Source organism: Cimex lectularius, unplaced genomic scaffold (assembly GCF_000648675.2).
Source record: "Cimex lectularius strain Harlan isolate CLEC.00 unplaced genomic scaffold, Clec_2.1 scaffold107, whole genome shotgun sequence".
NCBI lineage: Eukaryota > Metazoa > Arthropoda > Insecta > Hemiptera > Cimicidae > Cimex > Cimex lectularius.
In genome coordinates, this window is record NW_019392698.1 from 620,558 (window position 1) to 764,300 (window position 143,743).

Genomic DNA, 143,743 nt, shown 5'->3' on the forward strand with positions numbered 1-143,743 from the left:
AAACGTTTCTTTTTGATTATCTTCAACCATGAAAATTTAGAAGATGAGAAGATGATGGAGCTGAAGCTGAATGGGTGCGGGTGCGCGGCGGGGACCTGGTCCTGGTCGGCCGATCCCGCTTGACAGTAAAATGAAAATAGAAAACTTCATGGGTAATATGCCAGCGTAACCCCCCCCCCCCCAAAAAAAAGTTATCGCTTTGATGGCTGCTTGGCTATATGACAGTCTTGTTTTTGCACCCTTTGTTCCCTTGGGTAAATCTCGAAATTGCATGCACTTCAGCCTGGAACTTCGTGTATTTTTCCATGGGTTCCAGGACTAAACACTCCTTCCCAGGTACCTTCTTGCGATCCATCAGTCGATTCACTTTCAAGGGGGTTCTGCAGTAAGTTTAAATTATCTTTACTCAAACAGGAAGCGTGGAAGATACATCGTTGACGTCGGTTCGGTTACAAAGTGATAAAATTAAAACAAGGAGCAGAGAAAGAGCTAGTGAATTTTTTTTTAATTTCGGCCCACCGGTAATTTTCAAACAATTCGACATACGTTTACTTCTCACTTGAACAAACGTCCAATAAGGCAAGGATATACTGTCGTTAGGCGAGGATGAAGAAATCTATTTGCTCAGTGAATACCAGGGGGACGGGTTAATAGCATGGCAAACAGAAGGGCCACTGACGGAGCATTAAAAAAATGTATTTCTTCTGAGCCTGGAAACATGAATGTTTATTCGAGTAGCAAGGCGGGCACATCAAGGTGGAACGGAGGGGAAACGTGTTTGCAGTAAATTTCCATTATTTATGAGCCTCGTCTAATATTGTTGCTTAGGAAAGCCTTCTCTTTGCCGCGAGGGAGCTACTATGTTCACATTCTTTTTTTCCTTCTACGAGTTCTATTTTTTTATGCTCCAACCTTTTGTAATTGGTTATAAAATTATTCCTTTCGAGTTGTTTGATTTTGTTCTTTTTTTGTTTCTTATCCTCCTTAAATGATTGAACGGATCTGATTTCGGCCGTCAAAAAAAAGGATTTGTATGGATTTTACATCTAAATTCTTAATTGGATAAGAAGGCTATGGCTTTGAACATTGGATCACAGATTTTAATGAAAATTTGTTTGATGATACTAGATTGAAAAATATTAGGCACGTGTCTGAGCGTTTTTGCCTATTGGACCTAGGAGCCCAGAAAATATTTTTACTACCGAGTTTTAAGTGTGTTGTGCATGTATTTCAAGGTTGTTTTCAGTCGATTTCTTTTCTTTGCGTACTACAGGATTGCATCTCCACGATTGTATTAGAATAAATTATGTGATTTTTTTCACAAACATTTTTTGCTATTTCACTTAAAAATTCGTAACTTTTATCCAAATATCACCTTTTTGCAGGATTCAGAAAGCTGAATTTCTCTTCTTTTCGGCCTTTAGGTAGTTTAAAAAATATAATCTGGATGAATGTATTAACAGAGATTAAAAAGATTAGATGCATAAAAAGTTACAAAATTCAAAAGAGGCTTCCCGTAAAGTAGGCAAAAAAAATTTTTTTTAACAATTCAATACACATACGTTTTATGCAACCTTTAAAGCCTTCGAATACGAATTTTAATGGCAAATAAAAAATGGGGGCGATTTTTTCACAAACATTTTTTGCTAACTCCTCTGGATTTTTTCCAAATTTCACCTTTTTGCAGGATTCAGAAAGCTGAATTTCTCTTCTTTTCGGCCTTTAGGTAGTTTAAAAAAATAATGTGGATGGTTGTATTAAAAAAGATTAAAAAGATTAGATGCATAAAAAGTTACAAAATTCAAAAGAGGCTTCCAGTAAAATAGGCAAAAAAGTTTTTTTTTTTTTTTACAAATCAATACATACCCGTTTTATGCAACCTTTAAAGCCTTCGAATACGAATTTTAATGGCAAATAAAAAATGGGGGCGATTTTTTTCACAAACATTTTTTGCTAACTCCTCTGGATTTTTTCCAAATTTCACCTTTTTGCAAGATTCAGAAAGCTGAATCTCTCTTCTTTTCGGACTTTAGGTAGTTTAAAAAAATAATGTGGATGATTGTATTAAAATACATTAGAGATATAAAAAGCTACTTGTATGCAAACGAGATTCCTACTCGCGGGAGAGGAAAACTTGAAGGACACACTTGGAAGTCCATAACAGCTAAGCCCATTAATAGAACTTTGGGATCTGTTAAAAAATAAAATAAATAAAATAATTTAAAAAAAAAATAGAAAGAAATTGTACTATAGGTCAATATTGGTCACGGTGCGCAAGGCCATAAAGAGGCCGACTCTTTCTAAATGTATACCTTACACCGTATTTCCATTGCATTTTTTTTTCTTTTGCTGAATGTTACAGAAGACAACGAGGCTGAATTGAAGGAGTTTTCTATAAATTCTTAGTTATAAAAATTTTGAAACGTCTATTTTTTTTTTTTTTATTAAGGTAATGCAAAGAAAACAAAAATGATTTTTTGGTACAGTATTGAACATAAGAAACAACACGCTTCTAAACATTAGATTTAATGTCCAAAATGTCCTGGAGGCTTCCAGTAAAGTAGGCCAAGAAAAGTTTTTTTTTTTTTTTGTAAAAATCAATTCAGATTCGTTATAAGCACTCTTTAAAACCCATAACCACGAACTTCAATAGCAATCGAAAAATATATTTTAGCCAGCGGGGGGGGGCGATTTTTTCACAAACATTATATGGTGCTCCATTTAAAAATGCATAACTCCTCTGGATTTTATCCAAATTCAACTTATTCGGGCAAGAATTGGAATGCTAAATTTCTCTCATCTTTTACCTTTTTTAGGTAGGATAAGACAATAATCTGCAGGATTGTATTAAACGAAATTAGGAACATAAAAGTTACAAAAACCAAAAGAGGCTTCCTAGTAAATAGACAAAAAAAAGCTTTTCTCTTTTGGAAAAATCAAGTGAGATTAGTTTTAAGTACATTTCTCTTCTTTTAAGGTTTTTTAGGAAGGATAAGAAAATAATCTGCAGGATTGTGTTAAATTAAAGAATAGATACATAAAGCATTACAAAAAATGCTTGAAAAATCAATTCATATTCGTTTTAAGTACTCTTTAAAAGTCTTAAATACAAATTTCAACAGCAAAAAATAACATTTTTTAGTGTTCCACTTAAAAATGCATAACTTTTCTGGATTTTATCGAAATTCTCTTCTTCTAAGTTTTTAGGTACGACAAGAAAATATTCTGCAGGATTGTATTAAATGAAGAATAAAAAAAGCCAAAAACCAAAGGAGCCTTTCAGTAAACAGACTAAAAAAGCTTTTTTCCTTTGAAAAAATTAATTCAGATTCGTTTTATGTTCATTTCTCTTCTTTTAAGGTTTTTTAGGAAGGATAAGAAAATAATCTGCAGGATTGTGTTAAATTAAAGAATAGATACATAAAAAGTTACATAAACCAAAAGATGCTTCCAGCAAAGCAGGCAAAAAGTTTCTTTTGGAAAAATCAATTCATATTCGTTTTAAGCACTTTTTAAAACACTTAAATACGAATTTCAACAGCAAAAGAAACTATAACTTTTTTTAGTGTTCCACTTAAAAATGCATAAATCCTGTGGATTTTATCGAAATTCTCTTCTTTTAGGTTTTTTAAGTAATCGATAAGAAAATAATCCTCAGGATTGCATTAAATGAAGAATAAAAATTGCCAAAAACACAAAAGAGGCTTTCAGTAGATAAGACCAAAAAAAAGGTTTTTAGGAAAAATCAATCCAGATTCGTTTTATGCAACCTTTATTTAAAGCCTTCAAATAGGAATTTTTATAGCATATAAAAAGTAAGACATTTTAGGAGGAGAACAGGATGACCTCCTGAATTGTTGACGTCTTTTCACGAGACACTCAGTTGAATTACTTTTTGAATCAACATTTTTGCGGCATATCACACTGAATAAATCACATTGAAATTTTAACTTTATAGGTTCATTTTTTTATTAGTCCTGTTCATATGATGATACGAATCAGGAGTATGTTGTAGCATAGATCCTACTTACTGGGAAAAGCTGCCCCTTCTCTCGGGACTTTCGGGCTTTTTGGATTTAATGCCTGCGTTTGTTTTTTAAAACCTGCCGCAGGATCATCATTTTTATGGCGGGAATGGAGTGGAGAGAATAAATTGAGGCGGTGTTATATCGACAATGGTAGGTCCTCCTTACTTTGTCCCAGTTGACAAGGGCCTGTCAGCTTTCTATTTAATCTGTCAACCGCCCCCTGTTTTATCACGCTCTATAAAAACAAATTCAACACTACCTAGAGCCCTCGGCTAGTATTTAATCCAATAATACTGAGAGGTGACAGGGCCGACATATTTTTATCTCCCTCCGGTAGGACTAGCATGAAAAAAACCGCGTCCCATGTCGGCCGTAACATAAGGGTCATTCCCAAGCTCCCTTCCTGTCACCCGCACAATGGCCTCTGCCCAGCCTTTTAATGTAAAACCAAAAAATGAAATATTGAGATAAAAATGGCGAGAATGGAACGTCATAAATTCAAGAGGGAAGAAGATGTGGTCATTTGCATGGTCAGCCTCTCTCACCGGTAAAAACTCCCCTCAACCGATCTGCTGACTCCTAGGAATAAGAGAACAAAATAAATAAAATGAACCATTGCATTCGGCATTTCCAGTTCATATTTACATAAAGTACCAAATGCTTCGCATTTATCTACAACCTTCAATCTACACTGGCCCTTGTTTTTTACTATCACCACCTCTTATCATTATTCCGACTACGTTTTTTATACTTATACTTTCATCTTCCAATATGGTCAGCAGCATAAAATAACTATGAATCCATCAATGGACTTGGAAAATACATTTTTTTCACGGCCAATCTCTCTTTTTAAAATTATGTTTAATTTTAGTTAACTTGAATGTCTACTATCTAGTGTATTTTTTTTCAACCCTCGGGGTGCCGGTGTTTTCGAAAAAAAAATCCCATTTGTGAATTCGAACCCGGGACCTTTACCTTACAGTGATGAGCGCCATGTCAACGCCTAAACCGTTGCAGTCACCGACGCCCCCAGCTAGTGTATTATTTATACATAAACATCTGCATTAATATGACGCAAAAATTGCTGAAACGTTGCAGAAATGCAAATAATATTAACTGGCCTACCACCCCTTTTTAAATTTTAGTATTTTGAAATTCATATTTCAACTTTTTTAGGTTTAGGGGGTTAAATAAGTTGAATAAGGATTTTAAAAATCCTTTCGTCCGGTGCGACCTAAATCTACTGTGGAACCCTTTGAAACCGCATTTTTTCATTTAAAAGGGAATGGAGTTCCCTTTAATGACCTCTGCTGTCACTAGGCAGCTCGTCTGGGATGCTTGGAAGCGCGAATGGATTGACTGCAGACTCTTCGCAATAAAAAAGGTGTAAAAAAATGGGAATCGCCTTCCAGACCTTCCCGAAAATGAGACACCTTTCTAACCCGGCTTAGAATTGGCCACTCCCGGCTCACCCATAGTTTCCTCTTTGAAAGAACCCCTAATCCTGTCCTAATAGAATTAATTGACCTCATCCAACAGATAAAGATTAAAAGGTGAATTTTTTTGACTAAAACTATTGTTTTATCTCTCGGAAACCCTTCCAAATAAAAATAACAAAATTTGGAAGAATAAAAACCCTGTAACTATAGCCACCTTATTATAGTCTAAAATGGAACTTAGCAAGGGGGCAGGAGTCCTAAATTGCGACCTAGCGAGACCTTTAGGCCCCACACAATCAATTTTCCAAGCTGAGATCCAATAAAACTCTGTGCCCAAGAAATACTTTTAAAAGGTGCATGATCTCAGATAGCCAAGCAGCACTGAAGGCATTAAACCCCTCCACCTTCAATTCAAAACTGGTCTGGAAATGCCTAACACATCTCCAACTTCTGGAAAAACACAAAAACTTGTGGGCAAAACGGATTATGTAGCTCGGTCTGCTAATGACTGTTTCCATCCGTCAGACTCATTGCAACTTTCGTCAGTGTTGAAAAGCCAAAACAAGTCTGATAGATGAAAACAGCAAGTATAGGCTAACCAATATGAGGATAGGCCAAGCTACAACGAATTCACCACCACACAGACATCAAAATGTCTTCCAAATTGTATTATTTTATATGTATTTGATTGTAGCTGTTTGGGCCATCTTTGGCATTATTGTTTTTGGGTATCATTTAGGAGAGAATTTTTCCAAGCTTTGGAAGAGAAGCTATTGTGGCTAATATAGATATCCTCAAACCCTATCATTCCAATAAATATTTTCAGGTTTGCGAAGGCCATGCACACTCTCCCATCTTCCCAGTTAACCCTAGGTAGTGTACCCCGAGGTAGGGTCCTAGGTCTTTTCCTCTATGCAATTTACACCCATGATATCTTCACCTTCAACAGCTGCTCCATTTTGATCCTGTCATCTCCTGAAACATTTAAACCCACTTTTCCTTGTTGGAGGTATGGTATAAAAAATGTACTCCAAAGTTCTTAATAGGTAAAAAATTGGAAAATGCAATGTAATACGACCAAGAACTACAATCCTTCAGGTTAGAAGATACAATACATTTAATGCATTTGCATTTTGATGGATTGACACACAAATTAAAGCATTTAAATATAATTGAAGTAATTCACAATCCGAAATAGAAGAAATATTGGAAAATAACTTGGTCATCACCTAAAAGAGAGAATGAAGAAAAACAAAAAATCGATGAAACATTGTTGAAAAATAATAAAAAAGTATCGGCCTAAGGTGAGCCCTGAGAGACTCCGGACAGAATTTGATATGAAAATGAGATGGAACTGTTATACACAATCCTGTAAGAACTTCCAGTCTAATAGGAGTCGAGCCAAGAAAGAAGATGGTCACCTACAGCTTAAGCTTCCTGAGAAGAATATGAAAGTTAACCTTGTTGAAAGCCTTGGATATGTCAGTGTAAATATCATGAACTCTGTAGTCCAATTTGAGATTTTTATTAATAAAATCAATCTAAAGAAGCAATTTAGTTGAATTAGAGTACCGTTTGACAAAACCATCCTGTTCAGGAATTATATGCTTAAAAGGTTGATCGTCCATTTCTTTATTTTACATTTATAAGGGATAAATTAAATCAAACAGGGGCTAAATAGTTGGGATAAGGTTCAAGGGTTTTATGGAGGCGTCTGTACCGACTTCTGCCAGTTTCAAGAACAAATGGGATTTGTTGTTCTGTGTGGATAGTAAGGTTGGATATGAAGTAAGAAACTTGGATAATAGACGCAAGGATTTTTGTCTGGAGTGACTGGATTCTTTGTACGATGGAACGCTTGCTTGAACCCTACAGTTTAATTCTTATGTTCAGATTGGTTAGAAATATGTCAATGAGGCATTTGTTTTCGAGTGAGAGTTTCGATCAGTTTATATTGTCTGTTTAATTGTATTCTTTTGAGTCAAATTTGGGAGCTCCAAGTATTTTGTCAAATAGTAAAATAGCGGATGACATTGGTTGCCAGGAGAGGAACAGGGTTGCAGTAGATTGGAGAAGAGATGGTATTATTGCTGTGATTTGATTTCATTAAGTTTAATTCCTCCGTTTCTTTATGGAAGACACAGTAAGGTCAAATCCTTTTTAAAAAGATTGAACACCGCACTCACTCCACCATTCATCATTTCTACTACAGGTTATACTAAAACAACCCTCACCAAGGCCGGTAAAGGTAAACTCACTGGTACAGTCAGAGAGGGCTAAAATCAAAGGAGTGGTAGGACTACCAGTCACTGACATCTGATAAAACATACACAACATGGGCATAATCAATGATGATCCATTTGTAGGTTATGCAATATGGAGGAAGAAACAGCCACCTATGTAATCTTTGAAAGCAAAGCAATGGCTCAATGGAGAAATAACTAAGCATGGCGATATCATCTGTATATATATGGATTCCTATCAAAATTTATAGAAATGTCTGCAATGTATACTGAGAAGAGAATGGGACCTAGGATGCTGCCTTGTGGAACACCTGCTTTGGCAAAATAAATGTGTGAGAAGGATGTCCTCGTTCATACTTGAAAGTACCTATCGGACATATTAGATTTTAGGATAAAGTGACAGGTGAATAGAATCTCTCAAATTTCTTTATATTAGTTTTTCTCTCTTTACTCCAGATTAAATTCAGCAAATTACTGCAAATAATACAAAATCTTTAGACAGTTGTAAATCAAAAATTTTTCATATTATTAGTTTGGCCATTTCCGATCATCCTGTGCCATCTTCAGAGGTGGGTTTGTTTAGATTATATGAACCGACCAACCTAACTCACCTCATAGACCTCAAATAAAATATGCAAGGAATTAGAATCTAAGAAAGAAAGAAAAACTGGCAATATAAAAAATAATTTATTCGTATTGGGTTGTCCGGAAAATAATGCAGGATTTTGGTATTAAACAAAAAAAAAGAAACTAGTTACTTTAAAGCAATGTTCTTTAATCAAAATAATTTCCCANAAACAGAATATTTTATATAGATTTTTTTTAATGAAAACTTAAAATCCTGCATTATTTTCCGGACAACCCGATACATAACTTTAGGATGTAACTAAAAACATGTAAAATCAGGTAACTTCACAAATCACATTAGTTATATATAAAATGATAATGAATATGCATTAACAATACAACACATAAAATAAATTAACCTAATATCACAATTTCCTTTGTTCTGTTATTAAAAAAAAAAAAAAAAAAAGCGAAGAAAAAAAATCAATGCTTTATTTCTCTAAGCTTTGTCATCACATAATCTTGACAAAGTTGAACTTTAGATCTAGGTAAGAGAAGCTTCTTGACAATCTCTTGAAATTTCTCTTTATTCCTTCTGTAATACATTTCCGTATCTGCTTCTAGTAACGAAATCGTTGTCTCGTGGACATCATCCATTGTCACTTTCCTGGATAGATGAGGGTTAATTCTGTAGTATACGTCTTCAGGGAGTAAATCATTCAACATGTTATGAACAGCTGGAAAAAAATCAAAACAAAAGGAGAAAATTTAATTTTAATTGAAAGAAAAATTTTTATTAGCTCCCTGGTATTTTTTTTTTTTTTTTTTTTTTTAATGTTTTGCTTTTAATAAGTAAATAAATCTGAAAAAATTAATTTTTTATAGATAAATATATAAACTAAAACACTGAGAAAAGGATAATTAACAAATATCAGTACAAAATTTTACTTTTAATCAGAAAATTTCTGTTTTCTGGGCGCACTTTACTGCAGCTACCAGGTAACCAGAAAAGTCCGAGATTAAAGGGTTTATTTAATAATTTTTACAATTAAAATTGGTTTAGAAATTTTATACATTGAAATAGTCTCCATCGGTACCTAGAACCTTCTCCTGAGTTACAGACCAAGTTATACCCTTCTTATCAGTTTGAATCCCAGGACTTAAAAAATAAACTTAGCCCATTTTACAGCTGTTGGAAATCATCAAACTCCTGAATGCACATAATTCTCCGAAAAAGTGAACGTCAGATGGGAATAGGACCGAAGAGTACCGACGGTGTAATTTTAAACTAAGCTTCATTATCATTTCCTTTGTCATTCTGGCTATAGAAAGAAGGAGGGTATGGGACATATAGCCAACAACCATAGTCAATGCATCAAAGTAGTGAGTTTTTTGGGCTTTAGTTGACTATAACACCCATAGGATGTTCAAAATATGTGTTCTGTCAGCTGCATCAAAATATCATGGAATGCAGATTGTATCAAGATAAAAAATTTATACATTTGTCTTTATCGTCTATCCTATGAGGTCCAAAGAATATTTACCTTCTGTGTCTGTAGCGCTTTCTAAAATTTTGTTGAAGATTGTCTTCCATGAAGAGCTAGTCTGTTTAGCATCAGCACTAATCTCATCTTGAAACATTGTCGGTAAAAGTTTACCAGTCCCACAAGACACAACGCAACTGAGTGATTCATCGGGCCAAAGTGTTCTTACTTCGTGAACAGCTACTGCCGCTGGGTTGTTCACTATCATTCCTCCATCCTACAAAAATACTCAATTATGTATGCTTAATGGACCTTGGCAATAAAGCTTAAATTTAAATTTGAATTGAAATATTTAGAATAAGAAGAAATCACTGAGAGAGATTTGGCAAATCAGTCACAATCAATATGTTATCTGCACGGACTCGCTTATCGCAACCTTAACCATCCATAATATATTCTCCATGTATCCACAAATCCAGGTAATATGAAAGAAAATTGATGAAATAAAGAATGAAAAGAAGAAATCGTTATTGCCTGAATTCTGGGACACATCAACACAGGAGTCAATGCGAAAGCTAACTGAGCTGTGAGACCCTTTTGCCCAGCATATGCAAAAAATTATTTAAATAATTTATGTTGGGAAGATTGACAAAATCGCTGGGTTGTAATGACCGACAAATTAAAAGCGGTCAAAACATGTGCCAAGGAGAGCATGGAAAAAACAAAAGATTGTGATGAACAGACTACGAATTGGCCACACCAGACAAGGCATCTCCACACTTATTGGTAGAGGGCGACCAATTGGCACCGCACAGAAAAAGGTGTGGCTTGGCCATGAATCTCAACGACATGCTAAGACACAGCAGTGATGGCAGTGAAAATATGATTGGATATCTGAAGCGGATAAATACATATGGCCGCACTTGATAGTTTTCCATACATGGTTTTCCTCTGCTAAAATGAATGTATTTATTAGCAAAAGTGTTTGAGAAAATAGGTGGGCATGTGGTGGAATACACAATACCACACAGAACCACCAAACTAGGTTAGACATTTTACCATTCTGAGTGAACGTATTTATTAGCAAAAGTGTTTGAGTAAATAGGTGGGCATGTGGTGGAATACAGAATACCCCACAGAACCACCAAACTAGGTTAGACATTTTACCATTCTGAATGAATGTATTTATTAGCAAAAGTGTTTGAGTAAATAGGTGGGCATGTGGTGGAATACAGAATACCCCACAGAACCACCAAACTAGGTTAGACATTTTACTATTCTGAATGAATGTATTTATTAGCATAATTGGTTAAGTGAATGTGTGTGGGTAGGCTTGTGGCAGAATATAGAGTACCCCCAGATCCACCAATTAGGCTAGTTTTTTAGGGTAATTATGATTAGAGTGAAAAGGGGGAGGCATTGATGTAATACCAAATACCCCAGTAACTCCACAAATTTTATCTATGCATATTGTATGAATGTATTTATTAGATCAAATGTTTATGTATGTGCAGGGAGGTTTGTGGCGAAATATACAGTACCTCACCGAGCCACCAACTTAAGCTAGTTTTATATACATACATTTTTAGTGATGTGGGCGTAAAACTCCTCACATCATGTGTCCAAACCGCCAGCAAATCGGTGCATGCACAGTTGAGTTTTGATATCATCACACTACAAACCCAAACTCAAATTGTCAGTTGCCCATTCCAACTCATTTTCAAGCTAGGTGTGTGACTGGTTTTTGACTGTCAAAATAACGTTAGAAAGAAACTTTACAGAAAAACCAACAAAGAAGAGGCTGACTTTTCAAAGATTAATTTACAAAATCCAATTGTAAACACAAGAGGGGGAGATTTTATATGTTTTATTTGCCTCAAATCTTTTAAAACGAACTAAATATTGTTGTACGATAACCAATGGAGGATTCTAAGAGATAATTGAAAACATTAAGGATGGTCACTTTATTTGCCTCTCAGTGATTTACATTCAACCATTTTTGTATATTGCATTTTGCTGCATATAATAATTAGTAGAGGAGAGACAATTGACTGAATGAGTTTAAGGTTTTTGATGGACAAATTTCAGCACAAGTCAGAGATCGGAAAAAAACATTCTATCAGAGTTAAGAATTTGTGATCAATCAAAGTTCGGTCAGGTGCAATCATAAATCATGGATTAGTTGGCAACTGGTTGGTACTTGCATGTTGGAGCAAACCTATAGTATAAAAGTATTGTAGTCAGTGTGAATGTATTTACGAGAGTGAATTATGGTGGATCCTCAGGAGAATATCCAATACCCTCAGATGCATCAAACTTAGGTTAGGCCACAATATATGTATATACCTACGAGTGTACATGAGTTACAGTGCCTTTTCACCATGTGTGAAGCCATGGCAGCTAGCCAACTGGGGAAAAAAATTACCTGATGAAGTATGTCACCAATTCTAAACTCTTCGAAAATTGTAGGTGCAGCTGCTGACGCCCTCACAGCTTGAAACATAGTATGATTAATACTTCCAGCATATTCTGATTTTCTATTATATGGATAATCGTAGTTTCTAAAAATGTAAGGTGCAACTTTCGACTTGTTTATAATTGTGGAAATTGTAGCAGCCTAAAAAAAGTAAATAAATATTTAAATGTCTGACTTTAAATCTCAAGCTTTTGATTATGCCATGTAATTAAATATTCACAAATCACTACCATTATTTACTAGTAATAAACAAGCAAATAAATTAATTTTTTCTTATTATCAATTTACCTTTGGACAAATTTCATGTTTAGCAGAATCTAGTAATTTAGTCTCTCCAACGTAACACTTCAGAAGTTTTTCCCATGCAGCCGTATCGTAATAGCCGTGGCTCCAGACTAGATTGCTAGTCCCTCTCAAAGTGCTCTGAGTAAATACTTGTGCACTTAAATTCCTATACAGATCTTTTATTTCACTTAAAGACATCTCGTGTGGGGGAACTACAGCATAAAAGACAATATTAAATATTGAAACTACTCGCTAACATCTTCAGACTCACGTAGGCAGCATATGATAATGGCACCAGTGCTGACTCCACATACAAAATCAAACAACTCTAAAATTTTTCTCCCTGACAGTTCTTCTAATTTCTCAAGCATATTAATGACAGCAATGCCCCTAAACAATCATTACTATGCTGTATTAACAACTTAAGAGACAAATTTCAAGTTTTATTAAATACTTTGCTTATTTTTATAAAAGGATAACTTAATTTGATCAGCTTGTTTTGAATACTAAATTAACATAATGATTTCCAATTAGCCATGACATGAATACATAATATAATTTTTTTTTATTATTATTATTATTATTGAGGAATTGGATAATAAATAACAGAAAAGTTCCACAGATCACATAGAGATAAAATAATAATAAATTAAGTGGAGAAACACTCCTAAATCATTGATTAATTATAAATTTATACACCCTCAGAGCAGGTCTCAGGGCCCTGTTTTTTTTAGACTTCAAAAGGATTATTGGGAAGAAAAGTTCTTGTGCATGAGGATTAGACTGAGATTGGAAGTTAGAGTGGAATTTTTTTGTACCTGGATCTTGCAACTACTTTTATAAAGGGATGGATGGTGCAGTTTGAATTTTGGAAACATAAAATGAAGGATTTGTGAATGTGAAGGTGTTTGGTTGAACCTTGTAGTTCTATGCTGTTATGTCCATTGGTTTGAGTATTGTGCTATACATAGCATTAATCTGTTGTCTAGTAGTTTTTTAAATAACTGGTATCATCAGTTCTATTCTGTTTTTTAAGTTTTGCGTGGGAATTTCAGGTCAGCCGGTTGTCTAGAGTCTTTTTTTAGGAAATATAGGTATCTAGAGGGTGAGCAACAGGGTCAGAATTTGAGGATAAAATGGTAGTGTCATCAGTATTAGGATATTGATATTGGGATGGGAATCAGCAGTAATGCTACCCTGACGGATGCCTGCATCAGCCTTGAACACTGAACAATGTTTTGATTTAAAAATAATTATAAATTTGAAATTAGGTTTATTCTATTAAGTTCATAAATTTGGTTTCAGAGAAAGGTTATATTGTGACGTTTCTCTATGTGGTCTGCAAGGTGATGAACTCTAATTTGATCGTTACCGATCATTTTGGTCTGCCTATTTGCTGGTTTGAGCTGACAGGCGAATCAATAATGACCAAATTACTTATTCATCTGACAGATAAACATAGAATTTAACATGAAGTAAAAAATTATTATAAAAAGAAATACTGTATCATTCAATCGAATATATTATAAGAAATGTATTATATTATATTTGGCGTTATAGCATTACATTGAAAGGTCACTGTGATGTGAGTTATCATTATATTGCTATAAAAAATATTAAAAATCCGACCATAAATATGTTTTATAAGTCTAATTACCTCATTCCACCACCATCAATTGAAAGTAACCTTACACCATAGGATTTTGGCGGTTCCACATAACCGAGAGTAACGAGTATCTGTCTTACAATGTGAGTAGTGCTTGCATCACGAGACAATTTTTGAAATTCTAACAATGAAGGGATGACGCCTTCCTAGAAAATTAAGCATAATTGTATTTATAGGTAAACTTAAAAGTATAAAGTGTTATTCAGATATCGTGAGATGCAGTCGGGTCTCACGATATCTGAATAACTATCGATTAACAGTCACTAATCTCTACACAGTATAAAGTGTCATTACCTCCACAGCATATTCTTTGGCTTCTGGATAAGTGATCAAATGACTTAGAAAATTTTCAAGTCGTTTCAACCGACTCCCTGCGCTTTCAGATTTAATAAGAAGTGATAGTAAATATGATGTTTCACTATTGATCTTCTCCTAAAAAAGTATTTAACTCTTAGAAGAGCAATTTAACAAATTACTAACGACAATTAATAATTTTACCTGTGTTATTTGGCGGCGTGTTGTTTTCCAAGCAGGGACTTTAACTTCGGGTGTAGATTTATTATATGACATTTTTTGTTTAATATCTTCAAATAGTTGTGGAATATCCAGGTTGTAATACAGGTGGCTTAACCATCGTTCATTTTCTTTTGCAAATTTCGGTTCTTCTGATATATTCATTTGATTGTTATCCGTGGTTTTCTGAGATGATTCCTTCTGTGTGGTTGTTTTAAATTCTTTAGCTGGACTTTCTGGATTCTTGGTGATGTAAAACAATGCTCCTTTTTGGTTTCCAATTTTTAAATTTGTTGTCATTATTATCATTTTGACTTTTTTCAAAGATTCACCGGGATGATTTATTATATTTTTAATTACCGACATAATCGGCGCCATTTCTTCCTCAGTTATTTCTTACAACACTAAAGAAAATTTTCATTAAAACACAACTGCCGTGGTTTTTTTTAGAAGTCAACCAAAAAAGAACTCAATGAACCTATTTATCTAAATTGACAAGACTGAATGAAGACAAATGTACTCATTGTATGTTCACATTGAAAAAACGGTTTCATTCAAGTCAAATACTTAGGACTTAGGATTTAGGACTACACCTAGACAGTAGACATGGAACACAAGTCTTAAGAGGCAACAAGTTAACATGAGATTTGGACAACTACAAAGAGTTCTGGGATTGAATCGTCTTGACCGTCAAAATTAAACTAACCTTATACAAGACTTAACTATGATTACTTTGCACTTGCAGAGTGTAACTGTGGGGTTCTGCCAAGCCAAGTGCATCCTACTAATCAAAGGCCATCAGACAAATTGCCAACACTAACTTCACTGTCCACAATTACCTCAACATTCCTTTTGTCAATGAACTAATCCGTTTCCGATTCCAAATGTTTTACACTAACCTCTCGATCGTAGGTTTAGACCTAATGCTCGAACCCTCTCTACACATTCCCATCCCGAGAACCCATTTGAAATCATAGCAACTGCACCAGAAAATTAAAAGGCTAGGAACACATTCCAGGTAGATAGTCATTTTCTCTGACAGTCAGATGGCACTGGCCTTGGCCTTAGCCTCATGCAAGGTAAAGGCAAAAAGTGAATGGAATTGTATGAATTCCTGGCAGAAGTCAGTGACATCAATGACCTGAACCTGACTTGAGTCCCTGGGTATTAGGAACATGGAGGCAATGAAAAAGTGGACCTGTTAGCCAAAAAAAGAGCCAATATGAATTCTCTAGGCCCTGAAGCCTAATAATAATAATAATAATAATGCTTTATTAAACATTAAAAAAAAGGAAAAAAGACAATTTAGATATCAAAGCATTTAAGGCCATGGATCTTGGATCCGTCTGCCAGAGGTCGTTGATTAAACAATCCAAATAAAATAAAAGTGATAGCCTACGCAATAAAAAGGAAAAAAAGGAGAAACAACTGCCAAAATGTGAAAGAGAACAGAAAAACAGATTGTACAATAGAAATCAAAAATTAAACTCATTAATTAATTCATATCTGTAGTTCCATGCATGCCTAGTGTAACGAATTAAGGGCCGCGAATTTGAGCCACTCAAAAACCGTAACAGATCAACTCTGGGATGAGCACTCCGCCAAGAAGTGGGATACAGTTTCAATAGAGTGCGAATTACACAAAGAACAGATTCCCAATTCCCCTCTGATCCAAACAGCCGAGTTTAAGTGCAAAACCTCACTTCTTTGCTTAAATAGCCATCTCAACTCATTGAGACATAGACCGTCAAAATTATCTTCATGTAGGTCGAACAATGCAGGAGAAATTTGTACCTCCTTGTAAAGTGTGAGATGCGTAGATGCTTGGACACGTGACCGGCATTCTTCATGATGTTGTTTTTTAATTTGATTAATAAGAATTGAAAAATGATTATGCCAGTCATAGAGGTTGTCTAAGGATATGAGGAAGGGCAAGTTGTACTTTTCAAACAAATATTTCCAGTGAGCGAACCATGAAATATTAGTCTTTATGACCGCCAACGATGTTATTTTTGTGTATATAGTATCGAGAGACATCAGAACTTTCACAATATTCTATTACAAACATAAGTAGTGAAGCTTAAGTGTATACACCAAAATTAAATCCAAGTTGGTCTCTAAATATAATATATAGTTTGGTGTACCAGATGGCAATGTGAACAACTTTCTTACAAAAAAAACGTTGCACTTTTTCTATTGTCTCAAACCTCTGGTATCCCCACATTTGACAGCCATAGCACAGAATTGCACGACTTATCGCCTTAAAAATATTATACTTGACTTTAATAGGGATAGTTTCTTTGAGTAGGAAGGTTGACCATGTGTTATTTAGACCTAATTTAGCCACTGACGCTTTCCAAGAGAAGTGCTTTGCCCAAGAGAGTCTCGGGGTAATTATGACTTCTAAATATTTATATTCGTTTACAATCTCAGGTCCTGAAGCCTACTGTGGCCTAGCACTGTGCCACAAAAAAAGGATGCATCCAAAAATGGATCCTCAATGAGTCCAAAACCTGGTGGAACAATACTCCAGGCATGAGGGAAGCGAAAAGAACCATTGAAGGGCCATACACAAAGCTTACGAAGGAATTACTGGAGGGGTAACCACAACTTAACCAGGATTTTAGTTGGACTCCTGACGCCTAAGAAGGCACATACACCAGATAGGAGTACAGACAGAAGAAACACTGTGCAGATACTACGAGGAAGAAGAACACAGTTTATGTGAGGGTCTATGTAGGTGTAGATTCTTGCAACTAGGAGAGGAAAAGCAGCAAGCAAGATCCTACACTAAGGAGCCACTAGCAAGGCTATAGAGGTTGATTAACAACCTGAAGCCAGCAGTGAGTTATAAAAAAAAACAGAGGAGCACAATACATTTACTCAGGTTGAGGTGCAGAAGGCCTTGTGAAGGTCTCTTTTATGCCTATCCCAATCCCTAATCGAAGATGGCCTCCTCGTCCCTTAAATCTCTCACACTAAGTGCCAGCATTGGCTGGTTTCTCATGGCTTCCCGCAATACCTCACATTTTTGTGAGGTCCACCACCCTATCTAATGTGCTCATAGTTGAGGTCTAGGACAAATACTCTCGCTGGTAACAATGATATCCGGCCAGAGGCATGTCCCATCCAACTGGACGGGATTTTTGATTTTTGACAGCGACCTCGTATCCTGAATCAAGAAGACTCAAATTTTCAAATCCAAGACTTAAATACCCTGCAATGAGTGCCAGCATTGGCTAGTTTCTTATGACATATGTTCTTCGAGTGCACCACTGGCCTTAATGTGTGGCCATGTTCAAAAACATTGTGATCACATTTGTAATTTGTGCTTGTAGTGGTAATTTGTGTCACTACCGTTTCTGGAATGGTCTCGCCCTCCACTCTGTAGCAAACCAGAGCAGAGCCAGTTCGTAAATAAACAGGAGCACTAACAATGTTCGTTAACCCGATGAGGTCTCACTCACACCTCAAGACTCATCTACCCGATGAGTTCTCACCAATCACTAATCAACAACAGCAGAATCGTCAACCCAACAAGTTTTCGCTTATCACTACTGAAGCACCTACGACGATGGAAGGGTACTCTCAGCGTTAGCCTCAAACTCGCCTTCTCAACATAGCCGACTTAGACTACATGCAAACCACTGCACTCGGCCAACTGCTGCACCAGAGTCCCTTCAACCGAGGTAGAATCAGCTGACTCATAGCCCTGGACCTCAGCCAACTACTCTCTCTATCAACAGGCACACACACTCATTCCTGGCCTCGATACATCATCTCAACGCTACGCTTTCAAACAACACCAGCCCTTTTCAGGTCCACCAAAAACTCCCAGTCACTAAATACTATATGTATAGTCTACAAATCAAAAATATGATAAACAAATATCTTATATATTTAGCAACAAGACGCTAATGACTTCCACTCAAGTAGGTATTTATGACTATACGGCAGACGTGGAATCCCCACACAAGACTCAAGAGAAACAACAATTTAACAGAAGATGTGGACAACTATGAAGACTTCTAGAACTGAAATCTGCCTTGTATGTCAAAACTAAACTAACCTTATACAAGACGTAACTGCGAACACTTTGCACAGGGGCGGAACTGTGGGGTTCTGCCAAGCCGTCCAACATCCAGCACATCCTTCCAATCAAAAGACCTCCGACAAGTCGTCAAAGCTCCTTTCTCACTATCAACAACGACCTCAAGTCGTTTTGTCAACGAACTGATACGTTTCTGATTCCAAAAGTTTCACACCAACCTCTCGATCGTAGGTTTAGACCTACTGCCCGAGCCCTCATGCCATGCCATGTCGCTTTAATCATCGACAATGGCTTCAAGACCTTCTTAATCCCTCATACTAAGTGCCAGCACTGGCTGATTTTTCATGGCATGGCTTCAGGTGCAGCGCTGGCATTAGTTTTAGTGCATGGGGAAAAAAAGCATATTAAATAAATATACATAAACAAATGTGTTTTGTTTTATCGACAAACTTATGCAGATAATATTCTATTGGTTGTTATAAACATATAAATCATTGTTGATGCTGGGTGTTAGTGTGCGAGAACACTAATAGATCGTTGTGATCACAAATACTAACAACTAATAATAATACTAATAATAATACAACTAAACATGTAATATGTTTGGTCTACAAATAAAAAAATGTACAATTGTCATAGGTCATAGGTTGTTTGTATAGGTTTGTGTACGAATATATAACGAAGTGAAAACATGTCAAACAAATGACAAAAAAAATGACAGAAAAGGAAAATATAAACAAACAATTCTAACTACAATTAAATTCAGCCGGTAAAATGAGTCAGATCCCATTGTATACAAATGTGCTGAACGCGATTTGTAATTTATGCGCTTTGAAATTCAAATTTCGACTCACCTTTAAATTTATCTAAATTGAGACGAGATAAATACACAAAAAACAGTCAGGTTCCTTTGAGTCTAGAGTGGATAGAACAGAATATGTAAGTGGAGGTACGTAAGTGTCAAACGATGGCGAGTATTACTGGGGGCGAAATCACCTGACAGCTGACCCCGCTGTCATATGACGTCTGCCGTACCAGTTTAGCAGTGGCGTGATGTTCAAACTCCCAGTATAAACACAACAAACCGCCAATTGGGTGGAAAACAAATGTTGCGTTTGATTTAATTAGACAAACAACGACACCAACCTCGACCTTCTTCGATTTCCGCGTATTTCTTCGTACGACGGAACAAAATTGGCGACGTCGAGTTGTTTAGTTCAGGTGTGACGTTTGCGAACGTCCAACTGAAGTTATTTATTATTTATGCTTAAAACGGATTGATTACATATGAAATTATTTTAAGTTGATTAAGAAATACATAAAGTGCTACATTCTTTAGTCTAGGTATGCTGCAGTACAACATGAAGTATTCACAACTCTTCAGCACTACCTCCGACTCATTTGCATAGATGACAAAAAGATATGGGCTTAAACAATTGCCCTGAGGCACACCTGATACTTTTTCTATATATTTATTGACAGTATATATGTGTCATTCTTTTCATTAGATACGCATTTGTGTATTTGAATAGCCTCAACAAGATACAAATTGCCTAACATATATCACAGCCTTATAACAATTTTTTATAGTGTAAAAAAATTAATACAAAAACCGCTAATCAAAGAGAAACAACCCTGTTGTATTTGTCAAACATTAACACACAAAATATCACAATTAACACAAGTTCAGATCATTGCACTTGAAAAACTATGTATAAATGGCTTATCTATTACGAGTTATATTCATTTCCATTGGATTCAGTACCTTACACAACGCTTCATTGTTTTCTACTTTTATTACACATTGAGGGATTTCTACCCCAGATATATTGTGATATCACAATATGCCCTCACTATTTTCCATATTTTTAATTTGATGGTTTTTTCACTTCTTGCATCGACAGTATAATTAGATGTTTGAGTTCCCACCGGTGTTCCTGCTTTATGACCCAAATTTTGTTATAAGATAGGAATACACTTTCCTTTGTAGTATAATTTGTCGTTAACAAAATCTAATTGAATATTTAATAACTTTATGTTATATAATCCCAACAGCAAATCAAATTGATCGTGAAAATTGAATAGGAAAAATTTGAACTTTCTTTTGCTGTTAAGAATTGATCATTTTAAACTTTTCATTTGCAGTACCATGTGCAGGGTGGTGACTTCAAATGGGTCATTTATAATTTTGTTTTTAAAATATTCAAAACCTAAAAAAAAATTTATAAAGGAACTGGTACTGCCTGTGTCGATCATGATCCTTGCATTTGTTGCAGGTTCTAGAAAATATGGCAACTCGTTCCCCATTGATTGTAAATTCATTATCTGAAGTTGTAAAAAATTACCTCTTCAGATTTGGTTAGGTTAAAGGATTCATCTATGGAATTTTCGGGTGGTTGTTCCCTAGCAACTATCTGGAAAACTCGTGGTTATATATATATATAAAATCGAATAACATTACTGGTGTAAAAAATTTGCTATTTATTTCTTTATATAAAGGGAGTTAACACCTAAAAAGTGTGATAAAAAATATTACTGGTTTTTTTTTGTACTCGTTACATGTTTAATAGCTAATATTACTGTTATGCAATGTTTAAAAAAATACAAATATACAACAATGCCTTTAAAATATATATATAAAATAAAATAATATTACTGGTGTTCAGAATTTGCTTTTTATTTATTTATATAAGGGCGGTTAACTCTTTACATGTTTAATACAAAATATTTCTGTCATATTTATTTTACACACTTTACATGTTTAATACAAACTATTACTGTCATATTTTTTAAGCTCTACAAGTTTAAGAGAAAATGCAAACCTGTCGTTGTCATAACATTTAAAAACTACACAATGTTTAGGGGGACAAAAAGCCCAACTTCCTAGATATTCGTTGTCATCATCACCAAGTTCTGCATCGAGGACTAGCCCTAGATCCCATTAGATTAGGTACCACTCCACCATGAAGAGTGTTAAGCGATCCCAGTTGTTTTTATATTCATAAAAATAATAAAATATATTTTATGTAATTAATCCAATTTACAAAAAATGTTTAAATATAAAAACAGACGATATAATAATATATAAGCGAAAATAAGAAAACAAAGGAAAAATTGCTTAAGTATTAAACAATATGTAAGTAAGAAAATAGCTTAAAAGAATGTTTAATAAAATATACCTAAAAAAGATCACATTTATCATCATTGTAAATCCGTTCCACAACTTAGCCTACCTATCTTAACTAGAAACGTGCGACCAATACACAAATCCTCAGCAACAGTTAATTACATAAATTATTTACGTTAATTATGAAATATTGTTATTAGATTAGACTTTTTCTAATTTTATTTGCCTGGATTGTACACAACAAGGAAGGTGGGTTTAGAGGTGAACAGATTTAGTCGAATTTTAGATTTTTCAACAAATTTTATTCCTCATGTTTTTAGTTAGAAAAAAACTTATACAATACACTGATGACTTTTAAAGATGATTTTTTTTAAATGTTAATTAAAAACCAGAATTAAAACTAGTCAGAACTTTTAAATTGACAAAAGTATTCATTCAAATTACTTCTTTTCTTGAGATATACAAACGTATAAATAGGAAGCATTGCTGTTTATAAAAAATATTTAAAAAATGTGACATGTATAGTCAGAATTATTATAACACTTAAACTTAAAAATTATTTAAGCTTTTGTACTCTAAATTTTCTTAATGAAAAAAATTACAATAAAATTTGAGCAAGATTATAAAGTGAACACTACTTATATATATAAAAAAACTTATAATTTCCAAACTATTCAACTACAATGTTCTTGTAATAGTACTGAGAAAAAGGAAAATATTAACCATTTTTTTCTAATTATGCTTTGCTTTTTTCATATCCTATTTCTTATCAATGTCGCTGAAGACGTCTTCAAACTCAAGTGTACGTTGTTCCTTGACAAAACTGCCCAGATCGCCCCTGAGGGATCTCAAGTTTGGATCGTTGAAGGTCGAAGTCACGACGTGCCGCGCGAATAAGTTTCTGGCAGCTAAACTTTCGTCTCTAGCTTCATTTTTCTCTTCAGTCTCTGACTCTATTTCCATTTCGTCGACTAACATTTTTGAAGAATGTGCTGGAGGGATCTGGACAGTATTCTCGGCGGATGTTTCTGCGGCCTGGGTAGCGTGATGGAGTCCTTTGGGAACCAGCGGGCCCCAGATGCTCTGCCTGTGGGCCGATCTCTTTTTCTTCTTGGTGAGAACTAACTGAGAGAATATTTCAGTCAAGGTGTCCATACTGCCTTGGGAAACGGGTGTGGATCTCGTCTCGGTCGACGTGCTACTTAAATTAAAGTCGTAGACCATTTTACCGTGCATTTCGACGAGGTGGTTCGAAAAATTAACAATCATTACGTTCGGTTCGTTCTGCGGTAGAGTGATACAGACCGGGCATAAAACTGGTGTAGAAACGTCTCTGTGACACTCCAGGGCGTGCTTAACAAGGCTTTTCTCTGCGAAACCCATCTGCCCACATATGGAACAAGTGAAAGAACGTTGGCACGGCGAAGATTCACCTCCGTAAAACAGCTCGTAATCCGACTGGGTCAATATGCATTGAAATGGGTGTTTCCTAGAATGAGTTCCTAAGCCCAAGTCGAAGCAGTTCATACAGAGGTCGTAATCTTTACATTTCAAGCACTTGAACCGTTTCCCTCTGAAATTGTACGCGCAACAAAGATCGCAAGATACTCCTTCGTGACGAAACATATTTTCAATAGAAATCACTTCTACCTCAATTAAAACTAAAAATAAAGTTACAACCGTTTCAAGAGAGAAGAGCGAAATAAGATGGCCGACGTAACTGTCGTTTTTCAGCCTAAGAGCCTTGCAGAATGCCTTCTTAATTGTTTTTTAACATTTGCCAGTTGACTCGAGATACTAAATATAAAATACACATATAATTAATTTTGTATTAAAATATTGTATTTACATATTTAAGGTAATAATAAATTGTTTAAAACATTAGGTAGAGTCTCGTCAAACAAATTTCCCATGTACAGGCGTCGCTAGTAGACAAATACTACGGATAAGATTTTGTGGTCATCAGAAACAAAAACACCAATAGACGTCATACCAAGCTTCCGATCTTTTCATAGTCCAGATTTTCAATAAAAAAAGTTAAATTTGGTATCACGGGGACAGACTCTACCTAATGTTTTAAACAACTTACGCCTTAAATATGTAAATACAATATTTTAATATAAAATTAATTATATGTGTATTTTATATTTAGTATCTCGAGTCAACTGGCAAATGTTAAAAAACAATTAAGAAGGCATTCTGCAAGGCTCTTAGGCTGAAAAACGACAGTTACGTCGGCCATCTTATTTCGCTCTTCTCTCTTGAAACGGTTGTAACTTTATTTTTAGTTTTAATTGAAGTAGAAGTGATTTCTATTGAAAATATGTTTCGTCACGAAGGAGTATCTTGCGATCTTTGTTGCGCGTACAATTTCAGAGGGAAACGGTTCAAGTGCTTGAAATGTAAAGATTACGACCTCTGTATGAACTGCTTCGACTTGGGCTTAGGAACTCATTCTAGGAAACACCCATTTCAATGCATATTGACCCAGTCGGATTACGAGCTGTTTTACGGAGGTGAATATTCGCCGTGCCAACGTTCTTTCACTTGTTCCATATGTGGGCAGATGGGTTTCGCAGAGAAAAGCCTTGTTAAGCACGCCCTGGAGTGTCACAGAGACGTTTCTACACCAGTTTTATGCCCGGTCTGTATCACTCTACCGCAGAACGAACCGAACGTAATGATTGTCAATCTTTCGAACCACCTCGTCGAAATGCACGGTAAAATGGTCTACGACTTTAATTTAAGTAGCACGTCGACCGAGACGAGATCCACACCCGTTTCCCAAGGCAGTATGGACACCTTGACTGAAATATTCTCTCAGTTAGTTCTCACCAAGAAGAAAAAGAGATCGGCCCACAGGCAGAGCATCTGGGGCCCGCTGGTTCCCAAAGGACTCCATCACGCTACCCAGGCCGCAGAAACATCCGCCGAGAATACTGTCCAGATCCCTCCAGCACATTCTTCAAAAATGTTAGTCGACGAAATGGAAATAGAGTCAGAGACTGAAGAGAAAAATGAAGCTAGAGACGAAAGTTTAGCTGCCAGAAACTTATTCGCGCGGCACGTCGTGACTTCGACCTTCAACGATCCAAACTTGAGATCCCTCAGGGGCGATCTGGGCAGTTTTGTCAAGGAACAACGTACACTTGAGTTTGAAGACGTCTTCAGCGACATTGATAAGAAATAGGATATGAAAAAAGCAAAGCATAATTAGAAAAAAATGGTTAATATTTTCCTTTTTCTCAGTACTATTACAAGAACATTGTAGTTGAATAGTTTGGAAATTATAAGTTTTTTTATATATATAAGTAGTGTTCACTTTATAATCTTGCTCAAATTTTATTGTAATTTTTTTCATTAAGAAAATTTAGAGTACAAAAGCTTAAATAATTTTTAAGTTTAAGTGTTATAATAATTCTGACTATACATGTCACATTTTTTAAATATTTTTTATAAACAGCAATGCTTCCTATTTATACGTTTGTATATCTCAAGAAAAGAAGTAATTTGAATGAATACTTTTGTCAATTTAAAAGTTCTGACTAGTTTTAATTCTGGTTTTTAATTAACATTTTAAAAACATCATCTTTAAAAGTCATCAGTGTATTGTATAAGTTTTTTTCTAACTAAAAACATGAGGAATAAAATTTGTTGAAAAATCTAAAATTCGACTAAATCTGTTCACCTCTAAACCCACCTTCCTTGTTGTGTACAATCCAGGCGAATAAAATTTAAAAAAGTCTCATCTAATAACAATATTTCATAATTAACGTAAATAATTTATGTCATTAATTGTTGCTGAGGGTTTGTGTATTTGTCGCACTTTTCCAGTTAAGATAGGCAGGCTAGGATGAGGATTGGCAAAAGTACAGGTTCATCAACCTAAAGACGAGGAATCTCACAAATCTATGTGCACCCTTGAGGCAAAACTGGATAAGTTGAATTTTGACCAAATGAAATAAGTTCATATTCAAGTGTCTAGGTGCAAAATTTTAAGTTTCAAGTTGTATTTTAAAAAAAATTGATAGAAAAAACAGTGTGAATTAAATATGTGTCAGTCAGATAAGAAAACAAAAAATAATTTCAAATTTTTGGATAGCTCGGCTGGTTCAGGACCTGGAGAAGTGGACTACTTTATCACCCAATTCCTGACAGGACATTGCTCCTCAGCAGGATGGGGAAGATGTTAGAACATGTAAAATCGCACGTCTGAATCATGATTGGGTCTTGTCTTGCGTTCATAAAGATGAAAGAATGTGATGCTCATTATCCCCCCCCCCAGCAGGTACAAAGGGTTCCCTCTTGTTGGCAAAAAAAAACTTGGTTGTTTTGGTCTGTCTGACAATGTTCAGCGTTTTATCAAGTCTGTAAGGCTTAACATGAACTGTGGAAAATCATCGTAGAGACCAACATAAGCACAGGTAGACCAAAATGATCCGCAATGACCAAATTAGGTTCATCCATCCCACAGACAACACAGAGAAACCTCACATTCTATTATATACTCATTTTTATTGACTTTTTACATAACAACAAGGTGTATATAATAATAATAAAAAAATAAAATTAAAATAAAAAACAATCAATACTAAAAGATGTCAATTAGGTTTCAAAGATAGAAAAAGGAATAGACAAGCAATTAGTAAGGTCATTCAGAAAACAAGGTTTTATTTATAAATGATTTGTTATAAAAATTTATTAGTTATTCAATTTAAAAAAATAAAATATGATAGCGTTTCATTAACAATTAAAAAGTTATAACTCGATATTATCAGCCAAATAACAGGTCTCTGGAACTCCTTTGAGTAATGTCACTGAATGGTCAGTCGCCCCAACGGCTATCACATTTTGCTTGCAGTCCATCTAAAAACGACAAAAAAACAATTAAAACGAGAAGAATAACATTTCAAAATGTTTATAATTTTGAAATGACCCCTTGACAAAATAATTATCATAATTGTAATGCTAATGATAAACACATTCAGTGCCGGTGACCTGCTAGGTCAGACTAGTCCAACCTGCCGGATGTAGGTCATGATGCATTACATTTCTAGGAATAAAAATTTTTTACCATCCAGGGGAAACTGAAATACCAGGTCGCACTGAATATGTTAATTAAGGTGTGTTTTGTTAAGCTGGAACAATGGAGAAGCTCAATCAAAGACATGATTGGTTAATGGCGAGTCAGAAAAAAGTGAATTAGTTCTCACCCAGCTCGGATTATGCCATACATGTTTAACACACGAATGGTTACGTTCACTAAAAAGCAGGCATGCAAGGAAAATTCACTTTGTGATTAGGGTTATGGAGAAATATCTAGTACTCCATCAACCATCTGACGTGTATGAACATAAGAATGGATGAGATAACTTATAACTGCTAAAATAATTGTCGATAGTGGAAGCTAGACTTTATAGGAAATATTTAAGGTGGAGTGAGTATATCAATTCATTGGATGAAGACGTCTGACGATGAACATCTGAGAGCTTGAATTTCTTTTAATTTTTGTTGGTGCCAATCCTGTTTTGTGAAACTCTACAATAAGATGATGGGGTAGGAAATAAATTGTCTTTTCCACAATAGGAAAAGCCTATTGTGAGAAAAACAATTTATTTCCTACCCATCATCTTCATGAACTTCTTCGATGGAAGAAAAATGGCACACCGGGGGCTCAATTTACACTAGTTGCAAGCTCCCACAATACAAACCAGGAAGGAGTACAATAGGCTGTAGAGTTGCAGTGCTCACGGGGAACTCCTCCAGTTCCAGGTATCCATTTTTTTAATGTGCTACATCCTACAAGGGTGTAAATGACAACAACTCTCCCAGGTTCATTTAATATCAATAGAAACCATGAGTGAGAAAGAAGGCGTGTCTCTGTGGAGCAATAGATTATTATCAAGTTTTTGACCAAGGAGAGAGTGAATTCAACCGAAATTTTGGGCCGATTAAAGGCATGGTATGGGGATAAGACCCTGTCAAGAACCCGTGTCTTTGCTTAACCCAAAAAATTTACTGGGGGGCGTGAAAATGTTGAGAACAAGAGGCACAATCACCGCCCAAACATGATTGCAGCATTTCATATTGACTTTCTTCATAATCAACACACAATTAATTGTGCAATATTGTTGTGAATTATTGGATGCTGCAAAATTCGTTTCGAAAGAAAAAGAGGAAGAAACAATCGACCAGAAGTGTAATTTTTCAGCATGGCAAGGCATCGATACGGCTATCGTCACGAGGCAGTAATTGGATAATTGGATACAAAAGAATGGGAAACAATAGAACATCCATCTTATAGTCCAGACTTTTCAGCTTGTGACTCACTTTTTTGGATTCCTCACAGAAGCACTTGGAGGCCAGCATTTCGATGAAGTGTTGGGAGCATTTGCGCACCAATGACTATGAGAACATCTCAAGTTTTCATGATGATGTAATAAAAAAAACTCCTAATCCAATGGGAAAATTGTTTTTCTAGGGCTACATAATATGTAATATGTATTTGTAAGCTTAATTAAATTAAGTTAGAATTTTTTTTTAATGAGTCCCATTTATATTTGATATGCCCTCGTAACCTGGCTGTTTTACATACTTCATTTTAACAGTCATTCCATAACAACTCACCGATGTGACTTCACCACCGAATCTATACTCTCTGTATGTAAAATGTGGTTTTGAAGGAACAAGAAGTCTAACAGTCTTGTCTGTTGAACCAACAATTAACGATCCTAATCTCGGCACAACTGCAGTTATCTGTTTACAATCCAATCCAAGCTGAACTACCTAGAAATCAACTGAATGTTTGGTTCTGTTAATTTGTGTATTACCACAAAGAGCAAACCTGAACTCGGTTAAAATTGTCATTCGAATCAAATACATGAATATTTCCTCGTGTATCCCCAACATAAACTAAATTATGTTTTACACCGATAGATCTTGGAAATGATTCATCTACAGCTATCTAAAAACAATAATAATAGTATTAAAACAATCTGTTTTTAATATTTATTTTGTCAACATACAATCTCTTACCATTATGTTTTCCCTAATTGTTTTTTTCATGCGTAGGTCATAAATAGCCATAGTTTTATCTTCACTTACACTAAGTAAGGTGTTTTCATAAATGCATATATCAGTGATAGCACCTCTATGCGCTTGAACCTTCGATTTAAAATCAATCACCTGAATCCGTGGATCTATCAGTAATATACGTGGTACATCGAGTAAACCAGCTGCCACCAGCCCTTGTTTACAGGCAATAGTCATTGCAGGATTTTCACATCTAAAACATACAGTTTATTATCTGCAACCAATAATAAAATATATATATAAAAAGAGTAACCAGAAACATTTGCACATTTTTCATTTTTTATTGTTTTAATCCTGTGAATCAAATTTTATATTTATATAAGAGGATTAGCAGTTTTATATCACATAATACCAAGAGGATACTGCATCAGGACATAAAGCAAAAATGTATGTGAATAGTTCACTGTAAATTATAAAAGATTTTTTCACATGGTTTCATCGCATGGTACTAGGGTATTGTACAATCTGAACTGTGTTCGGTGTTGAAACAGTAAGTGAGCACACTGCCCAAAAAATGGTTCAAAAAGTTTGCTTCTGGGAATGAAGGGATTGAAAATGAACCACGGTTTAGTACACCTGTCTTGAATGACAACGAATCAAGGGAAGCTATCGAACTGACTCGAGTCGCACATGACAGGAGCTCGCCAAGTGTTCAATATAGCTTACATCGACTTGGGAAGAGGTGGAAGCTGATCAAATAGGTACCTCACAAATTGACCGATGGTAAGAAACTTCAGCGTCTAAACAGTCTCCTTTCATTGCTTTCACGCACTTTCAAATAATGACTTTTTTGACCGGAATGTCATATGCAATGAAAGAAAATTGGATCATGGCCAGACCATCACCTCAGAAATCTACTTAAACCAATGACTATCTTTTGTTGTAGCCTAGACACAACCTGCTCTCATGAACAGCAAAGGTGTAATTTTTCTCCTCAACATGAGATCATACAGTAAGAATGCTAAAGGAGGTGAAAAGCTTAGTTGGGAAGTTCATCACTACCTCTGTACTCTCCATTCCTGGCCCCTTCTCACTTTAGCATGTTCTTAATGGACAAATGCATGCTCAATTGGAAGTTCAATAATCGCCAACAGCTAGAAAATGAGCTGATTTTATTTTCTAGGTACCGGGACCCAAATTTCTTTAAAAAGAGCAAAACTTGTCTAGTAACTCAATGGGAAAAGGTTATAATATTTCCACAAATAAATTCTTTCTTAACTAATTTTAATTGTGACAACTATTAAACTCTTTACAACCTAAATATTGTACATTTCTTTATTTTAGGTTTAACTAATGTTTGGAATATTTTTGAAATAAATTAAAGCTAGGGGTTTTCTATTGAGGATGATCATTAGGTGATGTGATTACTTTCATAATCCATTAAAAAACCCTGAGCTCAACCAGGATTCGAACCCAGGACCGTGACAATACAAATCAGACCCTAACCACTCGGTCCCAGGGAAGTCAGAAGTATAAAGTATATAAAGTAGTGAGACAAGGATACTTTCTTGGAACACTGGCTTAGATCTGATTAAAGTAGTAATTTATTATGCACTTATAGAGTATGTAAAGATTCATTGCAATTGATTCAAAAGAAAATAGCATTAACTTTAAAAAAAAAAAAAAAAAAAAAAAAAAAAAAAAAAAAAAAAAAAAAAAAAAAAAAAAAAAAAGCCATTGTTCCTCATAATTAAATACAGCTAATAAATTCACTAAATTAATAATTTCTGTCCTTATGGTTCAATCGATAACAAATACCTGTAAATTTCTATTGGTTGGACATCTGTCGAACGTAGACTCCACTGAACGACATTAGAATCCCAGCCACATGAAAAAAAATGATCATTGTCATACGCATCAATATCCCAAATCCAACCAGAATGAGCCTTTTCATAGCAGGTAACGTTTTTACACGTTTTTATATCCCAGACAGCTAATAAACGATCTCTTCCTCCGCTTATACAATGTTCTGCTCCCTGTAGAAATATTACCAAGGCAAATTTATCCTAACTCTATATTTAGACAAAAAGCATTTGCAAATTTATTTCCTGATTGGATTTATCAGCAGAAAGTTGAATGACATTATTTAAAGTTTAATAGGGTTTTAAGGAAGTAACTTGGTATCTTCTAAATACCAACAATAGATCTATTTCTGTCTGATGGAAAGAAAAATACATGACAGCTACAAATATAAATTCTCATATTGATAAGAAAGTTTTTTTTACTTACTTTGAGGATGCATACAGCGTCTACAGACGCTGCATGGGGTACAGTCAATTTTCTCGTGGACAAACGTTTTGTAAACGCCCATTTTTTTACATCTGTTGTGAAGTGTACAGCAAGATCTCGCCATTGTATATCTAACCCTATAAGCAAGAATTGAGTTTAACTTTTTACAAAAGTAAATTGGAACTGCAATTTTTAAATGAATTTTTGGTACCATACAGTTTATTCTTGGGTGTGTTAATTTTAACGACATACTTAATTATCCAAATTTATAACATATTACCTACCGGATTTCCAACTCTTGTTATACAAGCCGTACTTCTCCAGAATTGGGTAGGGGTTTTTATAATTTCTATTTGTGACCGCTTTTCTTCTTTTAATGTAATGCATTTTCCAGAAAACTTCATCCGTTAATATCGAGCAAAATCGTTTACATACACATCTCACACTCCACATCAAAAAATCTGCATCTAAGCGTAAAAAGATGTTTTCAATAATCTGGAACAAAAATCAATTTACCGTCTCGATGTTCCTGTAAAATTTGAACAGACGTATAGCAAAAATATAGACCCAGCAATGTGATCAGTTTAATGTGAAATCACTTAAACACAGACCAACCATCACCAATGTTAATAAGTAACTAACTATAGATATAATAAAAATAATCAGAAACATATTTAAAAATTAAACTGTTGATTTACTGAAAATTTTCTTCTAATTGCCTAGTGTTTCTTCAAAATATTTTATGATGAAAGTAAAGGGTGGAATGGCAAATAGGAGTCGGATGGCCTAGCCAGTCATACATCGCGGTTCCCAAAGTAAATAATTCCTGTCATAGGGATGGCTTAATGTCCAACTACCCATTGGGTGTCATGGACGAGAGGTTAAACCACTTTACAATACATTCTCCATATTATTCACAATTAAAAATCCATGGTGCCAAGATAAGTACTTAGGACACTAGCCTGGCAAATACTAGTAGGATGCCATAACTACTCAGTCAATGAGGCCTCCATTTTATGATGTTTAAGACATTTGAACTGAAAACATTAATTTAAAAGCAAATGTCTTTACACACACACATGAAAAAAAAAAAAAAAAAAAAAAAAAACAGAATCGGGTGAACAAACGAACAGAACAAACATTTGGGTGAGATTGATTCTTCTATGAGTCAGATCCTCCGAGATCCACGTATTGACAGTGAGACATGAAAGTTCCTCCACCGATGCTGCCATTATCTTTTAATTATGTTTTTTATTGCATTTTCAGCATCTGGGGAATCGTGGTGGTTAGGTCGGGAGGTTGGGATGTCCTGGCCTTAGCCACCCCATCATTAGCCCTGCAGACCTATGTAGGGGTACCCAGAAAACAACCACCGTTTAACAGAGATGCTCCAGTTTTTAGTATTTCTTGAACAAAAGCACAATGAAAGTAAACTCGCTGAAGTAGTCAGTATATTCATACATTCAAGGTAAGCACAGCCACTTAGCCAATCGGCTTTATTGAAATACTTTAGTTTTTTATTATTCACCATAATATAAAATGATGTACTTACAACCAAAATCAAGTACAATATTAAAATAGCAATAATCAATAATCTATAACTAAACCAACTGCACAAATGAATGCCATTGTCCAATCCAAGTATCCCCTTAGTCTCCTAATCCACCCTTTTCGTTATCCAGCATACCTATATGTCCGAGTACCTACCCAACCATCATTTTGTCATGACCCTCCAGCTCGTGGTATCTGTCTAACAAGAGAATGAGGTCGACGGAAGACCTTATAAAATATATTTACTTATTACTGATTTATTTAAGTACAAATTTGCACATCCATATACACATGTACAGTGTTGAGCGTATCACTCCTCGCAGTTCACCGACAATTCCAGCTTTTGTAATTTACAATAAAGTACCAGCAGGCCTTGCGCATCACTCACCCAGGGTGTTAGCAGTCTGGGGTCAGACTTTTGTATTGTCCACCAGCCAGCGAGGTTGGACTCCAGATGCTGTCAATAGCTAAGCCAATTCAGCATCCATCGCAAGCAGTGCCTAGATCAAAACCCATTCACACTCTCAATTTCTCTTAAATACATTCTTTCCTATTTACATACCATTCACTCAGAGTGATGTATTTGCTATTTATCCATCACCCTTTACACCTTTTACATAACTAACTTAATTTAGGGTCAATGGGGTACTCAATATTCTCATTCACTCTCAACACATGCTATGGACACAAAACTATCATTATTAAATGTAGTAAGTCCTCCAAGAATCGGAACAGGAAACCTAGATACTTGCTGCCATGCTCAAACATGATTCTCTTTTCGAGTGGCATTCCTATGCACACTCTATAGGGTCCCAAGGAATTGTACCCTTCAACTAGGTCGAGCAACGTTTCTCAACAATCTGGACCACAGGCTATCTATCTATGAGATAGATCCTCTGAGGGCGACGTATTGACAGTAGAGGATCAGGAGGATGACAATGGTTTGACCAGAATTAGGACGTCCTGTCCTTATCAGTCCTTTTAGTTACTCTGCAGAACTGTGTCTAGGTAAACAGACGACTGTTTTGTGGAGACACTTCAGCTCGTATGTAAGCAGCTGGAAGGGACAGGATTTTTTTACTTAGTTTTTGTTCAACTTTGGAAATCGTCCTTAATGCGATTTTTAAAACGCTTATCTTTTGTTATAAAACAAAATAAACAAATGACAACCGGTATAAATGTTTTTTACTCCGCCATCCCGTTCCTCTCTGCAGGACACACATGCGACGAAAAACGGTCAATAGTCGAAAACTAGAAGAAAAAACAAAGAAAAAGAAACACTTTTGGCCAAATTTGAGTTCAAAATTTTCAAGTGCGACAGTTAGAGAAAGCGTTTAAACATTTTTGTGCCGTTTTCTATGCAGGAGATGCAAAGAACTTTTTTTTATTAAAAAATAATAATACCTCGACAGGGAGACGCAGTATATGCCCCTCTTTCTCCGAAACGGACTCTTCGGACTGACTACTTGACATATTGTTTTTTTTTAGAGAAATAAAATGTTTTTGAGTCGCAAGAAAACTTTTTTTTCTTTTATTTTTGGATTAGCCAGACTAGAAAGTTGTTTTTTGGAATTTCAAATTTAGTTTTGCTTGAAACAGGATCTAACTGAGGCCATGAAGGGTGAAAAATAATTTTACAACAAATCTTGAAGCACGACCGGACATATCAATGACAAATGTCAGTGACTGTTGGGAAAAATTCGGCCGAGATCAAATCCGACCCTAATTCACACTAGCCGAACTGAGCATAAAACCTTCTCCTACTTTTTCTCTTTTTTTCCGGCTTCGACAACTGAAACCACAAAAGTGTGACGTCAAAACCCGGGAGTAGATTTCTTTCAGAAAAATTCTCAAAATCTTTTCCACCTACCCTAAGTAAAAAAAGCCTCCGAAAACCTTCAGCAAAATAGAAGCAAATCTTTTAAATTAAAATACTAACGGGCAAAATTGATTAACAACACAATACAACTTACACTATTTATAATACATTATGTTTAGTGGTCCGATTTGACCAAATTACTTCTTTCAATTATTTATTCTTTTTATGTAAGGTTTTGGTTGAAATGAAAAGGTTAGTGTCTTGAGCTGGATTAGAACCCACGACCTTCGGCTCAATACGCTGCTGCTCTAACCACTTGAGTCACGATAGCTGATGATATATTTGGGATAACAAAAACAATTTGTCTCATTTAAATTTAATATCTCTCGACAGTAGCCATGATTTCTCTCCGCTACTCACAATAACACAAATTTCCAGGGTGTACGGAAGTGATTGTACGAAGAGTTGCATTATAAAGGGCTGTTAGTATAATATGGCTTTTTTTTTTAAATTTTCAAAAGATGTAAAATTATTAAAACAATTAATTACAAAACATTTCTGGCTGAAAATAAAAACATGGTTAAACTTCAACAAAATTTTATTTGTATACAATTTTACGTATTTTACAATTTTTCAATTCAAGGGGTAAAAATTATATAACTGAATAACTAAAATCATAAAATTGAATCATTTATTGAGATAACAATGAACAAGGTGACAACAGAATATTATAATTTCTTAATACGAAACAACATCTATCCACTCAATTTACAAATTATCGACAAATTAAACTACTATTTACAATATTATGGTAGAAGACAATAAACAATTATATTCTACTGGTAACAATTATAGGAGGGTATTAATACTCATAGTAATAATCTTCGATGACTTGTGCATTATGCAAATACACACTTAATATTTTGATATACACTGTTACAATTACAACTGTTAACCTACTTTAATTGATTTGTAATAGAATCTGTCTTATTCACAATCTATTAGTTTAAAAAAAAATTAATGGAATCTAGTCATGTTTCACTATGGAAATGTGTGAATGGATTTACAAAGTGTTTGTTAAGAACATTAATAACATTTAAAAAAAACTCCAAAATTTCTCGTAAGTACTAGTTATGCTTTCAAATTGATACTGCTTATACTAACGTACTCGACATAAAAATGAATGATTTTAAGAGGGGAAAACGTTTCTACAATCTTTCTCGCTTTTTCTCTTTCTCCTTTTAAATGTTATTGAAATATCCCATGCTGACACACAAGAATAAAGCAAAACATTTTAATCCTTAAATACACGTTTATATATTTGTTTCATAATTGTAAGTAAGAATACTTTCCCAGTGTGATCTAGGTGGGAATTAGAAATCAGCCAGAAGCACATTCAAGGTCCTCCCTATGAACTTGTGTCTACAGAAGGAACTGATGTTAAGAAGTCAGGGAAACTCATTGATCCAAGTGGGTTTTATCTATATAAAAAACATAATAATAAAAAACAATAACAATAATAATAAAAAACTAAATATACAATCCATTTTTGAATGACTTAGTACTACTTAAGAGAAGGATCGAGTCAACAGACTGAACTAAGAAACTAGTAAAGTACAATAAGCCAGAAGGCCGCAGTGCTTGGGGAACAAAAAAAACCCAGACTTAGTATCATCTTTGAAGTATTTGATGAAGTGGAATATGGTCGAATACTTCTTTTTTGCTTTTGTTTGTAATTGTACACAAATCGAAGAAAGATAAACAAAAACAAAAAAGAAATATTTACCAGGTAACCAGAAAGGTTGGTACAGTTTTTCATTTGTTATTGTTTTAATAAAGTTAATCCAGTGGGAATCGGCCACAATGGTTTAGGTGTTGATACAGCGCTCGTTGAAAGGTGAAAGTCCCAGGTTCTGGACCCAACATACAAATGGGCACCAGCATCCCGAGGGTTCATATAACCTCGTGAAAAAATTATCTTATAGTTGCTTTCATCGTCACGTAATTCCAAGAGGATAAAACGTCAGTTGTAATGAAAAACAAACAGTTCATTGTAAATTATAAAGCTTTCTTTATCATACTAAGGCACACTGTGTTCAGTGTTGAAACAATAAGTGAGCATACTGACCAAAAGTGGTTCAAAAAGTTTGCTTCTGGGAATGAGGGGACTGATAAACTACAATCTGGTAGGCCTGTCTTGAATAACGACGAACTGAGGGAAGCTGTCAAACTTGATTCGAGTCAAACATGTCAGGAGCTCACCAGTGTTCAACTTAGCATTGACTTGGGAAGTCATGGAAGAACAAATTGGCTCCTAATAAACTGACCAATTGTAACAAGCTTCTGCCTTGCTTCCATGGCACAAAGTAGAGACGATTTCTGACAGGATTGACACATGTGACGAAAAATGGATCCTGTACATCATCATCAAATAACCTTGTCACATTGAATATTCACTACGAACTACACCAATACCGCAGAAATCAACTCAAGCCAACTGTTAGTATCTCTTGCTCTCACCCAGAAACAACCTGCTCTCTTGAATAGAAAAGGTGTAATTTTTCACCTCAACCCGAGATCATACAGATTGACAAAAGAGGTGAGATAGTAAAGCTCAGTTGGTAAGTCCTTCATCATACTCTCCAGACCTGGCTGCATCTGACTTTCACCTTTTCTTAATGGACAATCATATGTGCAATTGGGAGTTTTAATTGCCCACAGCTGGAAAATAAGCTGAATTTGTTTTTTTAAGTCACAGGACCCAAATGTCTATAAGAAGGGCATAACTTGGCTAGTAAGTCGCTAGAAGAAAGTTACATTTCCCTGAATAAAATATTTCTACAATAATTTTAATTGTAACAATTATTAAACTCTATACCCACACAAACTTTTCTGGTTACTTAGTAGTTAAATATTGAGTGACATTTTTAACTTTTTTGTAAAGTTTTTGATATTATTATTACAATGAATCTTTTGTGTACTTAAATTTTATGCTATTTGTTTGAGATTCCTTCATGATTTTAATATTAGTAGTTTAATATGATAGTAGTAATAATTACCTCCTCCTTGTATTGGATTCGATTTGTTTGTAGCAGTCATTTCTGTATGATTTAATTTCCAAGAAACATTGTTGTTATTATTTGTTAAAATGTTGTTAAAAGTAACTTTCTCTTTTCCATAGTATGATAGAGTGTTTGTCATATTATTAAATTCTGATTTCATATTATTTAAATCGTCAGAATTTCTTGAAACCTAAGAGGAAAAAAAATTAAATACAGATCAGATATAAAAAAGATACAGGTATAATAACCTGAACTATTATATAAGTATTTATGATAATCTTATCTCTTTTAAAATAATTCTACAGTATAAATAGCTCAAGAATTATTTTAAAGAAAACTGAAAATGGTTAAATAGGTTAAAAGATTACATTGTGATATCATCTTAAAAAATATAAACAAGAATAACGGACAAAAACCTTTTTCATTAAAATAAAACACCTTATCTGCAATACGGCACCTGTAATGTTACAGGAATCAGTTGGTTTTTACTGTTTTTATTACTCAAAGTAAGAAAGGTGATAACAAATTTTTAATCAGTCACAATAAAATAACCCAATTTAAGCCTTCAAATTAAAAAAAAAAAACAATTTAATTCTATCCACGATGAATTAAGACATTAATTTTGAATACATTTATGATGATTGATAAAACTGTCAGTTAGTCTTACCTGCAAGTTAATTTGTGAAAGATTTTGTACAAGTTGGTCGTATTTAAATTTGTACAGTCCAAATTCATTTTGCAAAGAAATCAAGTGGCTGCTCATATTATTTGAGTTTTCTTGAAGTGTCTCTATTGTTTTCTAAAAAGATATAAAATTGTTAGTTCACATTTTAACAATTATGAGTTTCATTTCGCTCGTTTGTAAAAGTAAATTTAATTTTATTTACGTGATCTTTATGCTGGTCATCTTTTGTCCAGTTTAACCTCTGCGAGACAGACTGCTGTATCAACGATATATTTGGATATAGTTTGTCTAAAACTGTAGAAACTATTTTATCGTTAACAACATCGTGCGATGTTGACACATTTCCCACGTTCTTGTGGACAAACTCTTTCAGATCACCAACAGTTATCTGGAAAAAATAGACCTTGTCATTTTCTTTAAATGAATCCGAAACATAATTTTAAACATTTTAATTCGGACTTACATGCAAGTCTGTGATGTTGAAAGAAAGCTTTTCAATCGATGCTGATAAAGTTTTATACTGTTCGGATAGCTGTAATGTAGTTGCTTGGACGTCTTGCATTGAACTTGTAAATGTGGCAACACTTTGAGATAAGGCTTGGAGCCCTTTGGGCACATTAATTAACTCAGGTGATTCGTGAAGTTTACTCTGTACGTTAGATAAACCTCCTTGAACTGCACTAATCTGAAAAAAAAACTCACATCTTATAAATAATTCTAAGGGAATCACAATGAAAAAGTTGCTAGGTGTCTGACTCCTACTGGCCATGCAAGAGGTCTGGGTTCGAATCCCAGCAGAGCCCATGGTTTTTTAATAGATTACAGTATGAAAATTTTATTGTAAAGTGGTTTGACCCCTCATCCTTGACACCCAACAGGTAAGTTTTTAAGCCCTCCTATAGGCCATGAATTAGTTGATTTTTCAGACTGTGGTGAACGAGTGGCTAGGATATTCGATTTCTATTTGCCAAGCGATTCTGGGTTCGAATGCCGGCAGAGCCCATGATTTTTTAACGGTTTATAGTGTGAAAAATATTTATTGTTATTTTAAAAAATTATTTACAAGATTTACGTGTTAACAATTTTCCTATGTAAAAAAAAATTTAATGACCTTATGACTTAAATAATGCCAGATAAGATAACCATGTACATTGATGTATGATCATATATAGTTTTTTGGGGAGTGTGAAAAAAAAGGCGAGGGGTGACAGTGAGAATAGAACCCACAAATGGGGTCTACGAGTCGAGAGTCTAAATACTGACTACTTGGCTACCACGGTCACCTCATTTTTTTAATTAGTTTTATTTATTTATTATTTAACAACTGATTATTTTAAAAATATATCATATTTAATATAAAACGTTATACTTTAGGGAGAAGGGGAGAACCCTAGCTTTGCAAAGGTATGTTACTTTATAATATTAAAATATTTTTAACAGTTATACAAATCTTATATTTTAGATTTTTTTTTTTGTGATAAATAAGACATGTTTTATCCCTATACATACCATATTAGTAAAGTTCACTAATTTTTGAGAAATTGTTGCTAAACTAGCAAACAGTTGTGTTTGGTTATTCTGAAGTTGGCGGGTTAAAGAGTGGCATTGTTGAATTTCTTCAGGAACACCCTGAGTCCCAGCAGTCACTGCAAAACAAATATAGATTTCATATAGTTATAAAAAAAAATAAAAAAAATAAAAAATTTAAAAAAAAATTTAAAAAAAAAACCGAACATGCTTTCTGAATTACAGGATATTTTACATCAACTCCAAAGGTTGTTTTTATGAGGGTTTGCAACAGCAAAGTTCGTATCAACCCTCGGGGTGCTGGTGTTTTTGAAAAAAGCTCATTTGTAAGTATTTCGGGTTTGAATGCAGGGCTGCTGGATTCCAACCCGGGACCTTTACCTTACAGTGATGAGCGCCAAGTCAACGCCTAAACCGTTGTGGCCACCAATGCCCCCTCCAAAGATTGTTGATTAAGTAGATTATTTATTCATTTAAGCCTTACAATCAAAGAAAAATGAAAAAAAGCAACTTTAAAAAAATTATAAATAGGAAGTAGAAAGGAATTTGATTGGCTTAAGAACAACTTTTGGTACTTTAGTTTGAAAATATAGTTTTGCCAGGACTTATATATGATTTACCTTGATCGAGTTGACTTCGTAGATATGTAGCCTGCTCTCTTATATCAATAAATAGCCACATTACTGTAACAGTAGCTACAACGCATGCCATTATCAAAAGGACAGTGCAGAGTCTTAAAAGGGCACTGCAAGCTCCACTTCCCCTTTTAACTCCTCCATTTGCGTATCTCCTTTTCTCTTTCCCGTTCATTTTCGTACCCCAGTAATCTTCTTCGCCTGTGGATTCTGATAGTAGCTGATCCTGGGGACTCACGCCGCCACTTCCAGGCCTTTTACATCCTCCGACTCTTTTCGCACTTACACCTCCGACAAGAGCGTCCAATTCTTTTCTCTTTCTCATTTTTTTACTGGCAACGCCTCCACCCCGAATGGCACACCCATTATCACCACGAGGTTTCATTGCTAACTAAGCTGAAAAAATTAAACGATTAATTATTAATGAAATCCTACCATAGTATAAAATTTTGAAAGAAAACAAAATAAATACATTCCAACATCTATCAAACTTATTATTACAAATTCATCCACAAAAATAAATTGTACGATAAATTTTAAATGTTTTATTTTGTTAGCATAACAAGAGTTTAGTTTATTTGTCAATCTAAGCAAATTGCAATGTTCGGTTGGTATATTTACAATTTAAAAAAATTCTATTTGTTTAAACTATTACTAATCAAACCATATTAAGAAAAAAATCATGTTAATAAGTATACAGAGAAAATTACATGATTTTACTGCACATGATTTTTCAATGTTATTAGACCCTGTGTAAGATATGAAGTGTACTGCTAATTAAAACTGAAATCAATTAATTTGAAACTTGAACAACAGTGTGGACTAATTTGTTGGCAAAATTTAATTGAATCAGGCACAACATAAAATATCAAAAACCTCACTGACCATTTCAAGACAGTTTACTGCATTACATAACAAAAAGATCAACACTTGAAACAAATAACCTTGCACACTGATACACAAATATGACGTGATAGGATAACAAGTGTTAAAATTAAATAAATTTCAAAAAAAGTTTAAAAGTTGAGCACTTGGCTTTGCTTGTATACTTGTTTTTGTTTTACCATAGTTGAAACTGCTCAATGGTAAAGCTTATGTTTAAACAAATTAAAATACATTGTATATTAAGTGTCTCTGACACCTATATATATATATTACGCAGGGTGGGCGACCAGGACCCGAGGGGTTAAAAGCCTGGGTAGGCCCGTACCCCATCCCTAAAAGGTCCGGGACCTGGTCGGCTCACGAGTCCTCTCTGACACCTAATAATTTTGAAACACTCCTGATTAAGACTATTTTCATATTTTGCAATGGTTGAGCTTAAAATTTTTAAACGTAGCTTTATATTTGTTTAAATTACATTAAAATTGAAACCATTTCAACACTAATTTCCTTGGTTAACTAACAACTTTGAAACACTCCTAGTTAAGCCAATTTTCAAGTTGTATTTACAATGATTGCTTTGTTTGGTTGTGTTTTTCTTCGGGGATTTTTAATTTATTTTTTTATTTTGAGATTACAGAAAAAACAGCATAAAAAAATTAAAAAGTTGAGCTTCCAACGCTTAAGCTTTGCTTGTAAACTTGTTTTTATTATACTAAAAATAAAACCATTTACATATCGTTTGGATAACAAAAAACAGTGAAACTCCCCTCATTAAGCCAATTTTCATGTTGTGCACACAACTAGGCTTTTTTTTAATGTATTTGTGTGAAGTGTCACAGAAAAAATAGTGTAAAAGAAAATTTAACAAATTGACTTTCAACACTTAAGCTTTGCTTGAACACTTGTTTTTATTACACTAAAATTAAAACTGTTTAAACATTAATTTCCTTGGTTAATTAACAACTTTGAAACTCTCATTAAGCCAATTTTCAAGTTGCGCTTACAACAATTGAGCTTTTTTTTATGTGTATATTTTTCGTCATAATATATTTGTATTCATAGAAATATTCATCATATAGAAAATAAATTTAATTTACAATAGTTAAGCTTTGCTTGTATATTTGTGATCAAACTAAAATTTAAACTGCTCAAAGTTAAAGCTTATCTTCAAACAAATTAAAACCATTTGTACATAAATTTTCTCAGCTAACTAACAACTTTGAAACCCTCCTGCCTGATTAAGATGATTTTCAAGTTTTGCTTACAACAATTGAGCCTTTTTTGTGATTTTTTTTGTATTTGTGTGAAGTGTTGCAGAAAAAATAGTGTAAAAGAAAAGTTAAAAAGTTGCGCTTACAATTCTAAGTTTTGCTTGAACACTTGTTTTTATTTCACTACAATTAAAACTATTTAAACATTAAATTCCTTGGTTAACTGACAACATTGAAACTCTCCTGATTAAGCAAATTTTAACTTTTTTTTTTTGTTGTCTTTTTTGAAGCTTTGAAGCGTTTACGCTGGGCTTGCATACTTGTTTTTATTATACTAAAATTAAAACCTTTTAAACATTAATTTCCGTGGATAACTAACGACATAGAAACCATCCTGATTAAGACTATTTTCATATCTTGCAATTGTTCAGCTTATGATTTTTAAACTTAGCTTAGCTTTATATTTTTTTAAATTACATTAAAATTAAACCGTTTAAAACTAATTTCCTTGGTTAACTAACAACTTTGAAACTCTCCTGGTTAAGCCAATTTTCAAGTTGTATTTACAATGTTTGCTTTGTTTGGTTTTGTTTATCTTCGTGATTTTTTTAAAATTAATTAATTAATTTTTTTTAGATTGCAGAAAAAACAGCAAAAAAGAAAAATTAATAAGTTGACCATCCAATGCTTACGCTTTGCTTGTATACTTGTTTTTATTATATTAAAAATAAAACCGTTTAAACATTGTTTGGATAACAAAAAACAGTGAAACTCTCCTCATTAAGCCAACTTTCAAGTTGTGTTTACAACAAGTAGACTTTTTTATGTGTTTGTGCTTCATGAATTTTAGTATTTGGGTGAAGTGTCTCAGAAAAAATAGTGTAAAAGAAAAGTTAAAAAAATGAGCTTACAACGCTTAAGCTTTGCTTGAACACTTGTTTTTGTTAGACTAAAATTAAAACCATTGAAACATTAATTTCCTTGGTTGACCAACAACTTTGAAACTCTCCTGATTAAGCCAACTTTCAAGTTGAGCTTATAACGATTGAGCATTTCTTATATGTGTGTTTTTTGTCGTGAATATTTTTATATTTGTGCGCAGCTACTGTAAATAAGTTTAACTAGTTAACCTTTGCTTGTATACTTGTTTTGATAAAACTAAAATTAAAACTTTTCAATGTTAAAGCGTATCTTTAAACAAATCAAAACCGTTTACTGATTAAGCCCATTTTCAAGTTTTGCTTACAACAATTGAGCTTTTTTTAAGTGTGTTTGTGTGAGATTACAGAAAAAAAAACTTGAAAGAATAGTTAAAAACTTGAGCTTATAATGAGTGAATTTGTGATTGCTTTCCTGTATACTTGTTTCGATTAAACTAAAAATTATGTTAAAAGTGTTCGATGTTTAAAGCTTATCTTTAAGCAAATTAAAACGTTTTATACATCAATTGCCTCAGATAACTAACAACTGGTTTAGATTATTTTCAAATTGTCTTTTATCTATTTGTTTGATACTACAGAAAAAATATACACATCACAAACCTAACACTAATTTTTCCAAACAGCTAACATCCTTGTAACTGACCTGAGCAAGCGTTCAATTGTCCTTACGGTTGAGATGAGTTCATCGTATCAAAGATAAACAATTCAACAGAAAGTAGAATGCGACAGTAATCAAACACCAAGGTATTTCATACGTAAATGATCATGAGGAATGCTATAAAAGGAATGGAAAAAAAGGAAATATTTGTTTAAGAACTGTCCTTGAAATATTTTTCCACTTTTCCAGTATTGAAGAAATGTTTGTAAATTTTGGATGAAATATATACGTGTATATATTTTCATATAAAAATATTGTTTTAATTTTTTTCTTATTGTTAATTTCTGAAGAAATTGTTTAAATTGAAAAAAAAGTAAAAAACAATATTTAACTTGTGTAGGTAAATTGCCTTCGTGACAGCAAATTAGCAATACAAAATTAATGAAGGTAAAAATTTTGACAGTTGTGCGTCAAGGCGAAGAAAAACACGATTACCTTCATTCCGTCAAAAAGTTTGAAGGGCGCGTTCCAACACGGCATTTAACACTTTCCATATGTTCATTCCCCTGTAAAATGAAATGTGCATTCCCCGAAACTTGGATAAAACATAAGTCCCGCCGTAATAACACGAATCCCAACGAGTGCGTGATAAACACAAAATCAAATTCGGGCAGGTGTTTCGGGCTTTTTGATGTCTGATAAAAAGTGAAGAAAAACATCAACCACTTACCTGGTAAATAAATAAACGTCGGATCAACGGCGAGTTAATCAATAGCGGGACTGTGAAAAACGACAAGGGAAAAATGTCCGAGTTGAAATATCGTATTCATGTTGCTATAGCGCGTGCTGGGAGGTGAAGACGGTCCTCCTGGGCCTGGTCCGACTCGGTTTGAACATCGGGCTCGCTATTGCATTGATTACACGCGACTCCAGCACCCCCACCACCAATGTTTACACTTTACAGCGAGATCATGACAAATTTCCCTCCCTGAGAAGATTGGCGAATTGAACACCTCCCATTCCTTCCGGATTTCGACAAAATATCCCTGTATAAGCTAATAAATATTTTAAAATAACAAAATCGATACATAAAACAATGTACAATCATAAAAAAATGAAAAATAACCCTGATGATTCCTATGAAATCAGTTTTAGCACTGTCGACGTGTGGCCCTCGGAAGATGACTGGTAGAAGAAGGGTCATCATCCGATTAACGACAGGCCATGCGAGGGTGACAGTCAGACACTTCCTTTTGAGTTTTGGGCTGAAGCCCGTGTATGTGTCCCTCAAGTAGAAAAAGATTACTCGATAGGCCACCACCATTGAGGGTGTAATTCCTTGGCTCCATATAGAGAGCGCGTAGGAAGCCATCCAATATGAGAATTTGCTTGCTTGGGTTCCTTGTTCCAATTTTTTTGAGGAAACAGAGTTATTTTATTACATGCAGAACTTACAGTTGTGCTAGCATAAAACAATTATACATTCACAAAAACAATTTATAAAAAAATAACCCTGATGATTCAGTATTTAATCAGTTTTAGCATTGTCGATGTGTGGCCCTCGAAGGATCTGACTCTTAGAAGAAGGGTCATCATCATCCGATTAACAACAGGCCATGCGAGATTGACACACAGACACTTCCTTTTGAGTTTTAGGCTGAAGCCGGCATATGTGTCCATCAAGTTGAGAAAGGATGCTCGATGAGCCACCACCATTGAGGGTGCAATTCCTTGGCTCCATATAGAGAGTGCATAGGAATGCCATCCGATATGAAAATTGTACTTTCTTGGGTTCCTTGTTCCAATTTTTTTGGAGGAAACGGAGTTATTTTATTGCATACAGTACTGATAGTTGACCTAGCTGTTGACAGCCCATGGAGGTCTACCGCAGCTGGATGGATAAGACCGGAATGCCAAAATCCAAGCTGGAATTCTTTTCTGCATTATTTATTCAAAATTACAATAAGAAGGCCAGCAAGAGCAAGCAGGTGGACTGGCAAGAAGTCATATGTTCAATGTGTGTTCATATGTGTATGTATGTACATATTGTGGAGTTGGGCTTATATCAATTAGTACCTAATGAATGAGAGATCTTGTGACTTCTGTTCACAGACATCATAGTTTTATTTGCAGATTCACTGTTTGAATACTGCTCCATAAGCAACCTAAAAGTTAATGTCCAAAAATCTAAAGCACCAGGTCCTATCCTATCAATAAGTTATGATGTACAAAAAATTGTGTTCACTATTATAAAGAAGTAAAATATGTATGGCATTAATATATAATATAAAATATTTGATTAATACTTAGGTCGATGGGTACTCAATATTTCATCATAGTCCCTCTCACACTATACATTCATGCCGATAAATACATTCATTCACACACACTAGTGATCACTAAACAATACATTAGATATATGTCTGTTTTGATGTACCTCTTAACTTGGATTGGTAATGTTTAACAGGCACATCAAAACAAACATTATATCTAACAAAACAATACATAAAAAATCCAAATACATAGATCAGTACATAGTTTTATTCTATATAACACTGATATATGTATTGTTTTGAAAGTGAATAAAGCCAAGGGTTGGATGGGGTACAATATTTTAAATTAAGTAAATTTTCCATTTCCTTAGAAAATCGACAAATATCACCAAGATATAGGAAGGAAGTTTTACAATGGGAGAAAGATGAGCCAGTTAAATTAATTTATTATTGAATACAACACCATGATCTCTAATTTCAAAGAGCACTTTTAGGGGGAAGTAAAACAAAAAGGCCATTTTTGTAATTGCAAAGTTTTGGCAAGACTAAGTTAGAATGTAATCTGAGACAGTCTAGAGTTTGATTGTGTTGTAAAATTTTAGAATGCCCAAAAGTAGAAAATTACAATATTTAATAGAAGATTTAATGTCATTCATGTATAAGCTGAAGAGGAGAGGAGACAAATGACCACCTTGGGGTAGTCTTGACTGGAATTTCGTTAGAGCAGTTATTGATTTTCACAACTTGCTTCCTATTGATGATGAAGAAATGGTTTACAACTGAATTATTGCTGTATCCATAAATCCAGAAGAGTCTAATTTAGCAAGCAATTTTTCATGATTTACTTGTTCAATGAAGGAAATTGAATCGGGAATTAGATGTTTCAAGTATAACACCAACCAAGCAATGATGGAGAGGAAAATCTAAAAGCTCCTCCAGGAGTGAGCTTATAATTACTTAAAAAAAAGTAAAGTTTGAAATCACACCTCAAGAGACTTTAAACCTCTTTATCAGTTCATTATTGCGTTTTAGTTTCCATCTAAACTTTTTAGTTGTTTTAAGAAACAGTTATTATAATCCATGGTGTGACAAAAATTTGTAGTTTTTTTTTACTCTGTTACTTCACAAACTTGTTGAAACCATTGGGAATTTACCGTTTAGGCCCACATTCAATATATATATGTAGGGGACCGCGGTAGCCGAGTGGTTAGCATGAGAGACTCTCACGCCGCGGTCGTGGGTTCGATTCCCACCGTTGCCCCTGGCCCTTTTTTCCCAATAACCCCCCCAATTNTATATATATATGTACAAACTTGTTGATTTTGTTAGTTTTAACGAATCAATTTTTTATTTATTATTTATATTCTCGGAACTAACAAAGTTTACATTATATTATTTCAGCGCTAGAGGAAAATGAGAATTTCAGAGTAAAGACGAAGCACTGCTCGAAATTGCAATGCATCAGCAATGAAGATTCTGACATATCTGACAGTGAAGCACTGGAAATTCTACACAAATCGAATGATTCTCAACCCCCATGCATTTCTGGTGCAGGAGATGAAGACCAGCCACTGAGACTTCAACCAAATCCTTCACTTTTAACATCAAAGAGATGCAAAAATCAGAAAGGAAAAGAGGTGCACCAAAATGTCAAGGGTGGCACATCTAATTATAACAATTAGTTTTAATAAATAATTACAGGAAATGTATTGTTAAATCATCTAGTTTACAGGCCAAAGAAGGGTTTTGCTTCAAAATAAAATGAAAGAAGAAAATGAAAAGGGTTGAATAATTTTTTTACCCACTATATTTAAAACAAAGGACATAACAAAATATGCATGTAATATAAGAGAAAAGTTCCATTATTAAATTCTGAAATGAGGACAAGAAAACAAAACCTACTGGATAATATATTTGTATTACATTATTGTCATATGGTCCAAATATATTTTAAATCTATACAGATATTTATTTTTTGTTCAATGAATCAATTACTGATGCTAATTTAACATCGTTTTCACTAAGTCCATTGCAATCGTGAGTGCTCAAAGTTATATCAACTCTGTTGTAGACATTAAACCATTCTGGATGGTGATCCATTTCTTCAGCAGGACCAGCGACAGCTTTCATGAAGTCAAACGCCTAAAAACAAAGTGATATAAATGTAATTAAATTTAATTTATTATATACATTATTTGTAAAGTAGCTAATCTACTATTACTTGAGAGAAGGAAATCAAATTACCTCAACAAAATTTTTAAATTTAAAGGTTTTACAAATAGCATCTCGACTTTCGTGGAGGGTCCATCCGTTGTTTTGGAGCGTCTGCAGCTTATTCTCTCTGTCCTCACCAGTTAATTTCACTGGCTAAAATGATAAATTATAATATAATAATCAATCAAAAATTCCTACTTATAAAATAATAACTTCAATATGACCATTTTGAAAAAGAAATAAGAAACTTATGTTATGACAAGACTAAACAGACAAAAAATTTAACAACTTAAGTTCAGCTCCATTAAAAATTGTTCATTTTATGTATTTTCAACAATAGACCAAATTCATCGAGTAACAAATGTTAATTTAAAATAATCATTGTAAGAAAAACTTGTTATTTTATCTTCTTTGATGTTTCACTGTCTTTTGGCAAAGTCTGGAATCAACATACAAAAACTTATCAAAAAACCAAGTTATATGCTACCAAAGATAGTATCACATTTTAAAGTCAAACATAGATTGACATTCAGAACTAAGAAAAATAGATGCGGGAGTGTCACAAGGGAGCATACTAGGTCCCATAATTTAGTTGCTACCAGTGATTTTCTGAGAATGGGTTGTGTAGAAATTGCATTGATATCAGTAGGACCAAACATTACCCATTTTTCCAAAATGCTTCAAGTGTGAACTTGTGTTTAAAAAAAAAACGGAGCATTGAGCTCAATAAGCTTAAGGCTAGTTTCACATAAGGGGTAGTTAGTTGATTCAACTGAGTTGACTTTCAACAAGTTACTGCCATGTGAAGGCAAATTTTCTTCACTCATTTCACATAAGGCAACTTGTGGAATCAACTTCTCTTCGGAACGGAAGTTCAGTATGATGTAGAACTCAAGGAAGCAGGAGCATTTCTTGTGCTTGCTTGGCAAGCTCCATGCTGTTGAAATTGGGATAACATTTGCATGCCACTTCTCTCCAAGTTTTACTTCTTTTAATTTTATCACAATGTTCATTAAACTTCATACCCCATATCGCAGGATTAATCTGAACTTCTTCAATAAACTGTTTCGCATTGAAATTTGAAGTAAGAACACTTCCCATACCGAATTCAGTTGACTCAAATCGGCAACCGGTGTGAAAGAAGAATGCCGACTAGTGTCCTTTGAGTTGAGTCAATCAGTGGGGATGAGAGCGTTAGAGGCACTGTGCCTGCTGGCCACCTGTATAGGCGGACGAGTTGACTGCGTTTGAAGGGGTTTGGATGGTTTCAAAGCATTTGCTACCCGGCTACACTCCTTGACACCAGCCGCCCATTCAACTAGTTAAATCAACTAATTGCTTCATCTGAAAGAGGCCTAAATCTATACATATAAATTTTAAAAATAAAAAAAATTGAATCAACTCCATCTCTCACCATTGATGTAACCATTATACCGTACAGCAATACAGCTAAATATCTGGTAGACCCTAGATGACAAGCTGAGACGGAAAGATAACACTAAGGGATAAAAAGGACAGAAATAGATTTAAGGTCTACCTTCAGTCCCCATGGACTTTATATACGGATCATAAAATCCCTGAGGTCTCGCCTCAGCCTGCACAAGATTTCGGCAGCTCCTACCATTCAAAAACTTCTATATAACCCCTACGTAACCAAAACATCATTAGACAGTTGAAAAGGACAAAGCCATTTGAACTAGTGTAGTGAAAAAATTTAGAGATTAGTGATGTTCAAATCTTATCGTACTAACGGGTTCATAAGAATATGTAAAAATTTTATTTATTCTTGCTTCCCTCTTCAAGGCTTCTAAAAGTCATAATATACTCCTTTCTTTATCAATCTGAATGACAAACAATCAATTAAAAAAAAAAGAAAAGAAAAAGAGCGCCAATTTATTTATTTATATATATATATTGTAAGATTAATGGTTGGTCTATGAAGACCAGTTTTAATTTTAGTTTAAAGTGTTGATGAATCAGCCCCCTTTTTACTCATGATTACTCTGGATCTCGGTATGGTCTCTATTCTCAATTTGTAGACATATTTTTTTGCCTGCTGATGACCTTAAAATACAACGAAAGCTTGACAGATAACAATTGAATTTGTTTTTCCAACCAGCCCATATTAAGATCCAGAATATTCGTGTTTTAATAAAAAAAAAAAAAAAAAAAATTGTGTATTATTTGTCTGAACAGAATGACTGATATAACACACACCAATGGTGGCAATAACGTGTCTGGCAAACAAAGGAGAATAGGCAAACTAAAATGAAAGTGGACAAAGCCACTGGTTCTGTCATTAAACTTGGACAATATTTATTATGAATAGGTCGTATTTTGTTTAAACATCCGAAAATATACACAGGGTTAAAGAAGAGTAACTAAATTTTAATTTATTGTTCTTCACCCACAGTAAAGACGGACCCAATTGGTTCAACATAAATTCACCGACACCTAGCATAAACTTTATTAAATTTTATTTGTTACATATAAAACCATTTTAAACGACTTTTGATGCTCACAGTGAAGCCCATAAAAATGGAAAATGTATAGTTCATTTTTGTTTGGTTTGTAATCACCAAGTTTAATAGCCAATTGCTTTATTCTAAGGTTCAATGACCACTTTCAATTAAAATATTAAAACTGTCAGTATTCTCCCCCAATGATTCAGATCCAGTCATGTTCGCTATTATTGTTTATGACATTATTGGAGAAAAAAAACACGCTTATATAATATGCTTATTTATATTCAACAAGTTTACCTTCAAAGCCCTGTTGGCACATTCTTAACACCAGATGCTGTTGTTGCAAATGATTTTTCAGAAAGAATGCATTTAATACATTTTTGATATGATAAAATAAATAAAGAAGACAAGGAATTATTCTGCTAAAAAATTGTTGCATTTGGTCTACTGAGTTGGTAAAAATGCATATGAAAAAAAGTTTATGTTTATTGTGAAAATAAAAATAAAACGTCTACAAGCAAATAAATATGTACTCTGGATCAAAATACTAACATTACATAAGGCCGTATCAGTACATCTCCTTGACCTTTTCACTACTGATAATATAAAAAAAGGGAAGTTAATTGCAATTGAGGAATGTGTAACTATTTCTTTATAGACTTTACAAAAGTAAAAAAATTGCTCATCAATCTAAGTTCTTGAAACTTAGATTGACTTAGGCCAGTTTTCACCTTGTTTTCATAAACGGGTATAAGGCTGCTGAGAGAGAGAGAGAGAGAGAGAGAGAGAGAGAGAGAGAGAGTGTGTGTGTGTATTTCATTTAGTTGTATGCGATTTGGCACATGCTTGAGATAAACATTAATTATTAACACACATAAGTGACAGAGCTTTCGATCAGCACTTGGAAACCAGAGTTTTGAAGAAAATTACTGACAATTTTTTACAACTACATAAATAATTAAAACTTAAAGTTACTATAGGATGTATGTGTGTATATACACGTGATAATTATAATTTTTGTTTATATTTCAGCAGTATACCATTTCTACCTGTAAATCAAAATTATAAGTTCTCTTTGACTTGGTTGATCAAAATGTATTACTTCTAAAACAAAGATTTGGCTTTAGTAATACTACGCTCATATGGTTTCACATCTTTCTAAAAAAATGTTTTCACAGAATTCGTATTATTTGCAGGCAATCTAAAATTATTTCACTCCATCTCTAATACAGCATTCACTAGACAACTTATACAAATGGTGCTATAAAAATAACATGTCTTTGAACTTACTCCTGTAAAGTTTCAAATGTTTCTTTTCAATATACCATTAATAAACTCAATTAACAAAACTATCTGGTATTAAACTTACACATAGAAACCATTTGCAAAAGGGTATACAAACTACTAGGATTTCTTTATAGATCCTCCTTTCACTTTGCAGAAACTATTCCTCTAATCTGTCTTTACCTTACTTCAATAGTCCAACCAGTTCTAGAGTATGCTAGTTCTGTTTGGCATCCACATACAAATATCAACATCCAAATGTTAGAAAAACTACAAGCAAAATTCATGAAATTAGTCTCCCCTCGCAACAAATCAAGTTCTTTTAATTTATATGCCCTCAATGCAAGTAAAAATATGCCATACATTATATTTATTGACGGCCTTCTTAATAATATATTGACTCCCCAGAATTGCTGTTATACCTCAATTTTCACATCCCAGTAATCAATTAAAACAGTATTCTACCATTAATTTTCCTGTACCAACTGCACTTTTCACTCTCCCATATACAGTACACAAAGAACGTGGAAATTTTCAATGCTGAATTTTCAAACTTAACTTTTACATAGTAACTGTTTTAAACAATGCTGCAAGCTTCTAGCAACAAAAAAGAATATATACAATTCACAGAGAAAATGTTTAAATTGACCTAGAGCGGCAAGTCAGTTGCACCATCAGAACAAAAAAAAATTAAAAACAACCAAGTATCACTTTAGCACGGAGGAAATAATTGAACAAGAAAAAACAACAATTAAAAATAGAATGTTTTAGGTAACTGTGTGTCCATTTAGGAAAAATACAATAGATAAGATAAGCACAACATGAAGAAAAATGGAACAAAACATGGTACATGTAAAATCCAGAGATAAAAGCCATAAGACTCTTGAAACATGATGTTTATGATGGATCTGGTCAATATGCTACCCTACAGTATAGATATTAATAATACATCTAAAGCCAGTTTGAAGAGCAATTCAAGAGGAACTTGTACAACGGTTAATTAGTACATCTGGTATATGTGTATGTATATCGGATGTGCTGGTTGATTGTTGTTGTATATGTATATAAATGTATGTATGCAAAATTATTTAATGTTATTTACAATTGTTTTTATTTACTAGTCAAATCCTTTTAGTATTCACATATTGGTATTTAAATTATACTGTCTATATATATTCTTGTATATTCTTAGTCTTTTATTATTGCCAATGTTTAATATTTCAATGTTTTTCATATTTTAAATGTTCTCTCTCTACCTTGTCATTATTGTAATAAAATTTAAAAAAATTCTTTTACCAAGCTCACTAGGTTTTAGCTATAAAAAAATCAATATTTTAATTATGAATTTATTGCTATAATTAATTATTCAATATGTTAACATATGTATAATAAGGCACATTCTTTTTTGGTCTGACATTTTCACTTGAATTTAAATTTAAATAAAAAGGTGTCTAATGATTGCGAAAGAAAGTATTGAATAATTAAAAATTAATTAATTAACCAATCAACTAGTTGGGGGGGGGAAGTTGGGAAGGATATCAAGATTCTTTGACAACATTCAACAAGTATCAGTTAGAGTGCCAAGTGAAAGTTGTCTTTTGTCGGGTTCAAAATTATTTTTAATCAAATAGAAAATGATTTTGTATTTAAAAAATATTGAATAAATATTCAGGATGTGTTATAAAAAAGCAAAAAAGATAAAAAATGGTTATACATACCCTGACCATTTTTCTCTTTGGTTTTTTGTCAGCGAAGTGTCGAACGTAAGCGGAAGAAAATGGGTTTAGCGTCCGGCCGAGAATGGACGTCGAGAGAGCCGAGAAGGACCGACTACCAAGGATCGTTATCGACATCCCTACCAATAGCCTTGATATCCTTCGCGAAGGTTGCTGGTTCCACTCCCAGGTCAAGACAGTCCTGTGCCTTAAACCTTTTCGATTAAATACGACCAAAACACTATAACAAATAAAATATAAAAAAAATTATTTAAAACACCCTAGGAAACAACCGGCGAGTAAAGGTCGGCGAACCTTAATCTTATAAAGATAATTAACAGCGATAAAATGACTACTAATCTACTCCACAAAATTAAAAACTTCAATCCAACATTCGTCGCCGAACGAACACATACTTCTCTAATCTCTTGAGCTTTTATGTTTAACCTATTTAGCATTTACCCAAAGACAAACAAAAAAGTAAATACGTCATCGAAGTTCCTGAAACAAACTTGCTTTTCATAATCGTGTTTCATTTTTAACTTCATTTTTTACATATTTAACTTATAAACGGTTAAAAGGCAATTTTTTCTCTTTATATTCGGCAATAATAAGGCATAAGATTTTGGTTTAGATTGTTTCTTTAATAAAATCATTAACTGCTCTAACGAAATTCCAGTCAGGACTACCCAAAGGGGATCGTTTGTCTCCTCTCCTATTCAACTTACAAGTATTAAACATTGTACTTTCTTACTTTCTGCAGGCGACCTCAAGCTTTATCACACAATCGAAAATCTAGACTGATTTAGCTTACAATCCGAATTAAATTCCTTACAAGATTGGCGTCCGTCCAGTCATATGATCATTTCCAACTGCCCCCTAAAAGTGCTCATTGAAATTAGATATTTTGGTAAAAATTCTTTCTGAACTCTTGTCGACTTTTTAAAAAAATGGAAAAAATATTGCACCGTTCTTATGTAAGGCCTGTCACGTTCCAGCCCCCAAAATTGGTCAGGGCACTGGATACCCTTGGGTAAAGCTGAATACTGCCCATAATCGGCAGAGAAGCTATCATGTCACACACTCACAAGAAAAGAGACACAACTAAAAAAAAAAAGAAAATTTTACAGAAGAGACAGATGGACGTTTACTTTTTTTTAAATTTATGTTTTAAGTACACGCTCTTAAGGATGTTGGCAATAAAAACTACAGCTTTTTGAATTGTGACTTTTGCATATATCGGTCTCAGTAATTTTAAGTTCGATGGTTTGCTCTTACAATAATAGTGGTCAACGACTGTATTAGGGGGTATTAATTTATTTGTGACAATAACAGATAACATACAAACCATAAATATCCATGTAGTAAGTTTTACTAAGATTATTTTTGACCCAAACTAATATGCTTTCCTCCTGGAGGTCTAATTAGTTATTTAAAATACAAAATTAATTATTGAAATAATGGTTTTATTGATTTTTAAACATAGTGTAATTAAAACATTCAAAAAATCGTTGAAACTATAAAATAATGTAAAAATTAAGACATCATTGTTTAAAAAAATAGGAAAAACTATTATAATCAAGAATGTTGTTAAAATAAAAGAAATGAAACTAAAATAATTCATGAACCCTCTGGATCATGAAGAAAAAAGCAAATTCAATTATTACACACTCTCCTCACTCTTAAATAGTCTTTCCTACTTACATTCCTCACATATTAGAGAAAGGTTGCTCGATGTGTCCCACAACTGAATGTTGTTGCTTGGCTCTAGTAGAGAGCGACTAGCAATGTCACCCGATTTGAGAACTGTGCTTGTGCAGGTCAGCGAAAATTTGGGTCATCTGTCCTGATTCTTGGAGGAAACAGTGTTGTTTTACTGTATATAGAACTGATAGTTTTGCTGTTGAGTCTGAAGGTATTTATTGGCATGAATGTGTAGTGTTAGAGGGCCAATGGCAGAATATTGAGTACCAATTGATATCTCAATTAAGTTAGTTATGTAATAAGTGAGAAGTGTTATGGAAGAATATTAAGTAATTTACTAGCCTGAGTGAATATTATGTAATTAGAAATTAATGTATTTAAGAGTGAGTGTGAGTGTGAGATTGGTGGCTAAGATGAGGTCTGACCTCTGGGCTCGGAGTGCCAACTCCCGGGCTGGTAATTTGTTGTAAATTACAATAGCTTGAATTGTCAGTGGGCTTTGAGAAGTGTCTCACTACTCTCTCCCTGAATCATCACCAAAATGCATGCTTTCCCATATACATATTTATGCTAGAATTGCACATGAAATATATTTGCAAGGTGTTAAAACTGCAAGATTCACGTCTAAAAAAATTACAGATGACGTAGCTTGAACATTGGAATTATAAACCTAACATTTCTCTACATGTGGTCACATATGCAGGGTTTGGCACAAAGTAAGTGTCAATCTTGCATGGCTGTTCTTCATTGAGTGAGGATGACCCTTCTTCTAAGAGTCAGATCCTCCATGAGCCACCTACCAACAGTGCTCTTGATAAGTGAGAGCTTCTGTGCCGATTCGGCCCATTGGCACTGCCACTTTCTTTTAATCACCTTTTTGTATTGTATTTTTAGCCAAAGGGCCAGATTGCAGTGGTTAAGTCTGAAGTTTGGGACATATTTGTAGAATGGATTTAACAATTGCATTTCATAATGTGAAATTAACATAGGAACTGATGATGACCTTAAAATAGGTCGAAAGCTTGGCCGTAACAACTGAATTTGCTGTTTTGTGAGTGAAAAAGTGATTAATACTTCTAACATTGAAAACTAAAATAATTCTAAAATTAGTACTACTCTGCTCTTACAATGAACAGAAAAACGCAGCTTAAGAACTAGGAATGCTGTTAGATTAAATTAAGCACATGCAATCTTCTTTTTATGCATAAAATATAATTGTGGTAATTCAGCATTTACAATATTTTGGTTTTGCTGTAAAATTTTTGACCTGCAACTTTGATGCTGAGCTCCATGTATTTAAGAGTGAGGAGAGTGTGAATGGGTTTCAATCAAAAACTGATTGCATTGGGGGCTGGAATGACCTAGCTGTTGATAGGACCTGGTGCTTTAGATTTTTGGACATTGACTTTTAGGTTGCTTATAGAGCAGTATTTAGCGAGCACATTTAGTATGTGGCTGGGCTTAATAAATGAATCTGAAAATAAAACTATGTCGTCTGCGAACAGAAGTCACAAGATGCTGATTTCTCATTATGATTGAGTGATATAAGCTGAACTCTGCACATATACGTACTTATATACACACTTGCATAGAGACTGAACATATGACTTCTTGCAGTCCACCGGCGAGTCATGCTTATGTGTAATTTAGAATAAATTACCGGCAGCCTCTGAAAATAATTCCATCTCGAGTTTTGGCATTCCGGTCTTATCCATCCAACTGCGGTAGAGCTCCAGTGGCTGTCAACTGCTAGGTCATTTCAGCCTTCAGCGCATCAGTTTCTAAATCTTTTATTACATACCATTCACAAAGTTAAGGTGGTTGAATACTTGATATTCCTCTAACACCTTCCACACATATGATATAAATTATTTATTTGAGGGTTGAGGGGTGCTTCATATTCCATCAACATGCTAATAAATACATTCACTCTCAACATACTCAAAAGGGAACCCAAAACAAGATATCTATCAATACTATGTTCAATTGTGTAAACAGCCCTGTTTCATCCAAAATTTGGAACAGAGAACCCAAATCTGCCCCAGAGTCGCCTTGTTCAAGCGAATTCTCATATTGGGTAGCATTCCTACATGTTCTATACAAAGAGCCGAAGAATAACCCGTCAATTAAGTGGGACAAATCGAACATTTTTCTCTAATGCTGGACACATACGTGGGCTTTGGCCCAAAAATAAGTGTCCTCCTTCTACAAATCAGAACCCCCCCCCCCACCAACACTACCACTTGCTTTTAATAAGGTTTTTTAATGCATTTTTAGCATCAGAGGGTCAGATGGTGGACCATGGTTAAGTGATATTCCTCCATCGTGCTCCACACATATTATATAATTAAACAAATAGTGGGTCGATGACTCAACATACCACCATCAACCCTTCACACTGTATGTCAATAATTACTTCTCTCTCAGCACTCACGAGGAGACCCAAAACTATCAGTACTATATTCAATAAAACAACCCTGTTTCCTCCAAGAATCAGAACATGGGACCGAAATAATCACTGCTCTATTTAAGAACAATTCTCATATCCGTACCATTCCAATATGCTCTCTATATAGCACCCTTCAATCAAGTGGGACACATCGAACAATCTCTACAAATTGGACACGTTCACAAGCTTGGGTCCAAAAGTAAGTGTTCATGGTAAACCTCTCATGGTATATTCTTAATCGGGTGAGGATGATCCCATTCCTTCAAGTCAGATCCCCCGAGGGGCTCTTATCAACAGTGCTTTTGATTTGTGAGAAGAGAAGATTTTTTCTGCACACTTTTTCCACTTTTTGTACTGCTAATAACCCCCGATCTGACATAATTAATACTCCGCTGAATCCCCTAATTTTAGTGGACAAGGGAATCAATCCTGTCTCATCATAGCCCCACCATATAGACTTAATAGCAATTTTGGTGGAATCTCAGAAAGTGTTCAACTACCTGAAGGGGCTGTATTTTTTAGAGTAAGTAAATAAAGAAAGGTCAATTCCGCTAAATACAAAAAAATCGACCACAGCTAAGAAATTTAAACGAGCACACCCTGTGGGGTGAGTGGTAAGGAATAAGGATAAGAAATTTGAAAATAAGCGGGCTCGTTTCAGCACAATGTCGTCACGAACTTTCGACACTTTTAATTCAATTTAATTAATTAAAATGGTGACAATTAGGTCATTGCGTTTGTGAATTATTTCCATTTGTTATTTAAATTAAAATATTTCGTGTTGAAAACTTGAGGGATTTGGTATTTTTTATGAGGCCTATGGAACGGAGGGTGGTCATGAGTTTATGTTTGGCATGACAGAACGTACCCTTCCTCTTAATCGTATTAGATTGCTTATTTCATTATCAGAGAACCAGTATCTAGTGCTTTTCTTTCACATCTTATGAAACGTCGAAGTCATTTGCTCCTTTGCAATTATGCTGTACATCGATTGATTTTACAATAGCCGTCCTTAATTTATAATCTCTATAAATGTCGAAATACGGTAAGTGATTTTAAATTGAAAATTGCGATTTTTCCAGTGAACTGTTTGCATCATGTTAAAACGTTACGTTTTCCTTGTCTGGTTTGCACGTTTAAAAGTCCCAGCATGTTCCCAATAAGTAGAATTTCGACACACTAATCTAAGGTTTTTTTTTTTCAAACGAAACTTCGATTAACTCTGATTTCATTGGAAAGTCTGGCCTAAAATTCGTTTTAGAATTGGACAATGTACCCCCAGTTAACATGGCAGTTGATTCTTAGATTACAAAGTCGAAAAAAAAGTTTACATTCCCACTAAGCTTTTAAATCTAAACTATGACGAATTTGGATTTTTATAAGCTCAAATCTGTGCATGTATATACAGAGTTGATCCTATTACTTCTAGCAGTCCACCGGCAATTCCAGCTTTTCTAATATACAATAAATTACCGTCAGGCCCGAGAATTACCCACCCCTGGGTGTTGGCAGTACGGGGTCAGACCTTTAGAAATAATACGAAGGTGGGGTATACCGATTCCCTTTTTGTAAAGGATGGTTCTTACAAGTTTTAATTATCTGTGACACCTCTGTTATAAAAACCTGTGAGTAAGAACCAACCTTTAAAAAAAGTGATCAGACTTCAGTCTTTAAGCTCTGTGTGCCGTCAATAGCTTGGTCAATTCACCATCCAGCGCAGTTCCTAGATCCACACCCATTCACATTCTCTCATTCTTAAAAACATACTTTTCTATTTTCTCAGTTATTGGTGGAGTACTCAGTATTCCGCCTTCGGTCATCTCACACTTCATTCACGCTAATAAATACACTCTTAACACACACTAGTGATACAAAACTATTATTAGTATGTACAATAAAACAACCCTGTTTCCTCTAAGAATCGGAACAGGGGATTCAAATACTCGCTGCCATGCTCAAGTACAATTGTCATATCTAGTGGCATTTCTACACGCTCTGTATACAGCCAAGGAATGACATCAAGCAACATTTTTCTACATGTCGGTCACATACATGAGTTTTAGCCCAAAATTGTCCATGAGTCAACCTTGCATGGCCTATTCTTAATTAGTTGAGGATGACCCTTCTAATATGAGTCAGATCCTCCGTGGGCCACCTATCAACTTTGCTCTTGGTACATGTAGCTTCTGTGCCGATCCAGCCCATTGGTACTGCTACTTTCTTTTAATAACATATTTTTAGCATCAAAGGGCTGGATTGCAGTGGTTAAATCCGGAGGTTGGGATGTCCCAGCCATAGCCACCTTGTCAGCCCTAAACTATATATGTTTTATATATTTTGGAATGTTATTTTCCTACATACGTTCGTTTTTAAAAAAGGATTGTTATTTTCCTACATACGTTCGTTTTTAAAAAAGGATTGTTATTTTCCTACATACATTCGTTTTTAAAAAAAGGATTGTTATTTTCCTACATACGTTTCTACTTTGTCTTGTTTGTTTTTAAAAAGAAAAAAAACTGTATGATTCATGCCCAGTATGCAGCCTAAATAACAACTATCTGATTCTATTGTTTGCCTATAATTAATGTTAAAAAATATATAATTTATTGAATAGTTGATATTGTATTTGATTGTTTTCATAAAAATATATACTGTGGTCAGCCTAAGCGAGTTGAACATCAAAAATGATTCAGTTTGCATGAATAAGAGGTCATTCAGATTAAAACTGTATGCAAATTTGTTAAATATGAATTGAGTGTGCTTTCAAGGATAGAAACTTCTTGATTTATAGAACATTGTTTCCTTGTTCTATCACCAAAATTTTGTCTATGAAAAATCCACCTCCGCCACCAGTAAATGCTTGTCCAAAGCATCTCTCATATTATTTCACTGTCGATTCAACATATATCAAATAAACTTGATATGATTATTAAACAGGTTCCTCCTTAATCGTTTTATGATGATCCCACTTGTAGGGGTCAGATCCTCCGAGGGCCATCTGACAGAGCTCTTGGTACATAGAAGCTTCTCTGTCAATCTGGCTCCAGGGAGAGACAAATTTTTTTGAAACTTGAATGATTTATAAATAGTTTCCTACAAACTATGATCCAAATGAAATAAAAAAAAATAAAAAATTAGAAAAGTTGATTATCAATAGTAATTTCTATGGAAGTTCATCGTTTGAACAGAGGATGAAGTTAAAGAAAGTGCAAAATTTTAATACCTACATAGTTCATACTTATTGTAGCATTATAATTTGTGTTTTAATTTTTTTTTTGCCAAAAATACAAATACGTAAATAATAAATAATTATATTTGGACTGAAACCTGTACTTGTTCCAAGTTTAGAACCATGGTGAAAAATATAACAATTTGGGTTTGCATCAACAGGAACAATTGACTGAAAATTTTGTATAAATGTCGATTAAATTTGTTTACAAAACCAGCTTAAGAAAAGGATGTTGTTAGTTTGTTTACATAATGCAAATTATTTAAAAAAAGTAAGTAAGCCGTATATTTTTCAATTCCATGGATGAACTGAACTCTATTCTAACATTTGATTTATTAGTATCATTTTGCTTTATTTAGTTTTATTAACGCTTAATTCCCACTTTGTTTTTAATAAAGTACCCATATAATTTATTATGTATAATTGTCAATTACATATGATGTTCTTAATACATATGATGTACACACATATAGATATAATGGGAATATTCTATTATTTTTCCCACGTTATTTTATTTTGCATTATTGAATAAAATTTCAAATTATTTAATATGTGATTTAAATAAACTAAATTGACGAATGTTCATATATTTATTGTTTGACTTTTCACTAATACTATAGAAGTAAAATAGCAAATGTCAAACAGAAGCTTGAGCGTAAATCCAAATGTGGTAATTGAATCCTTTGTTACCTATCTTGGCATGACTGACCTTCATAGAGGAAATGGTTAAAACATGATTTATTGTCATAAAAAGGACACAGAATCACTGTTATGCCATATTCACAACTTCCTTGTTTCTAGATAAAACTCCGGCATGTGAAAAAGGTTGTTCGATGTGTTCCACTTAATTGAAAAGTACCATTACTCAGCTCCATATAGAGAGCGTGTAGAAATTATCAACTTATATGAGAATTGAGCTTGAGCTCGGCAGCGAGTATTTGGGAGAATGGGGTCCCTTGTGTGATTTTTAAAGGAAACTGGGTTGTTTTATTGTACATAATACTCAATAGATATTTCATCTTGTGTTTCTTTTGTATGTTGAGACTGAATGTATTTATATAAGTGAAATGTGAGAGCACCGACGGCAGAATTTTGAGTACCCTATCCTCAATTAGATTAGTTATTTTATGAACCTAGATGGTGATGGAGGAAAAGTACTCCACCACCCTAACCGAGGGAATGGCATGTAAATAGGAAATAATGTATTTTAGAATGAGAGAAAGTGTGAATGGGAGACTGATTAGGGGCTAAAATAGCCTAGCTGCTGACAGCTCCTGGAACGTAAGTTATGCCAACAAGCAGGGTGGGTCATTCTCGAGGCCTGCTGATACTTTATTGTAAATTACGCAAAAGCTGGAATTGCCGGTGGACTGAGAAATGTGATAGGTTCAACTCAGTACATTGATGTATGTATGTACATGCAAGCCAATAACATATCAACATGTTTTTCAAATTTAAAGGACGAATCAGGGAATTTTGAGGGCAAGTTGTCATTTATTTGTTCGGTACACTCTTGCTATTGAAGAACTAGTGGGAAGCATTTTTGGATATTGTTGATAAAGATTTTTAAAATTAAATGTCACAATGCTTGCATATACATGTGCGATGTGGTAGTGGAGTGAATCCTTTTATTCAAGAAATCAATATATTTCTGTCCTCTCAAACAATCTATAATGCCAACGGAAAAATGGAAATCATTATTTAGATTAGATGCTCGACCGTTCTTTTATCCTTGCATTACGGGCATTAATAACTTAATCGATCTAAATATTCCCATAGGAGTATCCTTTTGTTTTACCTCCTTAAAAGACCCTAGGATTTAACCTAAATCTTGTTAAGGTCTTTATTTCACAGTCTTTAAGTAATGCCACACAACAGAACGACGCCATAGGGCTATTAATAATCTTTTCTTTGTTGAAAAAAATAGCATTTTCTTTTTGATTCGTAATTTGTTTTTCCCCTTAAATGAAATATCCTGTTGCATCCATCATACATAAATTTAAACAAAATTCTATGAAAGGAAATAATGGGAAATGCAATAACAAAGGCCAAGTCCAATATGTACACATTAGTATATTTAGAAACGTTTCCCCCAAGGTTTATCTAATTGATAATAATTTATCTCTTGTTTGGAAAGGGTGACACATGGGAATCTGCAGAAAACAACTCGATAAAATGTCAAAACGCAGACTTAAGACGATATTTTAACTGGATGGATATTTAAATGTACACAAAATTTTATCATAATATTAACACACAAAAAAACTAATATTAGATGGTATCAAAAACTATATCAAAATTATCGTTTGATAGTTAATATTGTACTGGCACCCCTATCTAGTTTAGAAATGGATCCGCTTTTATTTGACTGATAGTTAAATGGTAATTACACCTTCTTCAAACAATAAAAAAAATCTTCCTGTGAATTGGCCTGTGTGAATATCATGTCCAAAGCCAAACAACGAAAGTACATATCACTAGTGTTTATAAAAACAAACCTTTTATGTAATTAAGAGAAATGTACTGCCTTTAATTTTATCTTTGATTGCAATTTAATGAATAATGATTAAACGGATATATAAGATAAGATGGTAACAAATGCCCAAATTAGCAGTGGTTGCACACTTTAGATGTCATAAGGTTAATTAAAGTTATTTGCTATTACGAACCACAAACAACAAATAATTTTATATTAAAAAACCTAAAATGTTTACATAACTGTTATGTCATCCATTTAACATCCAGGCTTTAATATTATCAGATTGTAATGTTTAATTATTTGTTTATGAATTTGATTTATAATTTACATCATGTAGGGATAAGAACGGTGATTGTTTTAAGACCTTTTTTTTATTCACTGAAGATTGTGCACTATCTCTGAATTTAAATGCGTATTCGGAGACAACCCACTTTTTGAATTTAGGATGTTTATGGACTTTCTTTGTGTAAAAGCACAGTTAGATGGAGCTCAGCAAGGAATGATGAATTCGTGTAAATACTGATGCTTGTTATCTGTGAAAGTAGTATCACAATTTTGTTCAACCAAGGTTATTGCAGTAACAAGATATCTCTATTTACTGAAAATTGCTGGGTTATTAATTTAAAAAAAAAACCTAATCCCAATTTGAAAATTTGTTCCTTCAAAATCTTTTGTCGTCAATGTGAAAATTTTAAGCAAACCTAGTACATTCTATAATTGGATCGTTACTTATCATCCTGGGTTGTCTATCCTCGCTGATTTTATATGTTAGATATGTTTAGACATTTCCAAAAATACCAAAAAGTGTCTTGACAGACAAAATCAGCGAGGATAGGTAGGCCAGGATGATATGTTTATTAAACTGTAGACTCATCCCCCACAGACCACAGGAGGAAATCTTGCAATATGTTAAGTTCTGTTTACTGAGAGAAAAAGTTACATGAAAAAAATTTTTCACCTTCAAATGAAGATAACTTTAAAGCAAAATTCAAACTAATAATTGGCTCTCAGCATCAATAGTGCTTATAGCATGAGTCATTTTCAAAGGAAAATTGTATTGACTAATTACATATTAAACCTTTTAAGCAGGGTTTTTTAATAAAAAAGTTTTCTTTATCAATCAGGTATGTGATACGTATGAGTAAATTGTTTTGTAAAGACATTTTCACCATTGGCATGTACTTGGGGTGATTTGTGACAATGGTGGGCTCTCCTACCTCGTCTACACTGATTCCCTGAGCGTAGATAATGCTGTCCATGACAGGTTCTCTGCCGACCCTCTTGTGCTCTTATTGGTGATTAGGTCTGGAAAGGCGGCCAAGGCCAGGTTGTCGCAGGCTCTAAACTTAACCGCCATTATCCGGCCCTTAGAAGCTAAAAATGCATTAAAAACCTTATTTAAAAGAAAGTGACAGCATCAGTGGGCTGGATCGGCTGAGAGAGGACTGTTAACTCTCAGAGGTCCTGCCTTGCAGAAGGATCATCCTCATCCGATTATTTCATGCAAGGTTGACACACAGACACTTATTTTTCGGCTAAAGGTCTTTGCCCATTAGAACATATCATACTAGGACCATAATCATGCTGACACATGCAAATATTCTTTACATCACTTAGTATTAGAAAATGCCCACTACACCGTTCCGTCACCGGCCAACACCGTAGCGTGCCATGTACGTTCAGTCAACAATCAGCTGCCGAGAATATTTTGCAGGTATCGGCCCGCTCGTAGAGATTCGTGAATCCAGTAACGTCTAGTGTTTTTTTGGTTTTCCTCTTCCTCGTCCAAAATAATGGCAATCATGGCCAATTCTCATATAGATAATTTTCTAATAGCCATACTTTATTTAACAAAATTCACTCCTCACGCAAAAACAAAAGTTCACAAACGACGCGTTTTTAAAAAAAGAAATGTACGACAGCAAAAGCAGGACAGCTACGACACGTTTTTACATTCACGATATATAAGGGTATAGATCGCGGTTCATCCGTTGCAGTGGGCATAGTAGTGACCGGAGCGTTTTTTTCATGCCTGACACGATCCTAGTGCGTTACTTTCTAGTGGGCAAAGACCTGTAAGCACACATATTTGTCCAGCATGTAGAGAAAGGTTGCTGGATGAGTCCCACTTAATTGAAGCGTGATATTCCTTGGCTCTTCATAGAGAGCAAGTAGGAATGCCACCAGATATGATAATTGTGCTTGAGTTGTTTGAGGTCCCCTGTTCCAATTTTTGGAGGAAATGGGGCTGTTTTATTGTATATAGTACTGATATAAGTATTGTTTTGTATACTCTAGTGTGTATTGAAAGTGAACATATTTATTTATTTTTTTTACTTTGCCCTACAGACATTCAGTCAATGTCATTTTGTTGGTGACTATGCCAACCGACCCATGCCAATCCCAAAGGGCACCACCCCATAGGCCCGCTTCTCATTCGCGTATACACTTAATTTCGGCAGCATTAGGAGGATGTGGGTAAAAACCGTACATGGCCACAGGGGCCCCTGGAAAAGTCCGCATCCTCCCCACTTCTCGGGGACCATTTCCCTTTGCATGTGGAGCACCCTCAGAGAAAACCCGAGCCATCCAACCCAGCACCCAGAACTACCCAGGCTCCTCATCTCTTAATCAATCAATTACTAAATAAATAATTCATAAATAATCTATACGAATGTACCAATATTAACAAACAACGATATAAATAGCCAATAAATAAATCAATCAGTATTTACAGCAGTAATAAATAATCAATTGGTAAATAAGTAAATAATTACTTTAGAACGTATTTATTAGTGTGAATGTTTTTTGTGAGAGGGCTGATGGTAGAATGTTGAGTACTCCATGAATCCGTAATTAGATTAGTTATATAATATGCTTGGAGTGTGGTGGAAAAATATGAAGTACTCCACCACTCTGGGTGAATGTTGCATGTACAGATTGAGCTTGTATAAATCAGAGATTTTCACAATTAATAATTAAATCTATATCAAGATGATCAATATATATGTGATGTACTTATATACTTTTTCTAAATAATATAATAATTTAGTGTATATTTCTGTGCAGAAGTAGCTTCGGGAGAGCATGAGGTAGGAAGCGAGGAAGATGATGACTCAGATAATGGTCTTCAACCCCCAGAACTTCAGGGTGTTTTGAGCAAATGGACCAATTATATCCATGGTTGGCAGAGCCGCTATATCGTTCTTAAAGATGGAACTTTATCATATTACAAATCTAAAGATGAAAAAGGATTTGGCTGCCGAGGAGCACTCAGTCTTTTCAAAGCAACAATCAAGGTAGTCACAATTCTTAATGTTAACAGTGACTATTCTCTTGCTGAAACATGACCCAATACTGTAGAGATGTGTATTAAAATTTGAATAAACGCATGATTGGAAGACCTCAAACAATTTAAAATTGGATTATTCGGGTTAGAATTTCTTGACCCAAATAATTATGCAACTAATAATATATTATTAAATTCTTTCAAACAGTTTAATTTGAGCTCATAAATATATTAACAAATGTTGTAGACTATAATTGATTTCCCTTTTTTAGGGTCCCATTGATTAAATACCAAAACAAAACTCTTATGTTAAAGCGTATGAAGGTCACCAGCAACTTCTGCTACATAAAAAAAAAATAATAATAATAATTTGTTCTATGTAAATAGTTAGAGTATATATTCCACAAAAAAGTGTTTGATGTTGGCACATTATCTGTGCAATAACAGTGAATGAACAGGATAACATTGGGAATATGTACATAACACGAAAATCTGAGTAGTGGAAGTAAAGTAGGTACTGAAGCTGTGGTTAATGTTTATTCATTTTTGTGGTGTACATTATTGAAAGTGAGTGAGAAGTGCCACTTATGGGTGTTCTCGCCTGCCTCTATTTTTATTATTTTTTTTTAACATCCAATGTTGATTGGATATTCTGTGCATGTATCATAAGCCTATAAAACTGCACATTATACTTACGCTGGGTGTGTTCACTGGCGTCCTTATACGAAAATTTTATTATTTTTCTAGAAAGATATATTTTGACAAAATCAAAACATTAATAACATTTTACATGAATAAGTGCAATGGTGAACACAGCTAGTGTTTATATACACATAGTGTCCCATTTAGAAAAAAAATCCCGTACTTTTGGATATAACATTATAGTATGCCTGAAATTCCCTTTTTAGTGTCCATTCAGTTTTGGCAATAACTATTATTAAACGAATTGGTATTTAAGATAAATAGTTGTAATGTGTAACGAATGTCAGCCTACTTTTTATGATAGAATTTAATTTATATTTATAATCTGTTGTTTTTCTTACAGCCTCATGAATTTGATGAGTGTCGTTTTGATGTAGCGGTCAATGATTGTGTTTGGTATTTAAGAGCAGAAAGCCCGGAAGATAAGCAACATTGGGTTGAAATTCTGGAAGCATTCAAAGTAAATTTTACTTATATTGATTGACGATATTGTAATAATTGTTTCTTTTTCACTCCTGTACTTTTAAATCTTAAAATTTGTTTTTTGTTTAATTTACAGACTGAATCAGGTTATGGAAGCGAGTCCAGTTTAAAGCGTCATGGAAGTGCAGTATCACTAACTTCGGCCACTCTTTCAGCCAATTCATCCAACAGTTTTAAAAAAGGGAGAGGTGTGTAAAAAAAATATACATAAGTAAAGACTTGAAATTTGTTTGATAAATAAAATAAATTTCACACGTCTCCCCTCTCTCGGTTATATTAGTCTATGGCTGGTAAATGAAACCCCATCCTAAAATAAGAATTTAATTGTTCATCATTTTCCCCTGTCGTACATACCAATTTTACAGATTGTCTATAATACATTTGGTCCTTTTCCAATTTACAAATTAGATTAGATTGCATGGTTAGATTTTTATCTAATAATTTTATATTTGTTCAAGGCTTGAAAGAAAAGCTAGCTGAAATGGAAACTTACAGAGATATTTTGTGTACTCAAATGGAGACCCTTCAAACTTATTTTGATTCCTGTGTTGAAGTAGTCTCACTGAAAGGTGAAGATTTAGGTAAGTGCGGATGAAGAGAAAATATATATTAATCTTCAGTATATTTTACTTTTGATCTGTTGTATTTTTGTGAGCTATAAAACTACAGTGCTTTCTCAGTAATACGAACTAATCATTGCAGGGGGTATTTGGTTTATTGAAAAATTCGGATTACAGAGGGTTTTAAAAAAAATACATAGATATATACAAAAAAATTAACATAACACTTTTTTATTATTACTATTATTGCATTCACAAAATTAGAATACATATTATATATTAGAATACATATTATACTGTCAATTTTTCTTTAAACATTTTTTTAAAATTTACTTAACACTTTCTTCACTGCTTCTTCCTCTTTTTCACTAACTTTAAGAAGTAGTTATGTTATACATAACAGGAAGAACTGATTGATGTAAAATTTCATTGTGAGGAATTCATTGAACAAAAGGAATTCTCGAACATTCATATAGTCTGAACTGGCCTTGGACTTTCGTATGACCTCTCTCTCTCTCACTCTCTGTCTGTCTGTCTGTCTGTCTCTCTCTCTCTCTCTCTCTCTCTCTCTCTCTCTCTGNTCAAAAAAAAAAAAAAAAAATTATGTATGCTGTATAATACATGAATGATTATTTTAAAGCAACGACAGAATTGATGAGACAAATGTACAATAAATTTTAACATGAATTTACATTTAATGATTATTCGGAAATCATGAGGTTCGGTCTGGTGTGATTTATGTTTCAGAAAACATTTTCTTTATCGTGCCAATGTTTCGATCTTTATTGAGATCATCTTTAGGGCCTGGGATTTACAAACATTGTTTAAATTTAACAAATACATACATTTAGGATGTGGAAAAAAGTTAATTTATACAATGCAAAAAAAAAATTTATATTCAATGAAAGTATTTCTACTCCATCAGTGTTTGTTTTCTGCGTAATTGTGCCATTCTTGCGTGGCCAAAGAAACCAACATACATTTCCATGCCATTCATTCATGGCCTATCACATAAATTAAACACATTTCTCTCGTCCAATAACTTTAAAATAGCTTTCAAAAATTATAAAACAATTCAAACACTTTTTTCCAAAATTCAAGATCCCACACCAATAACAAATAAATCTGACATAATCTACAAAATCAATTGTTTAAACTGTCCGGCAACTTACATCGGTCTTACAGCCCAATATCTGGATAAGAGACTAAAGCAACATATCTATGATTGCAAAAAACCCAAGCAAAATCCGACAGCACTCGCTACCCACCATTTTGAGCACAAACACAATTTCGACTTCAACAATCCAAAAATATTACACACAGAACAAAACATAAATGTAACCTTTTAGAAATGGTTTATATCAACAGAGATAAACACAGCATCAATTACAGAACAGACACATGTAAACTCAGTCGCAGCTACTCCAATATCATTAATAAAATTAAATAAGATAACATACATATATCATCACATCACACAAAACACATATTATAACATATAAAACATTTTTCACAGTCTAATTTTTCAACAATTTAGCTTTCCTTTTCCTATTATCCCCGCCTATATAATCCTGAAAGGATGATCTGGCCAAACCATTACCAACGTTTTTTTCCCTTCGTCGGTTCTTTTCACCTCAAAGAAGCCGACTCCTTATACAGAAATGTCTTTCTATACCGACTTCCTACCCCACCCCTTCAAAATCCAACGTATATAAACATAAAACAGCAATATCTCACTGGCACTCTCAACATGACATGCAAGAATGGCACAATTATGCAGAAAACAACCACTTGAGTGCGTAGAAATACTTTGATTGAATATAAATTTTTTTTTTGCATTGTATAAGTTCACTTTTTCCACATCCTACATGTATTTGTTAAATTTAAACAATGTTTGTAAATCCCTGAAGATCATCTCAAGAAAGATCGAAACGTTGGCATGATAAAGAAAATGTTTTTCTGAAACCTATGTCACACCAGACCGCATCTCATGATTTCCGAATAATCATCGACTAACAGTCACTAATCACCACACATTTTTAAATTTTATAACGGACAGTTCCATTAGAGATGACTTCAACACCAATACAATTTAAGTGACTGAGTCTGGAAAATAATAAAAGCAAACAGGACAAGTTATCTTACAAAAAGAAGTCTAGTTTCTTATTCATGCTGAAAATTTGCTCAAATCTCCATTATTGATAGATCTTTTTGTTTATCTTATCATCTTAAGATAACTATTTATGTTGTTACAGAGAAAGCCGTGGCCAAAGGGAAAATGTCTGCTGTGGATTTTAAAGGAGAAGCAATGACATTTAAGGCAACATCATCTGCAGTGCTTTCTGGTTTAGCTCAGTGTATCGAGATTGTATGTCATCGAGAAGAATTGTGGAGAAAAAGGTTAGAAAAAGAACGCCAAAGGTTAATTAAGATGGAACAGAGTTGCCAGCCTTTGAACCGAAAACATTCTCTAGTTGGAGGACCTGACCAGGAGGTAATGCATCATGACTAATTTGCAAAAAGTTAATTTCTGTGTTGCTACAATAAGACCTTGAGCATCAAAACATTACTAAATCCTTAGGCAAATCCTTATTTGACTTCTGTTTATAAGTTTTGTTTTGTTTGCATTAATCCTGTATTAAACTCTGCACCCCCTACTATGTTTACATTTATAAATCACAACATTTCTGAAAAAAAGTTTGTGACGTACATCTCTCGAGATAGTTTAAAAAGAAAGAAATACTAAGAAAAATGTGGCAATTAAAGAAATGTGTGTAGTGGAAGGTAAAATGGTGTCACATGGCGGCATTTTTGGTTCAGATCTACTCGGATTACCAGCCTTCAAAATCAGGGCACCTCTGTAGTTTTTGATGATGCAGAATTGCCTGATAAGCTAGGATTGTTTGAAAAAAGTTATCTAAAAAATTATATGTAAATCAGTAGTCTACATTTTCTTTGAACCACTGTCTGGTAGACATTCGTCTTGAATGATGATGGATTAAGGAAAGCTATCGAACTTGATTCAAGTAAAGCATCTCAAGAGCTGGCCAGAGTGTTCAACGTAAGGAATGAAACCATTCGCTCCAGCTTACATCGACTTGTAAAGACATGGAAGATGAGCAAATGGGTTCCTCATATATTGACCGATAGTAACAAGCTTGAAGGTCTAAACATATTCCTTCCATTGCTTTCAGGGAACAAAGAAGAGACTTTTTTTGTACAGATTGTAATATGCGACAAAAGTTCCTGTACAGTAACACCAGGAATGCATCATTAGACCAAATGACCCTGTCCCATTGACGCAAAAATATTCACGAACAAAAGGTGATGCTTTGTGTTTGGTGGTGTATGGCAGGCATTGTGCACTACGAACTCCTGTCATCACACAGAAATCTACTCAAATCAAGTGCAACACGTACTCTTGACCTGGGTCAGAAACAGACTGCAATTTTTCACCAGGACAATGGGAGACCGCATACAGCCTGAATGCAAAGGAGATGTTAATGAACTTTGGTACTCTCCAGACATAGCCCCATCTGACTCTTGTTTCTTAACAATGGACAATCATATGTGCTATCAAGTTCAATAATCGCTAACATCTAGAAAATGAGCTGAATTTATTTTTTAACTACCAGGACTTTAGAAGAGCATAACTGGGCTAGTAACTCATTGAGCGCAGGTTATAGATCCCAATGGAGACTATTCCCTGATTCCCTGAATAAAATATTTTATAATAATATTGTCATAATAATAATTAAAAACTTGAAAAACGCACAAACTTTTCTGGTTACTTAAATTATTAGGCTAAATAATTAATATTTCAAACATTACAATTAATTATAACTTCACAATGTACCATGGATTTTATTTAAAGACTTATCTTATAATTTTGTCTTTTTTATAATTATATTTTTTAAATAAAAAAAACTTCTATGTGTTTTTGTTTGTTTTATTTTTACATTAAATTTTTTGGACTTTTGGAAATTAACACCCATCATCAGCATTTACATTTTTAAGACATAATTGTAACAAAAGGTCAAAGGATATTAGTATTTTACAACATTTTATTCTAAAGCTTACCTTATTTTTTAAAATAAAAATTTAAATATTTCGTTATATATAGTTTCTATTCTTAAATTGATTTGTTTTATGTTCAAACGTCATTATTTATTATTAATCTTTGAATAAAGCAGTTTTTATGTTGAAACATCATTATTTATTATTAACCTTGAATATAGCAATTTTTATGTTCAAAAGACTTTTGTAACAACATAGTAATGCTTACTAGAATTATTTGCCATTGTGTTTTAACTTATTGTGTATAAAAAACATGATTTTTCAGTAATTAGCAGAGAGTGTACACAAAACATATTTTGAAAAATTTTACTTTAGAGGAGTTAATAATAATTTTTAAAACTGTTTAACATAGGAAGGCCCACACAGTATACTCGGTGATGAGGAATTTTATGATGCTGTAGAGACTGGACTTGAGCGTATTGAAATGGAAGCTGCTCTAAGAGCAAGGTTATCGGATTGTTCTTTGTGTGATGTCCCTCAAACTCCAGGGAATGCATCCAATCACCCATTATGGGAGGAGGTGAGCAGTCTTTCAAAAGGATCTTTCATAATTTTTTAAGTTGTAAAATTCAAAAATAATACACTGAAAACATATATTTTAGATCGATAAAGTAACAAAGGAACAAGTTCATTATGCAAGTCTTGGCATTGGTCTTGAAGGACCTTGGCATTTGTTTGCTGAGGAAGGAGATATGAAAATGTATCGGCGTGAAGAAGAGCTGAATGGCTTGGTGATTGACCCATTAAGGGCTTGCCATATCGTCAAGGGTGTTACAGGGCATGAAATGTGCCATTATTTCTTTTCTCCTCAGTATCGCAAAGATTGGGAAAGTAAGTTTTTAATTTTAAGTTGTATGATTACAAAAAAAAAATTCTAACAATCGCTATGGCTTTTCTAGCTACTTTAGAGCAAATGACAGTCGTGGAAAAAATAACAGATGAAAAAATGGTATTCCTTCAAGTGTATAAGCGTATTTGGCCTACTGCTCAAAGAGATGCCTTATTTTGGTCCCATCTAACCAACTTGCCAGATCCGAATGATCATGACAGTGATGTATGGGCTGTAGTCAATCATTCAACTTATCTTCCACAATATCCTGTAAGTAATTTATTCTTTTATTTAAATTTATTTCATTATATTATTTAAATTATAGTAAAGAGTTTTGTCTAAGGTATTGATGATCGCTACATAATAAGTACAAAAATTGCGTGTAAATTATTCCGAGTCTCTTTATTCATTTTAAAATTACTATAATTCAACTTTTTTATATTTGTGTTCTGTTGTTTAAGGCAAAGGGCAATAAGTGTGTTCGTGTCATTTTAACTGTGTGTTTATACTGCCAAACCTTAATCACCCCTCCAAAAGATGGCGCTGAGGTGACAAGGGATGATATAACATGCAAAATAACATACTGTTCAGTTGGTGAGTTCAACTTTTTTTAAATTAAATTTAATGAAATAATTTTTACGCTGGGGTATGAATAAATATTTAAAACGAATGAGTGAAAAAAAAAGGTAAAAAGTGTTTTCCTTGTTTGGTCCAAAATTAAGGAAGCGACACAACTGAATTCTTCTCTTAAATAATTACAAATTAAATTTAACATTCAAAAATATTTTTCTAACAAAAGAAATATTAAAATATTCCTATAATAATTTTTCATTATATTTCTTTGCAATTCTGGCATTCTGACACAGATACAGAAATTAAAGAATCAAGCCAGGAAATGTGGATGCTCCCCCTGTTTTCTGTATGGATTGATATGGTGAATAGGAAGGAAGAATGCACATATACACTCAAGACAAAAAAAGTCTCTTTACTTATTTATTTTCCATAACTAGGAATAAAGATTAATAGTTGACACAACATTAACAACTTTGTGTTGTTTAACTTGTGTAACTAACCCTTTTACACTCTTTGGTTTAAAAAAATGAAAAACAGTTCAATTTTATTCTTTCCAAAGCCCACTTGTCAAGTGACTTAATATTTTTTCAATTATTTTCTTTGATGCAACAATAAATTTGAGGAAAAAATTAATGACTAGTTTTTTCTTAAAAGCATGGTTTTAAGTCAAGAAGATCTCTTCTGGGTGGCCATGGCTCTGGTCATTTGTCCAATGACGGATGTAGTATCTGTTTCATAGCCCAAATTCTGGGTACAATTATTTTATTGCTCTTAACCATCCTTTAACGGCTTCCTTGATAGGTAGTCCAAAATGTAAGGCTGTCCTCTAAAACAGTCATCAGAAGGATTGGTGAAAATAGCCTAGTCCCACATCAAGGTCTCTACTACTGGCAAGGAATTGAGTAGAAAGGTGACAATTTGCAAATCAGCATCTTGCTTGGACACTTAATGGGGTGCTGTTCTCTTCACAGATGTGTGCCGGTTTGGTTTGTGGTGAACAGATGACCGGGATTGTGTGTAGAGAACGCTTTGCTTCATGTGCCATGCGTGATTCACAGCCTTTTCAAAGAAAGTCAGTTATGTTATGGGTGGAACCGACGTCCATGCCCATACCAAACTGATTATCATACAGACCCAGCAGTAAGGTACCTTCAGGAAGTTCTTCTAGTAGCTGTGGTCCCATTTGCTCCATTTATTGGTGACAGTTAATGCATTATAATGCTCGACCACATGTAGTTCGAGTTGTCACCCATTACTTGGAAGATGTAGGATTAGCACAATGAATTGCTCAACCTCATGACCTGAATCCCTTAAAACACTTATGGGACATTATAAGAAATTGGTTAGACATCATTCGCTGCCTCCAACAGCTTCTAACTGGTCTTGTTAAAGAATGAGATTCTGTTTCACCAGGCGAAATCTAATCACTTATTTACTCGATGCCTAGGAGACTTTTATCTGCACAAATTGTGCAGTCTTGGCCATCCGTAATATCTTCTTTATGAACCCACTAATCCAGGCAATACAAAAGAAAATTAATTAATTAAATAAAGAAAAAAATAAAGAAGTCATTGCCTGGATTCCAGGCCATGTTGGGATAGAAGGCAATGAAAAAGCAGACCTTGGTGCCTAACAAGCAGCAACATTGCCACATGATCCGGAGATTCCTGTGAACCCAGCGGATAACAAAAATTATTTTAAAAATCTATGTTGGGAAGATTGGCAAAACCTTGGGCTGTAATGACTGACAAATTAAAAGAGATAAAACCATTGGGCAAATCATTGACAAAAAATAGAGGTTAGTGATGGCCCGATAACGAATTGACCACAGTAGACTAATGCATGGGCACCTCCTACTTAACCAAAGGTTGCAGAGATGCACCTTGTGCAGCGCTCAAATAACCATACACTTATTAGTAGAGTGTGAATAATTGGCGCTGTATAGAAGTCCATGAATATCAAAGAAGTAAGAAAGCAGTGATGGCAGGGAAAATTTGATTGGATACCTGATGCAAATAAATGCATTGGGTCGTGTTTGATGACTATGGCTTTCCAAGTGTGGTTTTACCCATCTAGAATGAATGCATTTATTAGTGTCTTTTTAGATTGATAACGGGATGAAAACTGGGGTCGTTTACAATTTATAGACAGCCCTATCCTGAGGAAAACTTCCCCAAAAGCTGGATTACATCCCAAGAAGTTGGTGCTTTATATGAGCTTCTTCGGTCCAACCAAATCGTTAATTCTATTGCTCACAAAATTGGTTCAATTAAAGTCAGCCACCAAAAACAACCAGCATTGGCTTTTTTAAAGAAGATAAACTCACCCCCTCATCTTTGCAGACAAGCCTGACATTGTTGGACTTGCCTGGAACGTGATAACCCAACATATTCGCCTGACATTGCCCCTTCAGATTTTGACTTATTCTGGGCTCCTGCAAAATTCCATAGCTGTTGATATTAGGATTAGTAATACGCAAATATAATTGTTTGGAAAAATAAAACACGGACGTTGTAACATGTACGCCTTACTGGCTCCATTGTTTGAAGCAAAAACACTCCAACAACTGTGTGAATTGAGCGCCGGGTCTGCCAGTATTCTTTTATTGAAGAAACTCATGTGGGTGGGGGGATCAGGACTGAATTCAGCATAATATCTGAGACCCAATCCCATTTTATTTTCCGGTTATAAGTGCTGTTTCAACATTCCTTACAGCCACCCTTATGCGTCAGAAAAGTCCAGAGGCGATAGTGGGAATCTAACCCACAACCACGGGATCTACTAGCCTAGAGTCTGACGCCTTAACCACTTTGCTACCACAGTTCCCCTCGCTGCTAAAAATGGGGAAAATTATGTGAATACGAGTTTGTTTGTATCAATATTTTTGACATGTAAACTTTATTATCATTTAGGACCTGGTTAAGGCTATTGTAGAACCTATCATAAAAGTTCATATATGTATTTATAGTCATAGTTGACTGTATTAATTATGTTAAGTAAATATACTTTCTATATAACTTGGTTGATATGAAAAAGCTAGTTTAGCTTCGATCCACTCGGACACCAACTCTTCATCTCAAACAAGATCTTACATAAAAAGTATGATTAATTAAAATAATATGGTTAATTATGACTATTAAATACATATATGGATTAATATAATAATTACAGTTCTTATTTTGAAGTCACTATTGCTCAAGTGGTTAGAGTAGCAGTGCATTGAGTCGAATGTTGTGAGTTCAAATGCTGCTAGTGACACTAGCCTTTTTACCTTAACTTAGATAAAATGTATAACTATCTTCAAAGGTTAACCTTTTCTTTAACTTATTGTTTTCATTGAATGTTTGTTTTTATCTGTTGCAGTTAATCCTGGAGGATGGGTTCCTGCCTCAGCTTTAAGAGCAGTATATAAGAGAGAATATCCGAGATTTTTAAAACGATTTACATCATATGTGCTTGCCCAAACAAAGGATAAACCGATCTTGTTTTGATCTTTACTTAATTATAAACTACGTTTGGACCCAGAAACACACCAGAACGCAAATAAACGAAGCATGGAACAAGCAGATAAATCCAAAATAATTACAGGGTAGATTAATGTTTCCTGGAATTTTCAACTTGGCCATTTTGGAAACTTGTGTATATAACTTGTAATGATTTGTAAGATATCAAAGTGCACATATTTTATTAAAAGGTAATGTGTAATAAATACTAAATTAATCTGCATGATTACATCAATTATTAGTTTATCTTTGTATAAATAAATAACTTGCTATAATGGACTGCGGGGTTTTATTTTTAATTTTTCAACTATGTACTTCCCTTTTTTCCAACCCAACCTTGATATCCTGCGGTATGTTTGAAAATAGAAAAACTCATAAATATTACTTTACAAAGGCAAATATTTGAAAACAGCATATTTTACATTATTATTTATTTAATAATTAGGTTTCTGTTTGTTATTGGGATTATTAATATTAATCAATATCAATAAACATGACTGTACATTATAACGTTTGAATTGTTGGATATTTCGTGATTTCTCCATTATCAATTTGTATTATTTTTAATAAAAGTTAACAAATGAAAAACAATATAATAACTAACTTTAAACACTAATAACTATAAACACTTAAAATCATCCATTTTTTTAATGGACAAATTTTTCACATTCAGTTGACTGTTAATCCAGAATAATGAAAAATATTACTAATATTTAACCAACTGGTAATAATAGTGTGATGTATTTTAGTTTTTTTTAGTTTTGAAAACCCTTTAAAAGCTTTTTTTAAATCATTTTGGGTTCTGCAAGAATTAATTAACTTCGGTGTGAAATGACACATTGGATGTGATTTTAAGAAAATTAAGGATTGAAACAGACAAAAGGGTTATGTTTTAAAGTTAATATATTTTTTGTTGAATGGTATGACATGCTCGTCTGGGAGGATGGTGGACTTTGGTACCACCGGAGTACCAAGCTGCCCAACACCAGGCTCATATAAGCTACATTTTTAGGATCAGTGAGAATAAATATCACATTTTTATAGGCACTCAGCCATTTTCTGTGTGGTTGGCTTCAGTGTAAAGCGTCCCTCTTAATTTAAAAAAAAAGCCCTTAAAAATGTTGCTTGTACATCATTTTGTCCCTAACGGGCTAACTGGGGCATCATGCTCAGATAAGACTAAATGCTTGTAAATAGACTTTTTTTACTGGTTGTCCATGATTGCTTAGATTTAAGAAAAAACAGGATCTACTTTAACGCCTAGAACTATCTCCGTATACCTCACCCTCAGGTCAAAATGAGATTTTTGGTTTTTAATATCTTTAGGGTAAAAATGAACAAAAGCATCTTTTTTGGTTTCCTCAACTACAAATGTACCAATTTCTCAACAACACTAGCAGTCCCTGGGATTGTTACGGCATGACGGTTTTAAAATGTTCCTTCCTCTAACCACCTACCTCAGCAATCCAACGTAGCGAAAATAATTTAATTTAATTTTCCTATTTAGAGGCAAAAAGCAAGGTAAGTTCATAAAACAGAAATAGTGCCAATAAACAATTTCTTAAAGTGCAAAATATACTAAAAAAAAACCTAATACAGAGGCTATATGCTCATTACTAGTTGATATTAATTGCAAAAGAGGATCTGGACTGAGAAAAATTAGCATTTAAAGACACGGGGGGGGGGAACGCTCTTGAAATTACATAAATTAATTAATGTGCTTGGAGTTTTGTGCCAGGCTAGAGCGGTCAGTTGAATCCATGGGAAAAAGAGTACTGTGGACCAGGGAGTGGCATGAGGGTGAGTGTTCACTTGGAACACTGGTGCTTTACGTCTTAAAAGTTAAATTTTAAAGCAATTTTCACTTGTTGAAAAACTTATTTAATAGTACTATTCAAATAACAATTTTATTTTATTTTTAATTAATTTGTGAGCAATTGTTTTGTGAATGTAAAAAATGCCTTCAAAAGATTACTGAATTTTTTTGTATTGTAATAAAATGATATTTTCCTTATGCATAACATTTGAAGAAAAAAATAATTTTATTACGAGGCATTATTAACAATTTTTTATAGGTAAAAATTGCATTACAGTTAGCTCCCAATAAAAAATTACTTTTTCTTCTTAACTTTACTGCATTTAAAAAAAAGGTTTCAAACTGTATAAAATGTAACTTTTTTGGTTTATTTGCACATTAATTTTTTTAGACATTCAGGAATTTACACCCGTCATCAGCATCTAGACAAAAAACAAGTGTAACAAATGATATTAATATTTTACATTTATTATAAAGCTTACCCTATTTTTTTATTTATTATATTATTTATTTTTTTTTATATATATAAAAATCATCTTTCTATAATATCAAGTGGTAGAGCAGCAGAGTATTTAGCCAAAGGTCGTGGGTTCGAATCCCCCACATGACACTGATTTTTTTATCTCAACCAATACCTTACTTAAAGATTAATTAATTGAAAAGAATTTATTTGGTCAATCTGATCACGAAACCTAATCAGTTTCTACAATATTTAAAAAAAAGTTTTGGTTGAAGTGTAAGAGAAAGAAGGACCTATACATTTTTAATGGTGTAGAAAGAGAAAAATATAGGGAGAGAGTAAATGCGTTTCAATAGATTTTTTCACTTCTCTCACTATTTTCTCAGTTTAAACTTTAAGAAACCAAGACATATTACATCCTTGGAAAGCGGAACTTTTTTCCCACAAAGTAAGCCTACTTTACTTATACCTTACTTAAGTACTTATTTTAATCCGTAAGTTAGCTTTGTGTTTTGTGCGCTAAATCGCTAAAAACGGATTACAATTTGCAAAGTTATGGAAGTTTTTTTATCATAAGATCTCAGGAGGCAGCAAGAGCAGCGGGATTGTGCGAATCGGAAAATTATATGTTCAAAATGATGACCAATGCTGCTTCAGCAATGATGCCAAACAGATTGAGACATTTCTTTGCTTAATTAATAATGAGTGGAGAAGTACGTGCATCGATGCTTTGGGGACAATTTAAAGACCAATTAAGGGAACTCTGGGGTTGGCGAGAAGGGGACAGAGAACCCCTTGTCTGTAAAAAAATCAATAAACAAATAAAATAAAATAAGGTAAACTTTATTATTTTGTAGATGTAAAATATTAATATCCTTTGTTATACCTTTTTTAAATGTAGATGCTGATGGTGGGTGTAAATTCCAAAATTTAATCCATTTTACATAAAAATTATTAAATAAGTTTAGTACCAAACCATTATAACCTATTATATTTTTGAAATTTAAGAAAAAAGTGGGGTGTGTGTGGAGTTTATATTCTTCCAAATATATCCATGAAAACCCAGTGGTGTTTGTGCAATTCCTCCTGGAAAAAACTTATTTGTATTAATTTATTTTAAAATAATGTTAAACCCCATATAATAAAACTCCCAGTGTGTAAAAGTGAAAAAAAATTACAACTTGGAATAACATTCAATATTCTTAACCTAAGCGTGATATCGCGCTCATCTCTTCACTTTGAAATGAATAGCACTGACCTTCCTGAAATGGATAAACTGTAGTTTTTAATTTCTTTCTGTTTGATTTATCGGTGAATTATATACTATTAAATTACCTGATGATTGAAAGTAATGCTTTTTCAGTTTTCTGGTACACTAATTAGTATATTACTTTGGCACAATGGTGACACAATTGACAGTAAACAAAATTGATTAAATTTATATTGTATTTACAAATGTAGCAAGAATGGTCAGAGTTCATTCTTTAATTTAATTATAACAATAGTTCACTTATTATATTAAAAACTAAAAACTGATTTGGTTATCAGCTACAAAATAATTTTGAAATATAACACATAGCTTTAAAATACAACAAAAATAAAATAACAAAATATCAATTTAAAATGTATAAATTTATTTCATAATATAAAATAATCAAATTAATGATTTTTTTTCAAATTAGCATTTTTTTTTTAATTTTTATATACCATCTTGCACTCACTCACTTGACTTATAAATACACTTGCAACTATGAGCGAAAACTATATCAAAATGCCGTTGTAATGTAATGCATTAAAAATAGCTTTTATTACAAAAATGAGGATACATTATAATCTTTATGTATAAAAGATTCAAAGCATATTTTTTTTTTTTTCAATATCACCTGGAAGTAGTTTAATACATATTATTAAATGATACATATATAAAAATATAAACACCTTATTAAACGAATATTTAAAATTTAGCATTTTTAAATAATTTGTTTATCAATGAACCATCTATAACAGTTTTTCCGTCACTGAACTATTAGTAGCTGAACTTAGAGGTGATGGATTGAGGTCGTCCCCCCACAACAAGTGTCAGTTGACTAGTTCCACGGAGATAAAACGTCTCAATCTATCCAGGTATTCATGGTAAAGTTCAACATCGTTGTGCCCAGCTCTCTGCAACAACATACCTGACATTAATGTTTGAATGTAACAACATTTACTTCTTATTCGTTTGAAAAAAAATTTGACTTTTTAAATATTGTTCTCCAAACTGATTAACCTTGATTTGTTATTTTAAATATATAAAGAATTAAGTTTACTATGTAAAGAAAATGAAAATTAAAAATTCAAACTGTATAAAATTACCAGTTTTAATTAATTTTAATTCATAATCTATCAGAAATAATGCTATTTATGCTAAGCGTTCTTGCTAACATGTCACTCAATCAATCAGAAATGCTTAAAGTGGCAAGTGATATCAACTCTGATCTACCAAAATTTGAGCTTTGGCATTTAAAAAAACTTACACTATGAACATAACATGATTTTAGAACATTTTTTTTAGTGATACTAGGTCAAAAACTATTAGACACATATCTGAATGTTCTGACCAGGCCCTAGCCGAGACAAAATGTTATTTTAATAGTATTTCAAGTTTATTATACATCAGTTGATTGTTATTGTAAGTAAAATTAAGGATTAAGATTAGAGTAGGAATCAGCATTTTTACAACCTGAGCACTGTGACCAGTACTGCATTTCTATTGTTGACTAGACTCATTAAGCTTAAAGCTCAGGCCTTTTCCTCTCCCAGGAGTATGAATTCGTAAGACTGCATGAACAGAGGACATGTTCCGCTGTATCTTCTAACTGGCAATATCAGCACAGGCTTGATTCTGCCACTCCAAGATATGACACTGTAGTCTGCTATTTTAATCCTAACACGTCCTAGAAGTACTGCTGTTAGTTTCTGCTTGTTCTGTTAGTTTCTGATTAATTTTTAATCTATTGTCTGATGGATCCACGTTTTGGGCAGTTTGGTATGCCACAAAAAGGTTCAGGGACACTAGGTTTCGTTATCGAACTTTCCTTGGCCAATTTATTGACCTCTTCATTGCCCCTCTGCTCTGTGGTGCCCTGGTACCCAGATAAGGTTGTTTTCTCCAATATTTTGACCTTAATGCAATCCCACACAACTTTGGACTTTACTACCGATACGGTAATTGCCCCTAATTTGCCCTGCCTTGAGATAAGACATATAAAAAGTTACAAAAACGTAACAAGCTTCTAGTAAAATAAACATTTTGTTTAAAAAAATAAATTTGTTTTACGCACCCTTTAAAACCCTTAAATATGAATTTTCATGGCAATAAAGAAATTTTAGCTGCTGGCTTCGCCAAGGGCTTTTTTATTTATTTTTTTTTTTTTTAAACAGATGTTAAAATTCATAACAACTATGGATTTTTATCAAAATTCAACATTACTACAAGAGTTAGAAAGCATAAGGTTTCTATTTTTAGAGTATGTCGATGATGTTTAGATTTTATGTCATTATAAGAGAGAAAAATAAAAATGAAATCAACAAAAACACCTCAAAATTTTTATTATTCATCTCCTGATCTAGTTTATTTACAAAATCCAAGTCTGTGCCATGAAAAGCATCTAAACCTCAGTAAAGTTTCTTGCAGATCTGTGTATTCATTTCAAAGTTATCACCATTTTTGTGATTTTTGAAAAACGCAAGAGACCAATCAATGGTAGGTTTGTTTCCCAAAAATTGAAATTCATGGGTTTTTGAGGATGCAAAAAATGAATATGAACTTTGTTTCTTGATAATATATTTAAAACAAAAAAACCGCTAAGTCAAGGGTCAAAATTGCCATAGCATGAGAATGGTAGATGCAGAGCGACTAAGCAAAGTAAAAAATATATATTTTTTAAATTCTTTTGATATATTTTCTCTTATTATTATTATTATAAGTGATAAAAGTAAAGACAGAATGAAAAATACACAAATCTTTATATTTGGGGGGTGTTTTGGGTGCAAAAAATGACTATTATATTCATAGATTTTCAGAAGGCATTCAAGTCCCTCAAGAAAAACATTATAATCAAGACTCTAATTGGGAAAAACGTTGACATCAAGATGAAATTTGCAACAAAAGGTCAGCCATATTCTCATTAGATGGAATTCCATTGAATATAAAAACTGTTGATGTTAGTTCTCCTAAGATTTTAATGCTAATATTACAAGATGTACTCAATAAAGTAAACTAGGCAGGTAACGGTATCAGAGTGGATGGGGTGTGGCTAAATCACATAGAATTTGCTGACGATGTGGTTCTAGTGTCAAATAGTAAAGGGTTACATAAAACAGTTGAAGACTTGAATCCCTCCAAATACAATTCTTACTTCTGTGAACTGCCAATCAAAGCACCTATGGCTGAACAATGATACAGTGGAAAGGAAATACGATTTCATGGTCAATTGCCAGAACACGATGGTGTACTCTGAATACTCTTTCTCTACTTTTGCCAGCCTCTGTTCTAGGGTGTCATTTAACTAAGTAAGAGTCATCTGTCTGACAATTTCTAGGGTATCGTTCAACTGAGTCTTTTGCCTAGTACTTTACAGGACAATTAAAAATAAAAAAAGTTAAAATGATAGATTAATTAATTTCATGACAAAATAAAATGAATCGGTTGTAGTAAACATAGCAAACTGATATCTTTATACAGACAAATTTCAATGGAGTAATACCATATGGACAAAAAAATTCATTCAAAGATAAAAATATATATAATGAACAATCAAATTTTTTCTTATCCTTAAAATTATCATCTGATTAAACAAGATAATTATTATTAAATCAATTCAATTATTAACCAATTAACCATAAAAAGAGATTGTGGTTAAATTGACTGAAGTGTCAAATAATACGTTTTGAAATAATAGATTCCATAGTCAAGTAATCAATAATAAAATGTGTACCTAAAATAATAAATAAACAAATATTTTTATATTAGATATCTGTAATTATAAACAACTGCAACAATTACATTCCAGAATGCATACTGAAATAATAAAGAAAAACTTAAAAGAATAGTGAAATTGTATAAATTACCTCAACCCAAAGAGGATCAACTGCTCGAGGGCATCTTTCATATATAGCTAATCCATGAGAAAAGTCTATCACTTCATCTTCTTTGCCGTGAATCACCAAGACTGGAGACGTTACCTTGGCAATTTTATCGATACTAAAAGGAAACAGACAAATTATTAAGGAAATTTAGTTTGATTATGAATTAAAATTAAAAGCATGCGAGTAGGCCATTAGGGCGCTTAAGTCGCATTTCCGAGAAAGACCCACTCAGGTTAAATTGTGAGATTTCCTCCTGTGGTCTGTGGGGTGATAACCCTATTGTTTGATAGCTACTTAACATCTAGGTCTGCCTATCCTTGCTTGTTTTTGTTAGTTTAGATGCATTTCGACATTTCACCACCGTGTTTGGGTGATTTCTTACCCCCAGAAATCCATGGGATTGAATAAGGCAAAATGCCCAAACGTATCTCAATTAACAAAAATTAGCGAGGATAGGTAGACTAAGATAATAAGCAACTATCAAATAATGACTCAGTTTAGTTCTGGGTTCAAATTATGGCACAACCCTTGAAATTTATTGGAGAATAATTTTGAATAAATTCTAACCCTTGTACGACAAAAATTGCGTTACTTTTTTTTAGTAATTATATAAACTTTAATCCACAGTAAAAATAAAATATTAAAGTTAGTGCAATAAAGGCTCATATAATTACATGAAATTACAACTGAAAATTTTATTAAAGACTACCACTCAACTACTATTCGTGTCGTTTTTAGTCTAGTACGCACTAGGATTCTTTGTTCAGACTCTTTGTCGCAGATTCTCGGATACATGTCGCAGTCTCTTTGCCCCGCAACATTGTCGCTTCGGAAATCGTGTCCACACTGACTCAATGTTGCGAAACTTTGAGTAAAGAATCCCATTTAAGGCGGGATTGAAAAAATACTAAAATGCAATGCACCAGATTCGATTCATTGTCGCGGAGCGTCTCGGATGCAAGAAAATGAATCCAAGATGCAGCTCCGCGAGAAAGAGTCCGAACAAAGAATCCCAGTGGGGCACCGGTGGCTGCAACGGTTTAGGTGTTGACACAGTGCTCATCACTGTAAGGTATAGGTCTCGGGTTCAAATCCAGTGGCCCAGCATTCAAACCCGATATAGTTATAAAGGGATTTTTTTTTCTTCAAAAATACCAGACCCCCGACGGTTCATAAACCTGAAACAAACCAGTGAGGAAGCCCAACATACGTCCTGAGAAAGCAAATTCCATAGTCTATACCCTGCAATTCTGAAGGATAAGAATGAAGTTTTAGAAGAGTGTTGACGGCTTGGGATATGATTGGTGTGTTTGGATAAGTAATGTAGGAAAAAAGTTGATAGATATTGAGGATATTTATTTGATTTAATTTTAAATATGTATATTAAAACTCTAAGTTTATAAGTGCTTAGAATGTTAAGGTTGCTGAAGGCGTTAATATAGGAAGAAATATGATCTGTTGGATTAATAATCATAAGCAATTAGAAGGCGAAGAGCAGATTGAGGGGGAAAAAACGCAACAGTAAGAGAATAAATGGATTATTAAGGATTTAATAAAGGAGGACTCTAGTTTTCGGTGAAGTAAAATGCTAGGCGTCGAAGAGAATGGAGGCTTGAGTAGAAATTTTTAATAATAGAGCTCACATGGTCAGGCAAGTTTGAAGTTCTAACGCTGAAATTTTTAACTTTAGGACAAAAATTAATTCGAGAGCCATTGATATGAGGGGGATAGGTCATCTGTTCGTTCCAATTGTAGTATATGTACCGCCGAAGCGAGTACCAAGGCAATCAGTATTAATGGGTTTATTGGAAATTAATAAGGACTGGAATTTGTTACGATTTAAAAGAATGATGTTATTTCTTCACCATTGGTTAATAGAATGAAGATCACAGTTGAGCAGAGAAATAGCTTCAGATGTAATGCTTGTAGGATAATATTAAGGTGAGTATCATCAGCATAAATATGAAATTGGGAGAAATTAAAAACTAATGGAAGACCATTTAGAAACATGGAAAAGAGTAAAGGCCCAAGAATATAGCCATGGGGTACACCCTCGGCAAACTTAATAGAAATTTGGTGTCTCTGTCAAGAAGGAGAGACATCATGATACTTTGTGATGTACCCTGAGCCCCTGTAAATAGTAACACTAAAGATAAAGCGGCACCCACAAAAGTGCTCAAATTCCTAAAGTAGGCCTATTCTACAATAGATCTGGTTAGGTCACGGTATACAGTTGGTTTTAAATCACTAGGGGGTAACCAAAAAATAAATAAATAACAACATTTCCTTGCTCAGTACTTTACAAAGAATTATCACGAAATATTTATTGTTTTTCAGAAATTGCACGTTCCTATTTAACCTTAGATTCCCCACATCATCAACCATTTAACCATTTGTGGGAAATAATTGATTGGGAAGCAAGAATGTTGGTGATACCAATTTAGTACAAGAAAAAAAATCCTATCAACGTAAATCAACTGTTGACATACCTTTCTAGTTATAAGAAAATTATCTACAGTTGATTTCTTTTGATAAGAATTTTGTTGAACAATGAAAATTTTAGTAAACGTTAAGCAATTAATATAAGAGTAAACGGAAATTTCTGTTAAAATATATTTTAAAAATATTATTGTGTGTTTCAAAGTTGTTAAAATATTTCAACTAAATATTGTTTTTTATCTAAGGCCTTGGTCGAGATAAAAATCAAGTGTCACGAGCGGGATTCGAACCCACGACCTTCGGCTCAATAAGCAGCCGATAGCACTTGAGCTATCATGACTTCGATCCACCCGGACATGAAGCCACAATAGCTCAAGTGGTTAGAACAGCAGTGTATTGAGCAGGTTCGAATCCAGCTTGTGACACTTGTTTTTTCATCTCAACCAATTCCTTATATTTAAATCTATAAATTAGTATTTTTTTCTCCCCCATTCCCTTGACAACAAACATTGAAAAGGGGACCTTGAAACTGACCCTACCGGCCCAAGAACTGTCTTTATCTCGCTATGGTCTAGATGAAAAAACAAATTCAATTGTTACTGCCAAGCTTTTGACCTATTTTAAGGTCACCATCAGAGCAAAACAATCTCAAATATGTCTATAAATTGACATAAATATGTACTTGATAAGTGGTTTTTAATAGCAAAAAAATTTGAAACCCTCTATTAAAAACTTAATTATGTCAAATGTGTAGACATCTTAAAATTTTTTTTGCCCTGATGATACCTTAAAATATGGCGAAAGCTTAGCAATAACAATTGAATTGAATTTGTCTTTTGTTGTTTCTTCATCCAGACTGTACAGAGATCCAGATTATTTGTGACTAAAAAAGTGGTCTACATCTAACACTTTAAACAATACTATCTTTATGCCATGTGTCATATCTACTCGCTACCTCTAAGGGGCCAGGGCATGGTACTCTTCGATTAGATGTGACACACTGAGCAACCTTTCTCTACATGCAGGACATCTGCAAGAGCTTTGACCCTAAAGCAGGTGTCCTTGTCAGACGAGTATGGCCTACAGACTCTTTGAGGGCCAGCATTCAGTCTTGCTCTTGATTTGCTCTCTTACTCCATTCGTTACTGATCACATAGCATTACTGGACAGGATCATGGTAGTTTCATCTGGAGGGCAAGACATCCCAGCTTTCATCGCCTCGTCTACATAATTGTTGCCCTCCAGCATGAAGTATCCGATCACCAGACCACTACCAATTTTCTGAGACGACATAACTTAGCATATTTCTCCAAGAGTAACACAACAAGACGGTCCATCAGGAATCTGTCAGGAAGCCAGTGCAGAAGTCAGTACAGACTCCGCTGCAGAGTCATCTGAAAACCATGATCACATGGCAGATCGCAAACAATTCTGCTGTACACGAGTTGCAGTGCTATGGGAATGACCATGAAATGGATGAACCCAGCCTGTCCACACCCTCACCGGTTCTAGACCCGTCCATAAAGACAAGAAAAAAACTTGTAAATTTCGATCTAAGCTCTAAGAAAGCAGCTTAGTAAGGGTGTTGAGATGCAAACGATCTGGCTAATTCCATGAGATCGCTGAAGGGGTCGCATCCGAGATAATTAGTTGTATTACAAAAGATAGGAAATTGTTTAAATCATTAAAATATGAATTGGAACATTTGAAAAAAAAATTAAAATATTTGAAAAATTGATGTACGTTTAACATTTATTTGTATACTTCATACTTGAAAAGGTTAAATTTTCTTTCATAATCTCCTTTTTATAAAAAACACAATTTTGACAGAATCGTGTCAATTAATAAAGCTCATGTTCATAATAGTTCAATTGTAGATTTAAACCCTGAATTAATTTCTAAAATTTTTAATTTTTTCCTTCCTTTTTATAAAAGTGCAAAAAGTCCTTCTATTTAATTCTATAGTGGCCATAAGAGTTTATAAAATCTCTTTTTCAAATGTATGATCAATCTGAGATATGTTTTGGCTGCAAATTCTTAATCGCTTCTATAATATCCAAAAAATATTGGCATATTGTATTATTATTATTATTTTTTTTTTTTCGAGACAATGTTGAGCAGGATCTCAAACTTTAAACCACAAGGATTTGGTTGATCTTGAAGGCTTGTTTAGCAGTTATTAATTAAAGTGGATGGTGGATGTTGACCCGCGAGTAGGTGAGCACATGAACTGGCACTGGGTCCATCTACACTCGCACAAGTTTAATGTCAATGTCACTCATGAATGTGTAATGAGTGATATTGAAACCACAAGTTTAGACAGACCCAGTTCCAGTCCAACAGTTATTGATTAATAATGACTTAATAACAAACAATTTCACAGAATAAATCACAAAGTCGGCTGAAGAGGAAAATACATCAGATGGGTTCTTGATAAAAAAAATATTAAAGATTTAGACTAATATCATTGGTAGATTTAAAAATTCCTTCCCGTAGCAGTTAATTCTTCTGTAAGGAAAGGGAAAAATAGTTTATTTTGAACACAAAATGAATAATTTTTTTTTTACTTTACCGTTTAGGTAGGATGACAGGCAAGGCCCAGGAGCCAGCCACAACAAGTGACAAGTGGGCTTGCCTTCCATATAAAAACTACCATTAATTGCTCAAAACATTTTCAAAGGCTATAATGGAGACGCAAATAAAAACCATTCACATGAAAATAGCTAAGGAAAAGTATACATCACCCAGGCTTCTTCAATCCAAAAAGTTAATTTGACATAATCGACACAAAGTAGAAATAGATATGGGAAATAATGAAAATAAATTAAAAATGGGTTAAAAGAACTGTAAACGAGTTTTGTGTTGAGTGTAGCAGTAAATGGTGGCAATAATTTTTTTCCTCTTCTCTCAAACCATATAATTCTTAAAATGTACCACTGGATATATTAAAAAAAGAGAAAAAATAGTAGTACATAGAATAGTCACCAGAATAAACAAAAGTTAGTTGGTTTAGAAAGCTGAAAAACAATCAGTCTAAAGAACTAGGTCTTCTTTGAAAAGAACAATATTCTTTTCAGTTATAAAAATATTCATAGCTACTTGTCGGAATAATTAGCAATAAGCTATAATTTACAAATCAAAATGGTTGCTTCATATCACCTCAAATATTATACTAATTAGGAGCCTGTGTATCACCTACATTATGTAGGTTTAAACAAACAAGTGGAGTTGTGACTACTAAAAGAATGTAAAACACCCCAACTGTTTGCCAGCCCTAACTTCCCCAATTATTATTATTATTATTAAGCAAAGTGCTATAGCTGTTCAGTCCGTTGTGACTGCTTAGTTTAATCCAAACTGCTTAATTTAATCCACCAACCCTGCCAAAACTGCTCCTCTTTCTCTGGTCTAAATATGACAGATTATTATCACAACGTAGCGTCCTGCCATATTAGAATCTTTTTTTTTTAAATCAGAATTTACATAAAGCATCAATATTTACATTGTATTAATGAGATAATTAAATAAATACAAAAACTGAGACCAATATTACAATGAATTCTTAATTTATTTTATTTAGAAAAACAAAACCTGTTAAAATTAAAAATCTAGCTTGTAACTGATAATTATCAGGCCGTGATATCTGAAATAAATTATATAATTATAATCATTGTAAAATCGTTCTCTCTGTAATCTAAATGAGTAGAAAGACCATTATCACTTTCTGGCGTCTTGCGTAAAGGAATTCAGAATCTAATAAAATTTGATAAATTTAGATAAATAATATAATAAATGAAACGTAAAAAGTGGAAAAACTTATTGTCTGCTTATATTATGACATATTTAACACTGATATCTACAAGAAAGTGAGGAAAATAAGACAGGAATGGTCATTTCATGGTTATTTTTAAATGATTTTGTAATTTATAAAAGATCATTTTTTTTATTATCATTTTATCCTTTATTTAAGAATGAACACATAGAGGTATGCTATTTATCTGTTCAAACTAATTAACCGTTGATACAAGAAATATACCTAGTTGTTTTTGCGTGATATATGTATATTAAAAATAGTAAAATATAGAAATTCAGGGGAGTAAAAAAAAAAGTGCAAAAAGAAGAAAATGTAATAAATTATTTTATTTAAGAATTAACACAGAAAGGGCTGTTTTTTTTGTTTCTCTTTTTTTTCCAATCAATAAAGATAAATGTTTTATTATTATTACGATATGATCTTACGAATGAGCATTTAAGAGACAGGAAAGACAATAAGCATTGGTATTTATTTATCAAATCTATCTGTTGATACAAGGAAAAACACTAAGGTAAATGAGATTATTAATAATTAAATACATAACATTGGAGAGAAAACAAATTAAAGTTACGCAAAACGGATAGAAGTGAATGAATGAAATAGTACTTTATTAAATTAAACAAATAAGAATGGATAGAAGTGAATGAATGAAAAAGTACTTTATTAAATTAAACAAATAAGAATAATATTTTACAATATAACTGCAATCTTTTTAAAAGATAGTTTTTACTCATAGTTTGTTATTTTCAATGATCCGGCTCAAGCATGAAACACTCAACACCAGGTTGAAGGAGTTACAAAAACTTTTTTTTTTAAACACGTTTAACAACCCTATCATTTCTATTACTTCACCATTTCTATATAATTGCAATATGAAAAAATAAAAGGATACTATGCCAATGGTTTACTATCGACTGCGATCAAAATGGCAATAAGATTTAAAAATCCAAACAATTAAATTTACTATTTTGTACACAAATGATTTTCCAGGGAATCTCGTTACTAATGTTTTACAACACTTTCACACAAAACCAATATAACGCCACAAGAATAGCCCTGAACCAATATAACACACTTTATGCCCTGAAGATGGCCCGAGTAAAGGTTGAAACGCTGTGAAAAAATTAAAAAGGTGTTTATCTAAGTTACTTCATTCTTCTCACGACTTCAACAAATTATTAACTTTAAATAAGAAGGGAGAGTAAAATGAATTAATAAAATATGGAAAACTTTAATAAATAAAACAGAAATTTAATTTTTCGTTTAGCTCCAGGCTTTCTTTGCAAAATCTATTTATTATTTTTAAAAACCAATGAGCAAAAGGAATGAAATTTTTTTTAGTATTATAAAACAACAAGATTTAGGACATTACACGGTTAGAATTTGGAGCAATTTTGAGATTGAGCCAACCTGTCAGTGTGAAAGGTATGGATTTTTTTTTCAGGGGTTTGCGACAGCAAAAATCATATCAACCTAAGATGCTGGTGATTTTGAAAAGAAAAGCCCATGTGTATGTTGCGTTCGAGCTTACGACTGATGGAATCAAACTTCAATCAATCCAGGACCTTTACCTATCAGTGATGAGTTACCATGTTGCGGATACTGACATCCCCTTGGATCAGCTTAAAAAGCAAAAACAGCCGTTCTTTAAAATTATTCAGAAAAATGGGCATTGAGCTAAAATTGTTGAGCCAAAGCCAGATATCATGAGATTTTGTATCTAACAGTCTCTAGTGCTATTAATCTATGAAGCCGGTGGTTGGGAAAATTAGAACCTTTTAAAAAATTTAACGAGTATAGAAAAATAAGGTAAACTGAGGTCTCAATGTATAGTTAGAGGTGAACGAAGGGAGGTGATAGGATGATAGTATTAGAGATGAGATTAGGCCAAATACAATTCAAAGTGTATGTCACGGTGTGGATCTGACGTTTCAAGTGAGGGATGAGTGAAATTTCAGGGGTGAAAATTAAGCCAAAGACCAAAAGATGACATGAATAAACCTTAAGCATTTGTTTTCTTCCAAAAACCCTAAACAGTGGAGAGACACAAAGTCAAACTAAAGAATCAAAACACAAACGAAAGAAGTAACCCCAAATATTCATTGACGATTTCAATGGGAGAACATTTGAAATACTGGCACTCATTAGCAACTCAATGCCTCCTCTCCGAAAGATGACAGTTTCCTGTCCATACTTCCTCATAATCACTCAAAGATTAAAGTTACCACAGTAGGATTTTTTTTTTGCTCTGCTGGTTTGTCAGCTAGGATTATATTGGCAATATACAAAAGGATCTTTATTATAATATTTCCATAATTACGTAATTCAGGGAAGATTGCCGAGAAAGAGAGTTAACAATAACATACTCAGGCTACAGCCCTGTCTAACGCCAGAACTATCCAGAAAATAGTTAGTAATCTCTTCATTACCTCTAACAATATATCTTGAATGTGAAAATAACAATTTTAGAATGCAGAGGGTTTTTATTAGAAAACAGAGGTGGCTTTGAGCATAACCAAGTGTCCATCAACACAATCAAAGGCAGCCTAGAAATAAAAAGGTCAGAAGTGACCATCTGAAATTCTTTTAAAATTTTTGTAATCTACGCAGAGAAATGATATAATTATTATCTCGTATTCTGGATTGAGTGCGTAAAAACAGGTAAGTCAATGTTTGTAAGGTTGTTAATGAATATTACAATATAGGAATTTAGTGATGGGGAAAGGTTTGAAAATGTCCAGTTATTACTTTCTTTAGATCTGCATACAAAATTAGTCATTTTTATCTTTTTATTGTAGCACTTTTATGGACTACACAGAGAAATGGTTTACTATTATTATCATTTATTCAACAATGAATGATTAATGTTAAGGAAAATCATGTTTGTTTTTGAGATTGTTATTGAATATTACAAAATATTAAACATTTGAAAATGGGGAAATGCCTGGAAATAAATTTATATCTGCATACAAAAGTGACCATTGTTATGTTTTTATTGTAGCACTTTTATGGTCCACATAGAAATAGAGCTTATTATTATGTTTTATTCAATAAGGAATGTTTAACATTAAGGAAAATTGTTTGTTTTTGAGATTGTTATTGACTATTACAAAATATGAAACATGTGAAAATGAAGAAATGCCTGGTAATTACTTTCTTTAGATTTGCGTAAAAAAGTGACTATTTTTATAGTTTTCATGTAGCACTTTTATGGTTTACATAGAGATATGGTTTATTATTATTATGTATTCAATAATGAATGATTAACATTGAGGAAAATCATGTTTGTTTTTGATTTTGAGATATTGTAGCACTTTTATGGGCTATACATAGAAATGGTTTATTATCATTAAGTTATTATCATTTCTTCAAGACTGACATCCTAAAATTTACTTAACATGCCTGGTAATTAATTACTTTTTTTTATTTGCGTACAAAAATGGCCATTTTTATAGTTTTCTTGTAACAGTTTTATGGTCTACATAGAGATATGGTTTATTATTATCATTTATTCAATGATGAATGATTAACATTAAGGAAAATTATGTTTGTTTTTGAGATTGTTATCGAATATTACAAAATATGAAAGATTTGAAAATGAGGAAATGCTTCATAACTACTTTCTTTAGATCTGTACAGAAAAGTGGCCATTTTTATGTTTTATTGTAGCAATTTTATGGTATACATAGATATAGGGCTTATTATTATTATTTTATCTTTTTTTGTATTTTTGTAGGATTGTTAATGAATATTACAATACAAAAATTTGGTGATGTGGAAGGGTTTGAAAATGAGGGAATGCCTGGGAATTACTTTCTTTCGATCTGCATACAAAAATGGCTATTTTTATAGATTTCTTGTAATACTTTTTATATAGAAATGATTTGTTATTATCATTTCTTCTAAACTGATCTTAAAATTTGCCAGGATAATTTTTGTACGATTGTTAATGAATATTTCAATATAGAAATTAGGCAATGTGGAAGCATTTGGAAATGAGGAAATGCCTGATAATTACTTTCTTTAGATTTGAATACAAAAATGTTTATGTGTTTATTGTAGCACTTTTATGGTCTGCATAGAGATATGGTTTTATTACTATTATCATTTATTCAATAATGAATGATTGACGTTAAGGAAAATCATGTTTGTTTTTGAGATTGTTATTGAATATTACAAAATATGAAACATTTGAAAATGAGGAAATGCCTGGTAATTACTTTCATTAGATTTGTGTACAAAAGAGGCTATTTTTGTTTTTATTGTAGCACTTTTATGGTCTACATAGAGATATGGTTTATTATTATCATTTATTCAATGATGAATGATTAACATTAAGGAAAATTATGTTTGTTTTTGAGATGGTTGTTGAATATTACAAAATATGAAACATTTGAAAATGAGAAAATTCTTCATAAATACTTTCTTTAGATTTGCGTAAAAAAGTGGCTATTTTTATAGTTTTCGTGTATGTTTATGGTCTACATAGAGATACGGTTTATTATTATTATGTATTCAATAATGAATGATTAACGCTGAAAAAAATCATGTTTGTTTTTGAGATTTTTATTGAATATTACAAAATATGAAAGATTGAAAATGAGAAAATGCCTTGTAATTACTTTTGTTAGATGTGCATACAAATGTAGTCATTTTTATGTTTTTATAGTAGCACTTTTATGGGCTATACATAGAAATGGTTTATTATTATAATGTTATCATTTCTTCAAGACTGACATCTTAAAATTTTCTTACCATGCCTGGTAATTAATTACTTTTTTATTTGCATACAAAAATGGCCATTTTTATAATTTTCTTGTAACAGTTTTATGGTCTACATAGAGATATGGTTTATTATTGTTATCATTTATTCAATAATGAATAATTAACGTTAAGGAAAATCATGTTTGTGTTTGAGATTGTTATCGAATATTACAAAATATTTAAGATTTGAAAATGAGAAAATTCTTCATAACTGTACAGAAAAGTGGCCATTTTTATGTTTTATTGTAGCACTTTTATGGGCTATACATAGAAATGGTTTGTTATTATTTGTTATTATCATTTATTCACTACTAAAATCTTAATATTTGCCAGGGCATTTTTTGTAGGAATATTACAATATAAAAATTTGGTGATGTAGAAAGGTTTGAAAATGAGGATATGCCTAATAATTAATTTCTTTAGATCTGCATACAAAAGTGGCCATTTTTATGTTTTTATTGTAACACTTTCACAGTCTATGCAAATAGATAAATTATGTAGTGTTGAAATTATTTAGTTTTTTGATCATTTATTTAATAATGACCGTTCGTGGAAATGTTCGTAGTTGTTTATACCGTTTTATAACTTGATTTGTCGGTGGACGATAGGAGAAAAGGTGCTGGGATTTAATTTATTACAGAGATAGTAGCAGGATTGTTGACAGGGCCTGTTCTTATCACGGTAAACAAACGATAAGGTGAAATCTGAAGAAATTCAACAAAATGACGGACACCGTCCGGCGGGGTCTGGGATTAAAGTAATAAAGGAAATAAAAACAAAATCTGTGCTCGCAGAAACGCCCTTGAAAAGGGTGTATCTGTGGAGTGTACTGGGTATTTTTAAGTATATGCGTTTATAATAGTTATAAATATGAGAAATATACCTAGGGAAAGCGTCGAAAAACCAGGTCCGTTTTGTTTTCGGGAAGGCGACCCTCATGCCCGAAGTCAACGGGGAATGCAAAACGACTGCTCCGACTTCGTACCTGGATGCGAGGTCGACCGTAGGCACTGTACCGATGCTCTGACCGTATAATATAATATTTTCGGGACTGATGCCGTATCTCGTCCTTAGTGTATGCCACGCACTGTCGATATCCGCGTACAAGTTCTTCTCGGACGGTTTGCCCGTGCTCACACCGTAGCCGGAATAATCGTAGCTGAATATGTTGCAGTTGATGCTGGTGCCGAGGCCGAAGTAAAAACTGCTCATCTGGCCCAGATCGACTGCGTTGCCGTGTGAAAATAGGATCGTGAATCTTGCGTTGGCGCTGCACCTGACGAAAAGGCAGGCGATCCTGTTGCCCCGGGACGTCCTAGCGAAGAACCCTTCGAAGGCTTCCTTCTCCCTGTCCGAATAGAGCCACTCGGCCTTCTCTGTCAAGTTAATCTGACACTTGGAGGAAGTCTCGTCCGTGAAACTGTAGGTCGGCTCGGGAGGGAGGAAGGCCAGTTTGGCGGCGATCCTCGACGGAAACGGGGGACAGCAGAATATGCAGCACAGCTCGCTCAGACTCAGACCGTTCATTTCGACGATGTCGGGCATAAATCGACCGGATGCGACGACACGCGGCTAAATACATACAAATTCAATACAACACTCACGCCACTCACGCGCTCACGGTCCGATCGCTTATCATCGCACGCCCGGGCGAATGGAAACGGGGCAGATCGAGGAGGCGAATGGAAAGAAAAACATGAAAACCCTAGGGTCGCAGTTTCCCTGTCACAACACAACGACAACACTAACAACTAACTATCCGGACCCCGAGGCAGTTTGACCAACACAACAAAACAACGACTTCTCAACCTTACAAAACTCCAAACTCTAAATTTAAATTTATCACGAATTTCGTGTCACGCGTCTAGATAAATACACGACGGAGATTTTATTTTAACCCTTCCTTCAACAACGTCTACACATCTATTTACACCCGTTAATATTTAACGACAAATACGGATTTTTGTTTCAAAACGGATTCTCGATTACAAAAAAAAAACAAAAAAAATGAATTATAATTACTAAAGTGTTTCAAAACGGAAGGTATAAGTCACAATGATCACTATTAGAATTGTTATTAAAACCGGAGGGGCGCAGTTGCATTATTCCAATTCTTTTTTCAGCATCATTGTGGCTCTATCTCGCGAGGAAGAAGTAAGAACATGAAATGTCGCATTGCATCTCACGTTAATACAAGTAAAAAAACCCAAAAAGAAAATCCTTGAAATTTCTACGTGCAGTGCTCTCTCTCTCTCACTCTCACTCTCTCTCTCTCTCTCTCTCTCTCTCTCTCTCTCTCTCTCTCTCTCTCTCTCACTCACTCACTCACTCACTCCCTCCCCCTCCCCACCAATCATTTGTCATGAAGTGAGAATTTCAAAGAAAACAAAACAAAAAATAATTAGTAGGAAGGGATAAGTGAGTGGTAGAGAAAGAGAGAGTGAATGAGAATAAGAGAGAGAGAGAGAGAGAGAGAGAGAGAGAAAGAGAGAGAGAGAGAGAGAGAGAATAGGAGAAATAGAGAGTTAGTGAGATAGAGAGGTAATTGAGTGAATGAGTGAGAGAAAAAGAAAGACAGAGCGATAAAAAGCAAGTGAGTCAGTGAGAAAGAGAGTGAATTGGTGAGAGAGGGTAAAAAAGAGATAGAGAGCAAGTGAGAGAGAGAGACAGGTATGTAATGAGTGAGTGAGAATAAGAGTGAGAGGGAGGGAGGGAGACAGAGAGAGAGAGAGAGAGAGAGAGAGAGAGAGAGAGAGAGAGAGAGGTGGTGAGTGACAGTGAATGAGTGAGAGAGAAAGAAAGAGAGCAACTTAGTCAGTGAGAAAGAGAGTGAATGAGTGAGAGAGAAAGAAAGATATAGAGATAGAGAGCAAGTAAGCCAGTGAGAAAGACAGTGGAAAAAAAAAAAAAAAACATTAAAACGGTCACAGAAGTAATAAAGATCAAACCTTTTTTCGAAAAAATTCCCTTTCAATTGTGGGCAGAGTATGTACATCTCGAGTAAAAAAATTCGCTAACTGCGTTTGGAGTTAAGGTGAAATCATAATATATTTCTATACCTTGTAGTTTTTTTTTCCGGTAATTATACATAAAAGTTGTAGTTAGTTATGCATATTCGAATAAACACGAGTGGAATGAAACTTGCAGATCTTACAGAGTAAGAGTGTCCAGCAGTAAAAGCCCGTCTTGAATTTAAATTTGAACATTTGAGACAATTTTCGCGGGATAAACAATGTCTATTGTAAAGGCAATCATTAGGAATAAAAACTATGAACAAATCAGACAATAATACTAGGAAAATATTATATTATTAATTTAAACTAAGATTTCATTTGGAATATTAAGATTTGAATTATTATAAACTTCTTAACAGCCTATACGATTCCCATTTTTTTTTAAATTGATTTATTAATTTAATAATAAATACAAATTTTGTTAGTTTAACTTAAGATTATTGTATGCAAGTTAAGCAATGAAAAATATCAGGGGGTTTAATTTGTCTTTTGATTGTTTGATTATTTGCCTGGCCTTGCTTAGTGTTTGTTGCGTCGATACTCAATTTGTTTGTTCGTCGTCTGCAGTACACGGCTTCCGATTCAAGGTGAAAGGTACAATAGATGGTACGTAAATATTTCTCCGTAGAAAACTAACAGTTACAAAAGAAATCTGACAAGTAAGCATCATTTATTATTTATTTATAAATATAATTTTTTTTAGATGGTTTTAAATTAGTTAAAAATCCGAATAGAGAACGTTAGGCCACGTGGTTTTTATATCAAAACTGATTCCGGGATCTCGTTTTTTTTAAAAGAATATTATATCAATAACAATTAAGCCTTTAGTTATGATAAGCTTTTTTGTGTTAAGATCTACGTGAATTTAGTATATTCCATTCCTTCTTGGGCAAAGATTGAATATTCGGCCATTAGTACTGAATAATCGACCGTTGGAACATAACCTAGCCGGCGCCATTTTGTCCAGCATGAGTTCTTATTCCCGAATTCCAAGTAAGATTTGACCTTTGCCTTAAAAATGACGGATAATTTGACTTTTAATTTAAACCATTTTTTTAAAAAAATGTATAGGGATTTTGAGGAGGCGACCGGTTATTCGTAACGATGGAAGCCAACCTCAAAGGCGTATGGCCATTAAAGAAGATAATGGGCCTATTGATGGGGCAAGTTTTTAAAATAGTTTTTTTTTTACACATTTTATACCACCTCGGATTAAATGAAGATATTGATTCATGCAAATCCTTATTTCAGACTTATTTTTGTCGATTTTTTCTTTTCTTTTTAATATAATATATTTACTACAATTTGTAACATTATTTATAATTTAATCCATATTTGTTTAATGGTCATAACTGATCATATTACTTATTCCAATTAATTATTCTTTTTAGCTAAGGTTTTTGTTATTATTTATAACATGTAACGAATTAAATTTGCAAATGGCACAGATCGTGTCGTGAGGGAAGTTAACAGCCGTTGTTGTTCTAACGGCAGAATTTCATGTCCTAACATTTCTTTGTTTGCAATTTTGTATTTATGGTTTCCAATGAGTAAAAAAATACTTAGATTTATGTTTTTACTTCAATGATAAATATAAAATACTATAAGCTGGTCCCTGTCTTATCATACATTAGGAATAGTTGCTAAAAAAAATTAAAAATAGTTGTAAGGAAAGAATATTAGAGCTAAGGCAATAAATCTGATGGGTCACCCACTAGTAGGGAGCAAAGAGACGTTTCCCATAAATCTGGATAAAAATGCGATAATCGAATACTCTGTGCATTATATAACAAAAGTCGAAGCGTTATTTAGTGTGGGAAGTTTGTCGCAGACACAGTTCATCCAGCTGTGGGACACTATCAATTTTGGGTTAGTCGCCGCCGGGTGGGCGATATTCCAGCTTATTGTACTTTTCCTAGTTCAGTACAATTGACTCGAAATTTCTTTGAAGAAGGTCATTGACTTTTATTGTGGCATTTTAATTTCCTATTTTCCACTCTTATACCATTAATCACAGCTTGTAAACCAGAGTAACTTGTATTTGAAATCTTGGCCTCATCTTTGAAAGTAATCTTACTTTTAAGCTACGTTTACAAAAATCAAAAATCGCTCCTTAAAAATGCTTGGCTTTATCAACCGAAGTACCGATCATAATTCATTTGTTCGACCTAATCTTGAATATGCCTCACTCACTTGGAATCCGCACCACTATACTGATATAGAACTCCTCCAGACTGTTCAAAATAAATTCCTTCATACATTATATTTCAAATTAAACTGTCACAATGATAAATACTCTCATGCTCCCATCAAATTTTAATTCAATATTTCTGATCTTAGCTGTAGAAGAAAGTATTTTGAGATTATTTTTATTTTCAAGTTAATTAATAATTGTATAGATTCTCCAGGAATCCTTGGTAAACTCCATTTTATCTACCTCCTCCTTACCATCTCAGAAATCAGATTTTTTTTTTTTTAATTGAATATAAAGGAACAAATTTTTTACTACACTCCCCAATTGTACATTGCAATATGCAATAAATTTTTTTTTTTCTTTTTTTTTTTTTTGACTGGAACTTCCGACATCTAGGTCATTTCAGCCCCCAACTAAGTCTATGTTCTATTTACACTTTCAAACACTACATTCATACAAATAAATACATTCATACACTTAAATACATTCATACATTACACTCATTCTGTTTGGTCGGTGGAGTACTTGATATTCCTCCACCGACCTATACTTAAACTAATCTAGATTGGGGTCGACGGAGTACTTTTATAAATATTCCGCCATCGCTCCGAACACACACTCTTACGCTCTCAACGTTCAAGGGGCGATGATGACATTATATTTCACCCTCACCCCTCGCGCCAATAAATACATGCACTGAGACAAAACATATAGACACAACACATAAGACATATTATATACAATAAAAAACCTCAATTTCCCCTAAAAAGCGGAACAGGGGACTCTGAAACTCGCTACCGTGTTCGAGAACTCTTCTTAAGTCCGGTGGCATGCCTACACGCTCTGTGTATGGAGCCAAGGCATGACACGCCGATGTGGGACACATCGAGCAACCTTTCTCTGCATAAGAGGGGACCTGCCCAATACTGTTGATTTATTTAATAGTTCTGCTTCCTTATTAAAATTCAGTTACTTAAAGCATAATATTTTATTTAGTTAAAAAAGCTAAAAATGTACTATGTATGAGTTATAATGCTTTTTATATTTATTTTATTATTATTTTTTATAATTTCTAGTTGTTATAATTATATAGACAGGGTGTTTAATTAAATCTTTATAATGTTTTATTTATAAGGTTTTTTACTGTCTTTTTCGTTGATGTGTAGTATAGTGTTTTATTCTTTATTAATGTTGAGTTAGTTATAAGCATTGTATTGAATATAATGTTTTTCTCCTTAAATTTTGTACACTTTTTTAAAAGAAGTTGGGTTTTTACCAATAAATTTTTTTTTGGAGGGGGTGCCCTTGGTACTCTAGGTACTGTACCAATATTTCCTGTTTTCCATAGACTCTTTCTGAGATGGCTTAGTTTATGTTTGATCTTGTTCTCCAAATTATAGATTCTGAGCCTGTAATTGTGTTAAGTCAAGACAAATCTGGGAAATGCAGTTGACAGAGCAATATGTTTTTCTTTTAAATTTAATTTAAATAAGTTCTTTTAATGAAATATTAACAACTAAAATTAAATTTCTTGTCCATGAGTAAATCAGATAAACGGTTTAAGCTTTATCAATTATTTTTTATACGAAAGAGCTTATCAAAAAAATTTTATCAATTAATTTAAACCTTAAATTTATTTTGTAAAACAAATCTTACAGTTAATGTTCATATTATAAATAAAGTAAATTTAACTTTTTTATGTAAAAATATTGAGAAAGTAACCTTAAACATGATTAAGGAAAGAAATTTTTAAAAATCTAACTTTTTAATGCTTAAAACAGTTATAAAAACATGCTTCTTAATATTTTAAAATATTAATTTATATTTCATATTATTTATATATTTATTCATAGTTTTATATCATATTTCTTTTATTTATATTACATCAGCCCCAAAGCACTGTGAGGGTCGATAGGGTATACTTCACCATCGACACTCTCACCTACTCATTCAGCCAGTCACAACTATATTCATACAAATACATTATATTCATTTTCGTTCTAAAGGTATACACCCATATTTCCTTTATCGGGACAGGGGACCCAACAATATACTCTCATGCCCAAGTACTGCTTTATATCGGGTGCCATGCCTGTAAGGGGCCAAGGCCTGGCACTCCTTGACCAGGTGTGACACACTGAGCAACCGTTTGCTACAAGTGGATTTGCCTTCACTTTCTTTGTCACCATCCTTGATGGAGGAGAAAACTAGGCCCATTTAAGGGCAAAGGCCTTTCCAAGTTCTATATCTAATGATTTTTCCAAAGCTTCCTGGTGTGTTGTATCCCTGTTTTACCTGATTTTTCTCTATAATAAACAGATAAACATCCCAATTTCAGTTCTATGATCCTATTCCTAGCCCTTCACACTTAAGCTAGCCCTCGTATATCAATTTTTTTTTGTCTTGCACATTTAATATCAAGTTGATCTATTGAGTTTCCTAGTTGATTTTGAGAGTTTTGAGAGAAGGGTTTGAATATTCATTGTACGAAATTTTAGAATTGATTTTGGTTTCAAAGCAAGGTTGCTTGGTATATTTGTTATGTCAGTTGTTATTTGTTATGATAATCAAGCAAATCTGTGTTACAGAAAAAAATAGAATACTTAAAAAACCAGAACCCTTAGTGAGGGCAATGTTTAAACCTTTAAAAAAATCATAGTTCCAGTTAATACACATTTTTTAATGGACAAAATTGGCACGGTTTATGCATGCATTCAAATGGCTACAAATTACAGAAGTGTTTTAGGTTCAGAATTTAATTATTTGTCTAGTGATTAACATAATATTATTTTTTATATAATAATTATTTTATGCTTTTGCAAGGATCATGAAACATGAGGACAGTTGAAAAACATGTTTTAGAACATGTTTTTGTTTTGTTAATTGAATGTATTTTGATGAGCATATTATTTTTCATTGATAAATAAAACTTTTTTCTACCCATCTACCTATTATTTATAGATATTGTTCAGGAAAGGATAGTTGAAAGACTTCTCTTTCAATTATGGGTTTTTAATTTTTTTTAAATTTTTATGGGGAGCACTGCAGTTGAGTTTGACGTTTTTTCACCAGATGAACGTACAAAGGTGTGTGAAACAGACAAAATCAACGTCCAATTATAAATTCCTAAGCTGTTTTATAACTGAAATGAAACAAGTTTTTATATTGTTTATTCCCTCTTTTCTAACCCTGAACTTTTAAGGGAAAATTTATCGCGAGTTTGTCGCGTTGAGAGTTAACCGTATTTACCTTCCCTGATAGTGTGACTCTTCAAAATTCTCGGTTAGGCGTCCGCTTTTGAACTTTGCTAAACTTAATTTTCTGGGATGTCTTCAAGCACGATGACTTCTTCGACAAAAGGTTCCGACGAAAAGCTCGGGTGGGACGACAAAGACGTACGTATGACAGTCTAATATTTTAATTAAGAAGCTTCGGCTATCAAATCGTTGCGTTTGTGTTTTTGGATCTTTTCTACTAACCCCACAACACCATCAAAATCAACTAATAAAACACTGAACGCTTTTTTCTTCTGACATTGTCGCGTTAAATTTATCAATTTACCCAAATTTGTAACAATTTGATTGGTATTATTGGTGAAATTTATTAAAGAAAGACTAAAACATTATGTTAGTGTACATTTCAACTGGAATGTTTTCGGTATGGAATGATTCCTCCCAATGGTTACTGATATTTATAGATGGTGCGCATTGCCATTATCAGCCAAGTTTGGTGCACCAAATTCAACTTACGAAATGGTTTACACTTCAAAAGAATAATTGACACTTCAAAAGTTTAGGTTCAATAATCTCAATGTTTTAAAATTAGTTTTCATCCTTAATTCATACCAGTAAAAGCCATATTTTTTTTTTCTTTTGTAGTATCATCCTGACTAGGTTTTGGTGTGTGTTGTCATTAGTCAAGTTCGGAGCACCAGCTTACTTTAGCAATGGTCGCGCATTATAAAAAACGATGCTTTAATGTTGGAATTTTTGCATTCCCAATGTTTGAAATTAGTCCTCATACTTTATTCAAACTATTAAAGCCCATTATTTTTTTATTGTATAGCCTCATCCTGGCTAGGTTTTGGTGCGAGCTTACTTTGGAAATTGTTTACACTTTAAAAGAATCATTAACAGTTTCAATTTGGAATTTCTGCATTCTCAATGTTCAAATATAGGTTTTTCCTTAATTCTCTCCATTAATTGCCACAATAATTTCTTGTGCAATCTTGTCCTGGCCATGTTTTGGTGCGTTTTGCTATTATCAGCTAAGTTTGGTGCACCAGCTTTTCTTTGGCAATGGTTCCCTATAAAAGAATTAATAATGCTTTAAATTTGGAATTTAAACATTCTCAATGTTTAAAAAGTAAGTTTTTATCCCTAATTCACACCATTGGTCACATAAAACTTTGTTTTGATATACCATCAAGTTCTTTTAATTATCACGATTTTTCCTCATGGAGTCAAACTTCTCATAAGCAGACGTTATTGAAGGGAATTTGCCTGTTTATTAGAAGCGTTCATATGAATAAATAAATATATTTCTGGAAAAGTTTAAAATGATTCTTATCCTGGCTAAGTTTTGGTGCACCTTGTCATCTGTATGGTATTTAGTGACTGTTAATTAATGATTATTTGGAGATCGTGAGATGCGGTCTGGTGTGATGTAGGTTTAGAAAAATATTTTCTTTATCGTGCCAACGTTTTGATCTTTATTGAGATCATCTTCAGGGCCTTGTATTGCCTGCGTTTCAACACAAAAAGAATGAAGAACAACATGGGATTCTATGAAAAGATTTCAACTACACCTGGACACCAAGCAAAGAGTATTCTGAAAGACATCGCTAGCTTTGAAAAGAAACATACATCTGTAATCAGTTACTAATTGACAATTAGAGAACCTTTTTGTTGAAATGCAAGCAATACAAGGCGGTGAAGATGATCTCAATAAAGATCGAAACGTTGGCACGATAAAGAAAATGTTATTCTAAACCTTGTCATTATCAGCCGTTTACTTTCGTAACGATTTGCATTAAAAAAATTCTTAATTCTTTAAATTTAGAATTTCAGCATATTCAATGTTGAAAACTACGTTTTTACTTTTAATTCCGTCGGACCTTTTGCTGGTGTAAACTTTCATTATTACCACCGCTTCCCTTGTGTGTCAGAAAAATTGAGAGCTGAAGGTGGGAATCTTTTCTTTGTATTCTTGTGTAGTGTACTAGCCAAGAGTCTTGTCACCTTAATTGCTTGGCTACTGCGGTCCCTCAGTGCACCCGCTTACTTTGGTAATGGCCTGCATTGTAGAAGAATTAAAGATGCTTTATAAGTGATCCTTAATGTTCGAAAAATTAGTCTTTATCTTTTATTCACACCATTAAATGCACTAATTTTTTCTTGTATAGTCAAACTTTCCATAAGTGGACACCATTCATAAATGGGAATTGTCTACAAATTAGAAAGGTTCATATGTAGACATTAATTCTGGAAAACTTCTCATCATGGCCATGTTTTGGTATGCTTTGGCTTTGTCATTATCAGCCAAGTTTGCGCACCAACTTTCTTTGGTAATGGTTTACTTTTAAATGAATTAATAATACTTTAAAAGTGGAGGTTCAGTAGTCATAATTTTTTAATATTAGTTTTTATCCTTAATTCATGCCAATAAATGCTATAATTGTTTCTTGTATTTTCTTAAACAGACACCGTTCTTAAATGGGAATTGTCAGCTAATTAAAGGGGTCCATATTTAGAAATTAAAATAATATTACTGGAAAACTGAAATGTTATTCTCAATCTTTATAAAAAGATAGTACCTACTCACAGTTAGTTGTTTTCAATGATCAAGTAACATGTAAGATTCATCTGTCATTACTGAAATCCCGAGTTATTCTTTCTACAGTCTTCTTATAAGAGACTTTTGTTATTGTAAAATCTGTAAACATAGTATTCGTGTACATTGATTATAAGGAGAAAATAAAATTGCATGCATTAGAGATGTCTTGATTATAAAAAGTGTCCGCTTTGGGAAGGTTGACTGTTCATAAAAAATCATTGATAAGGCAAAGTTAAAATTAAAAAAATCCTTGACCAACCTTTGAGGAAAATATCCTCTTCATCAGGACTTTGAAACTATTTATAATGATGGACACAGTTAACATAAATACTTACAATATTAAAAATAATGGCTTAAATGTAAGGAATTTATGAGTTTAGCTTAGAAGAGTGGACAAGATAATATCAATCTCACTAAAATAATTTTTTTATTTATTTTGTGTTTCTTATTTTTTTATTTCTTTATAAAACAGTGTGAGCTTTGCTGTGCTCATCCGTTTTTGTTTACTTTCTTGATCGAATCGGCTAATAAGAGGAATAAAATTTACATCCACTTTGAAATTTACCTAGGTTCATTTTTACATGCCTATAAACATCAGAGTTTATATCTAAATCCTCTTAATTATGACCAATTGACCAATATTGGGATCATCAACGTTCCTGTTGTTTATTTTACTTCCATGTAAATATTGTAGGATTTATCAAGATTTTAGTAATTTGAGGTAATTTAAACGTTTGTGCTGGGTTTTTAATTATATTGAGGTGTCTGAATGTTCTAATTCTAATGCTGTTTTTCAATAACGTTTCTATTTGCAGGAATATATATCTGAAGAAGTTAAGCGTATGTCACACGAGGAAATAGTCAGTCGTATACGTCTTTTGGATAACGAAATTAAAATTATGAAAAGCGAAGTGTTGAGAGTGTCCCACGAACTGCAGGCGCAGAATGAAAAAATAAAAGAAAACACTGAAAAAATTAAAGTCAACAAAACATTGCCTTATTTGGTATCAAATGTCATTGAAGTAAGTATGAATATTATAAAAATGTTATGCATGGTTTATTAAATTATTTATTAGGAAAAAATGTAAGGTATCATTGTTAAATTCAGTAATTTCAATCAATTGGTTAGAATGAAATATTCTTTTTTTAATGGTCAGTAATACTTAATACTTTATCTGCCACTCAATTAAATTATAACATATTAATTTAAAATGAGATGCAAAAATGGCAGATGGTTAGGATGTTCATTTGTCATGTATGTGGCCAAAGGTTTGATTTTAGCTTTCAATTTGATAGACAATGAAAAGATTTATTTCATTAAATAATATTTGATGGTTTTCAGCTATTAGATGTTGACCCTGAAGAAACTGAGGAGGATGGAGCTGTTGTAGATCTAGACGCACGAAGGAAGGGAAAGTGTGCTGTTATCAAAACATCCACAAGACAGGTATTTTTTAAAAATAAATTACATAATTGTTACAACTTGATATTTGTATATATTTTTTCCACTGTGATATTTCATTTTACTATTTTTTTTAGACCTACTTCCTCCCAGTTATTGGGCTAGTCGATGCAGAAAAACTTAAGCCCGGTGATCTTGTCGGTGTCAATAAAGATTCCTACCTTATTTTAGAAACTTTGCCTGCTGAATATGATGCAAGGGTTAAAGCAATGGAAGTTGACGAAAGACCGACTGAGCAGTATTCTGATATTGGTGGCTTGGACAAACAAATTCAAGAAGTAAGTGTTGGTCTACTTGATAGTAAAATAATTGTTAGTGTAATTATAGCAAAATTAAACATTTATAAGACAATTTATTAGTTTCATTCATTCATTTAATTAAATTGGTAATTAATTAAAATCCAAATATTAATAATGATTAGATTTTATCCTTTTTTTCTCAAAAAATAGGACATTGTACTACATCTGTGTTGGTGTTCAGAAACTACTAACACCAAAGTGAAATTTCCCTTAATGGACCCCTCTAAAAAGCAGACCCTTTCTTTGAACATACAAATTATGATTCCTTGGAATCTACCCATTTGTTTCTTCGCATTAAAATCTTACATAAAGCGGATTCTCTCAATAACGGACACAGACAGCTTTTTTAAAAGCTATATTCTGACTTAAATTGTTCCATAAGCGGACAACAGTCTCCAGAAAATTTTCTGCGAAATTCTGTTTCCTCTATGTATTTAGTCCACCTACCAATATTTTCCCAATATTCCCACATTTTGATTATGCCACTTTACAAACTTACAAGTACGTCTTCAGTGTGTTTGTCACTAAAAGAGAAAAAAAATTTAAGTGAATGAAAGTGAAAATTAAGTGTGTGAAACTTAAAACTATGTAGAGAAAAATGATTGCTCTTATGCAAAAGTATGCTCGGTGAATTTGAAAAAGCTTCTAGTTGTAGAAAAGGCAAAAAATCCTCGGTGTTGTAAAGTTGTCGATATCTTGTAATCCCATTATAGCCCATCATGCAATAACGAAACATTTTTTCACTCTTACCTCAAAAGCGGCTCTGTATAGCAGACAAAATTTCATACCCCAAGAGTGTCAGTAATGGGAAGTTTCACTATACTTAAATGAGGACTTTTTAAAAACGACATTAACCAATAAGTAATTTAATTTACGTTTACAGCTCATAGAAGCAGTTGTACTTCCGATGACTCACAAAGAAAAATTCGAGAACCTCGGTATTCAACCTCCAAAGGGTGTACTTTTATATGGACCTCCTGGAACAGGTGCTGGAATATTATTTTTTATGTTTTGACTTGAAATACAAATGGGCTTATAATAAAATGTCTTTTTGAAATTAAAACATTGTCATGATAACTTGAAGAACAACAAATTTACAGTTTACAAATTAAAGTTATAAATTTGAAAGTTTCACTTGTATATTAACAAGATTTATCTGTTCTTGTTTTAATACTTAAGAAACCTTTTTATAACTGGAAACAAATGAAAATATTAAATTTCTGGCACCGCTCAATTGTATGAGTCTGTGTTGAAGTTGGTGAGTTGATATTCAATTAATACTCGAGTTGTATGAAATATGAGTAAAATCATTTTCCATAATACATTTTATTTTTAAAAAAAATCATGCAGCTTAAACATTTATTTAAAATTAATTTTCATTGTTTTCTTTTTAAAGGTAAAACTCTATTGGCTAGAGCTTGTGCAGCACAGACAAAATCGACCTTTTTGAAACTAGCCGGACCCCAGCTCGTTCAGATGTTTATTGGCGACGGTGCCAAATTAGTTAGAGATGCATTTGCCCTAGCTAAAGAAAAAGCACCAGCTATTATTTTTATCGACGAGTTGGATGCCATTGGTACAAAAAGATTTGATTCTGAAAAAGCAGGAGATCGTGAAGTACAAAGAACTATGCTTGAACTATTGAATCAATTAGATGGTTTCAGTTCAACCGCAGATATTAAAGTATGTTCAGAACAAGGGATAAAACAAACTAAAAAAAAATACTACTTACTTTTCTGATTTAAGGTTATTGCTGCTACAAACAGAGTGGACATTTTAGATCCAGCACTTCTTCGTTCTGGTAGATTGGATAGGAAAATTGAGTTTCCCCACCCAAATGAAGATGCAAGAGCAAGGATCATGCAAATTCACTCTCGTAAGATGAATATAAGCGTTGATGTCAACTTTGAGGAGCTAGCAAGATCCACAGATGACTTCAATGGAGCACAATGTAAAGCCGTATGTGTAGAAGCTGTAAGTATTGTAATCCAAGAAATTTTAAACGTCTTGTATTTGAGAAACTCATTGTTTCACCTTGGCTATTTTATTACTAAAATGTTTATACCATGTCTGATTATTTTCAAAATTAGGATTTTTTAAATATTGGAAGATAAAAGCTTACGAAGGTGCAAATGTCCTGATTTTTAATATAAATTATCCTTGATGCTAATGTTGGCTATTCTCAGTAGATAGTTTATTACCATGCCATATAGTGGAACATGTATTTTATTTTATTTTTTGGTTTTAATTGTAAACATATGTGTATATATTTTATATTTCATTGAGTAACTGATAATAAAAACATTTTCCACATTATAAAAAAAAATTACTACACATGATCGCTCCTCCAACCACATCAAATGGAGCGGGCTCCAAAAACCCACGTTATTGTCAATTCCAAGCACCGAATATTTGATCAGACCAGACTTTTCTAGTAGCATCTTTTGTCAAAAATTATTTTCTAAGCCTGTATTGAGAAACACTCAGCGAAGCAATTGGCCTGTAATCAGACATATTATCAATAGCCCCTGCATACAACTATAAAAGCTTGTCCGCAGGCATTCTAAAATCCTGCTTAAAATTAAAAAACACATTCTGTGTCAAGAACTCTAGATGTTGTTTTGTTCTTTGTACAAAAAAAATTTTCATCGACTGTTATTTTCATTTACAAAACTCTTTTTCTTTCATCAAATTTATGTGGGGTTATGGTTTCTGTTCAGGAGCCACTGCTTACAACACTTTTGTCTGCGGTATTTTGCTTTTTGTATTATCATGAATTATGCACTTTTGATAAAATATGACAGGACTTCTTTTTCCTAAACGTATCTTTATCTCGAATCCCTAAAATTACACAATATGTTTATTTACTTTATAGGGTATGATTGCTTTGCGTCGCAGCGCTGGAGTTGTGATCCACGAAGATTTCATGGATGCTATCCTGGAAGTCCAAGCCAAGAAGAAAGCGAATCTTAATTATTACGCTTAAAAGTTCATTTAAGGGTTCACTAAATATTTCTGTTTTTCGTTTAACTTGTAAGTTCAAAAAATTTCTTGTAATGTTTTGAAATAATTTTTGTTGTCCATTTTTCAATAAATATTTTTAAAAATGATTTTTTTTGTTCCTAGAGTTGACTTGAAAAGTTGACCAAGTTTATATTAATAATTAATTAATAAGCTAAATATGCTATAATGCATAAGTCAATTTATTAACTATTATAGCTCTACAAAATGCATTAAAAAAAAAAAAAAAACCAGCTCTGTAGCTTAGGTAATTTTTTTAATGGCTTTCAATGGACCCAGATATTTGTTCCTGTGCTCAAGTATAATTTGACATACTTGTCATTCTGTATAGAGCCAATGAAGTGGGACACATTGAGCAACCTTTCTCTGTAGTCTGAGCTGTCTTGGTCTTTTTGTATGACCACTCATTAACTCACTATCTCTCTCTCTTTCTCACTCGTTTACTTGCTAACTTATATTCTCTCTCTTTCTCTCACTTACTTTCTTTGGACACATCTTCGGGCTTTGGCCCAAAAGTGTGTGTGTCAATCTTGCATGGTCTATTCTTAATCGGGGAGGCACTTCTAAGAGTCAGAACTTCTGAGTGCCACCTATCGTCGACTGCTCTTCATACATGATAGCTTCTCTGCTGATCCTGCCACTTTCTTTTATCATGTTATTTATTATATTTTTAGCATCAGAGGGCCAGATTGTGGTTTTAAGTCTGGAGGTTGGGACGTCCTGACTTTAGCCACCTCATCTGCTGTAATCCTCCAAACCTGTATCCAGATACCCAGCTAACCACCATTTTATTGAGACACTGTCTCGTGGTATCAGACTGGACGTCAGTAACTGTGCTGAGTGAGTCGGTCATGCAAGCAAAGCCACTATCGTCTCAATTCACCTCAAGCTAAATTGCATTGAATTCAACCATATAAACCCTACAGTGGTAGGAGCGATCATGAAGTGGATGCACACTGACAATACACGGCGCATGCCATATCTTTGTTGGCTTTACGGTGCATATGCACTTGTGAGCCAGGTGGCTCATGAGTCACTTGCACAACTTCTGTCGCCAGCCTAGATGAGTATCAGAGCATATTACGATCCAACCTTGAGCTGGCTACAATCGGTTTTTACGATGAGCACAAAGGGATCATTAGTGTCAGTTTGGACAGAGTAAAGACATTTTGCAAGTGTGTATGTATTCCTGAGTCGGATATATTGACTCTAATCAAAACTTATTGGTTATATTCTACATTACTTGACCCAAAAAATGAGAATCACTGTTAAAAAAAATATATATAAAAAGAGGATGCTTGGCATGATATTAATACCACGATATATAAATATATAAGCCGAGCCTCATAGGAGGCTTGGGCATCCATTATTTTCGCGACTGATGAAGACAGGGTGAAAACCACTATATATTGATATAAGTTCCAGAACTTAGCTCGGTAAAAGTATAGTGGAGTAGACAACTTGGATGGTGAGATCATCCCAAACGAGTACAGCTGGAGGACCCAGGGCAGAGTTGGCTAGCTGCCCAGCTTGAATGCCATTCCCAGTATTATCGTAAGGTTTCGCGAAAGCACATGCCTAAGGATGGCACCAGAAATTGAAAACGTATATCCCGATGTGGTCATGGACCCTGCCGCATATCTGAGGGTCTGCTCTCTCTGAAGTTCAGGTGGCATCACCCCCAGTCTCAGCACAAGATGACCAAAGAGCCCTGTGCAAACTTGCAGATTGCTCGAAGACACCGATACTAGTGGAGCTTATCAAGCCTTTGCAGGTGCCTTTTTTGGGGAACAAAACAGGCCAACCAAACAAGGTCGAGCACAGCAGTGAATTAAACATTTTTGGGAGGTCCTCCCTGTCCATGCTCCTCCTGAAGCGGCTGACAAACTTTCATAGTGTTATCATTTTTCTTCATTTCACCTCAATGGTGTCAATTGTTGTTGTTATCTTTTATCAAAGGTGAGGCCGAGGAACCTCGCCAATTCTTCATACCTTATCGCAGTGCCCCCTCAGGTAGAGATATGTACAATAAAAAATAAGTGATAATTAAAAGATTTATTAAAAGATTTACAAAATATAAATTATAAAAAGATATTGTATTTCATACATTTTTATTTGTAGAAAAATCACTAAGTGAAAAGTTAGTTACTTCACTGTTATTTTTATTTACAATGTTACTAATAGTTCTAAAATAAAAAAACTGTATATTACAAAAAATGGAATTTTTAGTAAAGTCAAAAACTTGTTAAAATACAATTAATACATTTATATAGTGTTTAAGTGTAAAAACAATAAATAAATGCCACATTAAGTTTATTACATGTACAAAGAACATGTAGTTACAGTTTATATAATACTTATTGTGAAAGCACATAAATGTGTTTATCACAGACAGTTTACTTCTAAGGCGTGCATAGCACAAATACTTATAAAATTGTAAAAAAAAAGTGACGTTACAAAATTATCACTTGTACTCGATCAACCTCACAAAATAATTTTGTACTAAATGATAAGCGAACTTGTTAATTTTTCTATTAAATAATTATAAATTAAAAACATTTTCCACAAAAGACATTTTAAATGTGATGTGCATGACATGCAAAGATTTTAAAATGTGTACAGTGTATAAAACATTTTAAGTCTTTTTTTTAAAAAAGCTCATTAAAAACAAAACAAAAACTAAGAGTCAACATTCAACTGATAAACAACCCTTTGTTCACATTTACCAGACCACAAGTTTCATGAATAATTTCATCAGAGTGAGATCAATAACATGACAAGTTGTTCAATGAAAAAAATTATTTAAAAAAAAATTAAGAAAGAAAAATATTTTTGAGAACCAAATTGAAACTATATATTAGTCTCATATAAAAAAAAAGTACTTAGGCACACTTTTATCATTACAATGTTAGGGAATGTATCAGTTTACTATTACTAATCCTTAATTTTCAAATATGCAAAAATTAAGTGGAAATTGAAAAAAAACAGTCATTACAATGAAAAAATAGCGAACGTGGCAATTAGAACGATCAAAGAATATCAGCCACTCGGGTCCTATAATTTTATTTATATATAGCCATCATTTCTTCACCCCATTCTGGAATATCTTCTGGCTGATTTGGTCGAAGGCACTTAAAAAGGCACTTTTCAAAACAGCATTCTTTCCTCAGCAAGAATCTCACTCTTCTTTGACTAAGTATACTTATATATAAAATCACTGGTGCGATGAGTGCATTTACAAAAATATAACTGTAGTATGCGACATTGAACGGTAGCCAAGAGAGGGGTAAAAATGCCCAATAGATTAACATCGCTAATTGCAGTCTCCCAAAAATGTCCACACTAAAATAAAAACAAGTTTTGCATTAAATTTTTGTTTAAATGTTAAAACATGAAAATTTAAAAAAAAAATTTTATGTCATTTTCAAAAATGGTAAATTTAATTAACTCATTTACTGCATCCTACGCTTGATGTATTAATTTATTATGTAAAATAGCTCTCTGGAACTTAAAAATAATGTAAATGATTTTTGTTAGATTTACAAATGATAAAAGTTATATATTGCAAGAGTTGCATCCCCCACAGCGCTAAATAAATGAAGTAAGCTACCCACAGAACGTTTTGTTCAAATTGGGCGAGTAGTTGAATAAAAGTTGTTTTTACAATCTACAACTATTTTTCCTTTATTTTACATAATCATACAAAATAGACAAACAATTGAAATAACACAATACACAGAAAAGCAAATTACGTGGTTGTAACAGAATAAATAAAAAAGTGAATGACCATAGCCAGCGACTTTTTGGGGAAGCCCTAGAAATTTCTAACTGAATTGTGTGAAATGGTGGGAAAGTGGAAAAAGTATAAACGGGAAGACACAGGCCGTCTTATGCGTTCAAAATGTTCATAGAATAAAAAAGAAGTTTATTTATGTACCTCTTATATTTAATGATTGTAGTTAAATACTTTCTTCTTTCTACGATTTGTTGATTTGTTCCACAAATCGTGGAAAGACAAACAAATCCAAAATGAGCTATTTTATATATTATTGCAATTAAACATAATGTAATTAATTAAACAAGTTGGAAAAAAATGTTGTCTTAAAACAGGATTCAAAACTCTAGCATGTTTTCCCAATTTTTTTTATGTTTAATATTTTTTTATGCATTAAAAAAACGTGGAAATACATTTTATGGGTTAACGATTGAGTAAATGAACTGAGGGCTAAATATTTTTTTATAATGCACTTCATCAATATTCAACTTCCGATGCCTAGAATTTTCTAAGTAATTGTTTTATCAATTAATTAATATTTATGAAAGGTATTGGTCGAGATAAAAAAGTCAGCATCACAAGCGAGATTCGAACCCACTATGTTTGGCTAAATACGCCACTGCTCTACCACTTGAGCTATCGTGCCTTCGATCCGCTCAGACACTAACTTCCCATCTCAACCCCACCTTTTGAATTTTCCCTGCTTTTTGCCATTTTTCAATTATTAATAATTAATAATAATAAATAATTAATTGTTTTATGTTCGACATCTGCTGACCTGCTCTGTTCCATCACTTCTGTATTTCTTCGGCTTGGGAGCAAACCAGCTGTTATTGATTTTTTACTATTTAAAGTTGACTGAAATTTGTTCTATGCATATTTGTTCTTTCAAGCATATTTTTTAAATTTATTTATACATGTTTTTTGTAAGGGTATTTCAACTAAGGGATACATGAACCCTCAGGGTGCCGTGTCAGTACCTAAACTATTGCCACCGACCCCCCAATGCATAGTTTATAAACATTATCTTCTTGTATATTTATCAATTTAATGATAAAACTATATTGTATATTCGTACAACAAAAAAATGATTATAATCGATTTATTAAAAAATAAACAATCACATTATAAACAATATTTAAGGCAATTTATTTTATTAGGCAAATAAAATTTTTACTACATTAAATGGGAATTTTTTACCTTTTTTTATCATTACTTTTCGCATGTTTTTAGGATCTTACTACATAAAAATCCGTTCTTTACTTATGTATTAAGCATGTAATAATTCATACAAATAAATTAATTTAAAAAAATAAATAAATAAAGTACTTACCATATCTTGAATTTATGATGTATTCTTCCATATCTACCATAAACTTTCATACATGCAGAAGTACGGTGATAAAAATATGCATTCACAGCAATACAACAGACTATAGGTAAATAAAAAATAGCAATGACTAACCAACCTGTAAAGAAAAAAAATGCTGAAAATACAAAATAAAAATACAAAATTTCACAAAACATTGCCATGCCCCATTATGAATAACTGAGAATTTTTAAACATGTTCTTTCATCGATTCATGGTTTTATCCTCGGGAGAGGGGGACCTTCTGACAAACATTGCAGATGATATGGTTATCCTCTCAAGCAACTCATCCTCTCGTTTCCCCTCAAGACCATCAACGACTGAAGTATTGGTGTCAAAAGAAAATGATCTAATTCAACCCAGAAAACTCCACCCGTCAGTTTACTTGAATAATATCCCCCTTCCAACTGCAGAATCTACTTAGAATTGTCATGATTAAATGCCAAGAAGTTATGAAACATTTTACGCATTTTCTCCGGCTTATTTACAAATGCTCAACCTTACCACTCACAAATAAGTCTGTTTTATCCTGTCGCCGTGTATGCTCAGCCAAACATTCCAGTATGTGTCACACCCAACCCTCAGAAAAAATCTTGATACTCCATTTTATGTCACCAACCAAACTACCCACACTTAAATATTCCTTTTATCCAATATGTAATCCGCTCGCATTACTGTAACTTTCATAAAAATCCACCATAGATACTCAAATCCAAAAACTCGCATCCTGAAAATTCTACCAAATCCCCCTTCTTGTTGATTGAAAGGGAGATGGCTGTGAGATCTCCTATCCAGTGACAATGATAGTCTCTGTAAATTGTACTCTCATTGGAGTACTGCCAATGCATAGTTTCTCCATTCTTGTTTTAATGGGTTTACATAGATTTTAATACGTTTTAACATGATTTTAACACCAAAGAAAACAAGTAGTCTATGTACTTAACCCCTATTTTTTTTATTGGGGGCATTTTCGTGGGGGGGAAAAACCCAGTGAGTTTTTGTTTTTATTTTTACGTTCTTTCAGTTATTGTGCAAATCATAAAAATGTAAAAAAAAGGAGTTATGATTCTGCTGCTGGGAAAAGCAGACCAAAATTTGCACCAGGTTGAATAGCCCTTTAATGAGCTATATCAGTGGGTCCTGTTAATGATGTTATTTGAGAAAAATGTTCCGAATTTTTTTCTTTCTGTATCACGAGCAGTAAAAAGAGCAAATATCAATATGTGGTCCTCAGAGTATCTGACTTGTAGAAGAAAGATCATCCTTTATCATCAATTAAGAATAGGCCATGCAATGTTGACACACAGACACTTACTTTTGGGCCAAAGCCTGCTTATGTGTCTGTATGTATACAGATGGATCCAAAACAAATGAAGGAACCGGATCAGGCATTTACTGTACAAACCCAAAACATGAGCAATAATCAAACTCATTAGGGAAGCACACTTCGGTCTTTCAATCAGAAATACATGACATCAATGCTTGTGCCCTGGAAAATCTTAAAAGAGGTTACACTGACAAAAAAAATCCTCATAAGATCAGATAGCCAAGCAGCTATTAAAGCATTAGCATGTAAAAGAATCACATCAAAATTAGTCAGTGAATGCATGCAAAATCTCCAAAACCTAGGGAAACACAATAACTTGATGATATATTGGGTGGCAGGTCACAGAGGAATTTTGGGTAACGAGAAAGCAGACAGATTGGCCAGAGGAGTATCCAAAAGACCATACATAGGCCCTGAACCTATATTTGGGATAACAAAACCAAACACAGAATCCTCCAACACAGAATGGATCCAAACAAAACAAAAGGAGAAGTGGATAAACTCTAGCGGTGCTAGACACAGTAAACTTATGATGAAACAACCCTCACCAAGACTGGCAAAAACACTGCTGCAACTGGAGAGGGCCAAAATCAGAGGAGTGGTAGGACTACTAACCGGTCACTGATATCAGAGAAAACATCTACTTAATATGGGCATATTGAACAATGATCCCATGTGCATATTATGTAATGAGGAGGAGGAAACAGTCACCCATATCATTGTCGAATGTGAAGCAACAGTCAATGACCTAATACTTCTGAAAAGAAGGATATAATCTATTGCACTGAATTAAGGAACTAGGAAGGTACAATAAGCCAGAAGGCTGCAGTGCCTGGGGAGTACAAACCCCGCTTCCTAGTATCCGTATCACCATACCGCGGGCAGTAAAAAGAGCAATATCAATATGTAGTCCTCGGAGTATCTGACTTGTAGAAGAAAGATCATCCTTACCCAATTAAGAATAGGCCATGCAAGGTTGACACACAAACACTTACTTTTAGGCTAAAGCCCGCTTATGAGTCGGCATGTAGAGAAGGGTTGCTCTACATGTCCAACTTCCTTGGCTCCATATATACAGTGTAGGTTTACCACCCAATATTAGAATTGTACTTGAGCACTGCAGCAAGTATTTGGATCCTCTATTCTGATTTTAAGAGGAAACATGACTTTTAATGTACTTAGTAGTTTATAGATATTTCTTGAGTTTTTTTTTTGTGTGTACGTTGAAACTGCATGTATTTATTAGCATGAATATGTAGTGTGAGAGGGCTGATGGTGGAATACTGAGTACCCGACTTCGGAGGCTGGATGGATAAAACCTGAGGTGTGACCCCTAACTGCGAGAAATGATATGTTCAAGACAGTTCAAGTAACAATAAAAGCAAATATAGAAATGCTTACCAATTTTCATGAGTTCAAAAATATCCTCCTCCAGCGGATTATCCAGATAAAAGTGAGCAAGAAGAGCAATAAGTGTCAAGAACGCAGTTGTCGACCAAATGCTAAATGAATAATAGCAGTACTTTTTACCGTGGGTCATTCTAAGAAAAACATTTTCAGATCTGTAAAAATATTTTTTTTTAAATTAATAAAAACTGTGCGCATATGATCGTGATTTATAAAATAACAATAACTGAACATATCTTCAAATAAAACTCATCAGCGGATCCAAAACTTGTTTGGATTTAGTCAATTGTCGAACAAATTTTGGATCAAAAACAATAATTTTTTATTTAAAGTTTATTGCTTTAAGTAAAACTTAAAGATTTTTACATAAATTGATGGTTGACTGAACATTGTGTGTGTGATGAGGATACTATTATGTCACGCATGGTTACTTGATTTGGAAAAGGCTGGGTGCTTCATGCTGAATCATTTTGTTTAAAAAATTATCTGACATTATTATTAATATAAAATTACCGAAATGTTCTCCACAGATAAAAGCCAAGACCTGTCAACCATAGATATGCAGAAAGAATGGCAACACACAAACAGACCTCTAAAAAATAATAATTAAATCACCAAAATTTAGAATGAAATTGTTATTAACAAAACAGTTTTAATAATTGAAAACAGACAAAATTATAGAACTCACCTGCTAAGAAATGGGTAACCGGGATTCCAAAATTTGTGATAATTCTAGCTATATCCGCAGCTTGTGCAACAGCTAGGCATATATTTATTGTTGCGACTATGTTTCCAAAAAGATCCCTTAATTGTGGAAGCACAAAATGGATAAGGGCAACGGAGACGTAGCAAATGAGAGCGATTATATGGAAAATAGGATCAACTATCTTCCGCATAATAAAATCAAAATCGGTCCAACTCGAATTCACTTTAGGAGGGCATAGTAGCGCATAATACATTTCTTTATTATTCGAATCAATCATCTAAAAAAATATAAGTTAAATTAATAAATACATGAGACAAAAAATAAATATAAAAAAATTGTTTCATTAAATAAAATTACAACTTTTTTCATTAATTTTATAAAATTAAGGTTAAAAAACCATATGGATCTTGAGATCTGGTGAGTCTGGTTAAGACAGACTCTGATAAATAACCCATTGCTGGTTCCACATGAGTTCACCAACTCAGACTAACACCCAGCATCAACTGTAACAGAGGCTAATCTTACTTGAAAAGTATGTACATAAAACTGATCCTGCGAGTAAAGACAGGCCCCAAAAAGAAACCCAGAGCTGGTTCAACTTCAAGTTCATTGACTCGCATAATGAAACCCAGCATCAACTTCAACACGACAAGTCAAGCTACGTACTAAGTTAGTTGAAGAGTATGTATGTAAAAATAATCCCACGAGTAAAGGCAGACCTAAATAAATAAACTTTATTAGTTTATTATGTCTTACCTTCTCACTGCAGTACGTTCCCTCTTGGTAGTCGTAAAACATTTGTTCATCTTTCAGATCCTCATCAGGTGTATGCGGATCGTTGAGAGTGTAATGTCGGAGAGTGCCATCAAGAAGGAATCTCAGCCTGTCAGTGAAATTGTCATAAACCGAGGAAAGGTGGCTGTGGTAACATTTCGGATAGCTGTTGATAACGTGCACTTGGACGTCGACTGACTTAGACAGAAAAGTGGGCTCCCACGATAAGCTCTGATTAACTTCTTTGCACTCATTCTTGACGTGTATTTTATTAATTTCGCAACATTTGTTGATGTAAACGGCCAACTTTCCTCCGGATGGTATCGTGTTGGAAGACAACCACATTTGGAATGTCAACAGAAATATAATTATGGCGAACATCTTGGTTTCCTTTGTAAAATTCAAGATGAACCGGCAGTGAAATATAAATAAAACGTTAAAAAAAGAAAGTAAAAAAAACAAAAACCGATAGGTGAAATTTAACTGCAATATAACCGGAGACAAAACTTATGACATATAATAATTAATATTTTAATTGTTAAAAATGACTTTATTATTGAAAACTACAAGCTACTCTTTACTAACGAATAAAGGAAACTTAAAGCTAAATCTTTTGTGAAGGTGTGAAATGTCGGATGTCAAAAGAAAACAAAACCCATTGAATATCTACAGTTGGCATGACTCATACACAAACGGAGAAAATGAATAAATTGAATTTTTTACTGTAATCGCAATAAAAAGAAAAGGCGGATCATAAAGAAAACATTGGAAAACAAAGAAAAACAAACAAAAAAAAAGAAAACAAAGGACGGTACTACGGTAGTCGGCAGACACCAACGGATGAACGGAGAAAACCTTCGTGATTCGTGAGACAACAAAAATTGATCGTTCCTGAACGAACGGGTTGAGATGAACGAGTCCGATTTTTTAAATTTTATTAACAATTTACTTCATTGTGACTTTTAAGCATATTTTCCTATAAAAAAAAAGCTTGTTAATCGTTATAGTTTATATAAAATACCTATCCAGACTTGAAAAACTTTCAAATATTTCTTATACGTCAAAATTATCTCAACCTAACTAACAATTTTTACTTATCTCAACTTGTACATTTTCATTAAATCTAAAATGCAACACAAAAAACAATACAACTTCTTCTCTTTATAATTTTATCGGATTTCACAATAGATCTATCGATAGTTTCGATGTGTTTATCTCTGTCCACTCAGGTGTTTTTGTTTTGATTACGACGCAATACTTGTTTGTTTAATTTACTCAGCAAGATTTGTTTCTGTTCAAAGCTGGCCCAATTTTTGGATGAGAAAATTTACTGATTCTTCAAAGACGCAACACCACGAGAATCAATGGACATTAAGGCGAAGTTAGGTACGTTTATCTTTGTTTTTGTTTGCTTTGGAAACACTTTCACTTGTATTATGTAACAACTATTGACCTACAAAGTATTTGATCTATAAGTCAATTGGTGTAAGAAAGAACTAGGTGGTTTGACAATGTGTTAGTCGTTACAATGTGTAAATAGATGGAAACTGTTCTTCTCTGTTTTTTCGACTAACTACATGATTTTCAGTGTGATTAAATTTTTAAATAATGTCAAACACAATTGAAAGTTTTTCTAAATGTTTATATACCATTTAGATAAATGGTATAAGAAGGAACTAGGTGGTTTGACAATGTGTTAGTCATTGAAACTGTTCTTCTTTGTTTTTTCCATTAACCACAGGATTTTGAGTGTGATTAAATTTTTAAATAATGTAATAAGAACAGTTTCAACGACCAACACATTCTCAAACCACCTAGTTCCTTCTTATACCAATTGACTTATACATAAAATAAGTAAAGGGGGAAAAACAATGGAAACTAGACTGCAAATTCTATAATCATTTAGATAAACTTTCAATTGTGCTTGACATTATTTAAGAATATTCAGAGATCGTGAGATGAGGTCTGGTGTGACGTAGGTTTTAGAAAAACATTTTCTTTATCGTACCAACGTGATCTTTTTTGAGATCTCTTCAGAGCCTGGGATTTATAAACATTGTTTAAACTTCACAAATACATGTAGGATGTGAAAAAATGAATTTATACAATAATAGAAAATTTTAGAGAAATAAATTATACAATGCTAGAAAATTATAGAGAAAAAAAATTATACAATGTTGGAAAATTTTAGATTATAAAAAATTGAATTTACAATTTATGCAATTTCTAGCATTGTTTAAATTCATTTTATTTATTTTTTAATATAAAATTTCTAGCATTGTATAAATTCATTTTTTTAAATCTAAAATTTGCTAGCATTGTATAAACTCATTTATTTTTTTCACATCCTCATGTATTTGTAAAATTTAAACAATGTTTATAAATCCCAGGCCCTGAAGATAATCTAAATAAAGATCGAAACATTGGTACGATAAAGAAAATGTTTTTCTAAAACCTACGTCACACCAGACCACATCTCACAATCTCCGAATATTCTTAAATAATGCCAAGCACAATTGAAAGTTTTTCTAAATGTTTATAGAATTTGCAGTCTAGTTTCCATTGTTTTCCCCCTTTACTTATTTGATGTATAAGTCAATTGGTATAAGAAAGAACTATGTGGTTTGACAATGTGTCGGTCGTTGAAACTGTTCTTCTTAGTTTTTTCCATTAACCACAGGATTTTAAGTGGGATTAAATTTTTAAATAATGTCAAGCACAATTCAGAAGTTTTCTAAATGTATGGTGTTTAGTGACAGGTCATGATTATTTGGAGATCGTGTGATGCGGTCTGGTATTCAATGTTATTGAATTTGCCAGTCTAGTTTCCATTGTTTTTCTCCTTTTACTTATTTAAGCAAGAAATAAAGACAAAGAAAGAATGTGATATAGATAAATAGGTACATAGGCAGCTAAATAGAGGGAAACATGGTGTGAAATGAAAGGTAAGAAAGAATTTTAGAATCGAAGAAAGGGAGAAGGAGAAAGGATGAAAAGAAAACAGAAGAAATAATGAAAGCAATAAAGAAAGAGAGAGGTGGTTTGACAATGTTTTGGTCGTTGACACTTGTTTTATTTATTTATTTTTTCCCCCCACCAATCACAGGATTGTGTGTGTGATAAATTAATGATTTTTTTATTGAATTTGCCAGTCTAGTTTGTATTATCTTTCCCCTGTACTTAATATCATGTTGATCTTTCTTTGTAATGAATCATTTTGCAAACACACAAAAAAAAAAATCATTATTTAAGTATATAGTTACAAGTTTAGTAGGTAATAATAACATTGAACAACGTAGCTCTATATTCCGCCACAAATGCACCCAATATCAAACACTCACGCTAGTAAATACATTCACACTGAATATAATCATTTGTACGCTGTACAATTAAAAATTTGGGAGTCACCGAAGTTTTACACCAATGTCATGCTCACAATCCCTTCAAATATATATGAGAGGCAAAAAAGTGGCCACCCTTTATATTTATAATTATCTCTTAGATAATCCTCCATTGATTATCTTGCAATATTTCATCTGTTTCAAAGGATTAGAGGTAAATAAAACACTGATAAAATCTCCCACTTGTGTTTATAATTGGATTTTGTAAATAAATCTTTGAATAGTCATTCTCTTCTTTGTTCATATTTCTGTAAGGCTTCTTTCTGCCACTGGTCCAGAACTTCTAACAAGGTGGTTAAATTTCACCAGAAATCGTATCAATTGGTCTGAGCAAGTTTGGACCAAACTCTTGTTTTCGGATGAGTCAAGGTTTTGTTTGATGTCCTCTGACAGCCAAGAGAAGGTTTGAAGAAGAACAGGAGAGCAATATATCCCACAACATTTTAACTCCAGAGAAGCTGTGGAGGTGGTTGTGTACGAAAGGTCGCATAAACTTGATCTTCATCGAGGGTGCCCTAACAGCTGCATGAAACATTGAAGAAGTTGTTATTTATATGGCACAGTGTCAGTTTTATTATTATGCATAATAATGCAAGACCCCACACAGCTAAGATTGTTGGTGACTACTTGGAACAGGCTTCAATTTAATGTTTTGATTGGCCAGCATGTAGTCCCAATTTAAATCCTATCGAACATCTTTGGGATGAATTGTCAAAGATAGTAAAACATCACGCTGTGATGCCATAGAATTTGTAGGAATTAAGAATGGAGCTGTTGTAAGGAGTATGAAAATATTCCACAGCACTACTTCAAAACCTTATAAAATTGACGCCACTTTGAATGCAAGCGGTGATCAACACAAGTGGAGGAAATACTCCGTACTGAATTGAATATTTTCTCTATTATTTCCATTGCAACATTTTTGGTAAAATCGTTTTACTCAGTTTAATTTTTATTTTATTTAGCTATAGTTACATTTTTACAAAAATATCCAGTAAACAACAAAAAATAAAAATTATGACGATTGCATCTAAGACATTGTGCTACCAAACTACGTTTCTACAAGACACTAATTTGACCAGTCCTCACTTACAGTGGTGCAAAAGGACTAATGCAGAGGTATGAGGACTGTAACATAGTTGTTAACAAACAATTATATATAACAAAGATTGGCAGATTGAAATGGGCCGTGCTTGTGGCCAGAATGACTAAGTAAACTTCTGGAAGAAAAGATTTACAACACAAGACAACAGGGGCATCTGAAGCTGTGTTGGATAGACAGAGTGAAAGAGGATGTGTGGGCCCTGTTGGGTGTTCAGGATTGGAGGGTCGCAACTGTAGAAAGGAGTGGCTGCCAGAGTTTGTTGCAGAAGGCCTTAACTCCTCACAGGTTGTTGGGCCAAGTATGATGATGATGTTGATGTGTGGTACTCTATTTTTTTTGCCACAAACACACACACACACACTCACAGGATGTAAGAAGTATGGCATATACAAGTCGGATACCCTAACTTCTCAGCCAACACAGCTCCCCCCCCCCCATATCACACCATCTATAAATTATAAAATTATATGTAACTTATAATTTTTTGGCTTTTTTTTTAGAAAGGAGTAGGCAAAGTGCTAGAGAATGCCGAGCAAGGAAGAAATTGAGGTACCAGTACCTGGAAGAACTGGTCACAGACAGAGAAAAAGCGGTAATTGCATTACGCAAAGAGCTCGAAAAGGTAGGAATGTGGATTATGTCTATTAAATAAGTATATCTAACTGCTAATTAATTTTCAGTACCGTTCTTGGGGGAAAGATCTGGATGAAGGAAGGCTCCCTGAGGGTTTTGAAGAGTTCCTAGAAGAATACGGGGCAGTTAAACAAGAACTATGAATTACTCTCATTTCAAAGAAGTATGAAATGAGTGTGTTCATGAACATTGAATTAAAAAACAAAATTAATTATTAATTTAATTAAATCGTAATCATTGTTTGGCATGTTAAAAGGTACTCACAACTTATGAAGGCTACATTTCAGCATCCACTTTTATTTATTTTACACCAAATTTTTTACTATTCTTTAATTGTTGTCAGCACAAACATTCATAAATGCACATGGAAGAATGTTCTTTATAATTAGAAATGATTTTTTATGTCAGAATACCTATGTTACAGCTTTTATCTTTTTAGTGGCTGAATGTTATGTTGTCTTCCTAAGTAGAATTATATGTGAATGTGTACATATTACAATATAAAATATATAGTCATTTTTTCAATTTTTTTCTCAGAATAATATTTTTAATAGAATAGAATTAATAGCACCGTGCAGGCTTCCTTTAAAATGTTTAAAACATTGTTATAATTTAATAAATAGATAAGTTTACTAAATAAAATGAGTTGGGTATTCTCTAAACATTTTGTTCTAAAATTGAAATCTAAAGACAGTATACAATCAAATTAAGCTATGATTCTAATGATACAAATTTTATCTATGTAATAAATCATCACGATTACAATTTTTAATTTAAATATATTTATTGTAGATTAGTCATTTCCATTCATGATATAATTTTGATTTGCTTATCTCTCTGTTTTTATAAGCAGGATACGACTCAGCTACATGCTTTGCCTTGTCGACCTCAAGAGAAAATCTTTCAAATTAATTGCTAATGAATTAATGTTTTTTTTTTTTTTTTTTTTTTACAATCGTATTGTAGAGGCGATTTTTGTAAACAGCTGAGTTGTTAATTGTGAATGTGTAAATAACTATGTATTTTTTCAGATGTACATTTATGTAAAAATGAGGTTTAATGGAGCTAAATATTACTTTGTGTAGTTATTAGACTACTTGGATTCCTCTGCATGTGAATTATGTTTTTTTCTGCTATTATGACAGGAAAATGCAAATTCTACTTGCAATTCAATCCTAAAAGTAACTAGTCTTAAACAGCATTATCAAGAAAATTAAACTTCTAATGATGCAGGGTCCAAAAAAGAGAAAACCTAATTTTGCTGTGAATATTTTTGTAAAAATGTGTATTTAAGATATAATCATATTAAAACGCATATTATTATGTTGCTCTCAGTTTTTTTTTTTTTTTTGTAATCTATTCCTGTCGTAATTGTTGATCAAATTTATCAAAGAGCTTCCTGATTCTTTTAGTTAAGTTATCAATATGTTGATGAAATTTTGAGTTAGTGATAAAATAAAATTCTTAAGTATTTAACAAAATGGAAAGTGTGACATTTATTTCACATTTATTAATGTAATAATTACAATAATAGGCATGCAGGGCAATACCCTTCAAATTACAGGCATAGGGGTATGGTGAAGATTCGAGAATAAAATCACATTTATTTTTCATATTCCTACATAAGAAATTTATATCTAACAACCCGTTTTTAATAATATTTATTTAAATTGAGATGGTTTCTATAGGTAAGTGAATTATCTACTCCAGGAAAAAAGTGTCATCAGCAAAACAATAAGATTTACCTCTTAGATTAAGGTTAAATATATTATTTATATAAAGAAAAAATAGTAAAAGACCAAGGACTGTTCCTTGAGGTACACGAGAACCCATAATAAGCCAATTACTCTCCACATCAATGGTGTAACAGCCTTTGTTGAATGAGTTTTCATTCAGTGAAGTTAATGAAAAAATAAAATAAAATAAATAATAAAGACTATTATTATTGTGTGGTGAATAGTGACCGTTAATCGATAATTATTCAGAAATTATGAGCGGTCTGGTGTGATGTAGGTTTCAGAAAAACCACATCTCACGATTTCTGAATAATAATTATTATTATTAATTTTTAAGCACGTTATAACGGCTAAGGCCATTTCAAGCCCTAAGATTTAAACATTTTATCTTATGTTAGCTATCCCCTACATCCTTTCTGAGTGCTATAAAGCTCTGACTCCAAACATACACACATAAATTAATCTATCCTATTTCCATCCAGTGCTTGAATTTATTCTTTTAAAACACATAATTGAGAAGGACAAATGTATGCAAAAATCCCATTTTAAATTATAAATTTTATTCCTGTTCTTTAATTCGAATTTCGAATTTTTGTTCCATAATTTGAACATTTCCCATGGGCTTGTATGGCCAATAATAATAATAACAGAGTCAGGCAAGTGACAGACTCAGCATGAGTATAGGCTCATCGTTATCCTTTTATTTTTGCATTCAAATACTATAAATATGCTAATGCTACTTAACAATAATAATAAAACAAATTTGTTTGGGTTTTTGGAGAGGGCTATCTTTCCTTATTTAAATTGCGATTTTGGGCATTTAGTTTATTGCCCCACAATTTGTATTTTCTTTATTTCATTTGATTTAATTTTTCCGCTCCAGCAGCCTCAAAAATTCCTGAAAAAAGAAAGAAATCTTGTATGCAGAACTCAGCAGACAAACATTTAATATTATAAGAATTTTGGAAAAGGCCTAAATCTCATTATAAATTTCAATAAATTTAAGAAAGTTGAAAAGAGCTCTTCGAAACAAACACTGAGGACCTAGTAACTTTTTTATTATTATTAACAACCTTTTTAACTAATGATTAACCAATTTGTGTTTTCGTAAATGCAGATATCAAATTTTTTATTGAGACGCTTCATTTGTGTTTGAAACCTTCCTGTTGTCGCAATTGTCAACGCACGTGGGTTTCTTTTCAAAAGTTTGTCAAAGTGAATTTGTGACTATTAGACAGAATAAAACAATACTAGAATAAAATGGTTTGTTTATCAGTTTTACCTTATTTAAATTGTAACATGCCATTAATTATTTTCGTTTAAAACAGAACGATCAAGAATATGAACAGGAGGAAGAATACAGACAAGAAGAATATGGTGAGGAGGAAGGATACAGACAAGAAGAATATGGTGAGGAGGAAGAATACGGACAAGAAGGATATGGTGAGGAGGAAGAATACGGACAAGAAGAAGAATATGGAGAACAAGAACAATATGATAACGAAGCCGATGGAAATGAAGGGAATTCGAATATAGTAGAAGAGTAAGTGGCAGATGAGTTTTGGTACAATTTGTTTTATTTGGGTAAATTGGATTTCCTCTAAATGCTTGCCTATGTCCAAGTTTAAAAAACCGAACATTCGTATTTTGTTATTTATTTCAAAATATATGTATTATTATCGTTGTATTAATTACAACATAGTGGATATGCTGGGATAAATTTGGTAGATTCGTGCTGTGCATAATTTAATGTTAAGACGATGAATGGCAAGGAACGTTACCATTTCTTTTGATATGAGGAGTGGTATATTCCAATGGCCGTTTTTAAGAATGAAATTGAGCGTTCAACATTGCTGCATTGTGGATAATATGGAATATTCAAATAATATGTAATTCCCAACTGAAAACAAAATGACTTATATTCTCTAGATTTGAACGTCGGGCCATTATCGGAGACGATCAATTATCATATTCCATATTGTGCGAAAATGTGCTTGTTTAGACACTAAATCACGGCCTTAGCCGTTATGTTCCTCGTGGGAATAGCCCAAAGAAATTTTGAAAAGGCATCCAATGCCAGAAACACATATTTGTTTCGAGACGAAGAATTTGGTAAAGGGCTCAAAAATTCAATGTATAATTAGCATTGGATGATCAACGTAGTTCTTAATGCCAGTTCTCCCTTTCTTAAAGTGCGATCCAGCTTGAATTTGGCACAGGAGATGCAATTAGCAACCCGTATCCTAGCATCTCTTCTCATCTTGGGATATATAAAAAATTTCTTTATCAAAATAATCACTTAAACTAAATATCTTTAAAAAAAAATTAAAAGTTTGTAGTACATCCAGCAGCCCTGCATTCGAACCCAGGACCTTTACCTTACAGTGACCCTGTCACTGCCACTATTAATCATTATACCTAGTTATTATGGGAAAAAAATACAAGTCTGTTTTTTCTTCTCAGGATGTTGTGCTTATTTATCGTAATGAATGTAATTATTAGTGTGAAAGGAAGTAGTTCTTTAACCCCGCCTCGAGTAATATTGACTACTCTGGGGTGAATGTATGAAGTCTGGAGGGTAAAAATAATTTATTAACGAGTACTTTGGGGTAGTGAACATGACCAGACTTTTCACCTTTAATATGTTTGTTATTTATTTCATGTGCACATGGGAGTGTAGCATGGGTAGCAGCTAGGCTTGTAAGATTGTTGTAAAGGTACATATCCAAACCATCTGCATATCATAGAAGAAAGACCTCTAGGTTCTTTTGTTTTATTTATCCACAATATGTTCAATTTTTCAGTCTAGTATTTTCTTTGATAAGTCGTTTGGAGTTGAGTAGTTTACGACCATTGGTCTATATATTCTTGCTGTTTTGATTCTGTCAGTTGTGTTTAGGCTTCTTGTCATTTTTAATGCTGGGTCTGTGTTTTTATTTTTCTTCCTGTTCTGTCCGATGTTTTTTTCCCATTTCTTTCATGTGGGTTCAACTTGTTGAGGTCTGAGAAGTTATCGATGGTGCGTGTGGGTGGTTTTTTCTTGTCCATTTTATATAGTAAGTAATAGTTCTGTTCAAACAGCACTCTAGTCTGGTCACTAGACTAACAAACATTATCTAAAAATCGTGACATTTCTTCTTGTTGTTTGTGGGATAGTGAACCTGTAATTTCATCATTGCCGATCATTTCACTGTCTGTCCTCGGTCTATTGGACTGTTTTGGCATTTCACCATCTTTAACTTCAAACTTCAACCCAGCAAGGATAAGCTTTATATATAATTATATTTATTATAAAAATGTTGAGGGCAGTTTAGCTGGTTGGTTTGAATGAGTGGCAGTTAAAAAGCACACAATATCCATCGCTTTTAATTGAGAATATTACAAAAGAACTATTGTAAAGTGGTTTGACCCCTTGCTGGTGACACCCAATTGGTGGTTGGACATTAAGCCATTTTTGGTCAGGAATTACTTTGCTAAAAATGATAAAGATGGGGTGAGTAGTTTAATCTCTATAAAAGATAATTCTTAGAGTTTGAATAAGATCCAAAAAAATGGTAAAAGATGATAAAACTGTAAAAATTACTTTACTTACACATGCCAATGTACACTTTTATATTTCGGGGGAACTAAGGAAATCTTTAAAAAAAATTATTTATGAATGATGTTTGCAAAACATTGTTGTTTTACCATGTAGCAATAGTTTATGGTTTTTTGATTATTCATATTATTTTAATTATATGATTATTTCCACTTTTACAGGCCGTTCAAGGAAATTCCAAGATTTGACCCTGCTAAAAAGTCTCACAAAGAATTTGAAGTGAAATATAAACCATCTCAAAAGGGAAATGAAAATGATTCAAAAATTGACAAAAGCAAAGTCAAATCAGATGAAAAATTGTACTTCTTTGACAAATCACTGAAAGATAAGTTAACAAACGATTCAGACTTCAGCTTGTTGAACCTGTTCGGACAAACACAAAAAGGTAACTCAATAACATCAATTAATTGTTTTATTATGTTACAAAACATTCAACAGAGGATATCCTAGCAGGAAAATAGCTGTTGTTAAAATCAATATACAATTTATTTTATGTTTGAGTGCTCGTCTTATTTCTGAGCAGTATAAAAGTTATAATTGTAAATTTATAATTTTCTGTATTGACCCTTGGGATCATACACGTCTTTCTGTCAGAGACATTCTCCTCCAATCTATCTGTCAGCATCTTGACAAATTAAGACGGGATAGAAAAAAATGGTTCTACTCACAAAATAATAGATCATCAAATTGAAATAGACATATACAGAAAACCGACAACATCAGTTGACTGATGTGATGATCCCATAGATCTATAAAGCTACTGGATTTATTTAGCTAGACTTAAAACGTCAAAACAAAACTTCAACAAAACCAGTTTATTACAAGAAAGAACTAAAATCAATTGAATTCAAAGACCATTTAAATACCTATTTAAATTGATATTGTTATACTGACTCCATGATAACCGGTATGTTTTTCCTGGCCTAGCTGCTATGACTGTTGACGGCACCTTACTTACTTTCTTTATTATTTTTTTTTAATTTTTATTTTGTATTTTTTTAATTGAGAAAGTTTGGCTCTCCGGTAGGAAATTGAAATGATTTTTTATTTTTGTTGGAACTTAGGGACTCTACTGTAGTACCCCTTGTTAATCGGCAACGCATTAAAGATCCTTTGGATCAACTGGCCTAGTGTGATAAAAAAAGACTACAACAGAGAAAAGAAAGCGTGAAAAGAAAAAAAGGCATATATTATCAGAATTCGTAGAACTTTGTATATTGTTACAATACCTAATATTTTGGGATATTTGTTTGCTGTTTCACGTTTATATCTTAATTGGCCCTTCTTCACATGACGAAAAGTGTAGCTCATGTACATATGCATGTACATACTATATTGTTGTCTAACCTAAGTTTTGTGAGTCTCAGAGTACTGGATATTCTGCTGAGGACCCACCATCATTCGCACCAATTAGAATACTATATGTATAAATAAAAATTTGGCTTTTACACCGGGGTTTTCTCACCCAAAATCACTAAGCATATATATACAGTGACTCACAGATTCGTTCACAGCTGAATGCAAATTGGGTTACATCATTATTTACTTTACAAAACAATTGTAGGACATCAAATAAACGTAGTTTTTTTAATAATTTTATTTACGTTAACACAAAAAACACCCAAAAAATTAAATTGTTCCTTTATCATGATTATTAGAATAATAGAAAAGAAATTACCATGGGCGAACGATAATATGATTGTGTTATAGAAAGTCCTTAAATATTTTGTATGTCCTCCTTTGGCTTTGACTGCATCAGTCCTTCTGGGCATACTTCTCACGAGATTTTTGTACTGTTCTAGATCAATTAGGTCCCATTCAACTTGTGTTTTTTTCCCAAAGTTGATCGAAGTTTGAAGCGTCTCCTGCAGCATCGGCTAAAGATTTTTTAGTTTTCCCCACAAGTGCTCAATTGGATTAAGGTTAGGTGACAGTGGGGGCCATTCCATGACATTAAAACCATAATCAGCAAGCCACTCTTTTGTCAGCAATGGTTTCTTCACTTCCTGTCGCCTTAATCCGGCCTCAGCAAACATCTCCTTTTGTTTTAGCACTGACATCCATATTATCATTATCACGCGGCCTACGCTGAATTTGGACAGCATTTTCAACCTGTCCTGATCGAACGGAACGCATAGACAATGCCTTTTGGCCTCGGAAAATTTTGTTTTATGACCACTCCTCTTCTTTTTAAAACAACTGTTGTAAATTCCGGAAGATGTTTCAGGTTTTGTTATTACCCCAATAATAACAATTTATATTATATTTTTATATATAATTATATAAATTATTATTATAATTATATATATATAAAACTAACCTAGGCTGCTGGGTCTATGAATATTCCAATACTGAATATTCCACCATAGTCTCACCCACACATACATATACAATACAAGATTAAAATATGTACAGATAAAATTTGGGTAGTTGCTGTGTTATTTGATATTATCCTATCCTATCCTACCCAGTGCCTCCCCTTTTTACTTTAAACACCCTATAAAACTAACCTAATTTTGTGGGTCTGTGGGGTACTCTGTATTCGAATCGTGCTCTTGACACTAACTTTTTAAATTTTTCATCTCAACCAAGACCTAGTTAAAAAGTATAATTAATTAAAATACTTAATATGGTCAGTTATGACTACTAAACATATATGGAACAATATTATCTATTTTTTATCTATAACACCTTTGTGAAGCATAATTATAAAGTATAATAGCATAAAATTTAAATTTAACAAAACAGGAAACCAAATGGTCTAATATGTATTAAAAAAAAAAAAATAAATAAATAAATAAACTGGAATCGTATAACGAAATTCCAAATTAACATTGTTTTATCTTTGTGTTAAATAATTTTTATGCTTATATCTTATAAAATGAAAAATAAAATAATGAATTTACTTTATTAAAAAAAATTGTTTTTTAAAACAAAATATGTACGCGGTAGTTATAAAACCATTGTATGGCTGATTATTTATTGTCTTGCTGGAAAAGCAAATATTCCAGAACGCAAACAGAAAGAGGCCAAAGAGAATCTCTTCTACAATGTTGACAAACATAAACATTTTGACTTATATGACAAACATATGGATTATCATCAGCCTATTCAGGATTTCCATGAAAAAGAAACATCTAAACCAAGCAATAGTACCTCAAAATCTTGGTGGGAAAATAATCTATTTTTCTCGTACCCTGATGATTCAAGACTAAAAGGTAAATATTTAATATAAAATTGGTTAAACATCTATAAGGTTGTGTTTGGTTTTTGATGGATCATAGCTCAACAACATTTGGTAATGATTTCTTTTGTTGTTTTTTCAGAAGGAGTTGAGTTCTTCAACAATGTAGTCACGATTCACAATGAACAATTCAAGAACAAACGGAACCAAATTAAAAAAATTATAAAAGCAAAGATAAAGAATAACTTATCAAAGAAAAAACAAACCTTTCCCTCAGTGCGTCTTGCACCTAAAAGTAGAATTTATGCTATGAAAATGAGATATCACAAAAAGTTTAGGTCATCTCATAAAAAATAGTCAATTTATGTTTAAATTTGACACGTGGGTATGTTTCAAAAATAATTTTTAAAAGAATTGTTTCTGTTTAAAAGTATTATTCAAAAATTATATTTTTTGTTCATTAACATTAAAAATATGTCATCAATGTAAAAAATAATACAAAAATTACTTTGTTACATTCTTGTTTACTTTTTATACCAAATTACATACTTAGATTGTAAGTAGAGATAATAAAGCAGAGAGTTTTACATTAAAAAACATATTTAACTGAAATATTTTTTTATTTACTTTAAAAATTGTTAGTCTGTGAACTTGTACCCATACATTATTTCTTGTATGTTTACTTTCTTGTTATAAATACTACTTTATTACATCATTTGAGACCCAGGCATTTTTCGGACGCACCATTTTCTATTGGCTTTTATTGTATGGATCCCTACTTTGAAGTAGTTTTTAGATTTAGAATGAAAACAGCATCAAATGATTGCGCCATTCCAGTACAGCTCCATTTTTTCCCCCAACTTAATTACTTTTTAAAGGTAAGATTTGATTATTTTTACATTAAATGTGATTCCATGATTGACGGATAGACTTTAAATGCTGAAATATTTTGTGATTTTCAGGTTTTTGTTGAGGAAAAGGTTCAACAATTTGGTGTTATCTTCATTTAATTTGTAATTAATTTAATTTTTAAATAAATTAGGTTGTAAAACAAGAAAAAATGGTAAAAGTAAAAATATTTTTTCAGGGGTTTTAATTTTCTTAAAACTTAGTTGTTGCTAATTTTTGAAAATTGAGTCTTACAAGGAAGTGCTGTGAAATGAAGAAGAAGATAAAAATGGTACAAAAAGTTGGCCTTTCACCCCTTCTAGTCATTACTCATGACTAGCTTCTACTTGTTCAATAGTTATGCCCAATTGGACTAGAATAAGTTAAACAACCTCCAACATGGTAGAGTCCACCGTATTCCTGAGGTTCCTGGTGACTGTGATTATCCTAACCTTTTTGTCGAATAGTTTTTCATCCTCTTGTTGGCCATTTTCCTATTAAAATATCTGGGAGACAAAAAGGACAAATCCTTTTTGTAAATTGCAACAAAAGAGCTGATGGACAGGTAAGAAAGTTAGAAAATGCTTCTACCTATGTTATAGCACTGGTGACAGAAAACTTGAACTGTCCCCAGTGCTTTGAAGAACACCATTCTACATAGATTAATTTTTTGTTAATGACTTAAGTTAAATAATAATTTTTTACATAAATATTTTGTATGTCAACTCTACTCCATTCCATTACTGACTGACCAGCGAATACCCTTTTGGTTGTACCCACCGTTTGCAAATCTTCCCAGAGGGTTCTACTTGGAGCTTTCTTCCCCGTGGCAGCTACTACCCTCTTGCTTCATCATTTTACATACATACACAGAAAACAAGCACTTTGAGTGAGTACAAATACTTTGATTGAGTCTAAAATTTTACCATTATATAAATTCATTTTTTCACATCCTACACAAATTTGTATAATTTAATTTAATTATGTTTATAAATCTCAGGCCCTGAAGATGATCTCAATAGAAGAGTTAAACGTTGGCATGATAAAGAAAATGTTTTTCTAAACCTCACACCAGACTGCATCTCACGATCTCCAAATAATCATTTTACATACATTTCTTAAGCTTTCCTTTGCAGGGAATTCCGAGCGTCCAAAGAAGACATGAAATGTGTTGCTTAAATATTTAGATATCCTCATTCTAATTGTTCAGTGCAACAATTATGTAAGTGACACAAATTAAGTTATAAAAGTGATATAAGTAAAAAATTAGCAGTCTCAATAACGCTCCAATGTCCTTGTTACTAATGTTGTGGTAATTTATTGGTTGGAAGTCATAAACTTTTTGCAGAATTTGCAAAAAGTACAGTGTAATGTATGCAGTGAAGTTAAGAAAAATAACGAATACTACAAAAATATATTGTTATATTTCAAATGACAACATACAATAGAATGTAGATTTGTTTTTTCCCTGTAGTGAGCATTTGTTATTTACAAGTGGAACAAAAAACATTTACTAGTGTACATATTTATCACCTTAATTTCTCAGTTGAAATTATTGTTTACCAAATGCAATGAAAGCTAGAATCGGCACTGTCTTTTGAATAAACAATGTCAGCCAAATTTGAAAATTTAATATTGGTAACATCACAAATGCAACTACTTTTATTTGAGACAATCTATGTATAATTATTTGCCAATATAGAAACACAAATGGCAATAATGTCAATTCCTTAGAAGGCAGCCCGCAGAGCCTCCTTGTATGTTCGACAAAAGCAGCCTGGTTCATTAGCGGGACAAGTGGCCACATCCCATCCAACAATGCTTTCGACATGGTGTGATAATGTTTAGGTGGGTCGTTGACATATGGTCCAAAAATTCTTTTCCTCATTTCAAGGCAGGCTGATCTGGTACATAAATCACAGCCTCTAAAAAGGTTAAATCTACAACACAAAAATTCATATTATATTAATCAATGTTTTTGATAGATATTTTGCCTCCTTGAAAAGATTTCAAGATTAAAGATGGTTGTTTTCTATATTTTTCAACTAGCAATAATCCCTCACCTACCTGCCTCAGTGGGGCAATTGGTTAGTGCACGGACTTATAAAACAGGACTAAAGATAGCAAAATGCTGAATGTGCCTGACAGGCAAAATAAATCAGACCAGATATTATTATATTGGTTTTTAATTTGGTAAATATTTACTACTGCATATTTAAACAGAGGTTATATAGCAGCCATTAATCTTTAACATAAACATTATAAAAAAACAGTATATTAAAAAAAAAAAAAAAATACAAACCTGTCCTGTATTCCTAGCATGTGTCCAATAACTCGCCATAAGTGGATAAGACCAGTTTGTTCTTTAGGAAGTCCAAGTTGATCATACGAAGTTATTGCAAAACCGACAAAACCAAATTGAGTTACCGCCATGTCTTTTTGTGTGATTGGGCCGTAAGATTTAGATGCAAAGGCATGATGTTTTCTTACAACTTCCATTGAATGCCGCCCTCTAATAAACCACTGATACTTATTGAAATATAAAACTTTATCTATTTTATTAGTACTATGATAATTACTGTGAGTTTGGATTCCTTAAATCTGACTGGTACCAGGTTAACATCTGATTTATTGTCTGTAAATACCTAGGGAAACACGATAATTACTCATTTGCATCAAATAAATTTTTTCCAGAATATAATTCATTTAAAGTAACATCTAAAATTGATAAATAAAGTACCTTTTGTAGGCCAATAAAGGTGTATAAGATTTATTTGTCAATCTCAATACTTCCAAAATTGAAGGAATTGACAATAAAGACAAGAGACCGCTAAGTTTGACCACAAACATATTGAACAAGTTGCAACTAAAATAGTCCTGCCCTCTGAAATTAGAGAAATGTATATTTATTTATATATTTTCTTGAAATCCAAGTTTTTTGAAAAAACTTTTATGTTTTAAAAGTAATTATGTCTTTGCTGTTTAAAGCATCTTTAATTTCTACTGACGCTGTACTTCACCTGCTCAATACATCTATTAGATTAATTTTTTACCAACAATTCTTTATCTTTGTGCAGTTTAATTGTATTTTTTTTGCCTTACTATTTCAATATTGGCCACATTTTTTATAGTTTGATTATTAATTACATGAACTACTTTATATACACATAAAACCATTTCATGGATTTAAAAAGTTGTCCACATTTTATACTATTTAGATTTTCTACTATAGACTTTATTGGTATGCCATGACTTAAACTGTTAATCTCTGTTTTTTTCTTTCTTTGACATTGTAGTATGAGAAAGCAGGTTGTAATGTCTTCCTTTATGTATGTTTTCCTTTTTATACAACAGCTTATTTTGATATAATTAGAATTTGGCACTACTGTTTATTAGGGATTTCAAACTTTGAAAATGAATATCTAAGGTCGAAATAAAAAAAATTGTGTGAAAACAAGTTTGCCATGAGACTTATAGTAAAAACCATGAAATTCAAGTTTATTTTTCATTGTTGTTGGCAAGTAAACAATATTTGTAAAGATATTTTTATGAAATATGTGAGGTCATGAGTGATGAGGTAACAATCTGTAACATAACCGTATCTGGCATCTTTTTTCCCCACAATTTGTTGTTTGTGTATTACCATTTTTACTGATAATACTTACTCCATTTGTTTTAAATTTTAATTTTTTTGAATGAACATTCTATTTTGGTTTAATTGTTTTAGTAATGTACGACTATTTATTTCTATGGTTTTATTTTATTCTGCCATACATTTGCTGTTTGAACAGTACGCTTCATACAACTTAAACAATTTTTTTATGTTGAGCGGTTAGTTTATTTTATTAGTAGTAGAAAATCTGGAATACAATATGCCAGAATATACAAAAAAACAAAAACACTTAGATTAGATAGAGACCAATATTGGTCTGTAGTGCATCTCCATTGTTGCCTAGAGCCCCTTGTTAAGCTTAAAACTTTTGCCAGATCTTTTGCAAGGACTGCCATGTGTATTCTTCAGGCTTGGGCTTTTCCTTTCCCTTTCCCAGAAGTAGGAATCTTAATCCTACTTAAGCCTTCGCACCAACGGAGGACATGCTCTGTTGTCGCTTCTTCTTCCTTGCAATATCTGTACAGGCTTGGTGAAAACAAGCCACTGCGAGGTTCTATGACTCCAGAGTTTGCAGCGTCCAGTTAGCAGTTGAACTATTATTCTAGAAAGTAGTAGTTCTGCGATGGTCCTTTGATGAACTACTTGAACGGAGCACTTATTTTTACTCCATTGTCTAATGTATCCATGTTTTTTGGCAGTTTGGTATGCCACAAAAGAGTGTCCTCATCGAACTATCTTTGGCCAATTTATCTACCGCTCCATTGCCCAGAAAGGGTTGTTGTTTTCCTCAATATCTAACAGGGTCTTAATGCAATCCCAAACAATTCTGGATTTTACCACTGATGCAGTAATTGCCCCTAGTGTCTGTGCTGTCCAAGTAGATGGCTATACTTCTGTTAATGAAACTTAGTATTTTACTTTACTCGGCACAGTGTTCAACAGCCACAATTTCCGCTTGAAATACTTTTAAAATTAACTAAACATTTGTTTTTTTTTTCCATTTGTTAGATTAGTCACTGTTCTTTATGCCCTCTGGTTTCTTGAAACAAACCCACTAATGAATTTACTAGTGTTCGTGGTCCGCTTGACCAATTAATATCATTCAATTAATTAAGGTTTTTAGTTGAGATAAAAAAGCCAGTGTCACGAGTGGGATTCGAACCCACGACCTTCGGCTTGATACGCCGCTACTCTTACCACCTGAGCTATCGTGACTTCGATCAGCTCGGACTAGAACTCCCATCTCAACCCCACCTTTTGAATTTTCCCTCCTTTTTCTTATTCTTTCTTATACTTCCCTCCGAATCCCGCTCGTGACACTGGCTTTTTTTATCTCAACTAAAAACCTTAATTAATTGAATGACACTAATGAATATTTCACCAAAATAGCTAGGATAATAACTTGCTGTTGGTAATGTAAGAACAAGTATTTCTATTGACAGCATATAACTGTTGCCACAGGTGCTTTTTAAGGGTAGCATCAGCAAAGGAAACACTACAATTCACAGCGAATAAAAAAGTACGTAAATTTTCAAAAACTGTAACCACGCCTTTTATTCTTAAAAGGACGCAAGGAATTTTTTATTGCGTGCCATCGTGGCTTAAGAGTTGAATGGAAGAAAGTCAACTTCGCGGGAAAACAATTCTAAGACCGTCTCAGCATTTGATAAAATTCTTTCGAATATTAAATTTGAAAATCACGATAGCTTTCTCTCGAGAACGAAATTTTGTCTTATAAAATAAACTTAAAGTGTTTTTTTTTTTATACATTCATACACATAAATACATCCATACAGTACACTCATTCCGTTTGGTCGGAGTACTTGATATTCCTCCACCGACCCTATACTCAAACTAATCTAGATTGGGGAATGATGGAGTACTTTTACAAATATTCCACCATCGACCCCGAACACACACTCTTACGCTCTCAACGTTCGAGGGGCGATGATGTCGTTATATTTCACCCTCACCCCTCGCCATTCACGCTAATAAATAGACAAAACATATAGACACACAACATATAAGACATATTATATACAATAAAAAAAACCCAAATTTCCCCTAAAGAGCGGAACAGGGGACTCTAAAACTCGCTACCGTGTTCAAGGCATGCCTACACGCTCTCTGTATGGAGCCAAGGCATGACATGCCTCTATTATGTGGGACACATCGAACAACCTTTCTCTGCATAAGGGGCACCTGCGCGGGCTTTGGACCAAAAGGACCGCGTATGGCCAATCCTCAGTCGGGTGAATATATCTTTTTATGTAAGGTTTTGGTTGAAATGAAAAGATTAATTAATTGAAATTAGTAATTTGGTCAATAGACCGCTAAATATAATTGGTTTAGAATAAAGTAAAATTGAGAAATATTTCTAGCTTGGCGAGCCGTCCAAAGTTTCTCCTGTTTTCTTTTTGACTTCTTTTGAACTTTACATACTTTAATTATTACTCTTCATCACTTTATTATTATGGCCGGCATTTGTTCCAATTGGTTTTGACGTTTTTTAAATTAAGTTTACTTCTTAGTTAGTTAACTATTCATATAAATTACAAATAATTGACACGTTTCTATTTATTTATGAACATATTTAGAATTTTCGGCATTATTTATTGTTCCAGAGTTAGCAGATGGCTATTTTTATTAAAACATTGGTCGTGAATTGTAGGTAGCCAAATTTTAGCTGACGTATTTAATTGTCATGTGCTTGGATCATACTTTTGTTGTTGAACTGTTTTATTTTATTTTGATCCGATTTGTGGTCTGTCAAGCTTGATTTTCTTCATCAATGGTGCAATTTTGTATTGTATATTGTCACAGAATTGTTTAATTTATTTTTTTAAATTTATTGTTTCATTTTTTTATTTTAAACACATTGTGTGTATCTCGATTGAACGAATTGTTAAACGATACAAAATAATATATAAAACTTTACCTCAGTACCAATTCGTGGTCGTACCAGGGCGGTAAAAGTGCTGGTGAGGTGTCGAGTGGTTTGTGCGAACCGTTTTCCAGGATGTCTTCCACCAGAGCAGCTCCTTTTGCTGCAGCATCGCTTTCGGTGCTACAACAGGTCTTTTGGACTTCGGCTCCATTTTGACGATCCTGCGTCGGAGAAATTTCTTTCATCTTTCTTGTGGTAAAAAAAATTAAAAGGCAAAAAGAAATCACTGCATATGATCCTTCCTGTCGTTTTGTGCAGTAGTGAACGTCATTGGGTCGAATGCTCCTGTTCTTGTCTAGTTCCTTTGCTTGACTGGTTCCAGTTCCAGACGAAAGCTTTCTAGAAAAAATCCAAACCCATCCCTTCCACAATCCTCGCTTTCACTGGGAAGCAACTGAGACTGAGAACACCTTTCGCTTAACCAGCAGTCTGTAATGTAGAGTTTCTTTTGTTGTTAGTTCGAGGTCATAATTTAATTGATCTAGTATTACGTAACTAAATACATAGGCTTAAACGTTTTGCGTGTTTCCACTGTATTATTTGTCGGAATTTCTTTGTATTACCATTTCTGCTTTGAATACACATTGCCCAATTAAATTTCTTGAAATGTCAAAACATGTATCGATTCGTTAATTAGTTTTGCCAAGAAAATTTCAGAACAAATTTATACATTTTCTTTTGAATCTGGGCGAATTTGTCCATAAATGTTTCCTGCATGAAGATTTAAAAAAAAATTAGAAGTCTTTCCATAAACACACCCATTATATGGAATAGTTGATAGAATTGCCAGTGCTCTTAGTTTCTGTTCAATTTGGCTTTACTTTTCTTATTTATTTTCTGTCCATTTTCTTTCTTTTTGTTCGTCAGCTTCATTGCAGATAAATTGATTATTTACAGGAACAAACATGTTAAGTAAAGTTGTCGATTGAGGGGCATCGGTGGCCGCAACGACGTTGACACGGCGCTCATCGCTGTAAGGTAAAGGTCCCGGGTTCGAATGCAGGGCCGCTGGATTCGAACCCGACATACTTACAAATGGGCTTTTTTTTTTTCAAAAACATCGGCATCCTGAGGGTTTATATGCTGTTGC

The 143,743-nt window shown here is 33.3% G+C and overlaps 13 protein-coding genes, 1 long non-coding RNA gene and 1 other non-coding gene across 22 annotated transcripts in view; 6 read left to right on the forward strand and 9 right to left on the reverse strand.

The window, feature by feature from the left end:
* Window positions 1–8,747: 8,747 nt before the first annotated feature.
* LOC106670684 (calcium-independent phospholipase A2-gamma-like) lies at window positions 8,748–19,910 on the reverse strand. Its single transcript, XM_014401207.2, has 9 exons — window positions 19,607–19,910; window positions 14,687–15,105; window positions 14,483–14,620; window positions 14,180–14,334; window positions 12,794–12,912; window positions 12,526–12,734; window positions 12,187–12,378; window positions 9,822–10,038; window positions 8,748–9,014 (listed from the first exon to the last, which is right to left on the reverse strand). The coding sequence occupies exons 2-9, from the start codon at window positions 15,077–15,079 to the stop codon at window positions 8,761–8,763; spliced, it is 1,677 nt and encodes a 558-aa protein (XP_014256693.1). The 5' UTR covers window positions 15,080–15,105; window positions 19,607–19,910; the 3' UTR covers window positions 8,748–8,760.
* Window positions 19,911–21,902: 1,992 nt separating this feature from the next.
* On the reverse strand, window positions 21,903–23,625 carry LOC106670687 (E3 ubiquitin-protein ligase KCMF1-like). The gene has a single exon (XM_014401212.2). The coding sequence runs from the start codon at window positions 23,503–23,505 to the stop codon at window positions 22,639–22,641; it is 867 nt and encodes a 288-aa protein (XP_014256698.1). The 5' UTR covers window positions 23,506–23,625; the 3' UTR covers window positions 21,903–22,638.
* Window positions 23,626–24,202: 577 nt separating this feature from the next.
* Window positions 24,203–25,069, forward strand: LOC106670681 (E3 ubiquitin-protein ligase KCMF1-like). Its single transcript, XM_014401203.2, has one exon. The coding sequence runs from the start codon at window positions 24,203–24,205 to the stop codon at window positions 25,067–25,069; it is 867 nt and encodes a 288-aa protein (XP_014256689.2).
* A 1,499-nt stretch (window positions 25,070–26,568) lies between these two features.
* On the reverse strand, window positions 26,569–34,502 carry LOC106670686 (F-box/WD repeat-containing protein 9-like). 2 transcript variants are annotated; one of them, XM_014401211.2, is made up of 8 exons: window positions 34,156–34,502; window positions 31,485–31,695; window positions 31,201–31,337; window positions 30,730–30,947; window positions 28,915–29,164; window positions 28,724–28,843; window positions 28,507–28,665; window positions 26,569–26,745 (listed from the first exon to the last, which is right to left on the reverse strand). In XM_014401211.2, the coding sequence occupies exons 1-8, from the start codon at window positions 34,222–34,224 to the stop codon at window positions 26,638–26,640; spliced, it is 1,272 nt and encodes a 423-aa protein (XP_014256697.1). In that variant the 5' UTR covers window positions 34,225–34,502; the 3' UTR covers window positions 26,569–26,637. The 2 variants fall into 2 exon arrangements, with proteins under 2 accessions (XP_014256697.1, XP_024081842.1); XM_024226074.1 differs by lacking the exon at window positions 34,156–34,502 and adding an exon at window positions 33,140–33,368 and having other exon boundaries at window positions 26,570–26,745.
* LOC112126644 lies at window positions 31,703–48,076 on the forward strand. Its single transcript, XR_002910109.1, has 3 exons — window positions 31,703–32,668; window positions 39,692–39,721; window positions 47,789–48,076. It is a non-coding gene; the product is annotated as an uncharacterized LOC112126644 (long non-coding RNA).
* LOC106670685 (EF-hand calcium-binding domain-containing protein 14) lies at window positions 35,236–45,089 on the reverse strand. 2 transcript variants are annotated; one of them, XM_014401208.2, is made up of 8 exons: window positions 44,845–45,089; window positions 40,465–40,875; window positions 39,827–39,963; window positions 38,781–39,002; window positions 38,520–38,705; window positions 38,300–38,431; window positions 37,630–37,822; window positions 35,236–36,051 (listed from the first exon to the last, which is right to left on the reverse strand). In XM_014401208.2, exons 2-8 carry the CDS (start codon window positions 40,862–40,864, stop codon window positions 36,029–36,031), a joined length of 1,293 nt encoding a protein of 430 aa, XP_014256694.1. In that variant the 5' UTR covers window positions 40,865–40,875; window positions 44,845–45,089; the 3' UTR covers window positions 35,236–36,028. The 2 variants fall into 2 exon arrangements, with proteins under 2 accessions (XP_014256694.1, XP_014256695.1); XM_014401209.2 differs by lacking the exon at window positions 44,845–45,089 and adding an exon at window positions 41,190–41,348.
* Window positions 48,077–48,176: 100 nt separating the features above from the next.
* Window positions 48,177–54,538, reverse strand: LOC106670688. Its single transcript, XM_014401213.2, has 4 exons — window positions 54,381–54,538; window positions 54,069–54,306; window positions 48,632–48,754; window positions 48,177–48,529 (listed from the first exon to the last, which is right to left on the reverse strand). The coding sequence occupies exons 1-4, from the start codon at window positions 54,521–54,523 to the stop codon at window positions 48,356–48,358; spliced, it is 678 nt and encodes a 225-aa protein (XP_014256699.1). The 5' UTR covers window positions 54,524–54,538; the 3' UTR covers window positions 48,177–48,355.
* A 4,509-nt stretch (window positions 54,539–59,047) lies between these two features.
* LOC106670706 (collagen type IV alpha-3-binding protein) lies at window positions 59,048–78,221 on the forward strand. 2 transcript variants are annotated; one of them, XM_014401263.2, is made up of 11 exons: window positions 59,049–59,263; window positions 66,996–67,225; window positions 68,261–68,377; window positions 68,477–68,588; window positions 68,859–68,981; window positions 71,216–71,454; window positions 73,390–73,557; window positions 73,640–73,868; window positions 73,937–74,136; window positions 74,328–74,460; window positions 77,803–78,221. In XM_014401263.2, the coding sequence occupies exons 1-11, from the start codon at window positions 59,251–59,253 to the stop codon at window positions 77,928–77,930; spliced, it is 1,692 nt and encodes a 563-aa protein (XP_014256749.1). In that variant the 5' UTR covers window positions 59,049–59,250; the 3' UTR covers window positions 77,931–78,221. The 2 variants fall into 2 exon arrangements, with proteins under 2 accessions (XP_024081840.1, XP_014256749.1); XM_024226072.1 differs by lacking the exon at window positions 68,859–68,981 and having other exon boundaries at window positions 59,048–59,263.
* Window positions 78,222–82,190: 3,969 nt separating this feature from the next.
* On the reverse strand, window positions 82,191–98,126 carry LOC106670718 (protein ABHD17B). Its single transcript, XM_014401286.2, has 3 exons — window positions 97,249–98,126; window positions 85,331–85,463; window positions 82,191–82,381 (listed from the first exon to the last, which is right to left on the reverse strand). The coding sequence occupies exons 1-3, from the start codon at window positions 97,908–97,910 to the stop codon at window positions 82,298–82,300; spliced, it is 879 nt and encodes a 292-aa protein (XP_014256772.1). The 5' UTR covers window positions 97,911–98,126; the 3' UTR covers window positions 82,191–82,297.
* Window positions 98,127–99,945: 1,819 nt separating this feature from the next.
* Window positions 99,946–112,275, forward strand: LOC106670712 (26S proteasome regulatory subunit 6A). 3 transcript variants are annotated; one of them, XM_014401274.2, is made up of 8 exons: window positions 99,946–100,038; window positions 108,224–108,430; window positions 108,751–108,855; window positions 108,948–109,148; window positions 110,053–110,155; window positions 110,566–110,852; window positions 110,916–111,143; window positions 112,045–112,275. In XM_014401274.2, exons 2-8 carry the CDS (start codon window positions 108,251–108,253, stop codon window positions 112,153–112,155), a joined length of 1,215 nt encoding a protein of 404 aa, XP_014256760.1. In that variant the 5' UTR covers window positions 99,946–100,038; window positions 108,224–108,250; the 3' UTR covers window positions 112,156–112,275. The 3 variants fall into 3 exon arrangements, with proteins under 3 accessions (XP_014256760.1, XP_014256759.1, XP_014256758.1); XM_014401273.2 differs by having other exon boundaries at window positions 99,967–99,985; XM_014401272.2 differs by lacking the exon at window positions 99,946–100,038 and adding an exon at window positions 104,821–104,968.
* A 2,744-nt stretch (window positions 112,276–115,019) lies between these two features.
* On the reverse strand, window positions 115,020–122,542 carry LOC106670699 (probable G-protein coupled receptor Mth-like 5). Its single transcript, XM_014401246.2, has 6 exons — window positions 121,531–122,542; window positions 120,757–121,051; window positions 120,582–120,660; window positions 120,063–120,223; window positions 117,299–117,434; window positions 115,020–115,532 (listed from the first exon to the last, which is right to left on the reverse strand). The coding sequence occupies exons 1-6, from the start codon at window positions 121,927–121,929 to the stop codon at window positions 115,253–115,255; spliced, it is 1,350 nt and encodes a 449-aa protein (XP_014256732.1). The 5' UTR covers window positions 121,930–122,542; the 3' UTR covers window positions 115,020–115,252.
* A 126-nt stretch (window positions 122,543–122,668) lies between these two features.
* Window positions 122,669–128,021, forward strand: LOC106670700 (cAMP-responsive element-binding protein-like 2). Of its 2 annotated transcripts, none has more exons than XM_014401247.2 (3): window positions 122,669–122,934; window positions 126,555–126,676; window positions 126,735–128,021. In XM_014401247.2, exons 1-3 carry the CDS (start codon window positions 122,913–122,915, stop codon window positions 126,828–126,830), a joined length of 240 nt encoding a protein of 79 aa, XP_014256733.1. In that variant the 5' UTR covers window positions 122,669–122,912; the 3' UTR covers window positions 126,831–128,021. The 2 variants fall into 2 exon arrangements, with proteins under 2 accessions (XP_014256733.1, XP_014256734.1); XM_014401248.2 differs by lacking the exon at window positions 122,669–122,934 and adding an exon at window positions 124,138–124,493.
* A 1,567-nt stretch (window positions 128,022–129,588) lies between these two features.
* On the forward strand, window positions 129,589–135,617 carry LOC106670721 (leiomodin-3-like). The gene is made up of 5 exons (XM_014401289.2): window positions 129,589–129,686; window positions 129,752–129,966; window positions 132,183–132,406; window positions 135,021–135,239; window positions 135,348–135,617. The coding sequence occupies exons 1-5, from the start codon at window positions 129,684–129,686 to the stop codon at window positions 135,560–135,562; spliced, it is 876 nt and encodes a 291-aa protein (XP_014256775.1). The 5' UTR covers window positions 129,589–129,683; the 3' UTR covers window positions 135,563–135,617.
* Window positions 135,618–137,490: 1,873 nt separating this feature from the next.
* Window positions 137,491–143,743, reverse strand: part of LOC106670710 — a 6,954-nt gene continuing 701 nt past the window's right edge. Inside the window, exons 2-6 of one of the 2 annotated variants that reach the window (XM_014401268.2) lie at window positions 142,645–143,082; window positions 138,834–138,977; window positions 138,673–138,738; window positions 138,396–138,605; window positions 137,491–138,033 (exon numbers count right to left, since the gene is read on the reverse strand). In XM_014401268.2, coding sequence (XP_014256754.1) covers window positions 137,646–138,033; window positions 138,396–138,605; window positions 138,673–138,738; window positions 138,834–138,977; window positions 142,645–142,838 — 1,002 coding nt within the window. In that variant the 5' untranslated portion in view covers window positions 142,839–143,082 and the 3' untranslated portion in view covers window positions 137,491–137,645. Of the gene's footprint in view, window positions 138,034–138,395; window positions 138,606–138,672; window positions 138,739–138,833; window positions 138,978–142,644; window positions 143,640–143,743 lie in introns of those variants that run through there. The other variant, XM_014401269.2, reaches the window with a different exon arrangement.
* Window positions 140,848–140,921, reverse strand: Trnad-auc. The gene has a single exon. It is a non-coding gene; the product is annotated as a tRNA-Asp (tRNA).

Bases quoted from the DNA above. Each gene is read 5' to 3' on its own strand.
- LOC106670684 (XM_014401207.2), bottom strand. From the start codon at position 15,079: ATGGCGCCGATTATGTCGGTAATTAAAAATATAATAAATCATCCCGGT. The intron at 14,621-14,686 runs GTAAAATTATTA...ATACTTTTTTAG, and splicing joins CACGCCGCCAAATAACACAG to GAGAAGATCAATAGTGAAAC. The intron at 10,039-12,186 runs GTAATTTTTTTC...GTATTTTTGTAG, and splicing joins TTGGTGACATACTTCATCAG to GATGGAGGAATGATAGTGAA.
- LOC106670687 (XM_014401212.2), bottom strand. From the start codon at position 23,505: ATGTTTCGTCACGAAGGAGTATCTTGCGATCTTTGTTGCGCGTACAAT.
- LOC106670681 (XM_014401203.2), top strand. From the start codon at position 24,203: ATGTTTCGTCACGAAGGAGTATCTTGCGATCTTTGTTGCGCGTACAAT.
- LOC106670686 (XM_014401211.2), bottom strand. From the start codon at position 34,224: ATGTCAAGTAGTCAGTCCGAAGAGTCCGTTTCGGAGAAAGAGGGGCAT. The intron at 30,948-31,200 runs GTAAGTAAAAAA...ATATTTCTACAG, and splicing joins ACGCTGTATGCATCCTCAAA to GGAGCAGAACATTGTATAAG. The intron at 29,165-30,729 runs GTATTTGTTATC...TGTATGTTTTAG, and splicing joins CAACCAATAGAAATTTACAG to ATGTGAAAATCCTGCAATGA.
- LOC106670685 (XM_014401208.2), bottom strand. From the start codon at position 40,864: ATGAAACCTCGTGGTGATAATGGGTGTGCCATTCGGGGTGGAGGCGTT. The intron at 39,003-39,826 runs GTATGTATAGGG...TTTTTTTTTCAG, and splicing joins TAGTGAACTTTACTAATATG to ATTAGTGCAGTTCAAGGAGG. The intron at 38,706-38,780 runs GTAAGTCCGAAT...TATTTTTTCCAG, and splicing joins TCAACATCACAGACTTGCAT to ATAACTGTTGGTGATCTGAA.
- LOC106670688 (XM_014401213.2), bottom strand. From the start codon at position 54,523: ATGCTAAATAGGTTAAACATAAAAGCTCAAGAGATTAGAGAAGTATGT. The intron at 54,307-54,380 runs GTTCGCCGACCT...TATTTGTTATAG, and splicing joins ATTATCTTTATAAGATTAAG to TGTTTTGGTCGTATTTAATC. The intron at 48,755-54,068 runs GTATGTATAACC...TTATCATTTTAG, and splicing joins CAAAGAGAAAAATGGTCAGG to CCAGTGAAATTAACTGGTGA.
- LOC106670706 (XM_014401263.2), top strand. The intron at 73,869-73,936 runs GTAAGTTTTTAA...TGGCTTTTCTAG, and splicing joins GTATCGCAAAGATTGGGAAA to CTACTTTAGAGCAAATGACA. The intron at 74,137-74,327 runs GTAAGTAATTTA...CTGTTGTTTAAG, and splicing joins CTTATCTTCCACAATATCCT to GCAAAGGGCAATAAGTGTGT.
- LOC106670718 (XM_014401286.2), bottom strand. From the start codon at position 97,910: ATGCCCGACATCGTCGAAATGAACGGTCTGAGTCTGAGCGAGCTGTGC. The intron at 85,464-97,248 runs GTATATTTCTCA...GTTTCCTTTTAG, and splicing joins TTTTTCGACGCTTTCCCTAG to TATCGATAAAATTGCCAAGG. The intron at 82,382-85,330 runs GTAATTTATACA...ATGTTGTTGCAG, and splicing joins TTGATCCTCTTTGGGTTGAG to AGAGCTGGGCACAACGATGT.
- LOC106670712 (XM_014401272.2), top strand. From the start codon at position 104,900: ATGTCTTCAAGCACGATGACTTCTTCGACAAAAGGTTCCGACGAAAAG. The intron at 104,969-108,223 runs GTACGTATGACA...TTCTATTTGCAG, and splicing joins TCGGGTGGGACGACAAAGAC to GAATATATATCTGAAGAAGT. The intron at 110,156-110,565 runs GTGCTGGAATAT...TTCTTTTTAAAG, and splicing joins ATATGGACCTCCTGGAACAG to GTAAAACTCTATTGGCTAGA.
- LOC106670699 (XM_014401246.2), bottom strand. From the start codon at position 121,929: ATGTTCGCCATAATTATATTTCTGTTGACATTCCAAATGTGGTTGTCT. The intron at 121,052-121,530 runs GTAAGACATAAT...ATATTTTTTTAG, and splicing joins GAACGTACTGCAGTGAGAAG to ATGATTGATTCGAATAATAA. The intron at 115,533-117,298 runs GTAAGTACTTTA...TTTTTATTTTAG, and splicing joins CATCATAAATTCAAGATATG to TGTGGACATTTTTGGGAGAC.
- LOC106670700 (XM_014401247.2), top strand. From the start codon at position 122,913: ATGGACATTAAGGCGAAGTTAG. The intron at 122,935-126,554 runs GTACGTTTATCT...CTTTTTTTTTAG, and splicing joins GGACATTAAGGCGAAGTTAG to AAAGGAGTAGGCAAAGTGCT. The intron at 126,677-126,734 runs GTAGGAATGTGG...ATTAATTTTCAG, and splicing joins TACGCAAAGAGCTCGAAAAG to TACCGTTCTTGGGGGAAAGA.
- LOC106670721 (XM_014401289.2), top strand. The intron at 129,967-132,182 runs GTAAGTGGCAGA...CCACTTTTACAG, and splicing joins AATTCGAATATAGTAGAAGA to GCCGTTCAAGGAAATTCCAA. The intron at 135,240-135,347 runs GTAAATATTTAA...TTGTTTTTTCAG, and splicing joins TGATGATTCAAGACTAAAAG to AAGGAGTTGAGTTCTTCAAC.